The 144,179-nt window shown below is 41.1% G+C and overlaps 1 protein-coding gene and 3 pseudogenes across 6 annotated transcripts; 1 reads left to right on the forward strand and 3 right to left on the reverse strand.

Moving 5' to 3' along the window:
* Nucleotides 1–4,039: 4,039 nt before the first annotated feature.
* Nucleotides 4,040–5,022, reverse strand: LOC101436480 (L-lactate dehydrogenase A chain-like; annotated as a pseudogene).
* Nucleotides 5,023–22,631: 17,609 nt separating this feature from the next.
* LOC101445956 (large ribosomal subunit protein uL18-like) lies at nucleotides 22,632–23,937 on the reverse strand (annotated as a pseudogene).
* An 18,240-nt stretch (nucleotides 23,938–42,177) lies between these two features.
* LOC131275418 (phosphatase and actin regulator 4 pseudogene) lies at nucleotides 42,178–66,724 on the reverse strand (annotated as a pseudogene).
* A 4,655-nt stretch (nucleotides 66,725–71,379) lies between these two features.
* Nucleotides 71,380–104,823, forward strand: NLRP3 (NLR family pyrin domain containing 3). 6 transcript variants are annotated; one of them, XM_058286518.1, is made up of 11 exons: nucleotides 71,380–71,591; nucleotides 73,008–73,118; nucleotides 73,981–74,297; nucleotides 77,105–77,218; nucleotides 82,975–84,730; nucleotides 87,266–87,436; nucleotides 89,257–89,427; nucleotides 90,022–90,192; nucleotides 98,770–98,940; nucleotides 99,447–99,617; nucleotides 103,593–104,823. In XM_058286518.1, the coding sequence occupies exons 3-11, from the start codon at nucleotides 74,015–74,017 to the stop codon at nucleotides 103,690–103,692; spliced, it is 3,108 nt and encodes a 1,035-aa protein (XP_058142501.1). In that variant the 5' UTR covers nucleotides 71,380–71,591; nucleotides 73,008–73,118; nucleotides 73,981–74,014; the 3' UTR covers nucleotides 103,693–104,823. The 6 variants fall into 6 exon arrangements, with proteins under 6 accessions (XP_058142501.1, XP_058142505.1, XP_004481114.2 ...); XM_004481057.4 differs by lacking the exon at nucleotides 71,380–71,591 and adding an exon at nucleotides 71,651–71,746; XM_058286495.2 differs by lacking the exon at nucleotides 71,380–71,591 and adding an exon at nucleotides 71,696–71,736.
* Nucleotides 104,824–144,179: the final 39,356 nt, after the last annotated feature.

Raw genomic sequence — 144,179 nt, forward strand, 5'->3', positions numbered from 1 at the left:
CTGAGTCAAGATTCCAGAATTCCAGTGAAGAAACCAATAGGTTCATGAGATTGCTTGGACAAGACTGAGTGGAATGTGGATTAATTACCTATGACTGAAATTTTTTATCAAGACAGATAAAGAATTATAGTTTTGTTTGGATTACTGCTGATGTATTAATATTCTATTTTGTAGCTACTGGGAATCCCATTTTATTTTATTTTATTTACTTTATTATTTTATTCTTTTTTTGAGGTACTGGGGGCTGGGGTTGGACCTTGTATATGGGAAGCTGGGACTTAACCACTGAGCCACATCAGTTTCCCTGAGTTGGTTTCTTCATTAGCTTTGCCTGTTTTTTTTCCCCAGGAGGTACTGGGAACCTAACCCAGGACCCCCCATGTGGGAGGCGGCCCTCCACTGCTTGAGCAACATCCATCCCCAAGTTTTCTGTTTTAGTTTCATTGTCTGCTCAATGGGTTGGTTTAAATGATGGTAATTTATTAGCTCATGGTTTTGAGATAAAAGAATATCCAAGTCAAGATGTCATCAAGGTGATGCTTCCTTCCTGAAGACTGGCTTTCTGGGGTGAGATGCTAGTGATACTTAGTCCTGGGCTCCTCTGTCACATGGAAATGCACATGGCAGCCTCTCTTGACCTCTCCATTCTCTTCCAGGGTCTATTGAATTTCAACTAAATGCTTCCTGTGGCGTTCCTCTTTATTCTGCTTATAAAGGACTGCAGAAATAGGATTAAGATCCATCCTGACTGAGGTGGCAACACCCTAACTGAATTAACCTCTTCAAAAGGTTCTACTTGCAATAGGTTCACACCCACAGGAATGGATTAAGTTTAAGAATGTCTTTTTGGGTGGTACATGTATCCCTAAACCACCATATCATGATGCCAATAAATTAGATAACCTAATAGACATGGACAAATTCTTAGAAATACACAAGCTACCAACATTGATTCAAAAAGAACTAGAAGATCTCAACAAATTTTCTCCATAAACTGACTATTTAAGAAAACAAATTAAACCCCAATACTAAATGCAGAAAAATGAGGTTCAGAAACCTTAAATCAAAGGGTGATAAGCACCCAACTAGAAAATCTTGAAGGTAAGATTCAAGCTCTTGATCTCTGTATCTATAAGTTGTCCATAATGGTAAAAAGAACCTATGAGATTGTGGGAAGATGGTGGAGTAGGAAGCTCCAGGATGCAGTCCTCCTATCAGAACAACTATTAAACAGATGGAAACTGCCTGAAACTGTTTCAAAACTCCATAGCCCAATAAAACCATACAGAATCCAGGTAAGAGTATGACAAAGAGGCCAGGAAATTATGGTAAAGACTAGTAAATTGCTCTCTCTGAGTGGTGGTTACCAGCACTATCCTTCACTCTCATAGCAGGCTTCATGGGGTCCTACCCCGGGCTAACTTGTTGAAGACAGAAAGGGACAAAATCCTCTTCTCCAAGGCTAAGTGAGGACACAGTCAATCACTGATCATGGCTTTTGATTAGTGACTTCAGATTATTGGGAACCAGCTCTGAGGGTGATCATTGTTCCAACTCATCCCAGACAAAAGCTGTAGAGGATGCTTAAAGATACTGTGCTTCCACAGAGTGACAGGGCTTAGTTGAAGGGATGCACTTGTTGGGGAGTCAAGAAAGAGCAGGTTTGAGGAACTGTGGAAAAAGTTCCTGGCTACCTTCCTGATTCCCTCCCTTGGGCAGTTTGGAGACAGTGCCCACATCATCATGGGTCATGGGCATTGTCCAGCTGGGAAAGACTGACTTGAAAAACTCCTCTTCAGGGAGCATCCTATCCCAGAATTTTCCTTCCAGCCCAAAGCAGCTTAGACAATGAAAGAAGTGTTAGAAATTACAGAGGTGGGCAGTCTGGGACCAAGGCTTACCTGCTGTAAATACCTGGGCCAGGAGGGTCTGTTTCCTGGGAAATAGGGCATTCAAACTCTTATAAACAGAACTCTAAAATAACTAACAAGGAAGCAGATGTGGCTCAAGCAAGAGTTCCAGCCTACCACACGGGCTGTCCTGGGTTCAGTTCCTAGTGCCTCCAAGAGAGGATGAGCAAGACAGTGAGCTGGGACAATGGGCTTCTGTGTGTGTGTGTGTGGGGGGGAGAGGATGAAAAAAAAAAAAAATCCAGCAAGTTCAATCCTAGTAAAAGACAGTCCCAGAAAAGACAGGGAGGGCACTGCACTCAACATCAGCCTAGGATAGACTTTCCTGATAGGAAGACTGATGCTCTAGAAAATCTCTGTCATATCACCAGCTGGCTACAAAATCCAGAAACAGACATCTCAGGGAAAAATCAGAGTTAACGTGTTCAAATATTAAAATGTACAGTGTGCAACAAGAGTACAAGACAAAGAAACAGGAAATGATGGCCCATCCAAAGGAAGAGGATAAAAATACAGAAGACAACAGTAAAGATCAGAATGTGGCCATACCAATCAAATCCTTTAAAAATGATCTTAAAAATGCTCAAGGAGATGAAGGAAAATACAGAGTAAGAACTAAAGAATATGAGGAAAACAATGAATGAGTCACATGAGAATTTTAGTAATGAGAAATTTGAAAAAGGAACCATACAGAGCTACTGGAGCTGAAGACCATAATAATTGAAATGAAAAACTCCCAGGAGTGAATCCAACTAACCTTGAATGCCAAAAGATACAGCTGTTACTTTTTCCTTAAATTTATCAAAGGAACCAAAATCATGTTTGATGGCTCCCAGCAACTCCTCTTTGGGCTCTCTACCACTATTAAGGTCCAGATTTATCCAGATATGTCTTTTATCAAGTCAAGGAAATTTCTTTCCATTTCAATTTTTCAAGTTGTTTTTCTTTTTTATCAAGAAAGGATGCTGGATTTTGTTAAATAAATACCTTTTTCTGCATTAATTGAGATGATCATGTAGTTTTCCCCTTTGTTTTGTTAATGTGGTGTATTACATTAATTGGTTTTCTCATGTTGACATACCCTTGCATACCTGGAATAAAACCCACTTGATCATGGTGTTTAGTTCTCCTAATGTGCTGTTGGATTCAGTTTCTTATATTTTGTTGAGGATTTTTGAATCTATATTAATAGGGGTAATTGGTCTATAATTTTTACTTCTTGCAGTATTTTTATCTGGCTTGGGTACTTGTGTGAAGTTGGCTTCATAGAATGAGGTAGTGTTCCCTCTTCTTCAGTATTTTAAGTGTCTGAGCAGGATTGGTGTTAATTCTTTGTAATGTTTGGTAGAATTAACCTGTGAAGCCATTCAGTCCTGGGATTTTCTTTGTTGGAAGGTCGATGACTGATTCAATCTCTTTGAATTGATCTGTTGAAGTCTTCTACTACTTGTAGAGTCTGTACATTGTTTCTAGTAATTTTTCTATTTCTTCTATGTTTTCTAATTTGTTGGCATACGTTTTCATCCGTTGTTCATCCGTTTTTTCACTGTTCATGGTTTATTTGGTGTTTTCGAGGTATGACACTTGGGCAGCTTTTTGCATTGTTTATAGGTAGATCTTTTTTTAAACTTTTTTTTTTAACATTACATGGCAATGTACACTACTTTGATACATTTGGTACACAAAGTAAGATCCTTTAAAACAATTATGCAAAAGACATGCAATGTTGGATTTGCACATTGGAGTCTAGGATTTGATTGGGGAAAGAAGTTGGACTAGGCATGTTTGGTGAAGGAATCAGAAGGTATATAACACAGAGTAACCACACATTCTTCTGGTTTGAAAGGCAGCTTTGGCATGTGCAATACTGACACTAGTGCCTCCAAGATGAACTATTTTATATTGCTAGTTTGGGACTATACAACATAGGTATTATCTTCAGCATCAGGAAATAGCTTTAAGGTTTTATGAACCATTCCTATGTCTAATTTTAAGAAATTGGTGTTTTTCCTAGGTCATCTTAATATTACTGCTTTAATCCCAGATCAGATAACAAGGACAACAGGCACAACCCCCAACTAAAATTCTGTTCAGGCCCAAACAATGAAGTGTTCAAATATTAGCAGACTTTAAAATTGCAGCTCTTTTTTGATTCCCCAAAGTGTATCTGCACTCTTCTTCAGGAGTCAGAGTCACTTTGACAACATCTGAGATTCTGTTTTGTCCCAAGATGCAAGGAACACTAAGGAAGATGTCTTCTTTTATTCCATAGTGTCCCTTCATCCTGGTGGAAATCAGATATATCCACCTAAGATTCCTCATTATACTTTCTGCCAAATCTGCCACAGACAGCCCAAAGGCCCAGGAGGTATAGCCTTTCAGTTTGATCGCCTCATAAACACTGTCAACCACCTGTTTGCAAATCTCTTTCCACTGTTCCTTATCTGCATCAGTGCCTAACTCAGGATGCAGATTTTTCAAGGAGACACGAGCAACATTCACTCCACTCCACACAGGCACACTAGAGTCTCCATGTTCCCTAAGGACCCAGCCACAACAGCTTATTGGGTGAACTCTCAGCTTCTCCCCCATTAGGTAACAGAACCAGGCTGTATCCAGATGGCAACCACTTCCAATAACACTGCTTTTGGGAAAGTCACTTCGTTTCCAAGCCACATAGGTCAAGATATCCACTGGATTGGAAAAAAACAAACAACTTGAAATTCAGGCTGTGTTGTACAACATTAGGAATGATGAATGTAAAGATGTTTACATTACACTGGACTAAATTAAGTTGGCTTTCTCCCTCTTGCTGATGTTCCATAGCCCTGATAATAACAAGCTTGGACTTTGCAGTCACACTATTATCATTGCCAGAGACAATTTTTGGTGTTCTAAGGAAAAGGGTGCCATGGTGGAGATCCATCATTTCTTTCTTCAGTTTGTCTTCTATGACAACCACAAGCACTAATTCACCTGCCATTTCTTCAATCAGGATACTGATGGCAGAGGTCATGTCAACAGCACTAACTCCAACAAAGGTAACCTTATTCTGAAGGATCTGTTCTTCCTTAAGAAGATTCTGAATCAGTTGATGCTTGAGAGTTGCCATCTTAGATTTGGAATGGAAAGGAGCTTGGACTACACTTGTAGAAGGAGTCTGCGGAGTGGGGTGGTTGAACCCAGACTTGGCACCCGCTGCTCCAGGACTCATAGTATTCTTTTATGATTCTTTTAAATTCATTGAGGTCAGTAGTAATGTTCCCTCTCTTGTTTTGTTTTTTTTTTTAAGATTTATTTATTTATTCCCTCTCCCCCACCATGGATCTCTCGTCTGTCTGTTAATTGTTTGCTCGTCTTCTTCAGGAGGCACTGGGAACCAAACCCAGGACCTCCCACATGGGAGGCGAGTGTCCAATGGCCTGAGTTGCAGCATCTGCTTGGCTGTGGCATCTGCTCCTTTCAGGCATCTGCTCATTTTAGGTGTCTGCTTGTTGTGTGGGTGCAGCTCCTAGCTTGTTGCTGCCACATTCTAGCTTATTGCATCAGGTGCAGTGTCTAGCTTGTTGCAGTGGATGTGTCTGTGCTTGTCTTCTTTAGGAGGCACTGGAACCTGAACTCAGAACCTCACATGTGTTAGGCCTGCACCCAATGGTTGAGCCACATCCACTTCCCTCCTCTCTAGTTTTTAAAATTTTATTCATATAAATCTTCTCTTTTTTTTTTGTTAGTGTAGCTACAGGTTTGTCAATTTTATGATCATTTCAAAGAACCAACTTTTGATTTTTAAGCTATTATTTTTTAAAATTCTCATTTCTTTCTTTTTTTTTTTTTTGAACGTTTAAAGCACTTTATTTCAAATTAAAAAAAAAATAACAGAAAAAGGCAGGTCAACACATTATGGAAGCATTATTCCTAAAAAATTCCATCCAGGCACTTTTATCTCATTTAATTCCAACTACTAACTCAACTCTTCCTCTAGTGCTTAGAAAAATAAATGCCATTAGTTAAATGGCATAGGCAAGGTCTTCTTAGCAATGAAAAAATTGAAGAAGAGAAAAAATTGTTTAATCGTATTCATATCTTACAAAACCAAACTCCATATTCATTTTTTGACCGTTAGCATTAACATAGTACCATCTTCGTTTTTGCTATGAACATTACAATATTTTGTTAACTATAGTCTATAAATTACATTAATTATATTTTTGCCATGTGTCACTACATTCTCAACACCTTATAATAGAAGAACATTCTTATATTTATATTAACCACAATACTCATCTACTGCCAGAATCATTGTTATACGTTCCCTACATTATCCTCCAGCTGTCCTCCAACTAACATTAATCTCCCTAGACTACTCATTTCAGCCACAATTACATTCATGAATCAACATGTTTGTTATATCATTATAATCTGTTACCATCAAATTCAACGTTTACCTTGTATTTACATTTGGCCATATAAAACATTCTACATACATCCAGCATAATCTACCCCCTCTCATCCCACATTCCATCTCCTACCAACCTACACTTCATAGTCCAACTCCATAAGTTTACTCATTGTATTTAGTTCATACAGCTGAGACCATACAATATTTATCCTTTTGTGTCTGGCTTATTTCATTTAACATAATATCCTCAAGGTTACTCCGTATTATCATGTGCTTCCCCAATTGATTTCTTTTTACAGCTGAACAATATTCTATCATATGAATATGTCACATGTGTTTTTCCATTCATCTGTTGATGGAAACCTGGTTTATTTCTATATTTTAGCAATTGTGAGTAATGTGGCTATGAACGTGTGTGCAAATATCTGCATCCTTGCTTTCAGTTCTCCTGAATATATTCCTTGTAGTGGGATTTCCAGACCATATGGAAGTTTTATATTTAGTTTCCTGAGGAACTGCCAAATTATCTTCTACAGAGCCTGAACCATTTTACACTCCCACCAACAGTTTCTCCAGATTTTGCAGTTTTCTGTTTTTTAAAATGTAATGTCCAAAAAAAGCTGGAGTAGCTAAATTTATATTGGATTAAATAGACTTTAAAAGCAAAGATGTTATTAAAGAAAAGGAAGGGCATTTTATGTTAAGAAAGTGGCAATTCACCAGGAAGAAATAACAATCATAAATATATGTGCACCTAACCAAGATGCTCCAAATTGCATGAGGCAAGCACTGGCAAAACTGAAGGGAGAAATAAATGTCTCTACAATAATAGTCGTACACCAATACACCACTTTCTTCACTTGATGGAGCATCTGAGCAGAGGATCAATAAATAAACAGACATATACAGAATATCACACCCCAAAAGAGCAAGATACAAATTCTTCTCAAGTGATTATGATCTTTCTCCATGATAGACCATATATTGGGTCCCAAAGCAGATCTCAATGCATTTAAAAAGATCAAAATTATACAAAGCACATTCTCTGATTATAATGGAATAAGCTGAATGTCAACAACAGGACTAAAAAGGGAATTCACAAACATATGAGAATTAAACAGCACACTTTTAATCAGTGGGTCAAAGAAGAAATTGCAAGAATTATCATTACATATCTCCAGACAAATGAAAATGAGAGCACAACATGACAGACCCTATGGAATGTGGTGAAATATGGGAACATTTTCTCAAGAACTCTAATAAGTATATAATACTAATACTGGGTGTCATTAACTGTGTGGGTTGGGGGAAAAATACTCCAAATGTAAGATATTGGCTATAATTAGTAGTAATGTTTTGATGATGCTCTTTCATCCAACAATGCAAGGTGTCAGTGGTGGGGTAATATAAGGGAATCCTGTATGATGATATACATATCTGTTCTGTAAGTTCATGAACCAATGATAAATTTCAGCATAACAGTTTTTAAAAAGATGAAAGAGCTAAAGACAACTACACAGCTGGAAGAACTAGAAAAACAACAACAAGTTATGCCTAAAGGAACCAGAAGGAATAAAATAACAAAGATCAGAGCGGAAATAAATGAAATTGAGAATAACAACAAAAAAAGAGAGCATCAACAAAACCAAAAGTTGGTTCTTTGAGAAGATCTACAAAATTGACAAACTTAGCTAGCCTGAGATAGAAAAAAGAGAGAAGATTCAAATAAATAAAATCAGAAATGAAAATGGGAACATTGCTACTGACCCCACAGAAATAAAAGAGATCATAAAAGGATATTATGAGTAACTATATGACAACAAACTAGACAAGTTACATGAAATGGAAAAATTTCTAGGAACTTGTGAACAACCTACACTGACTATAGAAGAAATAGAAGACCTCAACAAACCAATCACAAGCAAAGAGATTGAAACAGTCATCAAACAGCATCCCAAAATGAAAAGCCCAGGCCCAAATGGCTTCACAGGTAAATTCTACCAATCATTCAAAGAAGTAAAACCAAAACTAGTACCAATATTACTCAAATTCTTAAAAAAAAATTGAACAGAAAGGACTGCTACCAAACCCGTTCTATGATACAAATATCACCCTAATAGCAAATCCAGGTAAAGATATAACAAAAAAAGAAAATTACAGACCATTTCCTGAATAAATACAGATACAGATGTCCTCAAGAAAAAACTTACTATTTGAATCCAACAACACATTAAAAGAATTATTCATTACGATCAAGTGGGATTTTTCCTGGGCCTGCAAGGGTGGTTCAACACAAAAAAATACATCAGCATAATACATATTAGCAAACCAAAGAAGAAAAACCACATGATCTTCCCAATTGATGCAGAAAAGGCATTTGACAAAATACAGCATCCTTTCTTGATAAAAATACTCCAAAAGGTAGGTATCAAAGGAAAATTTCCCAACATGATAAAGGCCATATATGAAAAACCCACAGGTAACGTTATACTCAATGGAGAAAGACTGAAAGCTTTCCTGTTGAGATTGGGAACAAGACAAGAATGCCCACTGTCACCATTGTTCTTCAATATAGTGCTAGAGGTTCTAGCTAGAGCAATCAGGAAGAAAAAACAAAAATGAAAAAAAAAAAAAGAAATAAAAGGTATCCATATTGTAAGGAAGAAGTAAAACTTTTGCCATTCACAGATGATATGATACCTAGAAAATCCTGAAAAATCTATAGCAAAGCTACTAGATCTGAAAAATGAGTTCAGCAGAGTAGCATGATACAAGATGACTTTGCACAAATCAGTAGTGTTTCTATACAATAATAATGAGTAATCTGAGGAGGAAGTCAGGAAAAAATTTCCATTTACAATAATGATTAAAAGAATCAAATATTTAGGAATGAACTTAATCAAGAATGAAAAGCATTTGTTCAGAAAACTACAATGCATTGCTGAAAGAAATCAAAGAAGACCTAAATAAATGGAAAAACTTTTCTATGTTCATGGATTGTCAGACTAAATTTCATTTAAGATGTCAATTCTATGTAAATGATATATAATTCAATGCAATCCTGATAAGAATTCTTACAGTGTTTTTTAAAGAAATGGAAAGCCTGATTAACAAATTTATTTTTAAGGGTAAGCCAAATAGCCAGACACATCTTAAAAAGGAAGACTGAATTTGGAGGACTTTTATTTTTGGATTTTATTTATTTATTTATTTATTCCCCCCCACATTGTCTGCCCTCTGTGTCCATTCAATGTGTGTTCTTCTGTGTCTGCTTGCATTCTCATTAGGTGGCACTGGGGATCTGTGTCTCTTTTTGTTGCATCATCTTGCTGCGTCAGCTCTCCAGGTGTGTGGCACCACTCCTGGGTGGGCTGTGGTTTCACATGGGGTGGCTCTCCTTGTGCAAGACCACTCCTTGCACGGGGGGCACCCTTACACGGGGGCATCCCTGCGTGGGCCAGCACTCCTTGCACAGAGCAGCACTGCACGTGTGCCAGCTCACCACATGAGCCAGGAGACCCTGGGTATTGAACCCTGGACCTCCTATATGGTAGGCAGACACTCTATCTGTTGCGCCACATCTGTTTCCCCATTTTTGGACTTTAAATCATGTTACCTAGCTACAGTGGTAAAAGCAACTTGATACTGATATAAAGATAGACATATAGACTAATGGAATCAAATTGATGATTCAGAAGCATACCTTCGCATCTATGGTTGAGCGATTTTTGAAAAGGCTATCAAACTCACCCAGCTGGGGCAGAACAGTCTATTCAACAAATGGTGCTGAGAGAACTGGATATCTATATCCAAAAGAAAGAAAGAGGACCCCTATCTTACACCTTATACAAAAATTAATTCAAAATGGATCAGAGTCCTAAATATAGAAGTAATAACTCCTAGAAGAAAAGTAGGGAATCTCCTTCAAGACCTGGCAGTAGGTGATGGTTTCTTAAGCCTTACAACAAGAGCATGAGCAATGAAAGAAAAAATAGATAAATGGGACCTCCTCAGACTTAAACAATTTTGTGCTTCAAAGGACTTTGTCAAGAAGGTGAAAAGGCAGCCCACTCAATGGAAGAAAATATTTGGAAACCACATACATGATAAGCTTGATTTACATGCCTTATAAACAGAATACAACTCAACAATAAAAGAACAAGCAATCCAATTAAAAAATGGGCAAAATACTTAAATAGACATTTCTCCAATTAGGAAATATAAATGGTGAAAAGCACATGAAAAAAAATGTTCAACATCACTAGCTATTAGGGAAATTCCAATCAAAACTACAATGAGATATCTCATTCCTCATAGAATGGCCATTACTAAAAAACAGAAAACAACAAGTGCTGGAGAGGATGTGAGAAATTGGAAAATTCTTTCACTGTTGGTGAGAATGTAGAATGGTGCAGCCTCTGTAGAAGGCAGTTTTGGTGGTTCCTCAAGAAACTAAATATAGAAATGCCATATGATCCAGCAATCCCATTACTAGAAATATATTCAGAGGAACTGAGAGTAAGGACCCAAACTCACATTTACACAGTCATGATCACAGAGGCATTATTCAAAGTTGCCAAAAGATGGAAACAACCCAAGTGTCCATCAACCAATGAATGGATAAAACAAAATGTTGTATATACATATAATGGAATACTGTGCTGCTATAAGAATATATTAAAACAGGACACATGAACGAACTTGGAGGACATTATGCTAAGTGAAATAAGCCAGACACAAAAGGACAAATATTGTATGGTCTCACTAATATGAACTAATTATGAAGAATAAACACAAGGAGTTAAAACAAACAGTATATAGGTTACTAGGAGACAGGATGTGGGTTGAGAAAGGGTACTGATGCTTAATGAATGTAGAATTTTTAATTAGCTTAACTGTAAATGTGTGGAAATGGATACAGTTGACGGTAATGCATTGTAGTGAGTATAAATAACACTGCTGGTTTATAAATAGGACTGTGGCTGAAAGGGGTAGTGTAGGGATGTAAATGTCAGTTGAAAGTTAGAGAATAATCACTATGAATAACAGTGAACCCAGAGGCAGATGAGGATTGTGATTCATACAAATACAAGAATGTTCTTCTATGAACTAGAACAAATGTACACCACTATTACAAGGTGGTAAGACTATGGTGATGCATGGAGAAAATAGAATAAGTATACGTAACAGTAATATTGTAATATTATTGCATCAGTGTTAAAGAAGGTACTATATCAAGACTGGGGATCAGTAATGGGGGTTATGGGATTTTTTCTTTTAGATGAAGGAAAATGTTAAAAGATTTACTGAGGTGATGACTGCACAACTCTGTGATGAAAGTGAGAGCCACTGAGTGCACACTTTGGATAGAATGTATAAGTCACAGAACTGTATAACGGTGAACCAAGTGGTGGAAGATGGACTGTGGTTAATAGCACAAATATGAGATTGTTCTCTCATGAACTATAATAAATTTACAATACTAATATACAGTGTTAGTAATAGGGAGTGTATGGAAAAATATACCGAATGTATGTTAAGAACCATAGTTCATGGTAATAGTCTGATAATGTTGTTACATAACCTGTAACAAATGTTCCACAACAACGTAAGGTGTTGGTAGAAGGGTGATGGATGGGAATTATGTACATTATGCACAATTTCTCTAATAAAAAATATATGTTAAAAAATCAGGGAAGCAGACTTGGCCCAATGGATAGGGTGTCCACCTACCACATGGGAGGTCCGCGGTCCAAACCCCGGGCCTCCTTGGCCCAGGTAGAGCTGGCCCACGCGCAGTACTGATGGCACAAGGAGTGTTGTGCCACGCTGGGGTGCCCCCGCGTAGGGGAGCCTCACGCACAAGGAGTGCGCCCCATAAGGAGAGCCACCCAGTGCGAAAGAAAGTGCAGCCTGCCCAAGAATGGTGCCGCACACATGGAGAGCTGACACAACAAGATGATGCAACAAAAAGAAACACAGGGGAAGCAGACTTGGCCCAATGGATAGGGCGTCCGCCTACCACAAGGGAGGTCCATGGTTCAAACCCCGGGCCTCCTTGGCCCATGTGGAGCTGGCCCATGCGCAGTGCTGATGCGCGCAAGGAGTGCCCTGCCACGCAGGGGTGTCCCCCGCGTAGGGGAGCCCCATGCGCAAAGAGTGCGCACCATAAGGAGAGCTGCCCAGTGGAAAGAAAGTGCAGCCTGCCCAAGAATGGCACCACACACACGGAGAGCTGATACAACAAGATGATGCAACAAAAAGAACTGCAGATTCCCGATGCCACTGACAAGGATAGAAGCCGTCACAGAAGAACACACAGCGAATGGGCACAGAGAGCAGACAACTGGGGTGGGGGCGGGGGAGGGGGGGAGAGAAATAAATAAAAAATAAATCTTAAAAAAAAAAAATCAATTGACCATGGATGTGAGGGTCTATTTCTGAACCCTCAATTTGATTCCATTTGTCAATTTGTCTATCTTTATGCCAGTATGCTGGTTTTTTTTACCACTATGGAAAATAATACGCTTTAAAGTCTGGATGTGGCCTGTGACTTTGTTGTTTTTTTTTACAAAAAATGTTTTCGGCTATCCAGGGACTCTTACTCTTTCATATAAATTTGATAATTGGCTTTTCCAATTTTACAAAGAAGGGTATTGGAATTTTTATTGGAATTGTGTTAAATCTGTAAATCAGTTTGGGTAGAATTGACATCTTAATGATATTTAGTCTTCCAGCCCATGAACATGGAATATTCTTCCATTTATTTAGATCATCTTTGGTTTCTTTTAGCAATATTTCATAGTTTTCTGAATATAGGTCCTTTATCTTCTTGGTTAAATTTATTCCTAAATATTTGATTCTTTTAGTCATTACTGTAAAAGGAATTTTTTTCTGATTGCCCCTCAGATTGCTAATTAGTAGTGTATAGGAATGCTACTGATTTTTAAAAATGATTTATTTATTTATTTTCCCCCTTCCCCTCCTCCTGCCTTGCTGTTTTTGCTGTCTGTGTTGTCTTCTCTTCTCATTTTCTCTCCTCTAGGATTCACTGGGATTCGATCCAGGAAAATACCTCTGATGGGGAGAGAGGTTCCCTGTCGATTGCGCTACCTCAGTTTCTGGTTTCTGCTGTGTTTCACCTTGAATCTTCCCTTGGCTCTCTTTTGTTGCATCATCATCTTGCTGAGTGACTCACTTGCACAGGGCACGGGCTCACCAGGTGGGCACTTGTGTGGGCACTCATGTGGGCACTGGCTCACCATGCGGGCACCCACGTGGGCACTCGTGTGGGCACGGGCTCACCAGGTGGGCACTTGTGTGGGCACTCGTGTGGGCGCTGGCTCACCATGCGGGCACCCATGTGGGCACTCGTGTGGGCACTGGCTCACCAGGCGGGCACTTGTGTGGGCACTCGTGTGGGCACAGGCTCACCATGCGGGCACTTGTGTGGGGACTCGTGTGGGCACTGGCTCACCAGGCGGGCACTTGTGCGGGCACTCGTGTGGGCACAGGCTCACCAGGTGGGCACTTGTGTGGGCACTCGTGTGGGCAATGGCTCACCAGCGGGCACCCACGTGGGCACTCGTGTGGGCACGGGCTCACCAGGCGGGCACTTGTGTGGGCACTCGTGTGGGCACAGGCTCACCAGGCGGGCACTTGTGTGGGCACTCGTGTGGGCACTGGCTCACCAGCGGGCACCCACGTGGGCACTGGCTCAACATGCGGGTACTTGTGTGGGCACTCGTGTGGGCACTGGCTCACCACGTGGGCACTTGTGTGGGCACTCGTGTGGGCACAGGCTCACCAGGCGGGCACTTGTGTGGGCACTCGTGTGGGCACTGGCTCACCAACGGGCACCCACGTGGGCACTGGCTCACCATGTGGGTACTTGTGTGGGCACTCGTGTGGGCACTGGCTCACCAGGCGGGCACTTGTGTGGGCACTCGTGTGGGCACAGGCTCACCATGCGGGCACTTGTGTGGGCACTCGTGTGGGCACTGGCTCACCAGGCGGGCACTTGTGTGGGCACTCGTGTGGGCATGGGCTCACCAGGCGGGCACTTGTGTGGGCACTCGTGTGGGCACTGGCTCACCAGCGGGCACCCACGTGGGCACTGGCTCACCATGCGGGTACTTGTGTGGGCACTCGTGTGGGCACTGGCTCACCAGGCGGGCACTTGTGTGGGCACTCGTGTGGGCACTGGCTCACCAGGCGGGCACTTGTGTGGGCACTCGTGTGGGCACTGGCTCACCAGGTGGGCACTTGTGTGGGCACTCGTGTGGGCACAGGCTCACCAGGCGGGCACTTGTGTGGGCACTCGTGTGGGCACAGGCTCACCAGGCGGGCACTTGTGTGGGCACTCGTGTGGGCACTGGCTCACCAGGTGGGCACTTGTGTGGGCACTCGTGTGGGCACAGGCTCACCAGGCGGGCACTTGTGTGGGCACTCGTGTGGGCACTGGCTCACCAGCGGGCACCCACGTGGGCACTGGCTCACCATGCGGGTACTTGTGTGGGCACTCGTGTGGGCACTGGCTCACCAGGCGGGCACTTGTGTGGGCACTCGTGTGGGCACTGGCTCACCAGCGGGCACCCACGTGGGCACTGGCTCACCATGCGGGTACTTGTGTGGGCACTCGTGTGGGCACTGGCTCACCAGGTGGGCACTTGTGTGGGCACTCGTGTGGGCACTGGCTCACCAGCGGGCACCCACGTGGGCACTGGCTCACCATGCGGGTACTTGTGTGGGCACTCGTGTGGGCACTGGCTCACCAGGTGGGCACTTGTGTGGGCACTCGTGTGGGCACAGGCTCACCAGGCGGGCACTTGTGTGGGCACTCGTGTGGGCACTGGCTCACCATGCAGGCATGCTTTGTCTTCTTCTTTTTCACCAGGAGGCCCCAGGGATTGAACCCGGGTCCTCCCATATGGTAGGTGGAAGCTCTATCACTTGAGCCACATTTGCTTCCCACTACTGATTTTTTGTTTTGTTTTTAATTAATAGACTTTATTTTTAGAGCAGGTTTAGTTTTACAGAAACTTGAGCAGATAGTACAGGGAGCTCCCATATATTCCCTCTCTCCCCCGTCACATTTCCCCCTTTAAACCCTTTTTAAAAATATATTTTTATTAGAAAGGTTGTGAATTTACAAAGCAGTCATGCACATGTGTGGAATACCCATACAACATCCCTCCACCAACACAACACATTGTTGTGGAATATTTGCTACAGATCATGGGATAGCACCATTAGACTATTACCATCAACCATGGTCCACAGCATGTGTTTGGTGTAGCCTTTTCATACACTATTACCACATTACATCTTTGGCATTGATGCAAGAATATTACAGTATTGTTAACTATAGTCCATAGGTTACATTAATTGTATTTTCCCCATGCTTCTCCATATTCTTACCGCCTTGTAATAGTGATGTACATTTGTTCTAGTTCACAGAAGGACACTCCTGTATTAATCACAATTCTCATTCACCTCTGGGTTCATTATGTTATTCAGTCCCTAGATTATTCTCTAGCTTTCATTTAATTGACATTTACATCCCTAGACTAGCCTTTTCAGCCACAAATCCCATTTATAAAACAGCTTTTAGTTCTACTCATTATAACATGTTACCATCAACTCTATCCATTTCTATACTTTTACAGTCAAGTTAACTAAAACTTCTACATATCAGAACCCCTTATCAGGCCTCCTCTTATCTCCTAATAACCTATACTCTAGGTTTTAACTCCATATGTTTATTCTTCATATTTAATTCATATTAGGGAGACCATGCAATATTTGTCCTTTTGCATCTGGCTTATTTCACATAATATAATGTCTCCAAGGTTCATCCATGTTATCATATGTGCCCCAATTTCATTTCTTCTTACAGCAGCATAGTATTCCATCATATTGAAATCAGAAAGTGCAGGATTCCTCTAGGTTCTTGGCTATGTCACATAAAAGAGCTTAAGAACATGCAAGTTTAGTTAGGCCAGTAAAGAGTCTGTTGAGAGAAATGAGAGAAAAGAAAATTGCACATCCAGATGTGGATGCAGGCTACCTCCAGGCAAAGGGAGCGCCTTAGGTCCAGGGACTGCCTTTCTTAAAGCTGTTCTTCCCTCCTCCCCTTTCCTAAGGCTGGGGAGGGGCCTCAGCTGTGTGCTGTTCTGTTTGGTTGCCTTTCAGTCCCCACCTGTTAGCTCTCAGGGGACCAATGGTGAGGCCTTTTGTTTGGAGTTATCTTGGACCAATGGTGAGGCTTGTTTGCGGTTATCTGGGACTTCCTCTTGACCTTGGGGGAGTTCCAAATAGGACCCCATGGCCAGGGTCTCAGCAGGGTCTTTCTGGCTTTGTTCTTAGTAGTGGCTTCCCCCAGGGGGTTTCCAGGCAGGGGTCTCATGGCCATGTTCTCTGCCAGGTCCTAGCTGTGACTTCTCCTCTCTCATCCCCCATACCAATGCTTATTGATTCATTAGTTGATGGACACTTGCATTGTTTCCATCTTTTGGTAATTATAAATGATACCACTGTGAACATGGGTGTGCAAATATTAGTATCTGTACATGCCACAGTTTCCAGTTCTTCTGGATATATTCCTAGTGGAGGAATTGCTGGACCATATGGCAGTTCTATATTTAGCTTCCTAAAGAACTGCCAAGTTGTATTCCAAAGAGCATGCACCATTTTACAACCCCACCAGCAGTGAATGAGTGTTCCTATTTCTCCATATCCTCTCCAGCACTTATTATTTTAAAAATTTAAATAATGGCCATTCTCTGCAGTGTGAGATGATATCTCCTTGTAGGTTTTTTTTTTGATGTGCGTTTCCCTAATAGCTAATGATGTTGAACGTTTTTTCATATGGTGGCCAGCAAAAGGTGCTCTTCATCAAACCCTTCCATGGAGGCGAATCCTTCAATTTACACTAGCTCTTCTGAATGAGCAAGTTGTGTTGGTTACATTTGGTGAAGAGAAACTGCACTCAGTCCTCTGCCACACCCTCTCCCTTCCCAGGGAGGAATCTGTCCTTTTCCCTCTCTGTTGGGGGCTCAGCCACAGGTTTTAGCAAGGCTCTTTTCTTTGGGGGTTTGGAGGATGGGCAGCATTCCCAACTATGGTGGTATCAGCTTCCAGTTTTCCCTTTGGCCTTTCTGTCTCTCCATCCCCAGGCCTTCCAGATGACGCATACAGCACTCTCTGGGTCTGCATGGATTCCCAAAGTGGCTCCCTCAGATGACTTCCCTATTTTGCAAGAGAGCTGCACCCTGCCTGAGCTACTCTGATGCCATCTTGGACCCTCTCCTTCTCAATATAATTTATTTATATCTTTGTTATTTCTTTCTTTCTATTGCTTGGAGATTAGTTTGCTGTTGTTTTTTTAGTTCTTCCAAGTATGCAGTTAGGTCTTTGATTTTAGCGATTTCTTTTTTTAAAGGTAAGCATTTAGAGCTTTAAATTTCCCTCTCAGCACTGCCTTTGCTGCATCCTGTAAGTCTTAATAGTTAGTGTTCTTGATTTCATTTATCTCAAAATATCTTTCTTTAGCTGCTTTCAAAATTCTCTCTTTATGTTTGGAATTTGATATCTGATTAGTATGTTTCATGGAGTAGGTCTATTAGGGTTTTCTTCTAGTTTTGAGCATGTCATGCTTCTTAGACATGTGTATTTATGTCTTTCATGTGAGTTGCAAAAATTTTAGCCATTATTTCCTAAAATATTCTTTCTACTCCTTTTCCACTGTCTTCACCTTTTAGAACATCCATGATGCATATGTTTGTATGCTTCATACTGTCACTCAAGTGCCTGAGACACTGCTCAATATTTCCTATGGTTTTCTCTATTTGGTCTTCTGACTCTATGATTTGGATCATCCCTCTCTTCTAGTTCACTGATTATTTCTTCTGCCTGCTCAAATCTTCTGTTGTATGCCTCTAGTGTATTTGTTTTTGGTTGTGCATTTTTTTTCTTTATTACAGAATTTGTGGATTTACAGAACAATTGTGTGTAAAATACAGAATTCCCATATACCACCTTATTTAACACCTTGAATTGGTATGGAACATTTGTTAAAATTGATGATAGCACATTTTTATAATTGTACTATTAACTTAGAGTTCACTGTGTAGTGTAGTTACATGGATTGTTTTAAAAATTTTACCACATTTATTTGACATCATGATTTCTTCACTCTTACTAAGTCAATACAATTCGGGGAAATAAATTATCCCTTCCTTTTTTTGTTGCTTGTGTGTTAGTAGGGGTGGGAAGAATGGGATATGAGAGAATAGATAAAGGGTCTAAGAAATGGAAAGACAGATAGAGGAAATGAGGTTGAAGACAGAAAATATGAGTGTTTTTATGAATGCCTTCTCTAAAAAAACAGTATGAAGCAACAAAATGCAAAGATGATAGCATGAATGTTTTCTTTTTACATGGATTTCTGAAAGTATGAAATAATATGAGACCACACCAAAGATACATTAATTATACAGCATCATGGTGCAAGTTTCCTATTAGACATACATATATTCTTTTTTCTCATTTTTAAAATTCCATAGATGACATTTGTATTAGTCAGCCAAAGGGGTGCTAATGCAAAATACCAGAAATCTGCTGACTTTTATAAAGTGTATTTATTTGGGGTAGAAACTTGCAGTTACCAGACCATAAAGCATAAGTTACTTCCCTCACCAAAGTCTGTTGTCACATGTTGGAGCAAGATGGCTGCCGATGTCTGCAAGGGTTCAGGCTCCTCTCCCTCTTAAGGCTCTGTGGTCCCAGCTTCTTCTAATATCAGCTGTAGGCTGGGACAAGTCTTTTCTCTCTTGGGGCTCATTTGTCTCCAGACTCAGCTGCTCTGCTCTCTCCACAAGGCCATTTGTAAACTTTCAGGCAAATGGCTTGTCTCTCTTCCTGGGGTCTTCTTCTAATGGAGGCTTCTTTCTTTCCTCACAGGTCTGCTTCTCTGTGTGTTTACTTCCTGGGGCTCCAGGATCAAAACTCTAACTTTCTCTTCTGCCATGTCATTTTCCCTGTGAGTCCCTGCCCACAAAGGGGGTGGTGAATCAGTATCCTACTGACATGGCCCAATCAAATCCTTAATCATAAATAATTCAAGTAAAAGTGAAATCTTCAAATCCAATACAATCTAATGTATCACTAGCCCAGAGGAAAGACCAGTTTACAAACATAATCCAATATCTATTTTTAGAATTCATAAATAATGCCAAACTGTTATAGCATTATTCATGAAGCATTTTTAGTATATTACTCAGGAAATATTACTTTGACCATGTAAGCACCAATGTTAGCAGAAAACACTGCTGGTTGTCACGTAAAGGTGCTTCTTTCTAGTAACACTTAATTTTATATTTAGAACTTAACAGAGTTTAATATCTTGAAGGGCATTCCTTTTTCAGTTGGGTTTACAACTCATCTGCAACACTAAATGTAGATTAAATAATGATCACACATTGGTTAAAGGTTTATACATAACAGCCCCTTGTCTAGTCTTGTCCAGAGAGTAACTGTAAATAAATTGTTCTTGTTCATTTTTTCTTCTTCCATTTCCTTAAATGTCTTTATCCAAATGATTTGATGCTTCATAAATGCCTGTAAGGCAAAGCTGTGTCAGTGCTGGAGATGCCTGTCACAAAGATCAGAATGTGTGCAGATAACCCTGCATTGTGTTATCTCATCGGCTCTGCCCAGTCCACAGGGGTAAAACACGGAGGAGATCTGATGTCTTCAATCCCAACAATGCCAGCACCAAGATGTTCTGCAGGATTGAACTGCAAGAGCTGTTGAATAGGTGAGTGATCCACTTTGGAGACACATTTTGGCACGTTCAAAATAGTGTGAGTATTTATTCCTGCTGGATGGCACTCAACCAGAGTCTTGCCATTGAGAAGTTCAAAGAGGACAGCACCCAAACGCCACCAATCACAGGCTTCAGTTTCTTCTGTGATAGCTCCAACCTCTGGGGCATAGTTTATTCTCTTTATAGTATTGCTGTCACAGGAATCTTCAACCTCACTCCACCTGCTAAAATATGTTAGCTGAATGTGAACTTCTGAATGCTGCAGTACAAGGAATACTCACTCCTCAGAGATGATGTGCTTGTGCAGACACGCCATGTTGGGCACACAGTGGGGGATGATCATATTTCTGTTCCTGCTATATTCACTGCTTTTCCTTAGACCCTGATCAATCACTCCAAGGACCGTGAAGGCCTTCATCTCCTTGGCAGGGCTCCTTAGGTTCCAAGGGGGCCTTGAACTTAGAGATCTTTGATACTGCGATACATCAAGTTGGGGTTTCCATAAAGGATAGAGATACTCTCTGCCCACGTAAGATAATCTGCTGTTCCTTTCTTCACAGCTTCCCAATGGGTAGGGCTTGACTCTTCTTCCGTACTACCCTCAGGAAAGCCATCAGTGAGGAAATCTGAATGAGCTTCTGCAGGACCAGTTAATTCAGAACCACCATTAATTACTCCACCCTTGAAAAAATCTTCAAGCTATTTACTATTATAGGGAGCAGGAATAGTTGCAGAGAACTGTAGCAGATCTTTACTGTCTTATCTCTTCAATAACAGCTTCATCAAATCATCCAAATACTATTCCTTTAACAAATAGACGAAAGAATTCTGAATGTTGGAATAAGTTTTTGTGAATTTGCCAGTGTTCTTTGTGCAGTCACTGTATCTCTTCCATACAGTTATCTCCTGGACATCCTCTGGATTTCTTTGTGAAGCAACCTGGGCAGCAACCTTATACACAATGAAGCCCCTTGGGTGTCATTGGGGCTAGTGACCTTGTTGAAATGGGCAAGTTCTGCAACTCACTCCTGGGAAGAGCTCATTCTCCCACTACGTCTGCCTCTGCCACCTGCCTGGGAACATCAGGGTAACCCAGCACCATGGCAGACTGGGCTCCTAAGGCAGCAGTGAAGTGGCAAGGGCTAGTTCCATGGATTTTTCAATATTTATTTATGTATTCCCCCCTCTCCCCCATGCTCTCCTTTCTGTGTCCATTCACTGTGTGCTCTTCTGTGTCTGCTTGTCTTCTCATTAGGTGGCACTGGGAACTGATCCTGGGACCTTCCAGAGTGGGAGAGAGGTGATCATTCTCTTGTGCCACCTCAGCTCCCTGGTCTGCTGCAACTCTTATTGTCTCTCCTCTGTGTCTCTTTTTTGTTGTGCCGTCTTCCTGCACTAGCTTTCCACTCAGGCCAGCTTGCTGCACAGGCCTCCTGTGTGGGCCAGCACTCCTGTGTGGGCCAGTGCTCCTGCACAGGCCAGCACTCCTGCTTGGGTTAGCTCACCATGCAGACCAGCTCTCTGCGTAGGCCAGCTCGCCTTCACCAGGAGGCCCTGGGAATCGAACCCTGGACCTCCCATATGGTAGATAGGAACCCAGTCACTTGAGCCACATCCACCTTACCATGGGTTTTTAAAAAATTTATTTTGTTACCATATATATAATCTAACCTTTCTCCTTTTAATCACATTTAGATATATATATTTCAGTGCTGTTAATTACCTTCACAATGTTGCGCTACCATCACTACCATCCATTATCAAAAGAGTTCTTTCATTCCAAATAGGAACCTGGCAAATTTTAAGCCTTACCATCCCATTACCTACTCCCACCCTGTCCCCTGATAACCTAAATTATAGGTTATCATGACCATAAGTTTGTTTATTTTAATTGTTTCAAATCAGTGAGACCAAACAATATTTGTCTTTATGTGTCTGGCTTATTTCACTCAAAATATCTTCAAGGTTCATCCATGTTGTCACACGTTTCAGGTTTTATTCCTTTTTATGGCTCAATAATATTCCACTGTATGTATATACCACATTTTATTTATCCACTCATCAGTTGATGGACATTTGGGCTGCTTCCATCTTTGGGCAATATGAATAACGCTGCTGTGAACATTGGTATGCAAATATTTGTTTGCATCCCTGCTTTCAGTTCCTTTGGCTCTCCACCTAGCAGCAAGATTGCCATGTCATATGGCAGTTCTGCACTTAGCTTTCTGAGGAACAGCCAAACTATCTCCCACAACAGCTGTGCCATTTTTCACCAGTAATAAATGAGTGTTCCTATTTCTTTGCATTCTCTCCAACATTTGTTATTTTCTTATTTTTTTTTAATATCTGCCATTTCAATGGGTGTCAAATGGTATTTAATTATGATTTTGATTTGCACTTTCCTGATGGCTAATGATATTGACCATCTTTTTATTTTTTTTCCAAGTTGGTAAGTTTATTGTTTTTACCTGAAAAATCTTCATAGAAAATTGATTTAGCTCTCAGCAGCCCACTCCTGAGCTCTGAGGAAACTTGCCTTCCTCTGAGCTATCCAATCTTTCCTTTGGGAAAAAGACATTTTGAGATGGTTCCACCTCTTCTTTTCAACTTCTTTCTTAGGCCTTTTCTCATAAATTGGATTCTCTCATATAGCAGCACGGGCTTTCTTGTACATCTCCTCCATCATGTCTGTAGTTACATTGTTATTTATGTATTGAGAGTATTGTTTCTTGTAAGCATCTTTATTTTCTTCCATTAGGTAACGCTTATAATCCACAACATTCTGACGTGATGTACTTCCAATGTACTCGGCACTGAATCCTTGCTTTCTGAATCATAACCCAGGACTTACTTGGTGCTATGAGGGATAGGAAAGCCTCCATCTAAAGCTCCTTTCAAAGCCCCCAAAACTTTATTTCCAGTGGTAGTTCTTGCAAGTCCTGCATCCAAATAGCAGGTGAGGGCACCAGGTTGACCATCAATACTTTACACATTGTATTCATCTCCAGTTACATCCACTTGGCCTCCATAGATCTTGTCCTTGCCAAACATGTTTAGAAGACTGCCAGTCAGCAGCAGGCCAGTACAATATCCTGCAGCATAATTTGTCAGGCCAACCTTCACACCATACTTTGGGAGTTCATATGTGTAAACTGCACAGATTATCATATCCCCTTGTATATGGGTATAAACAATCTGACAAGTGATAATTCTGTTGGTTACACAAACTATCATCCTGCATTGGGTGTGAAGTACTTATTTTTATCCTGGATTACCAAGCATTTCCGAATATAGTAATCAGTTTTACCCTCTCATCTTCTAAATTTCACTTGGTATCTCTTTTTTTAAAAATTTCTCTCTCTTCCCCCCCAGACCCCCAATTGTCTGTTCTCTGTGGCCATTCGCTGTGTGTTCTTCTGTGATCGCTTCTATCCTTATCAGAGGCACCGGGAATCTGTGTTTCTTTTTGTTGCATCATCTTGCTGTGTCAGCTCTCCGTGTGTGCGGCACCATTCTTGGTCAGGCTGCACTTTCTTTCACATTGGGTGGCTCTCCTTATGGGGCGCACTGCTTGCGTGTGGGCCTTCCCTATGTGGGGGACATCCCTGCGTGGCAGGGCACTCCTTGCATGCATCAGCACTGCGCATGGGCCAGCTCCACAGGGGTCAAGGAGGCACGGGGTTTGAACCGCGGACCTCCCATGTGGTAGGCGGACACCCTATCCATTGGGCCAAGTCCGCTTCCCTCACTTGGTATCTCTTGAAATAGGCCACATTCTTGACAATTTTAACTACCCCCATTGTGTGGAACAGAGACCAGTGTCTGTGCCTTGCCACAGATGTGCAGGCCCAGGAGCAGTATGGGTGGGGGCAAACATTGAGCATCTTTTCATGGCCATTTGTATATCTTCTTTAAAGGGTGCCTGTTCAAGTCTTTGGCTCAATTTTTAATTCAGTTGTTTGTCTTTTTGCTGGTAAATTGAAGGACTTCTTTATATAGTCTGGATAGTAATCCTTTATTGGATATGTGGTTTCCAAATATTTTCTCCCATTGTGTAGGGTGATGTAAAAATTTTTAAATTTTGATGGATCTTGGTTTGCTGTAGGACTGACAATGCAAAGTACCAGAAACATGTTGGCTTTTATAAAGGAACGTACAGTTCTGAGGCTGTGAAATGTCCAAATCCCTTCAGCAAAAATGATTTCTCACCCAAGTTTGCTGCTGGTTTTTCTCCATCCTGCCACAGGACTTGTCTCCTCAGTGTTGAGCTGCTCTGTGTTCCAGCCTCTTGGGGACCTGTTTCCATTCCTCTGTGCTCTGGGACCTGTCTTAGGCACTTGGGCCTTCTCTGTTTTCCTCAGTCTTCTCTCTCTCAACATGGCAGGATCAATGTAATATGGTTGCACTCTTTTCCTCTGTGTGTATCTTTCTCTGTGTCTCGGTTTTTATCAGACCCAGCAAGAAGGCAGAGACCCAATCTGGCTCACCTCTCACTGACTAGTCCAATCACAAGAGCCTCCTTCCCACAGCAATGGATTAGTTAAAAAACATAATCTTTCTCCTTTTGGGATCCACCAAAGAACTTCATACTGTTATACGCCACTCTCTGAATCCCAAAAAGACATGCTCTTCCCATATGCAAAATCCATTAATTCTATTACAATGTTTCAAAAGCCTTAAATCATTCCAGTAAAAATGCCAAGTATGTAAAATCATAGAAATCAGTTATAGGCATGCAGTTTGTCTTGAGGTAAAGTTCTCCTCTGGCTATAGAGCTGTAGAACTTTGAAAACAAGTTATTTGCTTCCAATATACAAAGAAGGGAGAGACATAAGAAAAACATTTACATTACCATAGGAGAAATGGGAAGGGAAACAGATATCATGGGTCCCAAATAACTTTAAAAACCTGCAGGGCATATTCCATTAGATTTCCAAGTCTGAGAGTCATCTCTAGAATGATATCTTCTTCTCCTTGGGGCCTCGTGGAGGCCTACACCTTCTAAGGGCTTGCCCAGCAGCTAGCTTCTTTGTTCCACCCTCATCAAGCATCTGGGTGGTAGCTGAATGCTAAACCTCCTCCTCCTAGAGCAGCAGGGTGATGGCCACACTTTTCCCAATCTCTGGGGTACAGTCTCAACCCCCTTAGTACCGTTGGATGGGTGACAACATTCTCCTTAATCTCTGGCATGCAGGTCTGACCCCTTCTGAAAAGTGGGGTGGCAACCTGAATTTCCCCAACCACCGTGGAGTGCGCTTCACCTCTGTGTAGCCAGGGACGGCAAAACTCTCCCTGAGCATTGGGTTGAAAGATCCAACCTCTTCAAATGTTGGGGTGAACTCACCTTTTCTGCACATATGGGTGGGGTCCCTCTTCTGGCCCAAGCCCAGACCTCAGCATCCATGGGTTTCCTCTTAAAGAATTTTTCCTTCAATCTCTCCCCTCCCTCTCCGTTTTAGTCCAGGTTGACAGTGGTTTCATTCATACAGATCATGTAATTAGCTCACTGGTTTTGCATGAGCCATATCTTCTTGTTTCTTAGTATGACTTGTAATTTTTTGTTGATGTCCAGGCATCTCATTATTTTGGTGTGTTACCTCTGAATGTTGATTTCTCCCTCTTTCCTGTGGTTTTATTGTTTGGCTTTGTGTTATGGCTCTTCTCTGATGCTTGGTCCAACTTATTCTGGATCTTTAGAGTATTCTGTGTTCAAATTTTCTGTATTTTTCTGTACCTAATTCTTGCCCTGTATATGCAGTAAAGTTCTTAAGATTGCCTTTTTGTGTGCAATTGTTTCACCTCCAGGACAAGACTTCTTTTCCTCTGTTATTTCTCCAGGAATCTTAATCTGATTTGTTTGTTCAGAATTTTCTTCCCATCCTCTAAGATGTAAAAAAATTCTCTCCCTCATTCAATGTCCCCTTTTCATTACTCTTTTCAGCTCTGGGATCTATTCTATCTAACAGCAATTCAGTTCTCCCTCCTCCTTTTTATCTATCCTGTGTGGCTTTTCTGCCTCCCAAATGGAGTCGAGTCAATCCAGAATTGTCCCTTTTGCATGTAGGTGGTTCAGCAGACAGAGACTGATGGACTGTGTTCATCTCTTCCCAACATTTCTGTTATGGCCTTTTCTCCCCTGGGGCATTTTTGTACGTGACACTCTTCAGCCCCTTGTTTTCTACTCTGGGCACCTGTGGACTTGGTTCTCTGTGCTTGAATATGCATGGGATTCTAGCTTGCTGTTCTGAATAGCTCTATGGTTTGTATCTGCAGCAGGAGGTACCCAGGCCACACTATCTCTGCAACTCCCAAGCCGTGCAAGACTGAGTGAGTGGGAGGGGCCTGGACTGTGGGTCTGGGATGCAAATCTCCCACCTGATTTTGGTGTATTTACTTTTTTCTTCAATTTATCATTTGCAGAGTCCTTCTCCAGTATCCATCACACTCAGATCCAAAGAAGTGGGATTTATCCTTTTATCAGTTGATTCAATAAGGAGTACTTCCCAGGAGATGTCTTAAGTTTTCATGTTTATGATGGCATACCTCTTAATATTTCCTTTTTGTAATTTTGTTTTTATATTTCTTTATGTTACATTATTGTGCTGGGTAGAGCACAGAATAAAAGTGATGAGAACCCATATGTTTTCCTTGTTCTTGATCTGAGGGGGAAAACAATGAGTCACTATTAAGTTTGATAGTAACTGTAAAAATTTAAAAAGTTTTTTTTAAATTTAAAAAGTTAAAAAATAGAGATGTAATTGACATATTATTTAATGTAACATTCACTCTTCTAAAGTGACAATTTATTGTTTTTCGAAAATATATTCACCGAGTTGTGCAACTATCTCCACTATTCAGTTCCAGAATATTTTTATTATTCCAAAAGAAACCCTATACCAATTAGCAGTCACTCCCAATTTCTCTCTTCCACCAGTCTCTGACAATGACTAATCCATTTTCTGCCTCTGTTGATTTGTCTGTTCTGGACGTTTCATATAAATGAAATATACAATACACGCCTATTTTGTCTGGCTTCTTGCACTTCACATAACATTTTTCAAGGATCACTCATGTTCTGGCATATATCAGGACTCATTCCTCCTTATGGCTCAATAATATTCTATTGCATAAATTTACCATTTTTAAAAATTTGCCAGAAATTCTTTTTTAGCAAATTTTTTGGTCTTTTTTTAAAAGATACATAGATCACACAAAATATTAAATTAAAAAATATAAAAGGTTCCCATATACCCCACTCCCAACTCCCCTACTCCTCCCACATCAACAGAAATTCTTTTAATGAGAACTATAAAAGATCAAAAACAATTTTTTTCAGAGTCCCTTTTTTTTTAAGATTTATTTTTATTTATTTCTCTCCCTTTCCCCCCAACCCCAGCTGTCTGTTCTCTGTGTCTATTTGCTGCGTCTTTGTCCGCTTCTGTTGTTGTCAGCAGCACGGGAATCTGTGTTCCTTTTTGTTAAGTCATCTTGCTGTGTCAGCTCTGTGTGGGTGGTGCCATTCCTGGGCAGGCTGCACTTTCTTTCGCGCTGGGCGGCTCTCCTTACGGGGCGCACTCCTTGCGCGTGGGGCTCCCCTACGTGGGGGACACCCCTGCGTGGCAGGGCACTCCTTGTGCGCATCAGCACTGCGCATGGGCCAGCTCCACACGGGTCAAGGAGGCCCGGGATTTGAACCGTGGACCTCCCATGTGGTAGACGGACGCCCTAACCACTGGGCCAACTCCACTTCCCCCAAGTTCCTTTCTTTAAAACAAATGATTTTCTTTTACTTACAAATGCTGTGTAAGACAGTGCCTTCTTTTGCAAAACCAATAAATACAAGAACAAATTCTAAACACATGTGATTTTTTCCCCCCTTTATCTGATTTAGTCTGATTTTTTTTCAGTAGTTTTAAAAATCAGAAATTATTCCCCAACTCTTTCAAAGAATAATTTTGAAGGTATGACTCAAATGAAGAAGAAGAAAAAAAGCAAGAGACCATTTTATACCTGCTTTAAATAACTTGATAATTCTTTAGATGTTACCTTTCCTCTCTGGAATTTATATCTTCACAAAATAGCTGACTTTAAAATATTTCCAATGACCTGATTAATGAGAAAAAGAAAATATTTATCAAATACATATGTATAAACTTTACCATAAATAATTATCCATTCATCAGATGATGAACATTTGGGTCATTTCTACTTTTTGGCTAATATAAAGAATGTGGCTTTTTGTGTTGACATATGCTTTCAATTCACTTGAGTATATAACAAAAAGTGGAATTTCTGGATCCCATAGTCATTCCAGTTCTAGCATTTTGAGGTACTTCCAAATTGTTCCCAAAGTGACTACACCATTGTGCAGTATAACCAGCAGTGTAGCATGGTTTCAATTTCTCCACATCTTTGTCAATATATGCTACTGTCTATATTTTTCCTTTAGTCATCCTAATGAAAATGAAGTGTTATAGTATTATGGTTTTGATTTGCTTTTCCCTAATTGTTACTGCCTTCCTTCACCCCTCCTCCTAGCCCCTGTTATCTCCCTTTTCCAGCCGTTGCTATCCCTCCCACCAGTCCCACCCACTTAGCCAACTCATAATCTGCCCCCTTCCTTAGTCACCGCTTACCTCATAGCTGCCTGCACGGCTCCGCCCATCCACTACCGCCCCGTAGTTAACCCGCCCCAGCTCCTGCCCCTCCCTTAACCCGACCCTATATAATCAAGTGTATTTCCGCAATAAAGTGGACTAGCTCACTCTCACAGGCTGTCTCCGTGGTTTTTACCGCGCGTCCCCCACACCTGGAGAACCTAGGCCTACGCGTTGGCCTAGGGGCTCACCGCCGAGCAGTGGAAGCCTGTCCGGTCCTCTTGGGTTGCTAACTCAAAATAGCTGCCCACACCTAATGACTAATAATATTGGATAATTTTTCCTGTGGTTATTGGTAATTTGTCTATCTTCTTTGGAGTAATGACAGTTCAAATAGTTTGCCAATTTTTAAATTAAGCTATTTGTCTTCTCATTGTTGAGGTGTATGAGTTCTTTATATATTCTGATACTGGGCCTTCTCAGATATATGACATGCAAATATTTTATCTCCTTCCATAGGTTGTCTTTGCACTTTCTTGATAGTGTTCTCTACAGCACAAAAGTTCAAAATGTTTTTTGAAGCCCAATTTATCCATTTTTCCTTTGGTTACTTGTGCTTTAAAAGTCATATCTAAGAAATCATTGCCTAATCCAAGGCTACAAATACATATGTATATAAATATATTTTTAATTTATTTTTAAAAGATACATAGATCTCACAAAATATTACATTAAAAGAGTACAGGAGATTCCCATAAGCCCCGCTCACTCCCGTTCCCCCACTTTTCTCACATCAACAACTTCTTTCATTACTGTGGTGCATTCATTGCATTTGATGACTATATTTTGGAGCACTGCTACACAGCATGGATTATAGTTCACATTGTAGTTTGCCCTCTCTCCCAGTCCATCCAGTGGGTTATGGCAGGATATGTAATGTCCTGCATCTGGCCCTGCAATATCATTCAGGACAACTCCAAGTCCTGAAATGCCCCATGTTACATGTCTTTCTCCCTCTCCCTGCCTTCAGCAACTCCCATGGCCACTGTCTCCACATCAATGATGTAATTTCTTCCATTGCTAGAGTCACAATAATTCTATAGCAGAATACCAGTAGGACTGCTTTAATCCATATTTTATGCCCCAATCCTGAGGACTCTGGGATGGCGGTGCCCTCTCCGCCTTTCACTTGAGAGGGGCTTTAATCCCACATGGTTGATGGATGGGACTTTCCTGCTTGCAATTGGTGCAAATATTTATACCCAGGCTTCCTCCTCAGAGATTTATAGTTTTAATTCTTCTATTTGTGTCTTTTATCCTTGTTCACTTAAAATTTTTTATAACGTTTGAGGTACAGAGTACAACTACATTGTTTTACATGTTTATATCCAGTAATCTCAGCACCATTTCCTGAAAAGACTATTTCCCCCCCAGTAAATTCTTTTCTTGTCAGGAATCAGTGGAACTGAAGACTGTGGGAACTAGCAGAAACTGTCTAAACCAACTATTTGGAAACTGCACTGAAGTTGAATGCTGTGCAGCATCCAAGGAAGAGCTGGAGGACGAGGCTGGTAAATTGCGGTACATACCAATGAATTTCAGCCTCTGGCAGCAGTTACTATCCTTCATCCCCCAGCCTTATGGCAAGCAGCAGCCTGGGCTCCTGGTGCAGCTTGCTGGTTCCAGGGTGGGATATAAACACCTGTTCCCCCAAACTCCTTGTGTTTGTGATCTGATCATTGATTTTGATTGGCTTCTTTAGATTGCTGGGGACTTGCTGTAAGGGCAGGCATTGTTCCAATACTCCTCGGGCAAGACTGGCAGAGGAACATTACAGACAGTACCCTTATTCAAAAATATGGAAAGGGGAGTGAGTGTAGGTCATTGGATGAGCATCAGCTTCTCACATACGAGGGCCAATTTCAATCTCAGGCCCCAGTACCTCCGAAAAACAAACAAACAGACAAAAGATGGAAAATAGTTAAGGGGCGGCAGTAACTGGGTAAGTGCTGAATCAAGAAAATGCAGCTTCCAAAGTGACAGTGCTCCAAAATGTGTTCATCAATTGCAGTGAATGTACTTCACTAATGAAGGATGTTGTTACTGTGAGAAAACGGGGAAATGTGGGAGAGATGGGAAGTGGAGCATATGGGAACCCCCTACATTTTTTATGTGACATTTGTATAATGTAAGTATCCTTAAAAACAGAAAAAAGAAAAAAAGAAAAATAATCCATAGAAGAAACTCATGGTATATTTATTGGCTCTTGCCCTTTTATAATGTCGGATGAAACTACTTTGGCACTCCCACTGGATGTCCCTGGCCTTGTTCCAGAGGGAGCAGAGTTACACTTATGCTAAATTCCAATCCACTGGATGGAAATTTGAAAGACTGAACCAAGAAACTTGCCTGGGGCTTGTGCTCTCAGAATCTATCGCGCAAGCAGAGAAGCAGCCTGCAGCCAGTTAAAGCAGTGAAAGAAACAATTAATTTGAAGTGACCTGTTAAAAAGGACTACCTGCATTAAGTCCCACAATAGGGCACCTAGAAGAGGGTCAAGTCTATTTCAAAGGGAATAGAGGGGACATTTGAAATTCCCTGTAAATGGGGGAAATCCTGGGTCACAAGCAAGCACAAGCCCCAGAAAAGAGGCAAGCCCCAAAGTTCCACACAGGCTCAGATAAAGACAGAAAGGACTCAGCACTTTGCATTTGTGTCACACTAATCTTGATAGTAGGGCTAAGCTCTAAAAGAGACCAATAGTCATAGCAGAGCCAATTTGCAAAGACTGTGAAAGATGATTTTTGGTTTGACTTGCCTGTTGCTACCTACTGGCACTCAAGGAAACCTCTGTTATAACATTAGCCTATATAAACGTAAACAACAGACAGCTCAGGGACTAAACCCCAGAGTTAATACTTTTAAAATATTACATGTACAATGTGAAACAAAAGATTACAGGAAATAGGAAATGATAGCCCACCCAAAAGAAAAAGATAAAAGTCAAGAAGCCACCAGCAAAAAGGACGAGATTTTGGCCATCCTGGGAAAAGATAACAAAAGAAAGATCCTTGGTATGCTCAAAGACATAAAGGACAAAAAGGTGAAATAAGTAAAAGATATGAGGAAAACAGTGAATGAACAATATGATAATCTCAAAGACATAGACATTTTAAAAAGGAACCAAACAATTACTGGAGTTGAAAACTAGAAACCAAAACTCCCTAGAGAATATCAATAGCAGATCGGAGGTGGCAAAGGAAGAATCAGTGATCTCAAACACAAGGCAATTGAAATGACTCAGGCCGAGGAGTAGAAAGAAAAGAAAATTTTAAAAATCAAACTGTGCCTAAGAAACCTGTCGAACACCATCACGTGTACCAAAATATGGATTAAGGGAGTCCAAAAAGGAGAAGAAAGAAAGGGACGGAAGGAATATTTAAAGAAATAATGGCAGAAAAATTTCAGATTTAACAAATGACATGAGTAATCACATTTAAGAATCCTAATGAACCACAAACTCAAAAAGAACCACATCAGGCCATTTGGTAATCAAATTATCCAATGTCAAAGACATGGAGAGTGATCTGAAAGCTGTAAGAGAAAAACAATGAATTATGTGTAAAGAATCCCAGTAAGATTAATTTCTAAATTCCCATCAGAAACCATGGAGGTAAGAAGGCAGGGGTATGAAATATTAAAAGTCCTGGCAGAAAAAAATTGCCAGCCAAGAATTTTTTATCTAAGATTTTCATTCAAAAATGCAGGAAAGTATAAAACATTCTCAGGTAAACAAAAGCTGGGGTGTTACATAACCACTAGACCTACCCTTCAAGCAATTCTAAAAGGAATTCTTAGATTGAAAGGAAAGAACCCTAGAGAGTGGTTTGAAGTGGCATAAAAATGTGAAGACATCCAGTAAATGTAATCACATAGTTAACTATAAATGCCAGTAATATTGTATTATATTTTATGATATGTGACCCCATTTCTGACTTCTTACAGTTGCTACAATGCAAATGCAAAAAAGCAGTAATAAATCTTTGGTTTTGAATATACAAAGTATACATTTAGCAGGTTGTCATTTCACTTTTGTGACAAAGCCTGTTGATGTCTTAAAGTATTTAATTTCAAGGAGGTCCCGTTTATCTATTTTTCTTTTTGTTGCCTGTGCTTTGGGTGTAAAGTCTAAGAAACCATTGCGTAACACAAGATCTTGAAGAATACTTCCCTACATTTTCTTCTAGTCAATTTTTAAAAAACGTATTTCTCTCCCCTCCCCTCCCGACTCCCCCATTGTCTGCTCTCTGTGTCCATTTGCTGTATGTTCTTCTGTGACTGCTTCTATTCTTATCAGCGGCACTGGGAATCTGTGTTTCTTTTTGTTGCGTCATCTTGTTGTGTCAGCTCTCTGTGTATGTGGTGCCATTCTTGGGCAGGCTGCACTTTCTTTCACTCTGGGTGGCTCTCCTTACCGGGCGCACTCCTTGCATGTGGGGCTCCCCTACTAGGGGGACACCCCTGCGTGGTAAGGCACTCCTTGCGCGCATCAGCTCTGTGCATGGGCCAGCTCCACATGGGTCAAGGAGGCCCAGGGTTTGAACCACAGACCTCCCATGTGGTAGGCATTGTGCCAAGTCTGCTTCCCTTCTAGTCATTTTGTAGTCCTGGTTCTTATATTTAGGTCTTTGATCCATTTTGAGTCAATTTTTGTATATGATTTGAGATAGGGATTCTTTTTAATTCTTTTGCATATGTATGTCCAGTTCTCCCAGCAACATTTGTTGAAGAGATTATTCTTTCCCAGTTGAGTGGGCTTGATAGCCTTATCAAAAATTAATTGGTTGTAGATGTGAAGGTCTGTTTCTGGACTCTCAGTTTGATTCCATTGGCTAATATATCCATCCTTGTGCCAGTACTGTGCTGTTTTGACCACTGTAGCTTTGTAATATGCTTTAAAGTCAGGAAGTGTGAGTACTCCAAATTTGTTCTTCTTTTAAAGATATTTTTGATAATTTGAAACCCCTTACCCCTCCATTAAATATGATAATTGGCTTTTCCATTTCTGCAAAGTAAGCTGTTGGAATTTTGATTGGAGTTGTGTTATATCTCTAAGTTATTTTGGGTAGACTTGACATATTAAGAATATTTAGTTTTGCAATCCATGGCCACGGAATGATCTTCCATTTATTTAGGGCTTCTTTGATTTCTTTTAGCAATGTTTTGTAGTTTTCTGTGTACAAATCCCTTACATTCTTGGTTAAATTAGTTCCTAAATAATGACTCATTTACTTGTTATTGTAAATGCATTTTTTTCTTGCTTTCCTCCTTAGACTGCTCATTGCTAGTGTACAGAATATTACTGACTATCGCATGTTGACTTTATACCCTACCACTTTGTTGAATTCATTAGCTCCAGCAGCTTTGTTTTAGATTATTGAGGATTCCCTATATATAGGATCATGTCAACTGCAGTAAGTGAAAGTTTTACTTCTTCCTTTATAATTTGGGCACACTTTATTTCTTTTTCTTGTCTGTTTGTTTAGAAATTCCAGCACAATGTTGAATAACAGTGGTGAAAGTGGACATCCTTGTCTTGTTCCAGATCTTAGAGGGAAAGCCTAACATCTTTCACCTTTGTGTATGATGTTAGCTGTGGCTTTTTCATATATGCCATATATCATGTTGAGGGAGTTTCTTTCTATTCCTATATATCTAAGTGTTTTGTTTTTTTTTTCTTTCAGTGAAGGATGCTGGATTTTGTCAAGTGACTTTTCTGCATCATTTGGGATGATCATATCTTTTCCCCCTTCATTTTGGTTATGTGGTGTTTACATTAATTTATTTGCTTATGGTAAGTCTCCTTTGCATACCTGGGATAAAACCCACTGAGGAATAGAATATGGATTAGAGTGGACTTACTGATATTCTATTCATGAACTATTGTGATTAGTAATCGAAGAAAATGTGGCATTGGTGAGGAGAAAGTGGCTATGGTGGCTGCTGGGTGTGGGGAATGGGAGGAAGAGATGAGATGTGGAGGCGTTTTCAGGACTTGGAGTTGTCCTGGGTATTGCTGCAGGGACAATTACTGGACATTGTAGGCCCTCCCACTGGATGGAACGTGGGAGAGTGTGGGTTATGATGTGGACCATTGACCATGAGGTGCAGCGATGCTCAGAGATGTATTCACCAAATGCAATGAATGTCTCATGATGATGGAGGAGAATGTTGCAATGGGGGGAGTAGTGGGGTGAGGGGGATGGGGGGTATATGGGGACCTCATATTTTTTTAATGTAATATTAAAAAAATGAATAAAGACAAAAAAAAGAAAAGGAAAAAAACCCTACTTGATCCTGGTGCATAATTCTTTTGATGTGCTGCTATATTTTATTTGCAAGTTTTTTTTTTTTTTTTTAGGAATTTTGCATGTAAGAGAAATTGGTCTGTGTTTTTCTTTCTTGTAGTATCTTTATCTTGCTTTGGTATTTGGGTGATGTTGGCCTTACAGAATGAGTTAGGTAGTTTTCCCTCTTCAATATTTTAGAAGAGTTTGAGCATGATTGGTATTAATTACTTTGGAATGTTTGCTAGAATTACTCTGTGAAGCCATCTGTTCCTAGGCTTTACTCCTTTGGGAGATTTTAAATGATTTATTCTATCTCTTTACCTATAATTGATCTGTTGAGGTTTTCTATTTCTTCTGAAGTCACTGTAGATCATAACATACATTTTGATATGTTGCATTCTTCATTTTCAATAGTCTCAAAATATTTACTGATTTTCCTTGTGATTTCTTTTTTGACACACTGATTTTTTGAGTGTTATTTAACTTACATATATATATATGTATTTAAAGATTTATTTTATTTATTTACTTTCCCCTTCGTTGTTTGTACTCACTGCTCTCTGTGTCTGTTTGCTGTGTGCTCTCTGTGTTTGCTCATCTTCTCTTTACGAGGCACTGGAAACTGAACCTGGGACCCCTCATGTGAGAGAGAGGCACTCAATCACTTAAGCCACCTCAGCTCCCTGCTTTTGTTGTGTCTTTCATTGTCTTTCATCTTTGTGTGCTTTGTTGCATCATCTTGTTGCATCACTGTGCCACATCTGCCCACTGCACCAACTTGCTGTCTTGCTTGTCTTCTCCAGGAGGCACTGGGAACCAAACCTGGGGCCTCCCATGTGGTAGGTGGGAGCTCAATTGCTTGAGCCACATCCACTTCCCTAACTTCCATATATTTAAAAAATTGTTTTTCTCTGTCTGGTATTGATTTCCAGTTTCATTCCATTATGGTCAGATAAAATGCTTTGTATAATTGTGCACTTGAGAAGGATGTGCATTCTGTTCTTTTGGGATTCAATGTTTTCTATATGTCTGTATGTCTAGTTTATTATCCTATTATTTCGGTTCTCTGTTTCCTTATTGATCTTCTGTTTTGATGTTCTTTCTATTAATGAGAGTGGTATAGTGAAGTCTCCAACTATTATGGTAAAGGTGTCTATTTCTCCCTTCAGTTTTGTCATCATGTATTTTGGGGAACCATGGTTTTGTTCATAAGTATTTATGAATGTTATTTTTTTGCTGGCTTCCCCTTTTTATTAATATAAGTCCTTCTTTATCTCTTGTAACAGACTTGTACTTAGTTTATTTTGTCCATATTAGTACACTACCACAGCTCTTTTTTTTTTCTTTTTTGCTTACTATTTGCTTGGAATATCTTTTCCAACCTTTTACTTTCAACCTATTTGTGTCTTTGGGTCTAAGGTGACTCTCTTCTGTAAATGACATATAGTTCAATCATACTTTCTTTTTTTTTTAAAGATTTATTTTTATTTATTTCTCTCCCTTCCCATTCCCCCTGTTGTCTGTTCTCTGTGTCCATTCACTGTGTGTTCTTCTGTGCCTGCTTGTGTTTTCATTAGGCAGCTCCAGGAACTGATCCTGGGACCTTCTGAAGTGGGAAAGAGGCAATTATTCTCTTGCACTACCTCTGCTTCCTGTTCTGCTACATCTTCTTATTTTCTCTCTTCTTTGACTCTTGTTGCATCTTCTTGCTGTGCCAGCTCTCTGCGTTGGCCAGCACTCCTGTGCTGGGTGGGACAACATTCCCACGCAGGATGACACTCCTGCATGGGGTGACATTCCCACATGGGCCAGCACTCCACATGGGCCAGCTCACTGCATAGGCCAGCTTGCCCTCACCAAGAGATCCTGGGCATCAAACCCTGGACCTCCTATATAGTAGATGGGAGCCCTATTGGTTGAGGCACATCCGTTTCCCCATACTTTCTTTTTCTTTTTTGTCTTTATTTTTTTAATGTTTCTTATCCCCTCTGTCAACCTGTATTTTTAAGGGGGTGTTCATTCCATTAAGATTCAGGTTATTTCTTGTAAAGGCAGTACTTACTTCATCATTTGTTTTTTGTTTTTTACTTTTAATGTCATCTCTTTTTTTTTTTTTTTTTTGGCTCTTTTTACCTTCATTCCAACTTCTTTTTCTATATATTTGATTAGAAAGGACTCTAACAGTTTGTTCAGGTGACTGTCTGAAACATGGGTAAAATGATGGCCAACTTTACTTGAGGTTGAAAGGCCAGAACTGCCCTGCTATACTGTAGATGAGGAGATAAAAAGGCTTAAAGAGATTACAATGCTAGAATGCATTCACTATTTAAGACTTGCTCTTCCACCCCAGGAATGTCCAGAGGACACATCTTTCACCAGGACAGTGAGGAATAAATTTGTGAAACTAACTCTAGCTTGCCTGAAGAGTTCTGTGGTTGCTCTTCTATATAGGTCAGATATTACCTTAGGACCTATTGTCACTGAACTGGGATCCTTAAGCACTAAGGTGATGATTGGATCCCAGGTTGGCAGAAGCCAAGTGGCAGCACTTAAGCACCAAAGACAAGGTGGGTATGGCTACCACAGTGAACAGCAGACTCAAAGCAGCAATCAAAATAGTCAGAGCCTCAGAGACCTATGGCTAACAGATCATGGGGTACCTAGAAATAAAAGAGATGGACTGGGTACTAAATTCCTACATGAGTTGTATAAGCAGAAGAGTTCTAGGTCAAGTGAATGAAAGTCAGACTTGAATTATAGAAACAGAGAGCCACAGTCCCTTAATCAATTCCCAGACTTAAGACAGTTTACAGACCCAGAGTTCCTTGAATGAGGGGAAGGCTGAGTCCCCTTGGGGAAGGATCCTCTTACATTGCCAACAATTTTTACTCTTAATTTTCTTCCCAGGTTTCCCCAGTGAGACCTGTGATCTTTTTTGGGAAAAGATATTTTGAGGATTATTAGACCCTGACACAGAAGTGACATTAATTCCAGGAGAACTAAAACATCACTGTGATCCATCAGTCAGTATAGAGGTTTATGGAGGTCAGGTTATTGATAGAACTTTAGCTTAGGTCCATCTCACGGTGGGTCCAGTGGGTCTCTGGATTCAATCTAGCAGATCCAATGGTGCGAGAAGTATTGGTGGCAAATAGAGATGCCATCTGGAGCCTTGGCAGGCCCTCATAGGAGAATCACAATGCAGACCCCCAGGATTTTGGAACAAAATCCTGCCATCCTCTGCAGGTAATTATTCTTTTTTGAGAAAGAGCTTTTTGCCTGCTAATGGGCCTTAGTAGAGAACAAATGCTTAACTATGGGCCACCAAGTTACCATAAGAACAGAGTTGCTTATTATAAGCTGGGTATTGTCTGACCTGCCAAACCAAAGAGTTTGGCATGCACAGCAGCACTCCATCATAAAGTGGAAGTGGTATATACAAGATAGTGCTCAAGCAGGTCCTACAGACACAGGTAAGTTACATGAAGAAGTAGACCAAATTCCCATGGCCAACACTCTTGCCATATTACCTCCTGTTTCCTAGACCACAACTATGGCCTCTTGGGAAGTTCCTTACAATCAATTATCTGAGTTTACAGAACTATCTGTAAACTCAGGTCTGGTTTACAGATGGTTCTGCACAATATGCAGGTACCACCCAAAAATGGATAACTGTAGCACTACAGCCTCTTTCTGGGACTTCTTAGAAAGACAGTGGTGAAGGGAAATCCTCCCAGTAGATGTGACTTTGATCAGGGAAACTGGTTATTCATTTTTCTTGGAAGGAGAAAGGGCCAGAGGTGCATTTGTATACTGATTCACAGGCTATCACCAATGGTTTGGCTGGATAGTCAGAGCTTGGAAAGAACTTGATTGGAATATTGGTGACAAAGAGGTCTGGGGAAGAGGTATGTCGGCAGACTTTTCAGACTGGGAAAAACATGAAGATATTTGTGTCCTACATAAATGCATACCAGATGGTGACTTCAGCAGAAGAAGATTTTAATAATCAAGTAGATAGAATGTCCCTTTCTGTGGATACCAGTCAGCCTCTTTCCCCAGATACTCCTGTGATTGCCCAATGGGCTCATGAACTAATAATAGTATGGATGGAGGCTATGCATGGGCTCAGCAACATGGACTTCCTCTCAACAAGGCTGACCTGGCGATAGCCACTGCTGTTTGCCCAATCTGCCATCAGCAGAGACCTACACTCAGACCCTGAGATCACACCATTCTCTGAAGTGATCAACCTCCTACTTGGTGGCAGGTTGATTACATTGGGCCAATTCCATCATGGAAGGCACAGCAATTTATTCTAACTGCAGTAAATACATTCTATGGATATGGGTTTGCCTTTTGTGCATGCAATGCTTCTGCCAAAGCTATTAATACCATCCATGGACTTACAGAATGCCTTATTCACTGTCATGGCATTCCACACAGCATTGCTTCTGAACAAGGAACACACAACAAATGATGAGTGGCAATGGGCATATGCTCATGGAATTCACTTATTTTACCATGTTCCCCAAAAACCTGAAGCAGCTAGATTGATAGAAAGGTGGAATGGCCTTTTGAATACTCAATTATGTCACCAAGTAGGTGGTAACACCTTGCAGGACTGGAGCAATGTTCTCCAGCAGGCTGTGCATGCTCTGAATCGGCACCCACTCTATGATGCTGTTGCTCACGTACCCGGGATTCATGGGTCAGGAATCAAGGGGTGGAAATGGGAGTGGTACCATTCACTGTTACCTGTAGTGATCCACGAGGAAAAGGTTTGCTTCCTGTCCCTGTTCCTGTTCCTGTCTGCTGGTCTACAGGCCTTAGTTACAAAAGGAGGAGTGCTGCCACCAAGAAATACAGTAGAAAAGCGAGCCAGTATTTATTTGTAGAGTTTATTAATTTAACATTCTTTTTATTATTTCTGTTTTTTATACAATGCAATTATTTATTTTACAAGGAGATTCCGTACATCAGGGAAGCACCTCGAAGTACAAAACAACAGGCTTTTACTTTTAAAAAATGTTATGATTGTGAATTGGTACTTACAGGGAAAAGGAACACAAAATCTATTTTATTAAACAAAAGCAACAAAATGTAAAAGACTCGACCCCCAAAGTATCTTATTTCAAAAGAACATGAATGATATGAAAAATGTACAAGATTTCATGGTGGCACATGAGAAGCAGACAAGTAGCACAGGAAGTCAAATCCTATTTCAAGCCTGGCACAGCAAGGGAAAGAAAGGTATTGCTCATCTCAAGCCACAGAAAATGCCGCAGGCATAAGCCACTTGTTTCCAAGGCAACAAGAGAGAAAGGCCAGAATAAGTCAATTTAGCAGTTACTATGTGGCAACCTTGCGTACAGACCTCTGACAGACTTCAGCAGAATGTTCAATTCCATTGCCCACCCCAAATGTTAATGAGCTCCAAGGAGATGTTGACCCATAGCCATAAAACATTTCAAAATAACAGAAATCCAAATACCCCCTTTCCTCATAGAGAGAAGATAGTATCTTTTAAAGTCACTTTAGCTTTTTTGTTTTGACCTGATCATCTGATTTTTCAGGAAATCTTATGTTGACATGAAAAAAAAAGAGAAGTGAAAGATTACAAACAGAACAAATGACAGGGCCTGCAGAATAAAGGAAATCTATGAATCAGACCAAATTTCCTGAACATTAAAATAAAGAAAAAACACATTCATTATTTAAAGTATTATTTTTTCCACTTAGTGTGCATAGGAATTAGAGGGAAATAGTGAGTCTTTATGGTTTTTAATAAGAATAAAAAATCCTCACTGACCTATTTTTAGGAAATCCTATTAAAAATATATTACAAATGCAAAAAGGGTGGAGTTTGAGCCAATGCCCAGCACCAACTACACTGGCTACAATTTGGAAGAGGAGTGATAAGTGAGGTGGAAGTTGCTAGAAAGGGTTAGGAGGGGGATTGATGTTTAGAGTTAAGAGGGAGAACACAGAAGGAGAAGGCAAATCGTGGTGATAAGAAAAGAGCAACAATAGGTCATGATCGTGTCCTCTTGCTTCTTCTTAAAAGGCCTTTTCTATCTAGCACCCCATTTCTCTTAGGACTCTGCTCTAACTCTGGCTTGAGGTTTTGGGGCTGATGACACACAAGTGTTCCCAAAGAATTGTTACAACTCTGCCTTACAGAGGAAGATATGCCTATTGGTCAGAAGTGATTCAGAATATTATTTGGCACAAGTTAAAGTACAACAATCTATAAAATTTAAGTCACACCCACCTTTCTGCCAAGCTAACATTAACATGAAGGAGTGTTTTGCTTTTGTATATGGAAAATATACACATTTTCTCATGTTACTAACTTGGAATCTGGTTGCAACTGACTGTTTAATAGACAGAAAATACATAAGTTCCCATTACTTTCTCAAAATCATATTTCTTTTGGTAAAAAATCAGGATGGCCTATGCCAAAAAGTAGTAACACGTCAGACCCCGAATATCTTTTTATTTTTTATGTGTTTTTAAGGAGATACTGGCTGTTGAACCTGCAACCTCGTACGTGGGATGCAGTTGCCCAGCCACTGAGTACATCTGCTCCCTGAGCATCCTTTCTTATATTCCTGTGTTACAAGATGTATAGTGCAATGCTTTTCAACTGACATGCCAGAGTGGTGTGAAGGATCCCTCCAGGGAAGGGGGTCCCTTTGTCAGAAAATTGGAGACCTTCAGAATAGGTTTTGCCCACTACCTGCTGGAAAAGATGGCTGGAACTTAGCACCTAAAATTTTGGTTCTCACAACGAGGACAGGTAAGACCAATGGAGCAAACTGCTTTGACACAGGCGTAATCTTGGGGCAGCCACTGAAAATTGGAATGTGCAAATGGCCCAGAACTTTGGTGGTTGGTGAGGTAAGACCCCTCAAGTATGCTGCAATATTAAAAGGTTCGAAAGCACTGACAGTGTTCAACTGTGACCCAAGGGCAGCATATGAGAATTCATTCCAGTGAAATGGTACATTCACGGAAGTGCTATTCATTCCAGAGCTACACCCTAGAGGGTCCAATTCTGGTTGTGCTGGGAAGAACTAAGTACTTTATGTCACTCTGAAGGATGGAGCAGCAAAGAAGTCCTGTCTTGGAGGAGTTGTTTCATTCTCTCAAATTTCAGCAGTGTGTATGATGGTAGCAAATGTTTGCTCTCTACATGAACTTCTGTCTTTGAACTTTTAAATTCATGTAATTCTTTTCTGATGGCAGCCTTGTCAGCAGGGGTCAGTTTGGTCCAAGGTTTGTCAGCTTGCTGGTCATAATTTTGAATGTCTGTTACCTCAACATATTTGTTGAACCTCAGAATCTTTCTGGCCAGTAATTCAGCCCACAGTTGGTCTTTCACTGAACTTACTCATGAGCCAACCTTTGATCTGTTTTTCTGCCTGATGATCAGCTTCATTTTTAGACTGTGGTATATTTTGTTGTTCTAATTCTTCTGGCGTTGACCTTTGACTCAGATGCGGGATCAGTGTATTTCCAGTCTGGTGCTGTATTTCATTCCACTCCTCCTTGTGTTTTTGGGGGGTTCAGTTCTGGTTCACCAGGCCTGGGGTTCAGCTTCATTGCCAGTGTGTCTTTCCTCTTCACTTTGTTGGCCAGAGCATTGGGGTGACTTTCATCTTCACCTTCTTCATCTCGATACCGAATGGGACCCTCTGAATCAGACTCACTCCCTTGTCTTACCCTTCCTCCTGCAGACACTGTGGATGTTTACGAGTGACTGTGATAGAAGCCACATCTTCAGTGAATGCACATGGGCAGCTTTGCTCTTCTTCATTGTCTGGAACTTTCAGCATTTCAGTAGTGATGGGAAACGACTTGGTCCAACCCAGGGTACTGCTGTCCTCAGAAAAGGTATCACTGTCCTCAAAGAGCAGTGAATGAGCTCAATGAAAGCCCTCTAAGGGAGGACACATGACAACGGGCTAGGTCAGGGCCTGCTGGATTCTAATATGTAGCAGGAGTGGGGACAAACTAGAGGGTGCGTGGGGCTCCCCAAAGCTCTGCACCAACATTCTCTTGGGTATTTCCTTTTTCTGATCTTCCTGCTGAGGGAATTCCTGGGAGTAGGTCTGAGGAAATTGGAAACCCAATTTTTGGCAGAACTTGAAAAGCCTTAGTGGGGAATGGAGGGGATTGTTGGGGCTCTGGAGGTATATGAGTAGGCAGTGGGGCGGGGGGGATAGAGAGGGAGGTGGGATCATCAGCAGAGGCAAGAAGCCCACAGGGTATGTACCCTTCTCTCTTTGATCACTTGGAGATTTTGTGTGGCAGCAGCAGCAGCAGCAGCAGACTCTGAGGTGGGTACCAAGGTTGATGGACCACCTCTCTTAGCTGGTAAGGGTCGGGGTGGTTTTGATAACAAGGCACCACTGTTTATGTCTTGGGACAGTTCAGCAATGACAGGGTTGCTCTTCCTGTGAGCAGGTTTAGGAGGAGGGTTTAGGATATGGGTTTAGGATATGGGTCTGTTTGACAGGGATTGTATGGGTCAGGCTCGGCGTAGAAGTAGTTAGTGCTGGCAGGAGTAGGAGGTAGAGTCCTGAGTGCTGGGAAGGAGTGCTGAGTTCTGGGAAGGAATTAATTAATCTTTGCTAGGTTCATGGCAGTAAGTGCTGCAATGGTGGAGGAGGCAGAGAGGGAGGAGATGGACGTTGCCGTGCTGCCAGAGGAAGTGGCAACCTTTGCTTGCCCTGTGTTTGCTTCATGAGAAGAGGCAAGGATCTTTTAGGGGGAAGTAAATGCTGTTTGGGTGCATTCTCAGGAACAGATACTGCTTCAAAATTAGACGGGCTTCCTGTTGAGCCTCGTACTTTTTTGGCATCTTCTTCTGGAGCAGGTTCCCAAGAGTTGCTATTCTTCCTCCTCTTGGAATGGACTAGAAGATCTGCCTCCCCAAATAGAATGGTTCACCTCCCCTGGATCCTCACCACCATGCTCAGTGTCTTCCACCAGAACCCCTCTTTTAACCAGCTCTTCACTGGGTTTTCACATAGATATCTTTCGCTCTAAAACGTCTGATGTCTCTTTGAATTTATCACTACTTTTATTTCCCCCACCACTTCCAGGGTTTGAAGATCTTGCCAAAACCAGAAAACTTGCTCTTCCTTTTGATGGGAAACATCATGTCACCTGCTCCCAAGTTGTCCACGACTATGCCTGGGTCTGCAGTGGGCTGGACCACTTCTGTTGCACGGTGAAAAGGAGAAAGGGAAAAGATATTATTTCAAGCAAAGCTCTAAAATATCCCTTCCCCTATCTTCCTGTGATGGTTGGAGCAATGGTAATCATACAGACAGACTCTGACATCACAAGGACACCAAACAAAATTCCTAACATAAATTATTAAGAAAGAAAAGAAACTAAACCAAGTTGATACTATTTTGGAACAAAAATTCAGCAAGATGACCAGAATCAGCTCAAAATCTTTTAAAGGCACCCCTCCCTCCCAAAAAAGGGGGCGGGCGGGTAATGTCTTTCCAATATGTGTGAACAACATTCATCCCAAAGCAGCCTATTGCTTTTGCCATTTTCTTCCTCTTGGCATGGGAGAAAGCACTTTCCAGCTAACACTTCTTTCTCCTAGGTCACTGAAGCAGAGAAGTCCACCAATAGTGAGTGAGTTACTATTCTGTTAAACAGTGTCCTATCCCTTCCTTCCTCTTTTAGGATCTAGTATTTCTTTTTGTTCTCTTCATGTATTCCTATGATTTCAAATTACTATGCAGTGACATTTCATTTTTTCAATAGAGTTTTGCACAAATATTTACATATACCTTTCATTTCTATATGTTTTAGTCCAACAATATTGTTTCATACAATTGTCCCTTTTTTTTTTGTTATATTAAAAAAATATGAGGTCCTCATATACCCCCCACCCCCTTCACCCCATTCCTCCCCCATCAACAACCTCTTTCATCATCATGGGACATTCATTACATTCGGTGAACACATTTTGGAGCGCTGCTGCACCACATGGGTAATGGTTTACATTGTAGTTTACACTCTCCCCCAGGCCACCCAGTGGGCCATGGCAGGACATACATTGTACAGCATCTGTCCCTGCTGTACCACCCTGGACAACTCCAAGTCCTGAAATTGCCCCCACAATTGTTTCTTAAAACCAGTTAATAGAAGAAATTATTTGCATTTATCTGCCTTTCATAATCACGTATTTGCCTTTAGCAATGGTCTTTGTTCTTTTCTTTATATTCAACTTGCTGCCAATGGTCACCTGCTTTTAGTCTGAAGAACTTTTTTTTAAAAATCAGTTTTATTGAAATATTTTGATAAAGCATAAATCCATCTCGGGTGTACAATTAATGGTATTCAGTGTAATCACATATTTGTGCATTCATCAATTCAATCATTCTTTTTTTTTAAAGATTTATTTTATTTTTTATTTATTTCTCTTCTTCCTGCCCTTGCAGCTTGCTTGCTGTCTGCTCTCTTTGTCCATTCACTGTACGTTCTTCTGTGTCTGCTTGTCTTCCTTTGTTACATCATCTTGCTCTGTCAGCTCTCTGTGGGTGCGGGCCAGCTTGCCTTCACAAGGAGGCCCTGGGACATGAACCCAAGGCCTCCCATATGGTAGACAGGAGCCTAATTGATTGAGCCACATCATTCTTAGAGCACTTTCATTATTCCAATATTCATAATAGCACAATCATGCAGTGTTTGTCCTTTTGTGTCTGGCTTGCTTCACTCAACATAATGTCTTCCAGATTCATCGATGTTTTCTTATCTTTCAAGACTTCATTTCTTCTGACTGCTGCATAATATTCCATCATGTGTGTACACTACAATTTGTTTATCCATTAATCAGTTGATGGGCATCTGGTGAAGAACTTCTTTTATTCCTTTTTTGTAAGGTGGGTTTAATTTCATTGATTTCTCTCCATTTTAGTTTATCTGAGAAAAATTTTACTTTATCGTAATATTTTAAAGGTAGTTTTGGTACATATGGTGTTCTCGGCTGATAGTTATTTTCATGCAGCACTTTGAATATGCCATCCCACTGTCTTTTTTTTTTAATATCTTTTTTTAAAAGATTTATTTATTTATTTCTCTCCCCTTCCCCCACCCCAGTTGTCTGTTCTCTGTTTCTATTTGCTGTGTGTTCTTCTTTGTCCACATCTGTTGTTGTCAGCGGCACATGAATCTGTGTTTCTTTTTGTTGCATCATCTTGCTGTGTCAGCTCTCCGTGTGTGCGGCGCCATTCTTGGGCAGGCTGTACTTTCTTTCGTGCTGGGCGGCTCTCCTTATGGGGCGCACTCCTTGTGCGTGGGGCTCCCCTACACGGGGGACACCCCTGCGTGGGGAGGTACTTCTTGCGCGCATCAGCACTGAGTGTGGGCCAGCTCCACACGGGTCAAGGAGGCCCGGGGTTTGAACTGTGGACCTCCCATGTGGTAGGAGGACGCCCTATCCACTGGGCCAAGTCCATGTCCCCCCACTGTCTTCTGTTCTCCATTGTTACTGATAAAAGGTTAATTCTTAATTTTATTGGGGTTGCCTTGTACATGATGGTCATTTTTCTCTTGCAGTTTCAGGATTTTCTCTTTGTCTTAGATGTTCAACATTTTTTATTATGTATGTGGATCTCTGTGTTTGTTCTATTTGGAGTGTGTTGAGCCTTTTTAGATTCATATTTTTCATCAAATTTAGGAAAATTTAAGGTATGATTTCTCTAAATATTTTTCTGTCTTTCTCTCTCTACTCTACATTTCATATTCTTATTATACATGTGTTGGTGCACTTAATGGTATCCCACATTTCACTGAGGCTTTGTTAATTTTTCTTCATTCTTTTTTTCTATGTTTTTCAGATTGATTCATTTCTATTGTGGTATCTTCAAGTTCAGTGATTCTTTTGCCAGTTCAAAACTACTATTGTGCCCTTCTAGTGAATTTTTAATTTTGAACTATGGGACTCCAGAATTTCCATTGGGTTCTATTTTTTCATAATTTCTGTCTCTTTATTGATAATCTCTATTTGGTAAGATATTGCCATTCTTGTTTCCTTTACTTCTTTAAGCATAGTTTCTTTTAGTTTTTTGAACATATTTCATAATGCTTTGAAGTCTTTGTTAAAACTGTAATTTGGACATGCCCACTCACAGTTTGTTTGCCAGACTTTTTGTCACACTTTCTCATTTATCTTCATATCTCATAATGTTTTGCTGAAAACCTGAAATTTTAGGTAATATATTGTAGCAACTCTGGGCACTGATTCCTCTCTGCCTCTCTGCTGCTTGTTTGTGTTGTTGTTTGCTTATTTATTTGCTTATTATCTTGAATAGACTATGTTAGTGAGGTTTATTTTCCCACTCCTGTGAAGCCTCTGATCTTGCTTATCAAAAGGTCCTCCGTTTTAGCAAGTGCACAATCACTCTATGATGACAGTGGTTTTAGTGGGGCTTTCTTTCTTTGATCTCTCTGTTACATTGTGTGACTACTCTGGAATACGAGACAACTGCTAGACTCAATTAATGGCTTGTGGATGGCTGTATTTTTATCGGCTGCACAGAGCCATAAATTACTTTACAGTTTGACCTAAGTTCAGACAGGGATTAGTTTTGTGATCAGTCTTTGACATTTGTTTTAAATCCAAGAGGATTATTAGCTGTCTCTTTTTCTGGCACACTCTGGCAAATAGACGGCCCATTTTTTATCAGTCTTCTCTTACTTGCTTACCACCAAAATACCCATGTTTTCAACAGCACTTTAGGCTTTAACTTCCTCACACTCTGTTCTAAATAAAGTCAGATTTTTAGGAAGAGCTTCAGAGCTCTCTGTTCTTGTGGCTTGCTGTTCCTCCCTGGACAAAATCTCTGAGTCACTGCTGTGGTTGTTGGGTGGAGACATTAGCTTCTGGTCTTCTCGTCTTGCCTCTTCAAGATATGAGTGAGAAAGAGTGGGTGTGAGTGGGGTCCTAATATTATCTGTATTATCTAGAGTAGAACCAGTAGTTCAGTTGACATTGAGAGGATGAGAAATCTTTGTGAGATACATATTCTTTATTGAGGGATCCCCATATTCTTGACCACATTTGCCTGGAGTGGAGCTCCATAAAGATGAGATGTGGGGGTGTGGAGGTAAAAGCATAAGTCATGATTCAAGTGGCTCAAATTCTTGTTTATTCTTACCAAGATTTAGTCGATTTTCTTAACTGTATGTTTCTTCAATCACTTAGGAAAATTGGCAGAGACCTTAAATGGTTGCTATTTTATAATTTTCAAAACTTGTATTTGTTTCACATGGAAACAGGTCCATGGGACTTCCATGATGCCACTATAAAAATTGAACTCTATAAGCACTTTTAAAAAAGACCTATCCAATGCCTTCTACTAATATCAGAATTATGATAGATGTTACTCATGTCATGTCCAGAAGAGAGGCTTAGAAATGGTGAGTTTGGAGTGTGATGGAGTTGGACTCAGATGTGGCCTTCTGTGCATGCCTCTTCCATCACTTTTACTGAACCTGTGGTTGGTGCTGGGGTTGGTGTATGCTTAAGGGACCTGAATCTCTGGATTGTCTTTGGGCCAACTGGGCCCTGAGCCTCAGCAGAGTTGCAACACCTACTCTCTGGTTTATTGGACTTACCCAGGTCAGCTAACAGAGAGGTGAGGATGGTTAACCACCACACCAGGGAACCAGGGAACCGAGAGAGTCTACAGCTGCAAGCAGGAGAATTCCATCCGTCAGCCATATGGGATCTAAACCCCTCTCGATTTAGAGGTGGGGTGGACATCATCATCCCAGGATCCTCATGATGGAGGAATAAAATATTGGTTAGAGTGGACTTACTGGCATTCTACTATAGAATTATTGTGACTAACAATGTAAGAATCATGTCATTGATGTGGAGACAGTGGCCATGGGAGTTGCTGAAGGCAGGGAAATGGAAAAAGAGGTGTGATATGGTGGCACTTTTGAGACTTGGAGTTGTCCTCAGTGATATTATAGGGACAGATTCAGGACATTATATATCCTGCCATAACCCACTGAATGGACTGGAAGAGAGTGTAAACTACAACATAAACTATAATCCATGCTGTGTAGCAGTGATCCATAATGTACTCATCAAATGCAAATAATGTACCACACTAATGAAAGACGTTGTCGATGTGGGAGGAGTGGGGGGTGTGGGGAGTCGGGCATGTGGGAACCTCTTATATTTTTAAATATAATATTTTGTATCTTTAAAAAAGGGGGAAAAAAAGGAATGATGAGTTTAACTAGTTATGCATCTATGCCAAGTAGAGATGGTGGAGAGTGGGTTTTAAAATCATGTGCATATATTATTTTGATAAAAGTTCATTTCAACTTTTGAAAACAAATTCAGTGCTCAGCAGCATCATTTTACATCCTATGCTTTCCTTACTTGATTGGTATAAATTTATCTTCTAGTAGGTTTCTATTTTATTCTTCAAAAATGTGGTCATTGGAATGGTATTTCTAAAGTTTTCATATGCTTAAAATATTGTTCTCTAGACTTCATGCTTAAATGAATACTGGTAGCATGTGAATATATTATTTGTGTTTTTTTAAAGATTTATTTTTTATTTATTTCTCTCCCCTTACCCCCCTCCCAAGCTGTCTGCTCTCTGGGTTCATTCGCTGTGTGTTCTTCTGTGATTGCTTCTATACTTATTAGTGGCACTGGGAATCTGTGTTTCTCTTTGTTGCATCATCTTGTTGTGTCAGCTCTCCATGTGTGCGGTGCCATTCTTGGGCAGATTGCACTTTCTTTCATGCTGGGTGGCTCTCCTTACAGGGCACACTCCTTGTGCATGGGGCTCCCCTATGTGGGGGACACCCCTGCATGAGCACAGCACTCCTTGCACGGCACATCAGCGCTGCATGTGGGCCAGCTCCACATGGGTCAAGGAGGCCCAGGGTTTGAACCGTGGACTTCCCATGTGGTAGGCAGATGCCCTATCCATTGGGCCAAGTCCACTTCCCTGAATATCTTATTTGTAAGCCAAACTTTCCTTTCAATTAAATGATGCTGATCCATCATCCATGTGGAATCTAAGCCCCCTCATGATCTAGAAGAGGAGTAAGCATCACCATCCCAGGGTCCACAGAATGGAGGAATAAATTATGGATTAGAGTGGACTTACTGATATTCTACTATAAAACTATTTTGACTAGTAATAGAAGACATTGTAGCATTGAGGTGGAGAAAGTGGCCACAGTAGTTGTTGAAGGCAGGGAGAGGGAAGAAGAGATATGTTATGAGGGCATTTTTGGGACTTGGAATTGTCCTAAATGATACTGCAGGGTCAGATGCTGGACTTTATATATCCTGCTATAACCCGGAATGTACTGGGGGAGAGTGTGAACTACAGGGTAAACTTTTATCCATGTGGAGCAGCAGTGCTCCAAAATGTGTTTGCTGTTTGCGAGGAATGTGCCACAATGATGGGGGAGGTTGTTGGTGTGGGAGGAGTGGGGTGAGGAGGTGGGGGCTATACAGGAACCATTTTTGTTTTTAATTTATTTTTATTGAAGTATATCATGCATTCATGAACACACATAAACAATAAGTGTATAGTAAAGATTGTGAACTTACAAAATAAACATACGTAACATTACACAGGGGTCTCATACTTCACTCCTCCACCAAACTCTTTGCATTGGTGTGAAACATTTGTTACAAACTATGCTAGAGCATCGTCAAAATATTACTACCAACTATATTCCTTATCTTACATTTGGTGTATTTTTCCCCCAACCCATACCATTTTTTAAAAAAATATTTTTGTTACAGATCACTTGCAAAACAATCATACAGATATGTAGATTTCCCATACAACTCCACACCCTGGTGGAACATTTGTTGCAGATTATGAGACAATATCATCAGACTATTACCACCAATCATGGTCCATAGCATACATTTGGCACATATTTTCCATACACTGCCATTATCAACACAGTACAGCTTGGCATTGATGCAAGAATATTATAGTATTGCTGTTAACCATAGTCTATAGGTCACACCAATTGTAGTTTTCCCATGTTTCTCCATATTTCTATCTCCCTGCAATAGTGATGTATAGCTGCTCTAGCTCACAGAAGGACTCTCTTGCATTTGTACCCTTAACCACAACTCTCAGATTATTCTTTAGCTTTCTTTCTATTGACATTTACTTCCCCAGACTACCTTTTTCAGTCACAATCCCATTTATAAACCAGTTGCTACTCACTATAATGTGTTACTATCAACTTTATCCATCTTCACACTTTTACAATCAAGTTAATTAAAACTTCTGTGTACATTAAGCATCCATAGTTCTTCTCAACCCTCCTCTTATCTCCTAATGACCTATACTCTAGGTTTTAATTCCATGTGTTTATTATATATATTTAGTTCATTTTAATGAGAACATGCAATATTTGTCCTTTTGTGTCTGCCTTACTTAGCTTAGTATTATGTCTTCAAGACTTATCCATGTTATGACATATGTCCCAATTTCATTTCTTCTTATTGAAGCATAGTCGTCCATTGTAGGTACACACCACATTTTGTTTACCCATTCATTGGTGGATGGACACTTGGGTTGTTTTCATCTTTTGGCAATTGTGAACAATCCTGCTATGAACATTGGTGTGCAGATGTCTGTTCGTGTCATAGTTTTTAGTTCTTCTAGATATATTCCTAGTAGAGGAATTGCTGGATCATATGGCAGTTCTATATTTAGCTTCCTGAGGAAATGCCAAACTGTCTTCCACAGAGGTAGGTTGCTTCATTTTACACTCCCACCAACAGTGAAGGAGTGTTCCTACTTCTCCACATCCTCTCCAGAACTTATTGTTGTCTGTTTTTTTAGTAATGACCATTCTATGTGGTGTTAGATGGTATCTCATTGTTGTTTTAATTTGCATTTCCCTAATAGCTAGAGATATGGAACATTTTTTTCATGTGCTTTTTGGCCATTTGCATTTCCTCTTTGGAGAAAGGTCTATTTAAATCTTCTGCTCATTTTTTAATTGGATTGCTTGCTCTTTTATTGTTGAGTTGCATAATCTCTTTATACAGAATTGAAATCAAACCCTTATTGGATAAGTGGTTTCAAAATATTTTCTCCTGTTGGCTGGGCTGCCTTTTCACCTTCTTGATGAAGTCCTTTGAATCACAGAAATGTTTAAGCTTGAGGAGGTCACATTTATCCATGTTTTCTTTTGTGGCTCAGGCTTTTGGTGTAAGGTTTAAGAATCCACCACCTACCACCAGGTCTGGAAGATGTTTTCCTTCATTTTCTTCTAGGAGCTTTATTGTACTTCCTTTTATATTTAGGTCTTTGATCAATTTTGAGTTAATTTCTGTAGAAGGTGTGAGGGAGGGGTCTTCTTTCTTTCTTTTGGCTATGGATATCCAGTGCTCCTAACACTGTTTGTTGAATAAACTGTTCTGCCCCAACTGGGAGGGCTTGACAGGTTTGTCAAAAATCACTTGGCTGTAGATGTGAGGATCTGTTTCTGAACCATCAATTTGGTTCTATTGGTTCATGTGTCTATCTTTATGCCAATACTATGCTGTTTTTACCACTGTAACTAGATAATATGATTTAAAATCTGGAAGTGAGAGTCCTCCAACTTCACTTTTCCTTTTTAAGAAGTTTCTGGCTATTCGGGGCCTCTTACTCTTCCAGATAAATTTGATAATTGTGTTTTCCATTTGCTTGAAAAATGCTGGTGGAATTTTTATTGGGATTGCATTGAATCTGTATATTGATTTGGGTAGAAGTGACATTTTAATGATATTTAGTCTTTCAATCTATGAAGTCTTCCAATTATTTAGGTTTTTTAAAATTTATTTTAGCAATGCATTATAATTTTCTGAATACAATTGCTTTGCATCCTTGGTTAAGTTTATTCCTAAATATTTTATTCTCTTAGTTGCTATTGTAAATTGAATTTTTTTCTGACTTCCTTCTCAGAGTATGCATTATTAGTGTATAGAAACACCACTGATTTTTGCATATTGAGCTTGTACCCTGACACTCTGCTGAAATCATTTATTAGCTCTAGCAGCTTTGTTGTCGATTTTTTGAGATTTTCTAGATATACAATCATATCTGTGAACAGTGAAAGTTTTAATTCTTCCTTTCCAATTTGGATGCCTTTTATTCTTTTTCTTGCCTGAATGCTCTAGCTAGAACCTCTAGCATTATATTGAACAGTGGTGACAGTGGGCATCCTTGTCTTGTCCCTGATCTCAAAAGGAAAGCTTTTAGTTTTTCACCATTGAGTACAATGTTAGATGTGGGTTTTTGATCTTTATCATATTAAGAAAATTTCCATCAATTCCTATTTCTTGTAGTATTTTTATCAAGAAAAGATGCCATATTGTGTCAAATGTGTTTTCTGCATCATTTGATAAGGTCATGCAATTTTTCTTCTTTGATTTATTAATGTGGTGTAGTACACTGATTGATTTTCTTTGTTGAACCAGCTTTGCATGCCTGGTATAAAACCCACTTGATCATGATGGATAATTCTTTTAATGTATTGCTGGATTCAATTAGCAAGTATTTTATTGAGGATTTTTCCTTCTGTATTAATTAGAGAAATGTAATTTTCTTTTTTTGTAATATCTTTATCTGGCTTTAGTATTAGGGTGATAAATGTGTTTGGTAGCGTTCCTTCTTGTTGAATTTTTTGGAAGAGCTTGAGTAAGATTGGTATTAAATCTTCTTTGAATGCTTGGTAGAACTCACCTGTGAAACCATCTGGTCCTGGGCTTTTCATTTTGGGGAGCTGTTTGATGACTTTTTCAATCTCTTTACTTGTGATTAGTTTGTTGAGGTCTTCTATTTCTTCTAGGGTAAATGTAGGTTGTTTGTACATTCCTAGGAATTTTTCCATTTCATCTACATTGTCTAGTTTTTTAGCATAAAGTTGTTCATGGTATCCTCTTATGACTTCCCTTATTTCTGTGTGGTTAGTAGTAAGTTTTCCCTTTTAATTTTTATTTCATTTATTTGCATCTTCTATCTTGTTTTCTTCATCAGTCTAGCTAAGGGTTTCTCAATTTTGTTAATCTTCTCAAAGAACTAACTTTTGGTTTTGTTAATTTTCTCTATTTTTTTTTTGTTCTCAATTTCATTTATTTCTGCTCTGTTCTTTGTTATTTCATTCCTTCTACTTGCTTTAGGATTAGCTTGCTGTACTTTTTTCTATTTCCTCCAGCTGTGTAGTTAGGTCATTGATTTTAGCTCTTTCTTCTTTTTTAATGTAAACATTGAAGGTTATAAATTTTCTTCTCAACACTGCCTTTGCAGCATCCCATGGGTTCTGATGTGTTGTATTCTCATTGTTGTTCATCTCAAGATATTTACTGATTTCTCTTGAAATTTCTTCTTTGACCCACTGATTATTTAAGAGTGTGTTGTTTAATCTCCATATATATGTGAATTTTCCCTTTATTTGCTGCTTGTTGATTTCCAGCTTTACTCCATTATGATCAGAGAAAGTGCTTTGTATAATTTCAGTTTTGTTGAATTTATTGAGATCTGCTTTGTGTCCTAACATATGGTCTATCCTGGAGAAAGATCCATGAGCACTTGAAAAGAATGTATAGTCTGCTGTTTTGGGGTGCAATGTTCTGTATATGTTTATTAGGTTTAGTTCATTTATTATATTACTCAAGTTTTCTGTTTCTTTATTGATCTTCTGCCCAGATTTTCTGTCCAATGCTGAGAGTGGTGTATTAAAGTGTCCAACTCTTATTGTAGAGATGTCTATTTCTCCCTTCAGTTTTGCAGTTTTTGCCACATGTATCTTGGGGCATCCTGGTTAGATGCATATATATTTATGATTGTTATTTCTTCCTGGTGAATCATCCCTTTTATTAATGTGTAATGTCCTTCCTTGTCTCTAATAACAGTTTAACTTTTAAAGTCTGTATCATCTGATGAGTACAGCTACCCCAGCTTTTAAAAAAAATTTTTTTATTACTGCATGCGTGGAATATCTTTTTCCAACTTTTCACTTTCAAATTATTGGTATCCTTGGGTTTAAAGTGAGTCTCTTGCAGACAACATATAGATGGCTTATATTTTCTTATCCATTCTGCCAATCTGTGTCTTTTGATTGGGGAGTTTAATCCATTAACATTCAAGGTTATTACTGTAAAGGCAGTTTGTATTAAATCCATTTTGATCTTTGTGTTTTGTCTCTCATTGTATATTTGATACATTTAGTTACTGTTACTGACACAGTTGTCATTTCTAGACTCTCTTCCAGGCCTCTCTTTCCTGTCTTTTCTTTTCAGGCTGTAACACTCCCTTTCATATTCCTGCAAAAATGGTCCTTTTGTTATAAACTCTCTTAGTTTCTGTTTATCTGTAAATATTCTAATCTCATCCTTATTTTTAATAAGTAATCTTGCTGGGTATAAAATCCTTGGCTGGCAGTTTTTCTCTTACAGTATCTTAAATATATCACTGCCTTCTTGCTTCCATGGTTTCTGATGAGAAATCGGCACTTAATCTTATTGGGTATCCCTTATATGTTATGCATTGCTTTTCTCTTGCTGCTCTCAGAATTCTCTCTTTGTGTCTGGCATTTGACATTATAATTAGTATATGTCTTGGAGTTTGTCTATTTGGATTCATTCAGATGGGAATATATTGAGTTTCTTGGACATAGATATCTATGTCCTTCAATAGGGTTGGAAAATTTTCCACCATTATTTCTTCAAATATTCTTTATACCCCTTTTCCCTTCCCTTCTCCTTCTGGGACACCCATGACATGTATGTTTGCACAACTCTTGCTGTCATTTAGTTCCCTGAGACCCTGTTCAATTTTTTCCATTTTTTTTCTTCATTTGTTCTTTTGTATGTTCTCTTTTGGAGGTCATGTCTTCGAGCTCATCAATCCTTTCTTCTGCTTCCTCAAATATGCTGTTATATGCCTCCAGTGTATTTTTAATTTCATTTATTGCACCTTTCATTCCCATAAGGTCTGCTATTTTTCTATGTGTGCTTTCAAATTCTTCTTTGTGCTCATCCAAATGCCTTCTTAATATCCTTAATCTTTTTAGCCATCTCATTGAGTTTATTAAGGGGATTTGTTTGAACATCTAAGATTAGTTGTCTCAACTCTTTTATGTCATATGCAGGCTTATGTTGTTCCTTTAATTGGGCCATCTCTTCCTGTTTCTTGGTATGGATTGTAATATTTTGTTAATGTTTCTGCATCTAGCTTGCTAGATGTATTTATTCTGGGTGCAGTTTCTCCCTTTAGGTTAGGGATTTCTTGTCTTTTCTCACTTGCTGGTTGTGTAGTATTAGCCAAGAATATAGTTGGTGCTGTAAGCTATGGAGTCTGAAGCTGCCAACATTGCCCCAGGAAGTGATGAAGCTTCTCCCACTTTTCTCCTCTATCAGGGGTAGGGATAGAGCTGTAGCTGTGTATAAGAATCCCAGTTGGGCACAAGACTGTCTGTAATCACCCAGACACACTGATGAAACTTCATACCCCTTCCTCCCCTACATTAAACAGGGATGGACTTATAGTTTTGGTCAGCAATCTATGCTGTGTGTCCAGAATGACCATAGTTGCTCAGGTAAACTGATCTATCACCAGACCCTCTCCCTCCTGGGAGTGGGAATGGGCCCTCTGGACTGCCCAACAATCTAATCTAGGTGGGCCAAATATGCCTGCAATTGCCCTGAGAGGCTTAAGGAGTACTGTCCCTTCTGCCGTTTAGGGGGTGGTAACAGAACCACATATGCTGAACAGTTCAGTCCTGTAGGCTAAAAGTACCCGCCATTGCCTGGAGAAGCTGAGGAAGCACCAGCCCCCTCCTTTCCAATTGGGTGGTAGGGGTGGTTCTATGGGTGCTCAACAGGTCAGTCCCTTTAGGCTGAGAATACCTGCCATTGCCTGGAGAAGTTAAGAAAACACCACCCCCCTTCTATCTCCTTAAGGCATGGGGTTGGATCCACAGGCATCTGAAAATTCAGTCCCTGTTGGCTGAAAATACTCAGCATTGTCCAGAAGGGCTGTGAAGATTCCAGACCCCTCCTATCCTATTGGGGGTGGGGGTGGATTCATAGGCATCCAATAGTCCAGTCCATGCAGGTTGAAGGTCTGCTGTTGTCCAAAAAGACTGTAGAAAGTTACATCTTTCAGCCCCCTTCTTTCCTGTTGGGGGGTGAGGGTGCTTCTAAAAGTACCCACCAGACCAGGCTGTGTGGGCCAAAAGCACCTGCAGTTACCCAAAGAGGCTGGGCAAACCCAGTCTGTCTCTTGTCCTATTGGGGATGGAGGTGGAGCCACAGGTGCCCAATAGTCAGACTTGTGCAGCCCAAAACTGTTGCCCTGAGAGGTTTAGACAATTCCAGCACCCTCCTATCCTATGGGTGGACAGAGGTGGAGATGGACTCAAAGACACTCAAGAAATCTGTGTGGGCTGAAAACTCCTGCCATTGCCCAGAGAGGCCAAAGATACCCAGCTCCTCTCCTATTCTCTTGGGGTGTAGGGATGCAGCCCCAGTTGTCTGAATATTCAGTATCTGCCAGCGGAGAGCACTTGCAATTCCCTGGAGAGCCTGGTGCAGGTTCCTCCAGCTTCCTCCCTGCCAGAGGTGGGGCTGGGGTTGAGACTAGACCTGCTATCCAACTTGGGTGGAAAGAAGCCGGTCCTTACAAGCATTATGATTTTCAGTCAGCGCAGCATCCCCTCATGCCTGGGGTGGAGTCAGAATGGCAGCCACAGGTTTCCCTCTGACCTGGACAGGCTCACAGTTTAGTTGTTCCTAGGATTCTACTTCAGCCCGCCGAATCCACTGGTCAGTAGCTGAAGTCGGTGCCACACCATGCTTTCCTCCCATTTTTATTGGGGGAAATGGAACTTCCAACTCCAACCACAGAATAGCTTCCAAGGCAGCTTGCACACCATTGGCACTGACCTCTGCAGTGTGGAGGGCTCTACTCATGACTCCTTTGTGCAGAGGGGCAGTCTCCTCCTTCCACACTGTCAAGGATGTTGCAGGATACTCCTCTGGTGTCCTGGGTCCTCCAAAAGGTGCTTTAGGTAGCTCTGGGGGACCACCAACTGCCCTGTTTCAGGAGCTGACTCCAGGAACTCCTTACTCTGATGCCATCTTCCTCTTATGTTTTTTCATGTAACATTTTTTGAGATGTATATGTCTTAAAAAAAATACAGTTTACAAAAATGATGGGTGTGGGTGTGGGGAGTGGGTTATATGGGAACCTCTTATATTTTTTAATGTAATCTTCTTTGTGATCTATTAACTTTACTAAAAAAAAAAAAAATACAACCAATGCATCACATCCCCCCCCAAAATAAAACCAATGCATCACCTCGCCCCTGAAAAAAGAATATTAAAAAAATGTTGCTTAGTAGAAATCTGCTAACTGTTCATTTGTTACCCTTTATAGATGCCTTTATTTGTTTATTTTTGGCCATAGGATTATTTCTTAGTCTTTGAAAAGATGAACCCAAGTGTCGCACATACTGAATCAGTTTATCCAGAGACACATTGTTCTTTTTCAGTTGGTAGATTCAAATATTCCTTTATTTTAGGATTTTTTTTTTCATTTCTGACTTTAAAAAAAAATCTCTGTGAAGATTTGTCTTTTCTTCAGGGATCACACTTATGTGTCAGTTGGGTTTCCTTTCCTATTTGTTTTGCTCAGATTGTCAAGCATGTTCCCCATTTCCCTGAATGAGTCAGCAAATTATTTTTTTGCCTTTTGCTACATGTATAATGTTCTTCATTTCCATAAAGATTCCCCCTTTCATTCTGTTAGCCCACATTTCATCTCCTTTTCTTCATGTTGCCATTATTATCAACACTTTTATGTCCTTTTTTTCAAATTCTTATTTAAGATGACAGTACTTTCTGTAAATCTTTTGATTTCATGGAGAAGTAGTAGTTCTTAATTGTAGTTTTTATGGCTTCTGTGAAAAATTATCACAAACTTAGTGGGCTAAAATAACACAAATTTATTATCTTAATATTGTATAGTTAGGAAGTCCAAAATGGATCTCATCACGTATTTTAGTTTTCTTGGCTGCTCAAGCAAATACCGTGCAATGAATGGCCTAAACGATGGGAGTTTATTAACTCACAGTTTGAGGCTGGGATAAAGTCCAAATCAAGGCATCATCAAGGTAATGCCATTGTCCTGAAGACGGTTGTTCTGGGGCTGGCTATTGGTGATCCTTAGTCCTTGGCTCTTCTGTTACACAGCCAAGCACATGGTGGCCTTTCCTGGACTCTCTTTTTTCATCTGGGTCCCACTGAATTTCAGCTTAGTGCTGCTCCCTGTGTTGTTGTGTTTTTTCCTCTTTATTTGTCTAAGTTTCATTCTGCTTATAAAGGACTCTACTAATAGGACTAAGACCCATCCTGATTGAGATGGGCCACACCTGCACTGAAGTAACCATATCAAAAAGTCCTACTTACAATGGATTTATGCCCACTGGAATGGACTAAGTTTAAGAACATGTTTTTCAGGGGTACACACAGCTCCAAACCACAACACTGGGCAAAATCAAGGTGTCAGCAGGGCTGCATTCCTCTTTGGAGACTCTAGGGAATAATCTGTTTACTTGCATTTTCCAACTGAATAGGTTGCCCACATTCCTTGGCTAGTGGGCCCCTTCCTCCAGTGGGTAGAGTCCTTCTTACATCATATCACCTTGACCATTTATTCTGCCTCCCTCTTCCACTTTTAAGGAATCTTGTGATTACTTTGGGCCCATCTGGATAACTCAGGATAATCTATTTTAAGGTCAGCCAACTAGCGACCTTAATTCCAACTGAAACCTTTGTTTCCTTTTGCCAAGTAATGCTACTTATTCACAATTTCCGGGGATTAGGACATGGATATCTTTAGGAGGCCATTATTTTACTTAACACAATAAAATTTACCTGCTTTGTAGTATATTACCATTTTAAGTGTTCTTTATTTTCATTTGTCATATTCCTTTTTCCTGTTTGTTTTTCCCTATTGCATTATCTTTACATAACTTCCATGACAACACCTTTAAAAATATTATCATTGAAATAAGGAAGTTTTTTCTGGACTAGCTTATTGTGGAGGGTAGTTTGTGGGAGTTAAAAAATATCCCTCAAGGAATCTATAGTATAATTCAGGAGTCTGTGAAGTTGGCTGGGAAAAATTTTATTCATTTTTTTTCTGATGAATGCAGGCAATATAGCACTGTAGTATTAGAGGATCCTATACTTTTGTCACATGTAGAAACTAAAGATATTTTATCATTCAATCATCACTATTGGTGAATTATAGAAGTTATGAGACCTGCTACTAGATCTTATTATTTGATGTGTAAATAACACAAACTTTTAAAGAAAAATTTGGATAACTGTATTTCAATATAAGGCTCCCTTTGTAATCTATGTATTTTATTTATGCATTTGAAAACATTATTCTGAGAGGGGTCCATATACTTCAACCGACTGTCTTTGGCATAAGCTGGGGTAAGAGAACAAAGCTGGGAATGAGCTGGTACAATGGGTAGCAGAGTTCCAACCTTGCAAACTTTCATCTCTTTCTCACTGATTATCTCCTCTGGGTGTGATCCTCTCTTGATGAACAGGAACTCTCTCTGATTTACAACAAAACCTTCCAGTCATAGATTTTTGCACGACTTAGTTTTTGTTTCTCTTCAGCTGACTAGCATTAGTGTTGGCTGGACTTGTTTTGACCCAGAGTTTCTTCCCCACGTTAGTAATAGATATTCTTGAAAGTAATGTCCAAATGTCCCGAAAATGCCCCCGTATGACACCTATTCTTCCCTCTCCCATCCCTCAGAAACTCTGGTGGCCACTGCCTCCAAGTCAATGACAGAGTTCTTCCATTGCTAGAATAATAATAAGTCTATAATAATTACATTATAGAATAATAATGTCTACTCTAGTCCATTGTTCATTCCCCAATTCTGAGGATTTGGGCATGGTGATGCCCATTCTGCCTCTAATTGAAAGGAGGCTTAGAGCTCATGGGGCAGATGGATGGGACTATCTTGCTTGCAGTTGCAGACACTTGCTGCTCCTTGGAATGGGTGTTGTCCATCATCATCTCCTTGTTAGCCGTCCTGGGTGAGTCCAATGAACTAGAGAGTTGGTGTTGCAAATCTGCTGAAATTCAGGGATCAACTGGTATATGGACAGATAAAAGATTTAAATCTCTACGATATATATTTATCAACTCTAGTACTAACTATAGGCTCAAATATGAGGGGCAAAAGAACCATGTGTAGGGAAACCACAACTGAGCCCAACTTTGTCACACAGGGGAGCATAAATTCCAAAGTAGGGCCCACTGGCAAGGCACCAACCTCCTGAGCTGCCTGTCCTGAGTATAGTGCCTGGATGTCTCCAGAGCCTTCAGGAGTGATCTTTTTTGGTCTGTTTTCCTTTCTTGCAACCTCATTTTTTTGTGAGGTTGATCCTTTATGATAAATCTTACTGATCCCTTTCTCATTTCTGTTTCTGTATATTTTTAAAATACTTTTCTTGTGGTTATAATACACAGCCTCCATCTATAACCTACTGATTTGAAAAGATACCAATTTAGCTTCAATAGCATACATATTCAATAATCCCAAATCCCTCTGGTTCCTCCCTTTATTTTATTTTTATTATTTTTAAAATCTCACTTTACTACTTTATATTTTCCATGTCCCTTATCAGGGAATGTGCCTTTTTATTATGTATTCTGATACATATAGGGATTAATAAGTAGATTTGTACATTGAGGATTCAGTACTATTGGGTTTTGCATTTACATTTTTAGTTATCCTTACTGATAATATTTATTTCTTCACTCTACTCTTTGTCACTCTCTACTGTCTTTCCCTTTCAATTTGAGGAACTCTCTTAAGTTATTCAACTAGGCCTTTTGTTGGTGACCTCTCTTACTTTCTATTTATCTGTGAATATTTTAAAGTTTCTCTCTCTTTTGAAGGACAATTTTGCTGATTAAAGATTTTTTCGCTGGCAGTTTCTCTCTTTCAAGACTTTAAATATATCATACCACTATCTTCTTGCCTATATGGTTTCTGTTGAGAAATTGGCACTTAGTATGACTAATTATCTCTTGTATGTGATGAATCACTTTTTTCTTGCTGCTTTCAGATTTTTCTTTTTTATCTTTGATGTTTGACATTCTGATTAGTATGTGTCTCAGTGTACGTTTACTAGGATTCATTCTGTTTGGAATATGTTGTGCTTCTTGGATGTGCTTATTTATGTCTTTCATAAGATTTGGGAAATTTTCAGCCATTATTTCCTCAAATTTTCCTTCTGCCCCTTTTCCCTTGTTTTCTCCTCCTGGGACACCCATGTCACATATGTTTGTGTGCTTTATGCTGTCCTTGAAATCCTTGAGACACTGCTCAATTTTTCCCATTCTTTTCTCTGTTCTTCAGACTGATTTTGACTGTCTTGCCTTCTAGTTCACTAATTATTTTTTCTGCTTATTTGAATCTACTGTTATATGCTTCTAGTATATTTTAAATTTTTACTATTGTGCTTTTCATCCCCATACTTTATATTTTATTTTTATACTTTAAAATTTTTCATTTTGTTCATACATTGTCCTCATAATATTGTTTTTCTCCTTAGCCATGTTTTCTTTATCTCCTTGAACTGATTTAGGAGATTTGCTTGAAATTTTTTGATTAGCTGTTCCAAATTTGGTGTCCCTTCTGAAGTTTTAATTTGTTCCTTAGGATGGACCATATCTTCCGATTCCTTAGTATGGCTTATAATTTTTTGATGATGTCTAAGAACCTATTATCTTTTTTTTTTTTTAAGATTTATGTAGGGAAACAGACTTAGCTCAGTGGTTAGGGCATCCATCTACCACATGGGAGGTCCGCGATTCAAACCCAGGGCCTCCTTTACCTGTGTGGAGCTGGCCCATGCACAGTCCTGATGCACGCAAGGAGTGCTGTGCCACGCAGGGGTGTCCCCCACGTAGGGGAGCCCCATGCGCAAGGAGTGCGCCCAGTAGGGAGAGCCGCCCAGCGGGAAAGAAAATTCAGCCTGCCCAGGAATGGTGCCACACACACGCAGAGCTGACTCAACAAGATGATGCAACCAAAAGAGACACAGATTCCTGTGCTGCTGATAACAACAGAAGCGGACAAAGAAGAACACACAGCAAACAGACACAGAGAACAGACAACTGGGGTGGGGGGGAAGGGGCGAAAAATAAATAAATATATATATATTAAAAAATATGACTTAGATAAGACTCAAGGGGTGTCCCCTGTTTACCTGTGACAAGCCAGTCAAGGACTCTTCCCATTCCCATTCTTTGTCTCGTTAATGAGTAGCTTAACTGCTGGTCTCAACAGATGAATCAGAACAAAGTATTTGTTTATCAGACTTGGTTTCTTTTCTCTTTCCTCCTGAGCTTAAAGGGTGCCTCCTAGAAAATAGGTGAATGTAACATAAATCTCTCTTTAATCTACTATCTGATCACACCAATGTTTTATCCCACCACCCACACCTGTTTTTCACTCCTTTTTCTAGAGAAACAACACAAAAACCTTTAGTCTAACACTTGAGACACTTACAGACTTGATATCTAGAGTATTCTCCCTTTCATAATACTCCCCTCATTCCATTATAATAGTTCTTTCCCTCTTACAATAATCCTTTTGAGTAAAGTCTCTCCTTCCCAAATTTGGATTCTTTTTTTTGTCATTAAAATTTTTATTGAAGTACATCATTTATACGTGAACATACATAAACAATAAGTTTATAGTAAAAGTTGTAAACTTACAAAACAAACATACATCACCCCACCTTGCATTGTTGTGAAACAGTTGTTAAAAACTATGAAAAATAATTGCAAAAATATTACTAACTATAGCCCATATCTTACATTTTGTATATTTTGCCCCAACCCACACAATTATTAACACCCTATATTAGTATTATAGATTTGTTATAATTCATGAGAGAACATTCTCATATTTGTTCTGTTAAACACAGTCTTTCTTCCACCAGTGGATTCCCTGAGTTATACAGTCCCATGATTTGTGGCCTTCATTTTTATCACAGAGTTGTGCTGTCATCACCTCAGTAATTTTAGAACATTTTCATTACTTGAAAAGGAATAAAACCATCCCTCCTTAAAGCTTCCTATTTTTGTCTCTTAGAATTGATATAATATCTTCTTTGCCTTTGCAGCAAAAATATTACAATTTCCAAGTTCCCTCTATTCCATAAGTTACATTAGTTGCAATTTTCCCAACCATATTCTTAACACTTTGTCAGAGAACATTCTTATATTTATACTATTAACCACAGTCTTCATCCACAACCGATATCACTATGCTATAGTCCTTAGATTGTCCTTTAGCTTCCTTTCAACGGACATTTCAATCCATAGGCTACTCCTTACAGTCACAATCACATTTGAGAAGTCTAGGCAAAGGGAGCTGTTAGACCGCCAACGGACCGCTCCACAGTGATGAACTGTCCTCCACACAGTCAGCTACCGCAGCCACTCTTCAAGGATGGCTACTGAGCCCTTAAAATGTGACTCGTGCAGCTGGAACTGAATTACTCATTGTATTTAATTTTAGTTACCTTAAATTTGAATTTCAATAGCCCTGATAGGGAAACTGTGCCATATTTTTCTGCCAGAAAATAAAAGCACATTCTTGTCTCACATCTAGGAGAAGTGAAACTTCTTCTTCCGTAGGCCATTGGCACATCATGTTATTCATCAAGTACCGGGGTTGGGGTCACAGGAAGTTGAAACTGGACAGGGATTTGCATATATGAGTGCTGGAAGTCCTCAAGTTGAGGGTTACGTGCAGGATTTGGGGTACCATGTAAAGCTTTGAGTTTCCATTTTGGACATTCCAATAAAATCTTGATTTTAAACATTCTGTTGCTGTATTAATTTCCTAGGGCTGCCAAAACAAAATCCCACAAACTGGGTGACTTAGCATAACACAAATGTATTCTCTCACAGTTCTGGAAGCCAGAAGTTGGAACCCCAGGTGTGGATGGGGCCACACTTCCTCTGAGGATTCTAGGGCAGAGTCCTTCCTGCCTCTTCTGGAGGGATGTGGTGCTCCTTGGCTTGTGGCTGCATCACTCCAATCTGCCCATGAAGTTACATGGCTTTCCCCTTTGTGTGTCTCCCTACATCCCTTCCTCTTTCTAAGGACACCAGTCACCGGATTTAGGACCCAGCCCAAATCCTGGATGGTTTCATCTCCAGATCCTTTTCTAATTATATCTGTGAAGACCTTATTTCCAAATAAGGTTACACTTTGAGGTTCTAGGTGTGCGTGAATTCAACCCATTATAGTCCCTGTGCCTACACTTTAATGTCTTGTGTCAGGGTTTGTGTTTAGAGAACCCCATGGCATCTGGCCATTTCATCTAGGTAGTCTAATTTGTTGACATACAATTGTTTACGGTATCCTCTTGCAGTCCTTTTAATTTTATCGAGATTAATAGTAATGTCTCCCCTCTTTTTTCTGTCCAGTCATGTGTACCTGGGAAAACATGTTTTCCCCAGTCCTGTTTTGTTTCCCCTTACAGTTCTGGCAACCAATGTTTTTGTAATTTATACCAGTCATTTAACACCAAGGTAGGTTTACATTTTATACCTCATTTCAATTAGGTGATAATTCATAATACTTTAATTTGAATGCTACTTTATGCTTTGCATTTCATCCTCAGGTATTATTATATTTGAGCCTCACAGCAAAGCTGAGGTAAGGGAAGCAGGTAAGGGGATGGACCCAGTCAGGAGCCTCAGCTTACCCCTGGGAACCAGGGTGGTAAAGATTGGAAACCAAAACTGCTTTTTTTTTTTTTACCTTGGAAGAAAATCACTTTATTCAAATTACTTCACAGATAATAATATCACAGTGACTGGTTTAAGGAGTCACTGTCCAGTCCCAATATCTATACCATCTCATCTTCTATACAATAAGAACAACCTCTCATTGTGACGCTGAAGCCAGGAAGCTATACTGATAGAGGAGAGGCTTAGCTAGTGGTTTTGCACTTTATACTTTCACTATTGATTATAATTTTACAGTAAATTAGCTTGGTCATAAGAGCAGATTTTCCATTTCTTCATTTTCCACTTCTCGATTAGGCTAAACCATTTGCAAATCTGTACTGCTTCAGCACCTCGCTGAAACCCTCACAAAGCTGAAGGTCACTCTAGTTCTGGGCACACTCCAAAAACTGTTTCATCTCACGGTGGCAGGGTCCAACCTGCTGCTGCTGCTGCTGGCATGCCGGCAGGGTTCCCAGAGGCCCTGGTAAGAGAGGTCAGGCCTTGAGGGTTCAGCCTTCCTGCCTCCACTGAAGCCACCGTGATGGCAGGGACCAGCGGGTGCCAAACAGCAGACTCCACGGCCAAGCGAGCTGCAGTGGTTGCCATCTGGGCCAGCAGACCTGGCTGTGGAGGCACAGCAGCAGGTGAACCAAGTGCAGATGGAGGGGCTGCTGCTGGCTGCTGAGCTGCTGGTGCTGGCCTGGGGGCAGCAGCTCTCATCTGAGGCACCCAGCTGGCTGGAGGGGCCATGTGTGAAGTACAGCTTTGGCTTCCACACGGCATCACAAGTATACCACGGCTTGGCTTCCAGACAGTGGAAAGTCTGAGGACCTACACTCAGAGGCCAGGCCTGTTTTCATGAGCCTTCCTCCACACCAAATGATTATGTTCTTGAGTCTGGAACTCTTAAACATCACTGACGGGAATATAAAATAGTGCAGCCATACAAGCACTTTGGAGGTAGTTTTTCAGTTTTTTAAAAAAAATAAAGTTTTTTGATACCCCAATTTATTTATTTTAAAAAAAGATTTATTTATATATTTCTCTCCGCCCCCCCGCCCCAGTTGTCTGTTCTCTGTTTCTATTTGCTGTGTCTTCTTTGTCCGCTTCTGTTGTCATCAGCGGCATGGGAATCTGTGTTTCTTCTTATTGCGTCATCTTGTGTCAGCTCTCCGTGTGTGCAGGGCCATTCCTGGGCAGGTTGCACTTTCTTTCACGCTGGGTGGCTCTCCTTATGGGGCGCACTCCTTGCGCTTGGGGCTCCCCTATGCGGGGACACCACTGAGTGGCATGGCACTCCTTGCACACATCAGCATTGCACATGGGCCAGCTCCACACGAGTCAAGGAAGCCCAGTGTTTAAACTGCGGACCTCCCATGTGGTAGACGGATGCCCAAACCACTGGGCCAAGTCCGCCGCCCCCCAATTTATTTTTACTTTAATTTTTCTATATTAGTGTATATTCTATATCTAACTTTTAAACCCACCACTATATTCCATTTTACTATCAATGGAATCTGGTAATATATTAGGTTTCATTTTCAAAGAAATTTTGGATCACAGAGAGGTGCAACTATGGCAGGGGAGGATTACTGGTGTGGGATGTTATTGATAGGGGGCACATGATTGGAAGGGAGTTCTCCAGGGCATGTATACAGGGTACATAAAAATGTTTGGATATTTTCATAGTGGTTACAGTTAAAAACGACAACTGAGGGAGTGCTGAGTTCCTAGCACTCAGCTAGGAACTGGGGAGGGGGGGTAGAGTGGTTCTATCACATTCCCCAATGCAACAGCAGCAATCCTCCAAGTGAAATGGCTAAGGCCAATAAAGAAGGATGGTCTAACAATGAGCCCTTGATACTAATGAATATGCTTGTAAGCCTGTACGCCTGAAATAAGAACTAGGTTTAGAGCTGCAGCATGCCTAAGAATTATCTCCTGAGAGCCTCCATGTTGCTCAAATGTGGCTAGTCTTGAAGCCAAACTCAGCATGTAAATGCATTATCTTCCTCCCAGCATGGGACATGACTCCTGGGGATGAGCCTCCCTGGCACCAAGGGATTAATACCAAGTACCAGCTGATAATGTAACTAGAAAACAACCTTGAATAAAAGGGTCAACTCAGACCAGCAGAATATCTCAGCCTACATGTAATATCAGGTGTCAAAAATGGTTTTTGACCTTGAATAAAATGGGAAAATGGAAAGGACAAATGAGTTTATAAGGCTATGAATCTCCAAAAAAGAGTTGGGAGGTCATCAGAGGGGTTGCCCTTACACATGCCTCAGCAGGGTCCCAGAGACAGCCAAAGTAGATGAAAGCCTAGGTATTGGTTCTTCTGAGGGCTACAGAGACCCACAGGTTCAATGGTCATGGCAGATGGAATTCAGTGCCATGTCAGTTGACCCTACTTTGGAGTTTGTGTTCCTGAGTGTGATGGAGTTGAACTCAGATGTGATCTTTGTTCACAAGTCTCTCCTGTTACTTTTACCAGATCTGTGATTGGCGCTGGGGTTTAGTGTATGCTCAGGGGACCTGAATCTCTGTACTATTCATGTGATAGCCTGGCCCTGAGTCTCAACAGACCTGCAACTCCCATCCTCTGGTTTAATGAATTTACTCCAGCCAGCAAACAGGGAAGTGAAGGACAACTACCACACCAGGAGCCAAGAGTGCCTAAAACAGCAAGCAGGAGAATTGCATCCATCATTCATGTGGAATCTAAACCCCCTCTCGATATAGAGGTGGAGTCGACATAAGCATTCCAGGCTCCACGGGATGGAGGAATAGAGTATGGATTAGAGTGGACTTACTGATATTCTATTCTGGAACTATGGTGATTAGTAATGGAAGAAAATGTAGTATTAATGTGGAGAAAGTGGCCATCGTAGCTGCTGAGGGTAGGGAGAGGGAAAGAGATATGATGTGGGGGCATTTTCAGGACTTGGAGTTGTCCTGGGTGGTACTGCAGGGACAGTTGCTGGACATTGTAGGTCCTGCCATGGCTCACTGGGTGGAACTGGGTGAGAGAGTAAACCTCAATGTAAACCACTATCCATGTGGTGCAGTAGTGCTCCAAAATGTATTTGCCAAATGCAATGAATGTGCCACTTGATGAAAGAGGTTGTTGATGTGGGAGGAGTGGGATGAGGGGGGTGGGGGCTATATGGGGCCCTCATATTTTTTCAATGTAACATTAAATAAATAAATAAATAAATAAAAGGAAAAAAAAAGATGTGCATTTACTATTGGATACAGCTATTTCATTCCTAGGTATTTACCCAAGAGAAAGGAAAACTTACATTCACACAAAAATATGTGTTCATGTGTTTGTAGGGGCTTTATCTACAATTGCCTGAAAATGGGAACAACCAAAAGTCTTTTGATAGGAGGGTGAATAAACAAATTGTGACACATCATACAATGGAATATTACTCAGCAATGTGAAAGAATGAATTACACCATGGATGAATCTCCAAGGCATTTTACTGAGTGAAAGAACTTGACACAAAAGGATGCATGCTATTTACCCAATTCTCTGGAAAAGGCAAAACTTCAGTTGCACAAGTCAGATCAGTGTATTTCAGGATCTGTGGGTGGGAACAGAGATTGATCATGATAAAATGAATAGATTTTGATAAAAAATTGATTATGATAAATTATCATGGTTCATAGGGAAATTTGGGCGATGATGTAAGTGGAAGTGTTATATATTTTGACTCTGGTGGTGATAAAATGGCTATTTGTGCTTGTGAGAATGCATAGACTCTAAAAAAAACAGGAACTTTTACTGTAAATAAATTATATCTCAGTTAACCTGACTAAAACCTACCAAACAAAAATGTCCTCATTCCTTCAATGAGTGCCTTTCTTTTTTAGCATGATCGAGCTGCTTGTCTGTCTAGCCTCAACATCTGAAGTCCTCACTGCTCCTGTGGGCTCTCCGGCATCCTTCTCTGAATATGTGCAGCTCTTGGTATCAGGCCCTAACTTCAAAGTCAGATAGCTGGGTCTCTTTCAAGCTCTCAGAGCAGTCCACATGTCATTCTGTAATAGCAAGAGGCACCAGCAGGAATCGACCACCATAGTGTCTTCTCTGTGCCGGTCTCTGTCCTAAGGGCTTTCTACTTATTCATTCACTCAATTCTTTCTGCACCTCGGCATGGCAGGTAACATCATTGTCTCCATTTCACAGATAGGGAAAACTTGGCACAGGAAGACAAAGTAAACTGCCCATGCCCCTCTGCTGGACTTTGCAGATCTAGAATCCCTACATCTCCTCACATCCTTTATTTATTATACATATATATATATATATTTAAATCTATTTTTAATTTATTTTTAAAAGATACTAGATTACACAAAATGTTACACACAAAAAATATAAAGGATTCCCACATTCCCCATTCCCCACACATCCCACCCTTCCCCATATTAACAACTTATTTCATTAGTGAGGTACATTCATTGCAATTGCTGAACACATTTTGGAGCACTGCTACATAGCATGGATTATAGTTTACATTGTAGTTTACACTTTCTTCCACTCAATTCTGTAGATTATGGCAGGATATATAATGGCCTGTGTCTGTCATTGCAATGACCATGCTTTATTTAAGTCCTGCCTTTATCATGCTGTAGCCCTGCATTGAGGCAGGTTAATTGAGGGAGAGGGTAAATGACTTGCAGCTGAGACCTGGCAGAAAACATGGCTGCAAGACATGTGGCTATGAAATCCCACCTGGAAACCCCCTGAGGGAAAGACCACCACCAAGAAGGCTGCTGGAAGGACCCCGCCACAAGAACCCCATCTGGAATGAGATTGGGATGAGATCCCTTCAGTGTCAAGGGAAAGCCCTGGATACCCTCAAAAGGTCTCACTGTTGGCCGCTGAGAACTGACAGGTGGGATAACCAATCAGAACAGCAAATAGCTGGAGACCCTCTCCCACATTATGGGGGAGGAGGAGTAAAATCTTAAAAGGACTAACCTGGGGTTCCCACATGCACATCTCATTCTGCAGCCCACTCGTGGTCCACGCCTCAGACTGTTTACTTTTCACGTTTTCTTGTTTCTTAATAAGTTCTTTTCCCTTGCCTACCCTATGGTGTGTCTTTAAATTCTTTTATGTGACAAGTCAAGAACCCAGGAACCCAGAGCCCTCAACCAACAATTATACCAAATACCATTGTACACTTTGGATGGATTTATGCTTTATTAATAGGTATCAATAAAATTGATTTGTAAAAAAAATAATGGTGATGAAGGGAACGTGCTCTGCCTGCTGACTGCCTCCACGTGTAGAGAAAAGAACATGGAATTTGAAGTTTGAAGCCCTGCACTATGCTTTCAATTCTGTACATACTGGCTCAAGCCTTATCCTTGGTTCCACTTCCCTTACTAGTCACCAATGATTACAACACTCACTCAGGCTGCTACGAGCATTGGGCTGCTGTGAGCATTGGAGGAAAGCATTGAGCACCCCCAGTTTCATCCCTGCCTCCAGTCAAAGTGCTTCTTTAGGATGTTGCAGAGGAGAGGTAAAGCATCTCCAGCTACAGCCCAGGCTCAGTTTTGAAAGCATGACTTATCTGGCTTTGGAAAGTCCAATTCTGTGAGTAACTATCTCTCTGCCTTTGCCTGTGATGCAAACTTGTTCACTACTTGCTGAGACCACATCCTTCCTGCCCCTGCTGTTACTCTGACCGCTATAAATTCATTGCATTTCCTCTCTGGACATTCCTGAGGCTGGTGTGTGGGTGAGTCCAGGTCTGTTGAGCACGGTGGCCAAAAGGGCCAGGGGAGAAGTGGGGAGGATGTGTTGAGGATCAGAACATTTCTTGGTTAATGAGCTTGGGATATATTCTGAGACCATTTGAGGCTGTCCTTCAACAGAATTTCTGAAATGTTCTTTCATGTTTATCATCATCCGGGCTCTATGTGTGTGTGTGCATATGCGTGAGTGCATTTGCGTGTGGTGGAGAAGGGCCAGGGGGCAGAGACAACAGGGCAGGGGCAGCAGCCACAACTTAAACCTAAGACTTCAGTGGATTTGCCAAGCTTCCTTCCAGGGGATCAGATGGATGAAAGACATGTTAAGAAGCAAGCCTCCTTAGAAATCAAGATTGGGCTGGGTTTGGGGACCGCAGAGGAGAAGTAGAAGCTTGATGGGGTCAGTGTGGCATCAAGGAAGATGGATGGGGAGTGTAAGAAGAACAGATGGACCTATCTGGAAGAAGTAAGGGAGAGATAAAGGAGTTTCTTAGGACTGCTGTAACAAAATACCACAAACCAGATGACTTAACAGAAATTAGTCATCTCCACAGTTGTGGGGGCTAGAAGCCTGAATTCAAGTTTTCAGCAGGGCCATGTTCCATCTGATCCCTCTTCTAGCTTTTGTTGTTTGTCAGCATTCCTTGGCTTGTAGATGTATCGCTCTGACACCTCCATGGCCTTCTTCCTGGTGTCTATGTTCAAATGTCCTCTTCTTATGTGGACACCAGTCATTTAACTCCCATCCTAATCCACTTTGTCTTCATGAGGTCACATTTGCTGGGACTGGGAGTTAGACTTGAACATATCTTTCTGCAGGACACACTTTAAAGCCATCACATAATATTAAATTGAGGTTATAAATTCCAACTTGGAGACTGTCCCAGTTTCACATGGCCTCTCCCTGTAACATAATTTAAAGGTATGAGGTACTGTAGAGCTTTTCAAAATACAGTAAAATAAAAGGATCAAGAGGAAAGTTTCAAGCAAAGTGAAGTCATTCATCTATTATTTGTTTAAAATCTAGGAGATATGGAGATCTAAAGATTAGCAGCATATTTCTAGCCACTTGTAGAACTAGTAGTCTAGTTAGGAAAATTATGTCTGCAAACTCTCTAATGGAAGATTGTATGGGTTAAATGCTTAGAATGCGTGTTTTCCTTAGTCATTTCTTTCACTGTCTTTTGTCATTTTTGCTTCTGAGCTAACTGAAACACCTATTTAAGCTGTAGAAAAAATGATTTTTATATCTTTTCAGCCTGTGAAAACTGTAGTGTTAGAAGCATGGGTGCTGAAATTGGATGACTGATTTAAATCCTGGCTCTATCCCTTCTTTGCTGTGAAATCCTGGGCAAACCACTTGACCTCTGTAAGTCTTAGTTTCTACCACCATAAAATGGAGCTAAGAATATACCTACCTCATTGGGCTTAGTGAGATGAGACATTAAATGAGAAAATATAGTGCAGACCATAGCACATGGGAAGACCTAAACAAATGAGTTATAATAATAATTGTGAATTTTGTGAAGAGACATTAAAATGATATGCTTTATTATTCCCTCTTTTGCATCTCAGATTTCATCTAATCTTAGTGTCTATCAACCCTGGAGTTGTATACCATCCCTTCCTCTAAATGTTTCTATATTCTCTCTCCTCTCCACAGCATGTGCTGCTCAGTTTTCACCGTAGTTACTCATCTCCTGTCCTCCCCCTTCTTTTGTTTCTCATGCACTTTTCCTCTGGTCCAAATTGAGGCAGAAATACAGCCTTTCATTTGGAAGGAAGTTAAAAACAATCTTGCCTTCTCTCTCATCTATAGAAGAGGAAACTGAAGTTGAGAAAGAGTAGAGTTTGTTTAAGATCATAGCCCCATAATCAATGGAAGCAAAGTTCTATTGGTGATATGTTGAGGTGTCATCATGAACTGGGTGGGGGATTAGGCATACGTTACATTTTTCATGAGATCAAGTTTGTGAGTTGAATTTTTTCTTTCCATAGGGAAGCCTTTCTTTCATGACTCTAGACACTCTCAGATCAAGCCAACAAAATAACATTTTAAAAAATGAAAGGTGGTGACATATCATAATCAAGTGATTTTTTTTTTCTGTTCAGTTTTCTGGGGTTTTGATAATTTAATTTTCTTCAGGCAGGTTGTATTTTAAAAAATTTTTTTAAAGGAATCACTTTATCCACATTCTGTTTTGTTTGCATGATTTTTCAACTACTCCCAGTGTGAACTTATGTGGACTCTGACCAGAGCTGCAGATGAAGATGGCAAGCGTCCGCTGCAAGCTGGCCTACTTCCTGGAGGATCTAGAGGATATAGACTTCAAGAAATTCAAAATGCACTTAGAAGACTATCCTCCTGAAAAGGGCTGCATCCCACTCCCCCGAGGGCAGACGGAAAAGGCTGACCACCTGGATCTTGCAACTTTGATGATTGACTTCAATGGGGAAAAGAAGGCATGGGGCATGGCTGTTTGTATATTTGCTGCAATAAACAGGCGGGATCTTTACGAGAAAGCTAAGAGCGATGAGCCAGTGTGGGGTGAGTAGAAGGAAGATAACACATTGTCTTTGAATTATTTCTTTTATTATCTTGACTTTATCCTGTTCCTTCCTTTCATAGCAATCCTATGAGAATATGGAGAATAATTGTCAGTTTTCTAATTCTTTTAAAAAAACCCAGCTCAGAAATTTATCCACCCCTAAGAACTTACCCTCATTAATCACAATTTATTTCAATGTCTTTTCTGCCTGGTACTGTCTCCGCGTCTACACCCAGCTGGTTGCAACTTGTGTTTTGTCCACCACCTGCCTGCATGAATCAAAAAGCTTGTGTCTGTTTCGTGTGGTTCAGGGGACCAATAGTCCAGAATTATGCAAATGTGAGAAGTCTTTCCTATGGTCACTACTTTGGGAATGGGAATGGTGAAAGAAATTCTCTTAATCCCTGTGCACATGTTGTTGGTAAGGCTGTTCCTTCTGGTTTCGTTTTCTAGGCATGGAAATGGTATATGGAAGTTCTCACAGAAACCTAGAAAATCACAGGAGGATAATGTTGAGTTCATGATGGTGGAAGAAAGGCATTAAAATGGATTGGTAGATAAGGAGAAGCATGGTGATGTGGCAGGGATATAATCAGGGAGTGAATAGTGATACGGGGCAAAGAGGCATGGGTTGCGTAGCAGTGGGTTGTTATAAACAAATCAAATATACTAATTACAGTTTTATCGGTACTTATCCACTTACATAACCAGATTAAAGTATAATGATACTAGTTAGATATAAGTACTTTGCTAAGCAATTTTTTCATTCCTTACAAGAACCCTGTGGATTAAAAATCATCCGTACTTTCAAATGAGCAAAGTTTGCCTTGAAGAGGTTCTAATTGTCCATGGCTCCCCTCTGGTCAGAGCTAAGGCCGGGATTCAAAGCCAGTGTGTCACTGGCTGAAGCTTGACTCACAAACATGATGCCGCTTTGGCTTCCGTATCTGAGTTTTGAGGCAGAAGAGTTATAATTGGGATCAGAAGGTTTTTTCTAGTCTAGAGTTAAGCTTTGGGCAAGAGCTAGGTTTGAATTTGAGCTAATGTTTGTGTTATGTTTTGTAATAGGGTTATGAATAACATCTGGATTCAGAATAAGTAGGCAATTTTCAGGAATTGTTTATGTAACTCTTAGGTCCTTGCCCACCTAAAATAATCTGTCCTATGTATCTCTTCTGTTGCCTCTTGCTCTACCTCACCCACATTTCTCCTGTAAAAGAGCATCTTTGGGATGTATCATTTAGTGACTGTTTAGATTAGTGTTTCCAACTCTGGGTATATGACAGACTTATTTAGGCACTTCAAAGAAATAATTATGCCCTGGATCCCATCTCAGAATGATTGAAAAAGAATTGCTAACGGTTTAGTCCTGGAAACTGTATTTTTAAAACTTGGCAATTGAATCTAAAGTGAGCCAGGACTCTGAACCCCTGAGTTAGATATAAACCAGATTTGCAGTTTTCACTCTTGAAGACCCAGAAATCTAGATTTGAAGGCACAAGATATGGTTAAGAAGGATTATAGCAACTCGGATGGGGAAGGGTGATCTTTTTGGCCCATGTTCATCTTGATAATGGAATGCTTGGAAATGGCCTCAAAATCAAAGGTTCAGAGTGGGGAATTGCCAAGGCCAACCAAGGATAAAGAAGAATCTGCTTTCCTCCCATATTTGCTCATTTCTCAGCCTGGGAAAAAGATTCTGAGACTGGATATAGTGAGGGACACAAAGTTTGGCAGGTGGATGTCAGCTATTAATTTGTAGATGCTTGGAGAAGCAGTTGTGGCTCAACTGATAGAGTGTCTGCCTACCATATGGAGGGTCCAGGGTTCTAGATCCAGGGCCTCCTGACTCGTGTGGTGAGCTGGCCCATGCACAGTGCTGCCACGCAAGGAGTGCCATGCCATGCAGGGGTATTCCCCATGTAGGGGTGTCCCATGCACAAGGAGTGCTCCCTGCAAGGAGAGTGGCCTCATGCGATAAAAGTGCAGCCCACCAGGGGTGGCACTGCACACACAGAGAGCTGATGTAGCAAGATGATGCAACAAAAAAGCGACACAATTTCCTGGTGCCACATGACAAGAATGCAAGCAGACACAGAAGAACACACAGCAAATGGATGCAGAGAGCAGACAATGGGGGGTGGGGGAAGAAAGGAGAGAAATAAATCTTAAAAAAAAAAAGATGAAGGGATGTTTAAAAAAAATTGTAGATGTTTGACTACACACCTGTCATCTGCAACTCTGAAGCCATGTTTTTAGTTTGGGAAGTTTTCTTAGTTTTGCAGGGCTGCTATAATAGATACCACAGACTGATTGGTTTAAACAACAGGCTTTTGTTGTTTAACAGTTTGGGAGGCTAGAAGTCCGTAATTAAGGTGTTGATAGAAGCATGGTTTCTCTGATGTGTGTGGGGTTCTGGTGGTGGCTTGTAGGAAGTTCATGATTCAATCTCCATCTCTATTTCCATCTCTGTCTCTCTCATTATCTCTCTCCTCCTGTCACTTCCTAACTTAGTGCAAATATCCTCTGCTTCCAGTCATATCAGATTAAGGTCCACCTGATTCAGTTTGTCCTCGTATTAACTAATGCCATTTTCAAAGATCCTATTTACAGATGTGTTCACATCCACCAGGCCCAGCGTTTAGAACATGAGGGTGTCGTTGTGGAGGACATGATTCAATCCACGACAGAGATGTCCAGGGCAGGTGTCTTTTGCCTGTGCCAGGAGTTTGATCATGCCTCATTTACAAGCCTTAGTTAGGATTCTGAATTTTTCTCACTGCAATTTTTTCTCTTCTATATTCAGACAATGCACACGATCCTAAAGCTGTTGTTGTATGCCGAGAAGAAAGTTTTGAGGGAGACTGGATGGGTTTCCTGGGGCATCTTTCCAGACTCCCTTTTTGTAAAAAAAAGAAAGGTAAGAAAATGGGGATGGTGCTACCTGTTGTTTTGGCCTGGAAGATGAGTGGATGGATTTACTGGGTATCTTCCCAGAAGCTCTCTTTGTAAAAAGAAAAAAGAAAAAAAAAAAAAAAGAGAAAAGAAAAGTAAACAATTGGAATGATGTTCCAATTGTTTATTTTTTGCACATTTTAATAATTGTACTATAGCCCATGGTTTAACATAGGGTTCACTGTTTGTGTTGTGCAGTTCCATGGATTTTTAAAAAAGTTTTATTCTGGTAACATGTATACAAACTAAAATTTCCCCTTTAAGCACATTCAAATATATGATTTACTGCTGTAATTACATTCAGTGTTGTGCTATGATTCCCACCATCCAATACCAAAACTTTTCCATCACCCCAAATAGAGACTCAGTACATTTCAGGCCTTAACTCCCTTTTTCCTAAGCCCTCGTCACCTATATGCCAGATCCTGACTCTGAGCTTGCTTATTCTAATTATTTCATATCAGTGGGGTAGCATATAATATTGAATTTTTGTGTCTGGCTTATTTCACTCAACGTGATGTCTTCAAAGTTCATCCATGCTGTCATATGTATTCGAACTTCATTCCTTTTTAGGGCTGAATAATAATCCATTTTGTGTATATGCCACATTTTGCTTATCAATTAATCATTGATGGACACTTGGATTATTTACATATTTGGCAATTGTGAATAACGCTGCTATGAATATCATTGTGCAAGTACCTATTTGAGTCATTGTTTTTAATTCTTTTCCATATATATATATCCATGTAATTCTTATATATTTATGACTCAAATAGGTATTTGCACAATGGGATTCCCGGTCATATGGTAATTCCCAGTCATATGGTAATTCCGGTCATATGGTAATTCCATACTAAACTTTCTAAAGAACTGCCAAACTGTTTTTCACAGTGGCTGCACCATTTTACGTTCCCACCAGCAATGAATTTCTTCACATCCCTTCCAACATTTGTAATTTTCAGTTTTAAAAATAGTAGCTATTCTAGTGGGTGTAAAATGCTTTCTCATTGTGGTTTTGACTTGCATTTCCATAATGGCTAATTTTTTTTTTTGTATTTTTTTTTATTGACTTTGTAATAATATTCCATTAAAAATATATATATATGAGGTCCCATTCAACCCCACCACCCCCACCCTACCTCTCCCCCCCCAGCAACACTCCTTCCCATCATCATGACACATCATAATGGCTAATTATGTGAACAATTTTTATGTGCTTTTTGGCCATTTGTATATCTTTGAAGAAATGTCTATTCCGTTCATTTGCTCTTTTATTTCCATTGGGTTATTTGTCCTTTTGCTGTTGAGTTGAAGGATTTCTTTACATATTCCAGATATTAAACCCTTATTGGATATGTTATTTCGAAATATTTTCTCCCTTTGTGTAGGTTGTTGTTTTACTTTCATGATAAAGTCCTTTGGTGCACAAACTTTTAAATTTTGATGAAGACCCATTTGCCTATTTTTTGTTTTGTTGCTTGTGCTTTAGGTATAAAGTCTATGAACCTGTTGGCAAATACAAGGTCCTAAAGATGTTCTGTACATTTTCTTCTGGGAATTTTATAATTCTGGCTCTTATATTTAGGTTTTTTATCCCTGAGTGATTTTTGTATAAAATATGACGTAGGGGTCCACCTTCATTCTTTTGCAAATGGAGATCCCGTTTTCCCAGCACCATTTGTTGAACAGACTATACTTTCCCAGTTGGGTGGTCTTTGCTGCCTTGTAAAAAATCAGTTGGCTAAAAATATGAGTGTATTTCTGAGCTCTCAATCAACTGTATTGGCCTTTATGTCTCTTCTTGTGCAAGTACCATGGCGTTTTTAAAAAAAAATTTAAAATTTTTCTCTCGTAATTATTTTTTCAATGTTACATTAAAAAAATATGAAGTCCCCACATACCTGCCATCCCACCACACCCCACTCCTCCCACATCAACAACCTCTTTCATCATTGTGGAACCTTCATTACATTTGGTGAATACATTTTGGAGCACTGCTGCACCACATGGATAGTGGTTTACATTGTAGTTTACACTCTCCCCCAGTCCACCCAGTGGGCCATGGCAGGGCATGCAATGTCCTGCATCTGTCCCTGCAGTACCACCCAGGACAACTCCAAGTCCTGAAAATGCCCCATATCTTATCTCTTCTTCCCTCTCCCTACCCTCAGCAGCTACTGTGGCCACTTTCTCATCAGTGCTACAATTTCTCCCATTACTAATCACAATAGTTCCATAGTAGAATATTAATAAGTCCACTCTAATCCATACACTATTCCTCCATCCTGTGGACCCTGTGAAGATTATGTTCACTCCACCTCTATATCAAGAGGGGGCTTAGATTCCACATAGATGGTGGATGCAATTCTCCTGCTTGCAGTTGTAGGCATTCTTGGCTCCCTGGTGTGGTGGTTGACCTTCACCTCCCTGTTAGCTGGACGGGGTAAGATGTTTTGATTACTGTGACTTTGCAATGGGTTTTAAGATTGGGAAGTGTGAGTCTTTTAACTTTGTTCTTCTTTTTCTAGATGGCTTTAGCTGTTTGGGGCCCCTTATTCTTCTATACAAATTTTATGATTGGTTTTTCTATTTCTGCAAAGAAGGATGTTGACATTTTATTGTGATTGCATTCAATCTGTAATTTGGTTTGGGTAGATTTTACATCTTAACAATGTTTAGTCTTCCAATTCATGAACAGAGAATGTCCTTCCGTTTATTTAGGTCTTCTTTGATTTCTTTTAGCAATGTTTTGTAATTTCATGTGTACAAATCTTATGCATTCTTAGTTACATTTATTATAAGATATTTGATTCTTTTAGTTTCTATTATAAATGAAACTTTTTCTTGATTTCTTCTTTTGATTGTTTATTACTTGTGTATGGAAACACCACAATTTTGGGGTGTTGATCTTGTACTGACCATTGCTGAATTCATTTATTACCTCTAGGAAATTACTTGTGGAATTTTCAGAATTTCTCGTATATAGGATCATATAATCTGCAAATAGAGAAAGATTTATTTTTTCTCTTCAATTGGATGCCTTTTATGTCTTTTTCTTGTCTAATTGCTCTGGCTATAACTTGCAGCACATTGTTGAATAACAGTGGTGACAATGGACATTGTTTTCTTTTTCCTGATCTCAGAGGGAAAGCTTTTAGTGTTTCACCATTGAGTGTGATGTTAGCTGTGAGTTTTTCATACATGTATTTTATTGTGTTGAGGACATTTCCTTGTCTTCATAGTTTTCTCATTGTTTTATCAAGAAGGGGTGCAGGATTTTGTCAAATTCTTTTTCTGCATCACTTGAGGTTATCCTGTGCTTTTCTCTTCATTCTGTTAATATGGTGTATTAAACGAATTGATTTTCTTATGGTGAATCACCTTTGCATATTTGGGATATGTTTCACTTAGTCATGGTGTATGATTCTTTTAGTGTTGTTGGACCCAACTGGGTTTAAAAAAATTTTTTTTTAAAAGTTCAATTTCCTTATGTAGAAAGATACATAGATCACAAAAAATGTTACATTAAAAAATATAAGAGGTCCCCATATACCCCCCACCCCACCACACCCCACTCCTGCCACATCAACAACCTCTTTCATCATTGTGGCACATTCATTGCATTTGGTGAATACATTTTGGAGCACTGCCGCACCACATGGATTATAGTCTACATTGTAGTTTACACTCTTCCCCAGTATATTCAGTGGGTTATGGCAGGATATGTAATGTCCAGCTTCTGTCCCTGCAATATCACTTAGGACAACTCCAAGTCCCAAAAATGCCCCCACATCACATCTCTTCTTCCCTCTCCCTGCCCTCAGCAACTACTGTGGCCACTTTCTCCACATCAATGCTACAATTTCTTCCAGTGCTAGTCACAATAGTTCTATAGTAGAATACCAGTAAGTCCATTCTAACCCATATTTTATTCCTCCATCCTGTGGACCCTGGGATGGTGATGTCCACTCCACCTCTAAATCAAGAGGGGGCTTAGCTCCCACGTAGCTGATGGATGTGATTCTCCTGCTTGCAGTTGTAGGCACTCTTGGTTCCCTGGTGTGGTGTTGACCATCTTCACCTCCCTGTTAGCTGACCCGAGTAAGTCCAGCAAACTGGAGAGTGGGAGTTGCAACGCTGCTGATGCTCAGGGCCCAGGAGACTTGAATCTCTGGACTGGCCAATTGGGTTTATTTATTTATTTATTTATTTTTATTTATTTTATTTCTCTCCTCTTCCCCTGCCCCAGTCATCTGTTCTCTGTGTCTGTTTGCTGGTCTTCTTCATCCACTTCTGTTGTTGTCAGCGGCACGGGAATCTGTTTCTCTTTTTGTTGAATCATCTTGTTGTGTCAGCTCTCGGTGTGGGCAGCGCCATTCTTGGGCAGGCTGCACTTTCTTTCGCACTGGGCGGCTCTCCTTACGGGGTGCACTCCTTGCACGTGGGGCTTCCCTACGCGGGGAACACTCCTGCGTGGCACCGCACTCCTTGCGCACATCAGCACTGTGCATAGGCCAGCTCCACACAGGTCAAGGAGGCCCAGGGTTTGAACCGTGGACCTCCCATGTGGTAGACAGACGCCCTAACCACTGGGCCAAGTCAGCTTCCCCCAATTGGGTTTTGAGACCCTGCTCAGAAGACACTGGGAAGCTGGGTTGTTTGACCATCCTACATGCACTTAATTGTAATACCTCTTCTTCATTGGGTTGAAAACATTTATTTTGGGAAATTCAATATCATCTGAAGAAACCGAATTCAGGTCTCCTTGGCTACTTGCAGTTCTAGAACCAGGGAGAAGTGATTAAGTGTTTCTGTTTTCAAAAGGCATGGACTATAAATTACTCAAGGAAGTATGATTGAATAAATGATTTCCTGGCTGGCAGCACCACATATTGTAACTTTTTGCTCCTCTGCTCAATTGTGTTCATGAAGAATTTGATAAGAGATTTTCGGGACATTCCATATGCACCCAGTGGAAAGATGACTTCATTTCCTTTCTCAATTTATTTATTTTTCTTCATTCCTAAGGAAGTTCTAGACTACAGAAAAGTTACATTACAAATGTAAGGAATTCCCATATACCACTCCCCTTCCCCATCTCCCATTTTCTCCTAGTAATACATCTTTTATTAGTACATTTGTTACAATTGTTGAACACACTGCTACTAACCAGGGTCTATAGTTTACATTATGGTTCACATTTTGCACCACACCATTTTATAGGTTTTGACAAAATGTATAGTGGCCTGTATCTGTCGTTGTAATGCCATGGAGGACAACTCACAAATACCCCATGTTATGCCTATTCTTCCCTTTTCCCCTTAGAACCTCTGGTGACTACTTCCTTTATATCAATCTTACAAGTTCTTCTAATACTAGAATAGTAATAAGTCTACTTTGGTCCATGGTTGCATTCCCCTCTTATGTTTGTTAATTCCTCAATCTTGAGGATTTTGGAATGGTGATGCCCACTCTGCTTCCAATTGAGAGGGGGCTTAGCTCCCATGGGGAAGATTGATGGAACTGTCTTGCTTGCAGTTATAGATCCTCTCTGTTTTTTTGGATGGGTGTTGTCCATCATCATTCTTTTGTTAGTTGTCCTGGGAGAGTCTGAAGAACTGGAATTTTCTCAATTTCAAACAGTTCCCTGTTTATAGCTCATCTCAGGTGGGTGCATGAGGGACTTTCACCAATGTCTAACTTTCTATGTTTGCTTAGATTATTACAGGAAATACACAAAATACATACGAAGTAGATTCCAGTGTATTGAAGACAGAAATGCCCGTCTGGGTGAGAGTGTGAACCTCAACAAACGTTTCACCCGGCTGCTTCTTGTCAAGGAGCACCAAAGCCAGAAAGAGAGGGAACATGAGCTCCTGGCCATCGCTAAAACCTCGGCTAAGACAAGGGAAAGCCCTGTGAGTTCCATTAAGGTGGAATTCCTTTTTGATCCTGATGATGAAAAATCTGAGCCTGTACACACAGTAGTGTTCCAGGGAGCGGCAGGTATTGGGAAAACAATACTGACCCGAAAGATTATGTTGGACTGGGCATCGGGGAAAGTTTTCAAAGATAGGTTTGACTATTTATTCTACATCCACTGTCGAGAGGTGAGCCTTGTGACACGGAGAAGTCTGGGGGACCTTATTGTTAGCTGCTGTCCAGACCCAAACCCACCCATAAGCAAGATTTTGAGAAAGCCATCGAAGATCTTGTTCCTCATGGATGGCTTTGATGAGCTGCAAGGTGCCTTTGATGAGCACACAGGGGAGCTCTGTACAGACTGGCAGAAGGAAGAGAGAGTAGACATTCTCCTGAGCAGCCTCATCAGAAAGAAGCTGCTTCCTGAAGCCTCCCTGCTCATCACCACAAGACCTGTGGCTCTGGAGAAACTCCAACACTTATTGGACCATCCCCGTCATGTGGAGATCCTGGGTTTCTCAGAGATGAAGAGAAAGGAATATTTCTTTAAGTATTTCTCAGATGAGGACCAAGCCAGGGAAGCCTTCAGGTTAATTCAGGAGAATGAAATCCTTTTCACCATGTGTTTTATTCCTCTGGTTTGCTGGATTGTGTGCACTGGGCTGAAGCAGCAGATGGAGAGTGGCAAGTCCCTTGCTCAGACATCCAAGACCACTACGGCAGTGTACATCTTTTTTCTCTCAAGTTTGTTACAGCCAAGAGGAGGAAGCCAGGGGTACCACCTCTCTGCCAACCTCAGGGGACTCTGCTCTTTGGCTGCAGATGGAATCTGGAATCAGAAAATACTATTTGAAGAGTGTGATCTCAGGAACCATGGCCTGCAAAAGGCTGATGTGTCAGCTTTCCTCAGGATGAACCTATTTCAAAAGGAAGTGGAATGTGAGAAATTCTACAGCTTCATCCACATGACTTTCCAGGAGTTCTTTGCTGCCATGTACTACCTGTTGGAAGAGAAAGAAGAAGGGGGAAAGAAGAACATGCCACGGAGATGTTCAAAACTTCCCAGCAGAGATGTGACTGTCCTTCTTGAAAATTATGGCAAATTTGAAAAAGGTTATCTGATTTTTGTTGTCCGTTTCCTTTTTGGTCTCATAAACCAGGAGAGAACTTCTTATTTGGAAAAAAAATTAAGTTGCAAAATCTCACAGCAAATTAGGCTGGAGCTGCTGAAATGGATAGAAGTGAAAGCCAAGGCCAAGAAGCTGCAGATCCAGCCCAGCCAGCTGGAATTGTTCTACTGTTTGTATGAGATGCAGGAGGAAGACTTTGTGCAGCAGGCCATGGACCATTTCCCCAAAATTGAGACCAATCTTTCCACCAGAATGGACCACGTGGTTTCTTCTTTTTGTATTAAGAACTCTCGGCATGTGGAATCACTTTCCCTGGGATTTCTCTATAATTTGAAGGTTGAAGAAGAGGAGGAGGAGGAAGGTCAATGCCTGGAGGTGGTTGACTGTTTTTCACCATGTCCACATGCTGCCTGTTCTAATTGGTAAGGAAACTGAGATTCAGGGAGGCAATGCAAGTGTGCCTTCCTTTTTCTAGCCACCTTTGTCTTGGCAGTTGCACATGTTCCCTTCTTCTCAACTGTTTTTCAAATGCTGTTGTCACTACTACGTAATATTGCAGCCAGTGCATACCTATTTCTATAATACCCCTTTATTGACAGAGATCAACTAGTGGCATTAGGGTAGGTGGATAAATGGGATGAGGAAAAACATCAATGAAACAATAAACAAAGGTTTGGTGAATGCCAATTCAATACAAGAAATTATTCTAGGTATTATGTGAAGTAAATAATTTTATAAAAATATTTCCAAGCTCAAGTTGCTTGTAATCTAATTAGGGTTCTAATGTCTAAGCAAAGCAACACCAAATATTATTTGTTTCGGGAACACAGACGACAGAGGAACCTTTGAGCTAGAGGCTGAGGCTAGCTTTCTCAGAGCCCTTCAGTGTAAGCCAGCCTTGAGGATGTGGGTAAGTAGAGAAGAACATAAAGGGGATTCTCAGAGTAGGAACTAGCATGAACAAAAGCAAGAATGGAAGGATGTATGCCAGTAATAGTGGGATGGTGGGAGTGGCTTTGTTGGAACAAACCAGATAAAGAGAAATGGAGGGAAATAGGAGTGGAAAGGTGAGAACAAAGGTTTCTAATTTTTTTTTTGTTGCACCAAGCAACTGTGAAATATACCCCTTTAAAGGTCTGTTGTATATGGATTTATTAGGAGGTTGGAAGCTGGTTGTTGTGTCTGTAGAATGAAGTGGTTGAGTTACCTGATTTCTTTTTCTTCTTTTTTTCTTATTACTTTTAAAGAAGTATTTTCATTAATGTGGGTATTTGTCACAATTGATGAACACATATTGAAGCACTGCTACTAACCATGATCTATAGTTTACATTATGGTTTACATTTTGCACCATACAATTTTATAGGTTTTGACAGAATGTGTAATGGCCTGTATCTGTCATTGCAATGTCATGCAGAACAATTCCAAAGTTCCAAAGATGCCCCTTGTTACACCGATTTTTCCCTCTCCCTCCCCTCAGAACCTCTGGAGCCCACTGCCTTTATATCAATGTTGCAAGCTCTTCCATTACTAGAACACTATTTAGTCCATGATTGCATTCCCCCCTTATGTTTATTCATTCCTCAATCTTGAGGATTTTGGGATGTTGATACCCACTCTGCTTCCAAATGAGAGGGAGTTAACCTGATTTCTGAAGTCACTTCTAGGTTTAACAGTCAGCAACTCCTGCGTTAGTAATAGGGACTGCCCACAGCAGGCCTTTCTGTGAATGTACGGGCTTGACCTTTATGTAAGATATTTGACATGGTCAACAATTTTAAGGGGGAAAAAAAGGGGCTATCCCCTTCAACTTGGGGTGATGAGTTCTTTCTCTGCCTTGGAACTGCTAAGAGGACGAGCTTTTGTTCATATTCAGTCAGCAAGAACCACCCCTGGAGCTGCCACGACGACTGGGACCCAGGTCCTGCTTGTGGGGAGCTTAAGGTTTTGTTGTGGGGTCCGTTGGGGAAATAAGTGAAGATGGTAGAGGGATCATGCATCTATGATAAGGAAGCATAGAGAAGGTGCCCTTGACCAGCCCGGGCAATGAATGAAGCCATTTCAAGAGGTCACACACTTCAGCTGGATCCTGAATCAGGTGGGGTGAGAGTCAAGTGTGGGAAGGGGCGAACCAGGTAGAAGGAACAGTGGTTTCACAGGGCAGGCGATGAGAAAGCAGTGTTTTAAAATGGCAAATAGTTCAGAATGGCTAGGTGGAAGTCAGGAATGGGAGATAGAGAGAGCAAGGGAGAGAGAAGGAAGCTGACCTGCTCATGAAGTTCCATAAAAGAGGCAGAGACAAGAAACCTGAACAAGGCCACTCCCTGTAAAGAAGACTCGCAGTGATTCAGTCTCACAGGTCCAATGCTCCTTTTACTAGATGACGGGTACCTTTTTGAGAGGCCAGGGACTTGCCTTTGTGTGTTCTGGAAACTTGCAGGGAACAACATCAGCAGGGTGCTTGTTAGAAATGAAGAATCAAAGGGCAATCCTACATCCACTGAGTCAGAAGCTGCATTTTAACCAGAGCTATATTTCCAATGACAACACATGGGATTTGAAAATATTGATATGCCTGGTCCCACCTGTAGAGATTCTGATTTTATTCGTGTGGTTATGGCCCAGGTCTCTGGGATTTTGAAAGCGTCCTTTGATGCTGTGTAGCCAAGTGGTGAGAGCCACTCTCTGGAACACCTAGCATGGTGTCTCCAGTGGACTGGACTTCTGACCAATGGGGGATGGAGAAGAAGAAAATCTAAGGGACCAGAGAGCATGCTTCATCATGCCAGTGTCACAAGCTTGCTGTCTTTCATCATCTTCATTCCTGGGTGAATGACCTTTAGTTCTGTGACCCATTTCTTGATCCCTCGTAGGCCTTTCTCTGAATTGGTGCCAGTAGCTTCAGTTTGATGCTCTGAGTGACTGAATTTCTTCCTCTTTTCCTTCCCATTTTCTAGGTTGGTGAAATGCCATCTCACTTCCCAATATTGCCGGAGCCTCTTCTCAGTTCTGAGCATGAACCAGAGTCTAACCGAACTGGATCTCAGTGATAATATTCTGGGGGACTCAGGAGTGAGGGTGTTGTGTGAAACGCTTCAGCATCCCAGCTGTAACATTCAGAAACTGTGGTAAATCCCCATGTATACCCAATTGTGTGTTTTGGGTGTGTGTACGTGAAAGAGAGAGAGGGAAAGGAAGAGGGAGAAGGAGAGGGAGAGGGAGAGGGAGAGGGAAGAAAGAGCTTAAGGGAAAGAATAAGTGGAAAGGCAGAATGATTTGAAGACCAATTGTTTGGAAGTTTTAGATGGAGAAGAAGGATGGAGAACTGAGAAGACAGTGCGTGCTGGTGGTACAACAGAAGGGCCATGACCTTCAATATCTTCCATTTCCTTGTCAGTCATGCTCACCAATGAGAATCAGAAACATTTCATGCTGTAGAGCAAAAGTTACCTGTGCTAGAATCCATCAAAAGAGTTCATATGGGTTTAAATGTCATAGGGAATTTCCTGTATTTTTATAAATAAAATGCTCAGTCTCATCTCAGACTGGGAATCAGACACCAAGGACTTGTTTTATATGCACTTCTCCAGTCCTCCTCAATCACACTCTGCATACATGAAGAAATCAGGATGAGCTCTGCAGCTGATAGAAAAGCTCATCACACCAGGGGGTTTTCATACCTCCCCGTCTTGTTTGTCGTACCCACTCCATCACCAAGTGTTATCAATTTTACCTACTAAATAATTGCCCACTTTACTTCATCTTCACTTCCCCAACTCTGGCCAAGCTACCACCATCACTTGCCTGGACTATTGCAATGGTTTTCCATATCATCAAATCCCAGAAAGCAGGGTTTTCACTTATTTGGTTTGTCACTGTTTCTTCAATGTCTGGAAAAGCATCTCCACCCACATTAGTAATTCATCTCAGCACATATTAGTAATTAAAAAAATATGTATTGAATTAATATTGGTCTCCCTACATTTACTTTTTCTCCTCTCCAATCCATTCTCTACACATAAGTCAGGATGTTTATGCCATTTTCTTGTTTAAGTGCCTTCTTTTTGCTCTTTTGATAAGTTAAAAATCCTCTCCCCGCCAAGGCTTTGCCTGTTTTGTCACTTAACTTGCCTCTCCAGCTTAATCCTCTGCTGCCTTTTGCTATTGCTCTCTGTAGATACCACCATGTGATTTCAGAGAGTAAGAGTAAGCTCTGGTCTTGAGAGATGCAAACAGGAAAATATGTGTGATAATGAAATATTTTTGTGGATAACTACAGATCTGATTGTCCATTGGCATGCAATTGGCATCACTTTGGGGGCAGAGAGGGAGTGTGCAACAGGCTCTGGGACATGAACTGTTGGCCTGGAAAGGAGCTGGAATATTGTTTTTGACCTTAGGCAGGGACATCACCTTAGTGGTGATGGTGGTAGTGACAGTGTGTGTAAAACAAACCAGGAATCAAAACTGCTTACTCATTATTGTAGATGAAGGGCTGGGAATAAATTATCAAGCAAACCAGGGGCTCCAGGTTGGTGGAGGCATGGATGGTATAGCCTTAGAGAGAACAGCATCTAGCTGAGAGATTTTCAGCTATTATTGAGAGTGGAACCAAAACCATTCTTTTCATTTACACACACATGAACGAAACGTGACATTTATACATTCAAGGGCTGATATCAAACAGCCCTACATTTACTGTCATCCAACAATTGTGGTCTAAGGCTTTGAGTTAATGAGCCTGAGAGTTAACACCCTTAAATTCCAGGTATAATATGCCTTGGGCTGTATTCAAGGAGTTCCTAATAAGATTATTCTTCAGTGAAAAGCTCATGGTAATCTTTTCTTTGCAAATGATAAGCGCCCCTGCCTGGTGTTGCATAAATTATACAGCCGTTGTCGAGAAGACCATGCTCTGAGTCTTTCAATTTCTGTCCTTTGTATGCAGGTTGGGGCGGTGTGGCCTTACCCACCACTGTTGCTTCCACATCTCTTCTGTCCTGAGCAGCAATCAGAATCTGGTGGAACTGGACCTAAGCAACAATGTCCTGGGAGATACTGGTGTCAATTTTTTGTGTGTGGGGCTGAGGCATTTATTCTGCAACCTGCAGAAGCTCTGGTGAGTCTGAACTAATTTCCTTTGGGAAAAGTGAGCCTGTGCCTCCAACAAAGCATGATGGTCTGGAGTTTAGTGTGATGATGGCTTTGGCAGATCACAGGATTTCTTGTGTTACTCTCCAGGTGTTTATCAGTAATTTGGCTAGTGTGTATTGTGAGCAAAGCCTCGTGCTGGGTCCTGGAGGGATACATAAACAGTAAAATAAATAATGCCTGCCTTGAAGGTACTTAGAGCCTAGTGGAGAAAATAAAATCAGTATAATGCACTGCACAGGAAGAGTTTCAGAACTTCATGACACATGCAGCCTCAGTATCCACTGAGACTCAGGTCTCAGTATCCACTTCAGACCTGAAGTTTGAAGAAGAGGAGAGGACACTTAAAATTGATAGGGAGCTGGGAGAAGCAATGTGAAACTGGGCTGGAAGCAGCTTACCTGCTATTATACTAAAAACGTCAAAAGTCAATATGGAGCTTGGATCCACCCCCTTCCCATGTACGAACTGGACTAGAGGCAGTGACAGGCATAAGTGCCTGTTCAGTTAAAGAGAAAGAGATGAGAGTTGTGATCATGACATTCTGTCATCTTTATGGAAGGTTGGTCAGCTGCTCTCTCACATCAGCTTGTTGTCAGGATCTTGCATCAGTTCTGAGCACCAATCAAACCCTGAGCAGACTCTACATGGGGGAAAATCCACTGGGAGACTCAGGAGTTGGAATTTTATGTGAAAAAATGAAGCAGTCACAATGTAAACTGAAGAAACTGGGGTAAGTATTTTGGGGCATCTTAGCAGAAGGGTGACTTCTCTTCAGAGATGAATTATTTGGAAAATATGGGTGGACGTTATTCTGAAAAATGTTGATCAAATGGGGTAAAGATTGGAGAGTAGAGGAAAGTATATATCCAAAATGGCTTGAAGCATTATTTACATGTAATGGTTACCCTTGTAAATAAAATATTTAGACTTATAGAATTAGAGATTCTTATAGTTGAAAGAAACCTTAGAGGTTGTGCTGCCTAATTTCCCACTGAATGAACCACTTGTTTCTAAGACATTCATAAGTATGGTAACTCATTTTATGTGTGAATGCTTCCAAGCACACATGTCCTTGCTATACCACATGGCCTCTGCATGAGGAGAAGAGAGTTATTATTCTGAGACAGCACTCTTTTCTGATTTATGTGCATGGTGCCTGTTCTGCCCTCCATTGAGCAATTTAAATCTTAATTCCTCAGAGATAACACTTACACTCCAGGCCTTCTTATCTTTTGCTTAAACATCTTTAAATTCTCAACTATGTTGTGGCTTGGCATCTTTACCAATCTAGTTATGCTCTACTAGGTAAGAACTTGTTTGTGAATACTTCTCTTTAAAATGCATTGCTCTGTGGAGTGGGTGTAGCTCAGCAGTCGAGAATCTGGTTCACATATACGAGGTCCCAGGTTCAATCCCCAGTACCTCCTAAAAGAATAAAAATTAAAAAAATAAATAAAATGCATTGCCCAGGCATGAACCTTTACTTCAGAAGATGTATGGGGAAACTTTTACTACAGCAGGACACTATATTTATTCTGGTGGAGCCTATGATTTTTGTTTTAGCAATCACTTCAGATTATCAGTTCATGTGGGACTTCTTTAGTAAATAATAATAAATATACAGCAATGATCATATACTTACTTTATATCCTGCTGCTTCATGTTCTTTACATGGTTTATTTCGTTGGCCTCATAAAAACTCTGCAAAAAAGGCATCAGTGTCCCCAGCTTACAGAGAGGAAAATAAGTCTCAGAGACGTTTGCCCAAGGACACTGAACTAGAAGGTAGTGGAACCCAGTGCAAATGCAGCTATGTATGGCAACACTGGCCACTCCCTTAGCTCCAGTGCACTGCCTTATGGCTTGCTGCTAGTGGGTTCTATCTAGGAATTCTGTATCTGACTGTCTTAAATCTAAGTGTGGGACCTTACATTTAGCTGTGTTAAATTTCACCCTATCTTTCCTTTAACCCAGTATCTAAGCATTTTTGAATCTTGGCTGTTAATTTTATCTGTGAATATAACAAGCAAACTGCATATATCTTAATTTATGTTACTGATATAAATACCAACCAGATCAGAATTAAAGACAAAATATAGAGAAAGGGTTTTGCCTGAGGAATAATTGATTACTCCACAATGAACAGCCTTTATATGTTTAAGGAGTTCTGATACTTCCTTGGACTTATCTCATCAGTCCATCCCCAGATGGCTTAGGTTCCCAGATGCTGTGACAAATACCACACAAAGAATTAGATTAACAACAGGAATTTATTGTCTCATGGTTTCAGAGGCTAGATGGCTTGTTTCCTCCCTGGTCAGTATTTTCTGGCTGGTTGGCAATCCTTGGGTGGTTCCTTGGTTTTCTCATATCACAGCTATGTCCTCTCCCTCTCTTCCAATTTCTGCCTCTCTCTATGGCTTTCTTTTCATAAGACCTCTGGTAATAGGATTAAGACCCATCCTGATTCAGTTGCCCACCTTAATGAAAAATAACATCTTCAGAAGGTCAAATTTATGGTGGGTTCACACTGACAGGAATGGATTGAAATTAAGAACATGTTATTTTTTTTCTGGGGTACATAATTCAACACCAGATAGCACCATAATCTGTTTCCATAACTAAATTTCTAGAAAGAGTTTAAGTTTAAAGTCTACATTTCCTCACCTTCTACTATTACTTTCCCCCTGAAACTTGGCTTCTGTTACTCTTGGTTTGTTCGACAGTCATGAATTGGCACTATTATTCTCTGGGCACCATCAGGGTTCTGTTGTGAGGGATGTTGGGAGCAGTGAGTAAAGAGATAATGGCCCTGTTTTTATGAACATTCTTATAAGAGTGACAGAGAATAAACAAGCAAAGAAATATGACATATATACATACATATTCATACATACATATATATATATGTATATATAAGTGTTTTGATTAAAAACCAGCATGACCGTGAGGGCAGTTAACTAGGTGGTCAAAGAATGGCTCTCATGCAGCTGATATTTGAATAGTGAAATGAGCCGTGAGCTTTGCAAAGGAGCTGAGGAAAGAGTCCTCCAGTCAGAGGGAACAGACATGGAGAAGTCAAGGGCAGAGGCTCCTAGTCGACCCTGTTCTGCAGGTTCTGCAGGGTTCCAGTTCCAGCTTTTGTAGATCCTTCTCAGTCCTTGTCTTAGTGGACATTTGCTGCCTTTAATGCTGTTTATCATCTCCACCTTGAAAGTTTTTGCTCTCTTGTTTCTAGGATACCACTCAGCCTTCCCCTTTAATTTTATAGCTTCCTATTTTCTGGATCTTGTGCTGGCTTCTCTTTCTGTGACTGAGGACTTCACTACTGGCTTTTTTTTCCTCTCTGAACACATTTTCACTCTGTGTGCTCTCTCATATACCCTCAGTTTCAACAACAACCTCTACACAGATAGTTCCCCAGAAGGCCTCACACTTAGGTCTTGAGATTTTTTTTTTCTTTTTTAAAATTTATTGAAATATATCACTCATACATAAACATACATAAACTATAACTGTCTAATAGTTGTGAACTTACAAAACAAACATATGTAACATCTAAGAAACATATGACATCTCACCCTACCACTAATAACTTGCATTGTTTTGAAAGCTTTTTAACTAATAATTAAAGAGCACTGTCAAAAAAATATTACTACTAAACAAAGTGTTTTCCCCTAACCAATCCTATTATTATCTTTATATCATTTATATGTGAACATACATAAACAATTAAGTGTATAGTAAAAGTTGTGAACTTACAAAGCAAACATGCATAACATCATACAGGGGTCCCATACATCAACCCCCCACCAACACCTTGCATTGTCGTGAGACATTTGTTACAAATTATGAAAGAACACTGTCAAAATCTTACTACTAATCATAGTCCTTACCTTACATTTGGTGTGTTTTCCCCCCAACCCACCCTATTATTATTCTTTAAATATATTTTTTTTATGACAGAAGTTGTAAACTTATAAAACAGTCATGCACATGTGCAGAATTCCCAAACAACACCTCTCCATCAAAACACCACACTATGGTGTGTCATTTGCTACAGATAACATAATATCATCTGATTGTTACCATGTCCATAGTGTACTTTTGTCTTTTGCCTATTTTTTGTTGTTTTTATTTCCTTATTGAGCTTTGAGTGGTCTTTATATATTCTGAATGCAAGTCCTTCATCAGATATATGCCTTGCGAATATTTTATCCCTGCCTGTGCCTTGTCTTTTCATTCTCTTAGTGCCTTTCAAAGAAAAGATGTCAAATTTATTAATTTGTTCTTTTATGGATCTGCTTTTTTGTGCTGCATGAAAGAAATCCTTGCTTAAACCAAGGTCTCAAGAATATTCTTCTAGAAGTGTTATAGTTTTAGGTTTTACACTTAGTTTTAGGTCCCATTTGAGTTCATTTTTATGTATTTTGTGAGGTGCTGAAGTATTGAGATTCAGGGTTTTGTTTTGTTTTTTGCATATGGACATCCAATTATTCTAGCACCATTTATTAAAAATCTTCACTGAGTTGCCATTGCATCTTTGTTGAAATGAATTTTCCATATATGTGTGGGTCTATTTCTGGGATCTCTGTTTTAATCCATTTATTTATTTGACTTCATGACTTCAAAACAATCATGACATTGTTTTGATTATTGCAGATTTTATATAAGTCTTGAGATCAGGTAGTATTAGTCCTCCATTTTTTGTGTACTCTTGGACCTTTGTATTTCTGTATGAATTTTTAAAATTAGCTTGCTAATTTCAACAAAAATGCTTGTTAGGATTTTGATTGGGGCTGCTTTGAATCTATAGATCATTTTGTTAAGAAAGCTTGACATTTTAACAATATTGAGTTTTCCAGTCCAGAGACAAGTTATATCTTTACATTTATTTACATTTGTTTTGGTCTACTTTAATTTCTCTCAGCTATATTTGTAGTTTTTATTGTATGGGACTTCACATCTTTTGTCAAATTTATCTCTAAATATTACTTTTTAAAAAAATTTTATTTTATTTATTCATTTAAAAAAAAATTACATTAAAAAAATATGAGGTCCCCATTCACCCTCACCACCCCCACCCCACCAATCCCTCCACAGTGGACTTGGCTTAACAGATAGAGTGTCCACCTACCATATGGGAGGTCCATGGTTCAAACCCAGGACCTCCTTGACCCATGTGGAGCTGGCCCATGAGCAGCCATGCCATGCAGGGGTGTCCCCTGCATAGGGGAGCCCATGTGCAAGGAGTGCACCCTGTAAGGAGAGCCACCCAGAGTGAAAGAAAGGCCAACCTGCCCAGGAGTGGCACTGCACACACAGAGAGCTGATGCAGCAAGATGATGCAGCAAAAAGAGACACAGATTTCAGGTGCCGCTGACAAGAATACAAGCAGACACAGAAGAACACACAACGAATGGACACAGAGAGCAGACAATGGGGGGGGGGTGGAGGAAGGGGAGAAAAATAAATTAAAAAAATAAATCTTTAAAAAAATGTACTTAGTATAGAAAATATCAAATAATGCAGATATATGAAGTTAAAAGTGAGAGTTCCTTCTCACTCCACTTCTGAGATAACCATTTTCAACAGTTTGATAAAAAGTTTCCAGACTTTTTTAATACATAAATATCCATCTATTTGTCTGTTCATCTACCCACCTGTCTTTATACAATCTATCTGAAGTGAAATAATAATATAAAATCTTACAATTTGTTTTTTGCATTTATCATGGATAAATTTCCATGCTGGTATATATAGATTTATATTATTCATCAGACCATGATATTCCATGGTATATATGTACTGTTTTTATTTAGGCACTCATCAGATATGAACTTTTGAATGGGTTTCCACTTTTGCACTATTGCAAACAGTATTAGAATGACCTTACTTATATATACTTTATGCATGTATGAGTACTTTTGTAGGATGGATACCTTAAGTGGAATTAATGATTGAAACCCTGTAGGCATTTTATATTTTGTTAGATATAGACAAATTTTCCTTTCTTGAATTTTAGGTCCTTATCTTTGGCTACATATTGAAACTGTTTTTCCCCCTCTCCCCAGTATAACACAAGTGTGGCACACGGAACATTTCCAGCATTGGTTGAACTATTAACATCTTCCGTGACCGCCGTACTTTGACCTGCTCCTGCCTTCTCATTTCTGCCTTGTTGAATAGTGGGGACTTTCCAGGAGGCAACCAGAGGGCAATCTGAAATTCCTTATTCTCTTTACTTTCAGTTCCCTCTGCCTCTCATATTTATTTTGTATAGAATCAGAGGAATCTTTTAAAAATGTATATTGATAACATTGTGCCTTTGCTCAAAAACCTTCCTTACCCTTGCATATCATTTTTCCTTTTGTGTTGAGGTTTACCAAGTCCACCGTCTACCTAGGAAGCTTCTAATTATTCTTCCAGTGATTGCTGTGGTACTTAGTTTTATCATTTTAAAATGAGTTTAACAATAACATCTGCATAATGGGGCTGTGAAACTAAATGAGATGATCCTACTTAAAGCCCTACCTCACATAACCAAGCACACAGCAAATACTACATCAAAGGTAGTTCTTCTTCAGTTCTCATTATGAGACGTTTTTGCGACATGAGGCAGGGTAGTGAGTTTGGAGGGATCTGAAGCCCAGCACGGGAAGCAGATATGACGTTAGATTGCACAGCTGTTACTGGGGCGACACCTTGACAGGTTGCACAGGTAACTTCTAACAGCGTGAGACCTTCCAAATGCAATGGCATGCGGTAAGGTGGGGCGGGGGTGGGTACCAGATCCAGAAGCAGAACAAGGGAAAATTCCTAGGGAAGAGGAGAGTGGGAGGGGCAGGGCTTATGAGTTTGGGTGCTGATGCAGTCAGTACAGCAGGGAGTGTCTAAGGGAGAGAGCTCCAAGGGGTGGAGTGACTGGTCTTAGAACTATGGAGTTTTCTGACCTGTGGCTAGCAGACGTTGGGTATAGTTTTATGGGGATATGTAAAACAGTAGCTTTAAAAGGCTACAATTGCCTATTTGGGCTATTTTTAAAGCAATTGGGTGCTCAAGAATTTGATTTTTGTGCCAGTGGGCTTTTTTGAGCTAATGGTCCCAGGCTGCTATGAAGAAGCAAACAACACAGAGAGAATGCACAGGGGCATCTGTGGCTTTTTTTTTGGTAATAACAGGAAGATTATTAATAAGTAAATAAACCAACAAATTAACCCAATACTTTCTGCATGGCAAGGCCAGTAAACGTAGAACTGAGTTGAATGGATTGTTTGAAATCAAGATTTATTTGTCAGTCATGTTCTTCTAACCTGGATTGGTTGGTAAGACTTGGTTGTTTTATTTTCTAAGCATTTTGTTATGTGCTCCATATATATCCAGCACTCAGCTGCAATTATTACCAACATTTTTCCAGTTCAGATATAATTTAACAAAAACATGCTTTTTGCTTGTATCTGCTGCCTTTTCAGTGTGCAATCTCTGTCCAGTTATTGGATTTAACATTCAACAATTCATTCTGGTTCTGTTAAAAAATAGTGGTAAAGTTTGTCATTCCATAAACTTTTCTTAAATTTAATTTAATTTATTTAATTTTTTGGTAAATTGATTTTTGCCCCTCTGAGATGGCTCCCTTGTCTGTTTGCTCATTGTTTTTTGTGGGTTATCTCTTGTTTGTTGTTTCTGCTTATTGTTTGTGCCCGTTGTCTGCTCATTGTCTCCTGTGTTTTTTTTTTTCTTCTTATTATTTTCTGCTTGTTTTTTCTTTAGGAAGCACCGGGAACTGAACCCTGGACCTCCCATGTGGGAGGCAGGCACTCAATGGCTTGAGCCACACCTGCTCTCTGCTTGTTTGTTTTTGCTTATCTGCTTGTTGTTTCCTCATTGTTTTTGCCTGTTGTCTGCTCGCCATTTTTGCTCATTGTCTGCTCATTGCTTTTGCTTGATGTCTGCTCATAGTCTGCTCATTGTTTGTTTGTCTTCTTTAGGAGGCACTGGAATCAAACCCGGGACCTCCCATGTAGGAGGCAGGCGCTCAATTGCTTGAACCATACCTGCTCCCTTTTAAAATATCTTTTCCTTTCCTCTTTGACGAACACCCCCAGTTTTCTAGAGTGTTACTCAACTTCTGTGATTCCTCATTTTGCTAGTCTTCATGGTATGATGCCTTTTGTATGTTCATTAAGAACCTTCTGAGAGAATTTTTCTTTACCTGGAGACTCAATCTTACTAGAAGCTACTCATAACCTGCTTTGTTTTAGTTCATGCTTCTTATGTTTTATTTCCCTCTTAGTTATGTTACTCTATCCTTTCCATTTTGAATCCATCCTTGACTGGGAAGATGGAGACAAAGGAGTTGTTAAGTATTTCTGTTTTTCTTTTAAGGCTACACTGTCTGAACTACTTCTTTCCACATTTTTATTTTTCCTGCTTCTTAAACACCTTGGAATTTAAAAGCATATCATTGTCTAGGACTCTGGCAGGAAGGAATGTGATCACATGAGATGATTTTACATCAGGGCTTTTTCAAATGTCTAGTATATGTGGCGGTACACCAGCCTATGGACTTCTGTGTAGGAATGACACAGCCATTTATATCAGAGCCCTCTGTTCTTGCCGGGCGATAGAATAGACTCTACTTGACTCAAGAAAGTATCTAAAAAATCCCAATTGCCACTGGATGTAATACAAAACGAGGACTTTACACTCTGAGCTGTTCTTTGCAGTACATAAGGGGGAATGAAATGGACAGAAGGGGTAGTGGAAAGGAGGTGAAGCTAGGTGGTGAGAGGCTTAAATACAGATCCCCTTCCCACCACATTTCTCTTTAACCTTGAGAGGAATGCATGATTTCAAAAGCCTCTGACTTCTAATCTGTAAAAGGTTTATCACAGTTGTCATTCTGTGGTCTACTTTGCCAGGTTGATGTGAGAATCAAATAGACACGTCTTTACAATGCCAGGGAGTATTATCAGTCATGAAAAGACTGGGGAGGCTTTCTGGAAGGAATGGTGGTGAGGAATCTGTACAGGAAGGAAGAGAAGTATGTGGGAGAATCTGGATCAATTTGCTTTTCCTCTGTCTGTTCTGTCGATCACAGCAACATATCTGCTGAGAGCATCATTTGTCTCTGCTATGTGAGCAAAGGACAGGGGTCATGTTCTCCTCAGGTTATATATAAGACCCTGGCTTCTGAATTTTAAGTTGAAGAATGCAGCTTTTGAGATAGAACAGAAAAAACTGGCAACAGCAGCTGTGCTGGCAGGGCAGGTTGGATGCTGAAAACGCTTCTCTCTGTCCCTTCCAGATTGGTGAACTCTGGCCTTACATCAGCTTCTTGTCCGGCACTGGCTTCAGTGCTCAGCACAAACCAGAACCTCACGCACCTTTACCTAAGGGACAATGCACTTGGAGACAAGGGTATCAAACTGCTCTGTGAGGGCCTCATGCACCCCAGCTGCAAGCTTCAGATGCTGGAGTAAGTCCCTTGGCTTCTGGTATGGTAACGTGTGGGTGCTGAGGGTGGAGAGAAGTTTGGGAGGATGACAGTTAGATAGTCTGTTTCTGAGAAGGGAGGATATCTTTCAAGGGTTTAGTTTATTAAGGGATAATTGGATAGAGAGGAGTTCTGCTTCTAGATGGTGTAAAGGTAGAAACTTGAGTTCTTTTTGCCATAGTCCTCCCTACACAAAAAAATGGGAGCTATGTGGTATTTGTGTTTTAGGGAAATGGGGGGAAGGGAACTCAGATTTTGAGAAAAATCAATTCACAAATTGCTGCCGCCAATTTGATTCACAGAACTCAATGGACTTAGAAAAAACTACTCCTATCTAAAAAGGAGAGAAACAACCATTGATGTATAAGGTTGCTCCAAGATAGTTAATCATGTGCTTTTTGTGTTGCTCTAAACTTTACAAGATAAGATCTGGGGGCCTGGAGGGAGAGCAAAGGGATACATTCTACAAATCTCCCCCTTTCCTGCAGGTTAGATAACTGCAGTCTCACCTCTCACTGCTGCTGGAATCTGTCCACACTGCTGACCTCCAACCAGAGCCTGCGAGAACTGAGTCTGGGGAACAACGACCTGGGAGACTTGGGAGTCATGCTGGTCTGTGAAGTACTAAAGCAGCAGAGCTGCCACCTTGAAAGCCTGCAGTAAGTGTGCCTGGAAAGAGATTTGCACGGTGGGGTTCAGAGTTCCAAGGAAAAATTGACCAGTTACCCAAAACCAGGATGTCTGCAACTTCGTTCGCAGCCAGAGTTAGGTTGATTCTGGGCCAGTTAGTTCAGATTTTTAAAACTACAGTATGTAGGCCATTTACTACATATTCAACTCCGTTCAGACATCTATAATATTCAAGGTCCAGTTGGATGTGAAAAGACTTTCCTACTATATTCATTAAGGAATCACTAGTCTTAAAGAAAGTGGACAAATAGGATTTGTATATATAAGACATTATACTTTGGAGAACTTGACCAATCTACATTTCATTCCAATTATAAAGTTCTCTGTATAAAGAGTATTTAGTTATTGTTTTTTAATAATATTTTTTATTTTTAAAGAAGCTTTAGATTTCACAAATGTTACACAAAAAATATAAGGGATTCCCGTATGCCCCAATCCCTCTCCACCCCCCTCTTTCCCACATTAACAATATCCTTCATTAGCGTGGTTCATTTGTTACAATTGATGAACATGTATCAAAGCATTGCTACTAACTACAGAGTGTAAACTATAAACTTCAGTTTATACTTCAGTTTATAGTTTACACTCTGTCCTGCACAATTTTGCAAGTTATGACAAAATATACAATGGCCTGTATCTGTCATTGCAATGTCATGCAGGACAAATCCAATGTTCCAAAAGTGCCCTCATATTACAACTATTCTTCCCTCTCCCATCTCGTAGAACCTCTGGTGGCAACTGCCTTTACATCAATGATAAGAGTTCTAGAATAATAGTAAGTCTATAGTAGAATAATAGTAAGTCTACTTTAGTCCACTGTTATTCCCCACTCCGGAGGACTTGGGGATGGTGATGCCCACTCAACTTGTTATTGAGGGGGAGCTTAGATGCCCTGGGGCAGATGGATGGAGCTATCTTGCTTGCAGTTGCAGACACCCGCTGTTCCTTGGGATAGACGTTGTCCATCATCATCTCCTTGTTTGCTATCTTGGGTAAGTCCAAGGAACTGGAGAGTAGGGGCTGCAACTCTACTGAAATTCAGGGCTCAACTGATACATGGATGGACCAAAGATTTAGGTCTCTGGGACATATATCTATCAAGTATAGTGCTAATTATAGGTTCAAATAAAAGTGTATGATCCAAAATGTAAACCATAATGTTATTGTTTCGAGCATTTTCTAAATGAGAAAAGTGCTCTAGAAACATCAAAACTAGGAATTCCATAAAATCCAGACTACCTGCAGTGTGTTTGGTGGCCACTTGTTCTGTCCAGTCATTCATGATACCAGTGAAGAACCCATGACTTCTTTATTAAGAGCCTGCTACTTAGTCTCATGGCATCTATCAATCCAAGCAATGACTTTCTCCACAAGACATTTTCCTTACTTTGGTAGTCAACATGCTTTCATCTGGATTTTCTCCTAGTTCATTGTCTGCTCCTCCTATGTCTGCCTTCTGGCATCTTCTCATCATTCTGACCTTTAAATGTTGAATCCCAAGGGCTTGGTTCTAGTCTAATTCTTCATTATACTTTCTTCCCACTTCATGCCATCTAGTCTTCTGCCTTTATGTGTATATGGATGATATGCCCCTAAAATTATATCTATGAATTTTATGCCTAAAAGCCTACCTCACCTCTTCATTTGGATATCTAATAGGCCTCTCAGACTTTATGTGTCCAAATCCAAACCTGTGCTCCTGTCTAAAACCTTTGTGTCCCCATCTCAATGAATAATAACTCATTCTTTTGAATTGTTTAGGTGAAAAAAATCTTGGTGCCATTGATACCTCTTTTTTTCTTATCCACATCCAGTCCATCAGAATATCCTCTTGGCTCTACTTTCACAGCATGTTCACTCTTGACACCTTTTGCCAAATTCAGGGATACAATCCTGGTTCAACCCACAATGACCTCTTGCCTGGATTGTCATGATGGCATTCTGATAGACCATCCTGCATCTATTATTTTTTTTTCTTTTCATTAAAAAATTTATCAAAGTTAATCATTCATACATGAACATGCATAAACAATAAGTATATAGTAGAAGTTGTGAACTTAAAAAATAAATGTGCATAACATCATACAGGGGTCCCATATATATACCTTGCATTGTTGTGAAACATTTGTAACAAATTATGAAAGAGCATCACTGAAGTACTACTATTAGCTAGAGTCTATATCTTAAATTTGGTGTATTTCCCCCCAATCCACCCTATTAATTTTTTGTTCATAAACTGTATCATATAATCAGAGGTATTTGGTATAATCATAGATTTATGCACTCTTTACTTCAATTGATATTAGAACATTTTCATTACTTCGAAAAAAGCAAAAAAGAACAACAAAAACCAAATCACTTTCATACCCATATTATAGCACTACTAATTACAAATCCTATGCTGTGCTTTCACCATTTCTATTATTTCCAAACAACTTTTTAGCAATTCCTGCATCTATTATTCTTAACATACTAGAAGAGAGTGCAGTTGAACCATGAGTCAGATCCTATCCCTCCAGTCAATATCCTTCAACTATTTCCTATCACATTCAAAGTATTAGCCAAAGACCCATGGTAACTTATAAGACCTCATATAATCTGGCCCCTGCTATCTCTATAGTGTCATCTTCTCTTAACCCTTGCTCATTCTACTCCACTGACACTGGTCTCCTTGCTATTCCACCCAAACACTGTTCTCTCTGGACTTTTGCACTTGCTCTTTTCTCTGCCTGGAATACTCTCTCCTCCTATATGCATGCCTTATGTCTTATGTCTTATTCCCTCACAACCTTAAAATCTCTCCTTAAAAGTCTTGTTCTGTGTAAGGCTGTTTCTGACAACCCTACATAAAATAGTGCCCAGCATGCATGTTCTCCTTCTCTGTTTATTTTTCTTGATAGCATTTATCACCATCTCAGATGCTATATAATTTTCTTGATTATATATTATCTTTCTCTTCCACAAGCAAATACAGATTTCATTAGCCCCAGGACGTTTGTTCATGTCCATGTCCTCAAAGCTGGGAACCCACTGGAATGTACATTTTAATAATCAGAAATTTAGATAAGCCTGTATGCTTATGTGGCTACAGTGCAGCATGTTTGCCACAGGAAAAACCAATGTTCCCCAAACTAAATGACATGAAGGGACAAAGGGGAAAATTGTCCAGGATGAAGCTGGGGTGTTGCTTTAGGTGAGATCACTGACTCTGCCCTAAAGAATATTTTGGACTTTGGAGACAGATTCACAATAAACTGGGGGTCCTGTGATGCACTCAGTCAACGTAAAATTGTTGGAAGCTATACATGACAAATTGTCTGATATGTTTAGTAATGAACTTGCAAGGAAAATTTTTTAAAAAGGGAAAAAGGAAGAATGTATACCAAAGAAGACTTAAGAAGCATAGCAGCCAATTATAATGTATGGACTTAAAATTGATCCTGATTAAATGAATATAACATAAAAGATTAACAAGAAGATTGAGGAATTTTCATCCTGAATGGACATATGATGATATTAAGGAATTACTCTTAACTTTTTCAAGTGTGATAGTGGCATGAGTTTATATTTTGAAAGCCCTCTTCACTTAGCGTTACACAGTGAAATATTTAAAGATGCATGAAACGATGTTTTTAAAATAATGCATTGGTGTTAAGAGTGGGGGACAGATGAAACATGAGTGGCCATGAATTGTTAATTGTTGAAGCTGGATAATGAGCATCTGGACATTTATTATACTAGTCTCTCTACTATTATATATGTGTAAACTTTTTGAAAATTGAAGGTTAAAACTATAACAAACACCAGATTTAGTATGAAGCAAGCATTTTAGAACTAACAGGTATGTGGGGTTAAGGGGATAGAGATGAGATTCTTAAACCCCAAATCCCTGCAGAGAGTTCTTTTGAAGAACGCAACCCAAAACTTTCTATTTGCTTTCACAGGTTGCATGAAATGTATTTCAATCATGAGACAAAATGTGCATTAGAAACACTTAAAGAAGAAAAGCCGGAGTTGACCATTGTCTTTGAGCCTTCTTGGTAGTGGTGGAAGCAGGACTGCCAGATGCCAATACTCTATAGCACTCATCCAAGTGCACATAAGGGGGAATTGGCACTCCTCCAATAAAGTTCAAACCCACAGCTCTGTGTTTCTTCTGGTCCAGTGTTGGGGAACAAAGTTTGCTGATGGTGCCTTACCTAAGGAACTAGAACACCCAGTGCCTCTATCAGAGAATATATTTCCCTTGGTGGCTTTGTGTGATTATAATTCATTCAAGAAAGCACTTTTTCTCTTCTTACTCCCTTTAACTCTCCTTTGCCTTATATCTTTTTTCCCTTCTTTACTCTGCTTACTTTTTCCCTATCACCCCTCCTACCAACCATCTTTCTCTTAACTGACCATAATACAGGATAAGTTAACTACATATTATGTTGCAAGTTTGTGGCAGCTACTTATTTATTTTAATTTTTGTAAAATTTGTATTTTCTAACATAAAATAATTCATGTTTATTGTAGCTAGTTGGAAATTCAGAAAAAATATAAAACTTTGTTGTATTTATTGAGTTAAATTGTGTCCTTTTCTTAATTTTAAAAGAGATGGCTAGAACTTTTTTCATTTATTTATCTAAACTACTAAATATAAATTGCTTTATGTATTATTTGAACCTCTTTGTCAAGTGATTCAATTGTTGTTGATGATTTTTAAAAAATCACCTCACCCTAATTCTGATAGTTGGAATGTCAGCTCTGGTAGGATAGGAGGATGTATATCATACAGGGGGAGGTTTTAGAATGGTTGAAGCTTATACTGATAAATAGAAGTGTTATGTAGAAAATGCATTTTGCTTTTCATTGATAATAACTTATTCTGAATTTATCTCATCCCAGAAAAAGTTCATCTATCACACTTCACATGGTATGAAATCATTAATAAATATTGGTCAATTGCTTCATTGTGCATAGGGCAACTTGAACCATATGAAATTGCTCAGTATGGAAATACTACTTCTTCTGTAAAATAAGACCATTCAGACTTCTGCTACTGAAAGTGTGGTATAAGAACTGTCAAGGAGTTTATGTAGGAAGTAAGTCAATCACATTATACTTTTTAGATAAGCTGACTTTTTTTTTTCATAATAAGACTTTCTCAATAAAGAAATAGCGTGCAATTTACATTCTGATTCTGGTACAAATGATTTGTCTTGTCTAGGACCAGCGCTTTAAGTAGCACTCTTCTAGACATTTGTTTTCTACACTACGGTGATATTGCAGATTGCCTTCCTGCTACAAACATCTTGACATTCTGGACAAAATGTAATGAAAAATACGCAGTTGGGCTTGAAAGAGAGAAGGGGAAATCCTTGGGTACTAGGAACTCAAAGCTTAGCTTGTAAGCTTAAGAGTTTATCTCATGGTGACTGAGTAATATTTGAATGGATAAAGACTCCACAGTATGACTATTTAGTTGGAAAAAATCTACAAAGTTTTCTACATGATTAGAACTGAAAAAATGAGCAACGTTGCTAGATACAATATCAGTATACAAAAATCAACAGTATACAGTTGAATTATTTTCAAACATTATAGTAAAGATTGGATCTGTTAAAAAGCATCAAGGTATGCTACATCTAGGGAGGAATTTTAATGAAGAGGATCCTTGCAGAGTCTTAAAGTACCGCTTATAGACGGCCAATCGGTTGCAAAATAAAAAGTGCAGAAATTAGATACCACCTTAACAATATAATCAAGAAGAACATCAGTGGGGCTAGATGAACATTTACCTCAGATGAGTTACCTTGAGAAGGAACTAATATCACTTATGTGGGATTCTGAGTTTACATAACCCAAATCTCATCAGCAGGCAACATCAGACAAACCCCTAATGATGAAGGGGAGGAGGGACCGTATTCCTAAGAATATCAATGTTGATAAAAGGAAAAAAGTTGTGAAAATATTCCAGGTCAAAGCAAGCTAAAGAGATATTACAACTAAATGCAATACCTGACTCTAAACTGGATCCTAGCAAAAGGCGATATAAAAACCATTAGGGGTCAATTGACTAAATTAGAATATGGATGATATATCAGATAAAATATTATACTAATAATAAATTTATGGAATTTGATGGCTGTACAGTAGTTAGAATAGTCTCTTAGGAAATAATCACTGAGACATTGAAGAATGAAGGGCTATGATATATGCACTCTATCCTCCATTGTTTCAGAAAAAAGTATTGTGTGTGTGTGTACACATACAGAAAGAGAGAAAGAGAGAGAATGCAAGTGATAAAGCAAGTGGGGCAAAATGTTGACAATGGGTAAATCTGGTGGAGGGGGCAAAGGAGTGTTCTCTTTTTTTTCCCCTTTATTTTCTTTTAAATGTTATATTTTAAAAAAATGAGGTCTCTATATACTCCCCACCCCCTCACCCCACTCCTCCCACGTCAACAACCTTTCCCATCATAGTGGCACATTCACTGCACCTGGTGAATACATTTTGGAGCCCCGCTGCACCACATGGACAGTGGTCTATATTGTAGTCTACACTTTCCCCCAGTCCACCCAGGGGCCATGGCAGGACACACAACATCCAGCATCTGTCCCCACAGCACCACCCAGGACAACTCCAAGTCCTGAAAATGCCCCCACATCAGTTCTTTATACTAATCTTGTTCTTTTATCCTTTCTGTACACTTGAAAATATTCCCAAATAAAAAGTTAAAAAATTAAAATAAACCATCTCTAAGCATGCGATTTAAAATTTAATAAAAATTCTATTAATCATAACCATAAATATTATAATGTATTTGGAATAAATCTATCAAAAATTGTGCAAAAATTACACAGAAAAAAGCCTAAATAAATGGAGAGATGTGTCATGCTTGTGGATGGGAAGATTCAGTTGCATGACAATGTTCCCTCAACAATGATCTAAAATTCAATGCAATTGGAATTAACATACTAACAGGAATTTTCACAGAATTGAGCAAGATGATTTTTAAAATATGTATGGGCAAAGACTACCCAGGGAAATTTTGAAGATATGGAAGAACTTGCCCTACAAATATCACGGCTTATGCTGGAGCTATAATAACTGGTCAGTGAAGCATATGCAGGATAGAAAACAGAAGACAGAGTTCATGCAGAGACTAGGAAGTGTGACACGTGACATTGAAAAAGGAAGGGCTGGTCAATAAATCTGGCTAGGACAAATGTCCACATATATGGAAAATTATATCTCTGTCTCAAATAATACAAATAAATTCCAAGTGTATTGAAGACACATTAAAAAATTTTTTTTAAGATTTATTTTATTTATTTCTCTCCCCTTCTCCCCCATTGTCTGCTCTCTGTGTCCATTTGCTGTGTGTTCTTCTGCATCCATTTGCATTATCCAGTGGCACTGGGAAACTGCATCTCTTTTTTGTTGCATCGTCTTGCTGTGTCAGCTCTCTGGGTGTGCAGTGCCATTCCTGGGCTGGCTGTGCTTTTTTCATGCTAGGCAGCTCTCCTTGCGGGGCATGCTCCTTCAGCGTGGCACGGCACTCCTTGTGCGCAGCAGCAGTGTGCATGGGCCAACTTACCACACGGGTCAGGAGGCCCTGGGGATCAAAACCTGGACCCTCCATATGGTAGGCGGATGCTCTATCAGGCGAGCCATGTCCGCTTCCCTGAAGACACATTTTAAAAATAAAGCTATAAAACTTTTAGAAGACGTTTTAGTTTCCCAGTCTGCTTAGGCAAATTCCATGAAATGGTTCAGCTTAAACATTAGGAGTTTATTCGCTCATGGTTTTGAAATGTCCAAATCAAGGCATCGCCAAGGCAATGCTTTCCCCCAAGACTGTGGGGTTCTTGAGCTGGCTGCTGTAGCTGTCACGTGGCAAGGCCCATGGCAACACCTCCTGACTTCTTCCTTCCCTTCTGGCTTCTGCTTCAGCTTCTTGCTTCCTTGGCTTTCACTCTCTTTGTCTGAATTTCATACTCTTATAAGGGAATCTAGTAACAGAATTAAGACCCATTTTGATTGAGATTGTGCATGCCTTAACTGAAATTGTCCCATCAAAAGGTCCTACTTACAATAGGCTTACACCCACAGGAATTGATTAACTTTGAGAACGTGTTTTACTGGAGTACATATAGTTCAAACCAACACAGAGGAAAATATAGCAAAACATCTAATATATCATTCAGGAAATGCTTTTTGTTTTTTTGGAAATAGACATAAACTACCTTAACTATGAAGGAAAGAGGGATAAACTATATCAACATTAAAATTTTTTTGAATATTGTTTCAAAGATAACAGTTAAGCCAGAGCTAACACCCCTCTTATGCCTCAGTACTTGTCCACATTTTGCTCCAGGTTTTCCATGGTTACCAGCTGACAGTACTGCGCAGAAGTCTCATCACATATCTTTTTTTAGCTGTCAGTCTTGGAGTTTCTCTGGCACAATATTTGTAGGAACCACCCCATATTACCCAGACTGCTAACGCAAGAGAGCAAATGCCCTGTGAGGTCGCCCTTGACCAAGATTGCAAATCACGATGAATGCTCCCCCTTCCGTTCTGAGATGTATTCTATATGTCTTTCAGAAGACCTTGCTGGGAGTGAACAACTGTAACTTACAGGTGACAGTGTAATAGCACTCCTTGTATTTGCTTTCCCTCTTCCATTATCACCCTCCCTGGCCCCTCACTCCTTTTCCCTAGTATTATGTAACAAAATAATTTACCTGTAAAAAAAGTCTTTATCTCAGGTATGCTGGGGGAGACTGAGGTAAGCACTTAGCAATTGCCATTACTGAGAAAAATACATCCTTACAAATAGTTGAAATTTGAGAACCAGTCTCCCGGAGAAATGTAGTAGGGTAAGGTGTCTCTCAGTCGCCTCCACTCTCTTCAAAACTATGAGTTGAGTATGTATCACAGGAGAATTTATCACAGGACATGTATCACACTAAGTGTAGGAATATGGAATATAGAAATGAAAAGGGACATCGCTACTAATTCCACAAGAAAAAAAAATCTGTAAGTGGATACTATAAACAACCGTATGCCAACAAATTATGTAATCTAGATGAAATGGACAAATTCTTAGAAACACAAACTGCCTACATGTACCCAAGAAGAAATAGTAGATCTCAACAAACCAATAACTATTAAAGAGATTGAATATTCATCAAAAACAAAGAAAAGCCCAGTACCAGATGGCTTCACAGAGGAATTTTTCCAATCCTTCTCAATCCTGCTTAAGCACTTCCAAAAAATTGGAGACTAGGGAACACTCCCTAACTCATTCTTTGAGGCCAATATCATCCTCATATCAAAGCCAGCTAAAGATACTAAAAGTAAAGATTACTCATCAATACCCCCTTAAGAATATAGATGCAAAAAACCTCAACAAAATGCTAGCAAACAGATCCAAAAGCACATTAAAAAAATATATACGCCATGATCAAGTGGGATTTATCACAGGTATGCAACAGTGGTTGAACATAAAAAAAAAACAAACCTGTTAATGTATTAAACCACATTAACAGAATGAAGGAAAAACCCCACATGATCATCTCTCTTCCATGTGAATTTACTGCTCCTTTTCAGGGAAAGGCAAATATAGATTTTCTCTTCTTCCTTATTGGATTTAGGGGAGCATTTTCTTTTCTTTTTCGTTTCCTTAAATTGATTTCTCAGATTTTAAATTGGGTCCTTAAACTAATTGTTTTCTTATTTTGGAAACAATAACAGTTATTTACATATACATGGTGGTTAAGTTATTATTTATATTTTATTTTTTTATTTCCAGGGAATGATGAAACAGAATAAATTTAAAGTATTTTTGTAGTTTTGTACCTCCAGGGCCCCTAAGGAAGTTGCCGTTTTCTCTGTGAGCTGGGGTTTCATGTCTGACTCTCCCTAAATTAAAAATGAAGTAAAGTTTATTGCATGACCCAGCATGTGTGACTTTCAGACAACCCACTAATTTGTATAATCCATTGACCAAGATTGTTTTTCTTTCTCTTTATCAAGCTGCCAGCCTTTCTCTGACTTGGGTAACAGGGAAAGAAGGGAAAAGACAACTTTAGGTCCTAACTATTTGAAATATCAATATCTACCCTGACCCCACTTCCTCTCTCCCTCTTACCTTGGCTTCCAAGGCACTTGAATGGCTCCTAATTGGGTATTTCTTTATCTCTCTCTTCTTTCCTCCTGGCCCTTACAGACTCCAAATGGCCTAATTACTGCAAAGAAAAATATTTTGAACAAAGTGGTCTTAATCGCAACCTTAGTAAATCACTCACCTGTCTTGGTGGAACCAAACAGTCCTAACTGCAACCTTGGAAGTCAGATCTCTTAAAAGTTTGCTGTTCTTTATTTCAGCGGAGTTGAGTTCTACTCTCTCTCCTCTGCTATAGCATCCCTTGAATAAACTTATCCTTGCCTGCTTACTATTACCCATTGCAGTTTTTCTTTGATACCATGTTTTTGTTCATGCCTATTAATGTGGATCACTGAGGGCTGTAACACCTTCAGCCCTTTGTGGAATCTTTGCTGTGTTGCCCACTTCCTTATTCTTTGCTGTCCAGAGGAGTGCCACCACTATGAAGGTCTTCTAGTGTAGAGCAGAGGGAATTATTTTGCCTTGTCTTTGGGAAAAAATGACTCTTAAGCCAGATATAGGTTATACTACTATAGATGTAGAAGAGAAAGCTGAACTAGATGATCAAAGTAGGCCTGAAAAGCCTTCATTCCTATCCTTCAGCCATCCCTAGTCAAGGTCAACCCCTCCAAGGTAACCATAGAAGATAAAGGTAAAAGGTGTGCTCACCAGGAACACAGAGGTATTCAGAGTTATCTGTATCTTGTTGATTATTATTTCTCCCCAGGCCAGCCTTATCAATGCTGGGACCTCATATACAAAATTCAGAAAGGTCATTTAATTATAAAAAGGAATATAATTGTAGACACTGCTTGGTCACTCAAGGATAGATTATCTGATATGTTTGAGGAGGGAAACACATGCAATGGAGTGTTAGAAAATAGCAGAATAAATAAAAGGCCATGACTAATCATGGGATACCTTTGGCTAAGCACATTCTCAAAATGAGGAAGAGCTGGCTACATAGACTTATCACTGGTTGCCTCAGCTGCACCCCAGAGGCAAACAGTATCCGTGGCTAAGGCTGGTAGTGAAGCAGATATAGGGACAACAGACTAATAGAGAAATATTTAGTAGAGTGTAAACAGAAGGTTTTTGCTGAATTTTCTCTAGGTTTTTGGCTAAGCTACAAGAAATGAATTTTAAGAACAAGCTGGTTAGTTAAGCAAGTAGGGATGGAAGAGAAATGGGAGAAAATAACAGTTCATGGGTCCCAGGTAGAGAGGAAGGGACTGAAGAGTGATAAAGACGGCCAATTTACATACTACAATTCCCCATTATAGATTATAAATGCCCAGGTTTATTCATGTCTTCATCATGGCAGGGGGTGGGGGAGAAGACTAGAGCAGGGCAGTTTGGTTTCCTGTTTGCTTTTTAAACCTTTAATTATTCCACACCTTTACTAATGAAAGGGGAGGAGTCACAGCTGTTAGCTCTTTTGATTGATTACCCCACCCATCAATTTCCAGAAGGGCCCAATGATAAAACCCTTGGAGAATAGCCAGGGCTTCTCCTGGCTCCTGGAGGAAATCTCATTCTGAATGGGGGAATCCTTGCAGCCATCTTGGGGGTACCAGAGGACACATGTTTAATAGTGATGGTTTTCTGCCAGGTTCCAGATCTGTCTATTGATTTCCTAAGTAGCCTGCTTCAGAGTCTCTGTATCCTTTGTTTTCCCATGAGATATTGCCCAGTGCATGTGAAAGTGGAGTTAAGGTGGCTCAACTCCAGCCACCTCAACTCCAGCCAGGGATAACTGGGGATTCCTAAAAGATGAGTTCTCAAGAATGATTTTGGTTAAGTCTAAACACATCTCCTCTAAAAATAAGGAAATCAAGGAATGACACCTGCCCAAGTCAGAGATGGGCCTGCGATGTCAGATGTTCCACACCACCTTGGGGTATATTCACTTTCTTTTGTTAATGAACAGATCATAAGTGGTTTATCAATGTACATAATTGGTTAACTTCCATAATACTGCTTCTAGTTATAAGCTGTCTGTATTTTTTTCTTGCATCTTGAGCCAAGTCCTTTAGGGACAGACATCAACTCTTTTTACTTCCTAGAGAGAGTCTTCTAAGCTTTTGTCTGTTTAACTAATGAACAAGATTTCCTCTTTCCATAAAGAAAGAAAGAGGAGCTTTCTTAGGGGAGGCTCTGCATATGTAGTTCCTTCTGATTGGAATATATCACTTGGTGTCTTCATTTGCCATAGGGCTGTTGATGCCACAGGGTTGGCTTTTACAATGGGAATCTTATTTGGGGTAAAAGCTTATAGTTCCAAGTCTACGACATGTCCAAATCAAGGCATCAGTAGAGATGCTTTCTCACCAAAGTTGGCTACTGGTGATCCTAGGGTCCTGCCACTTGGTGAAGCAAGATGGCAGCTGATCTCCGCCATGGTCCCTGTCTTCCCCTCTAGGCTCCCTATCTCCTGAAGCCCAGCTGTGGGCAAAGACACATAAGGCTTATCTCTTTCTGTGCCTCCTCTCTGCCTTGGCTGCTCTGCTTTCTTCCTGAATTCAGCTGTGGGTTATCAGGCATATGGTTGTGCTTGTCTCCTCAGCCTTGAACTTCTCCAGGGCCCAGCCCCTCAGAGGCCTCTTTTGGTGCCTCTGGGGCTTTTCTCAGCCTCTGTGATTCTCTGTATGCATCTCCATTTATATATAGCTCCAGGAAGAAGGCAGAAACCCAACCTGTGTCATGCCTCCCTGATGTAGTCCAACCAAAAGGGCACCATGCCCATAGAAATGGATTAGTTTAAAAACAAAGTCTCTTTCTTTCTTGGGATTCATAAAAGAACTTCAAATTTTCATACTTGGTATAGTGGCAATTTTTAAAGGAGTAACCAGAACCCTAAATGCTGGAAAAGTGGACCTGCCTTTTCTCTTTTAGAAAAGTGATAGAGTTCAATAATAATAGTTCCATTTGTGTGATGGGCAGATTATGTGTTGAAATTTTCCTGGAAAGGCATTGTGTTATGCGGTATGGAGATTGTATATTGACTCTGTTCCCCAATTTGTGAAATGAGGATTGTAATTCATGGCTGAGGAGTTGTTAGCATTAAAATTAAAGCACAGAGTGCAGTACAGGCATATTGTTGGTGCTCAGTTAAGGCTCTGCTTCTGTTTGTGACAGCCCAACATCCCATTGGGTAGTCTGTGGCTGGACTGTTCTTGAAGGTTGTCGGAGGGACTGTACGCTTCCTCTGGAGGCTGGACTTGTGATATCCCAGGAGCTGACACTAAAAAAGATTTTCCTCTCTTATTAACCAAAGAAGGATTGTCATCTCAAGGGCAGTTTTTCCCAGACATTGATGAGGAGGTCACATTTGAAGATAATAGAATTTATGTTGGGCATACCTAAGTGCTGCTCAAATGCAACAGATGGCACCATCAGAGAACATGTAAGAATGCTGTGTGGGATGTGATGATTCTGGACTTGGGGCATGAGATGTCTGTAGCCAGAATGTTTCCCCAAAGAGAGGAATCCCTGGCCATTTGACTGTGAGTCACACTTATCACTGAATATATTCCAATTAAATATCTTTCATTGCAGTTCTTTCTTGTCTTTTCACCTTGCTGGGGTCCCTCACAAAAGTGCTATTTTTTAAATTGTTTTTTATTTCAAATTTTTAAAGAACAGTCATGCATACAATATAAGTTTCCCATACATGATCCCACCACCAATACTTTACAGTGTGGATGAAAGAACATCATCACAATTTTACTTCCACCTATATTCCAGAGCTTCTATTTAGTGTGTTTTCCCCAGAAACAATCCTATTTAAAAAATTTTTTTTAAATTTTTATTTTTTTCTCTCCCCTTCCCCCCGACCCGGTTGTTTGTTCTTTGTGTCTATTTGATGCATCTTTTTTGTCCGCTTCTATTGTTGTCAGCAGCACGGGAATCTGTGTTTCTTTTTGTTGCGTCATCTTGTTGTGTCAGCTCCCCATGTGTGCGGCACCATTCCTGGGCAGGCTGCACTTTCTTTTGCACTGGGCGGCTTTCCTTACAGGGCACACTCCTTGCGCGTGGGGCTCCCCTACGCAGGGGACACCCCTGTGTGGCACCGCACTCCTTGCGCGCATAAGCACTGCGCATGGGCCAGCTCCACACGGGTCAAGGAGGCCCGGGGTTTGAACCGCTGACCTCCCATGTGGTAGACAGACGCCCTAACCACTGGGCCAATCTGCTACCCAATCCTATTATTAAGAATACTATGTTCGAGTGTTGTTTTTATGCTTCTGCTCCCTAACTGATTTCATTGCACCCCTCCTAAATCACCAATATCACACTTCTGCTCAAAAACATTTAAGCTTCTCCATTTTCAAATAATTTTAACTGTGCAATGGAGTCCTCAGAAGTTAGGCTCTAGGACTCTGAGAAGATGGAGGGTTAGAGAGGAGAAGGTACCATTTCTCTCCCAGAAAAACTGCAAGTGGGTGGAAAATGTAGGGCTGCTCTGGGGCTCAGGAGAAGGTGAGACACCATCCAGAAGAGACAGGGGCAAAAAAAAGGAGTCTCAGCTGGATGAAAAATCCCATGAATAAAGCTGCAGATGTAGTAGTGCATGCCCATAAAATAGAGTTGCATGGGTCCTCTTCCCCAAGAAAGGGGAGAGGGAGGAACACAGCCTACAGCAAGTTCAAATTTTGGCCAGCAAACTTGGTCTGTTGCTTTGGAGGGGTCTCACACTTCCAGGATGGAGCTATGACACTGTTTGCACTGAGAGCTAGCGGAGAGATAAAGATAATCTAACTTTTTAAACACCTTCCCTTCTATCCTGGGCTGGTTGCTGAGGAGGCAAAGGGAGAGATGTGTCTAGCCAAGGGTGTAGACCAGCCTCTGAGAAATTTTGTTTGTTAGGTTTGGCAAGCCCTGAGGACATTGCTTCTGCACCACCCACTGTGTAGTTACTCTGAAGGCTTTTCCCCCTAGCAGCGAGCCTCTGAGTGAGAGGTCTGCCAAAGAGCACCATCTGCTGGCTATGCCGGAAAAGTGCACAAAAATGCAAAATAATAATAAATAAAAGAGGCATCTTCAGGACTTGGGGTTTTCCTGAATGATATTGCAGGGACAGTAGCAGGACATCATACATCCTTTCATAACCCACTGAATGGACTGGGAGAGAGTGTAAACTACAATGTAAACTATAATCCATTCTGTGTACCAGTGTTCCAAAATGTAGTCATCAAATGCAATGAATGTGCCACACTGATGAAAGAACTTGGTGATGTGGAAGGAGTGGGGGGTTGGGGAGTGGGGGTATATGGGATCCTCTTATATTTTTTAAGGTAACATTTTGTATGATCTATGTACCTTTAAAAATTTAAAAAATAGGGGGAAAATAAGAGGCAAGCAGTTGGTGATTTTACTGCCACTCTCTCCAAGTGTCTTGGAAACTGGCCTGTGATCCTATTACTGGTTTCTTAGCCCTGGTTTGAGCAGTTAAACAAGACAATACTAAATATCTAGACCAAGTTGAACCAAGAGTCAAAGAACAGTGGTGGCACACAGCTACTTAACAGTAAATTCCTAGGCAAGAGAGAGAATCTGAATTTCAGAGGAAACTCAGCTTCAGAATCAGATGCCTATATCAGCAAAAAAAATTACAAGTCATACTAAAGGAAAAAAAAAAGGAATATATGACTCAACAAAGGGACAAATCAAAGGTCCAGATGAGACACAGGACTTGAAACAGCTAATTAATGAGGTTCATACAAATATCTTAAATCAAATCATGGAGCTGAAGGACAACATGGCTAAAGAAATAAAAGACATTAAGAAGACACTGAGGGAAGCAGACTTGGCCCAGTGGTTAGGGCATCCACCTACCACATGGGAGGTCTGCGGTTCAAACCCCAAGCCTCCTTGACCCATGTGGAGCTGGCCCACGTGCAGTGCTGATGCATGCAAGGGTGCCATGCCACGCAGGGGTGTCCCCGCACAGGGGAGCCCCACGCACAAGGAGTGTGCCCTGTAAGGAGAGCCGCCCAGCATGAAAGAAAGTGCAGCCTGCCCAGGAATGGAGCTGTATACACGGAGAGCTGACACAACAATATGACGCAACAAAAAGAAACACAGATTCCCGTGCCACTGACAACAACAGAAGCAGATAAAGAAAGAATACGCTGCAAATAGACACAGAGAACAGACAACTGGGATGAGGGGTAAGGAAAGAGAAATAAATAAATAAATCTTAAAAAAAAAAAAAGAAGACACCGAATGAGCACAAAGAAAAATTTGAAATCTTGGATAGAAAAATAACAGAGCTTATTGGAATGAAAGACACAGTAAGTTAGATTAAAAATACAGTAGAGGGAAGCAGATGTGGCTCAACCAATAGAGCATCCATCTAACATGTGGGAGGTCCAGGGTTTGAACCCAGGGCCTCCTGGGCCATGTGGTGAGTTGGCCCATGCGCAGTGGTGTCATGCCCAAGGAGTGCCATAATACCACACAGGGGTGTCCCCTGTGTAGGGGATCCCCACACACAGGGAGTGTGCCCTGCAAGGAAAGCTGCCCCACATGAAAAAAGCGCAGCCCACCCAGGAGTGGCGCTGCACACACGGAAAGCTGAACAGCAAGATGATGCAACAAAAAGAGACAGAGATTCTCGGTGCTGCCGAGAATGCAACTGGGCACAGAACACACAGTGAATGGGCACAGGAGAGTAGATGATTGGAGGGGAGGGGAAGAGAAATTTTAAAAAATCTTAAAAAATGTATATATATAATAGAGTCACACAACAGTGATTTGAAATAATGGAAGAAAGAATCAGTGACATAAAGGAAAGAACAGCTGAAATTGAAAAGAGTGAGAGAAGAACAGAGAGAGAAAGAATGAGAAATAAAGAACAGCAGGGGATCAGAGAGTTGAATGATAACATAAAACATAACAACATACATGTCATGGGAGCTCCAGAAGGAGATGAGAAGAGAAAAAGGCAGAAAGAATATTGGAGGAAATAATGACCCCAAATTTCCCAACTCTCATGAAAGACATAAATATACATGTCCAGAAAGCTCAGAGTACTTCAATTAGAATAAATCAAAATAGACCTACCAAAGACACATAATATTCAGAATGCCAAATGCCAAGTCTGAAAGATAAAGAGAAAATTTTGAAAGCTGCAAGGGAAAAGCAAAACATCACATACGAGGGATGCTCAATAAGATTGAGCAGATTTTCCTTCAGAAACTATGGAGGCAAGAAGCAATGGTATGATATAATTAAAGTAATGAAAGAGAAAAACTACCAGCTAAGAATTTTTTATCTGGCAAAACAGTCCTTCAAATATGATGGTGAGTTTAAAATATTCACAGATAAACAGATACTAAGAGAGTTCATAAACAAGGATCCAGCTCTGCAAGAAACACCAAAGGGAGTTCTGCAACCAGAAAAGAAAAAAGAAGAGAGGTTTAGAGGAGAGAGTAAAGTGAAGATTAACAGAAAGGGTAACCAAAAACATAAAAATACAGACAAAAGTATGATATGACATATGAAAACAAAAGGATAATATGGCTGAAGTAAGTAATGCCTTTACAGTAACAAATTGAATGTTAATGGCTTAAACTCCCCAATGAAAAGACATAGGCTGACAGAATAGATAAAAAAACAGGAAAGATCCATATGCTGTAGGAGACTCAACTTAGACACAAGGATGCAAGTAGACTGAAAGTAAAAGATTAGAAAAAGATATTTCATGCAAATAGTAACCAAAAGAGAGCAGGGTTAGGTATACTGCGGTCAGGCAAAGCAAACAAAACAGGCTTTAAATGAAAAAAAGTGATGAGATGCAGAAGACCATTATATATTAATAAAAGGACAATCCATCAGGAAGAAATAACAATCATAAATATCTATGCACCTAGCCTGGATGCCCCAAAATACATGAGGCAAACTCTGGAAAAACTGAAAGGGGAAATAGATGTCTCTGCAATAATAGTTGGAGACTTCAGTATGACACTCACATCAATAGCTGGAATAAGTATGCAGAAGATCAACAAGGAAACAGAGAACTTGAGCAATATGATAAGCGAGCTGGACATGACAAACATATATACAGAGCATTGCACTCCAAATCAGCAGGTTATACATTCTTCTCAAGTGCTCATGGTTGTTTATCCAAGATAGATCACATGTTGGGCCATAATACAGCTCTCAATAAATTTAAAACGATTGAAATTATACAAAATATCTTCTCTGATCATAATGGAATGAGCTGGAATTCAATAATAGGTGAGAAAGGGGAAATTGCAATTATATGGAGGCAAAACAACACACTCCTAAACAACCAGTGAATCAAAGAAAAAATTACAAGAGAAATTAGTAGATATCTCAAGATATATGAAAACAAGAAAACAATGCGGTCACCCCTCAGGCTGAAGTGTGGTTTGCTGGCCTGGCGAGGGGCGGCGGCCGCGGTAGGCCTATTCCAAACCGCTGCCCCCATAATAGGGTGGTTGGTCGGGCCCACCGCCACCCCTGAAGGAAGCTCGGCATGGGCGCAGAGTGCCCTTGGGTCTCCCCTTCTTGGCAGCCATGCTTCTGCGGCCGCCCCTCCTCCCGGATGGCGCCACACAATGCCTTGTGGGGCAGCACCCTTCTTCTTCTTTCTCCTTGCGCAGGCGCAGGGTGGAAAATTCCAGTCTGCCCTTTTCCCTCCCCCCGACAGCAGCAACAGCCAGGCGTGGGCGGAAAAATCCAGTCTGCCCTTTTCCCTCCCCCCGACAGCAGCAACAGCCAGGCGTGGGCGGGAAACTCCAGTCTGCCCTCTACCCCAGCAACAGCAGCCACCAATCCCTAAACCCTGCCCCTTCCCCCAGCAACAGCAACAGCCAATCCCTAATCACCACCCCTCCCCCGTCCAGTACCGCCCACTGACCTTTCTCCGGCAACCAATCAGAACAGGGCATGGCTTCAACCAATCAGCCTTCCCCAGCCCCTATAAAACTGTTGCCTCTCCCTCAATAAAGTGGACTTGCGTGTTTACCTTGTCTCCGCGGTAGTTCTTCTGCCGTGCACCCTCCAGTCCTAGCTGCGACGGTTTGCTCAGTCGGTATAAGCCCCCGACATGGAAGGAGAAAGCCATCCAGCGATTCTCCCAGACCACCGTGGATCATATGAGGTAGCCAAGGCTCAGGTAGAAGCAATGTTGCACAAGAGAAGCCCCACGGTGAGAAGAGAGGAGGGGGGGGCCACCAGGTTATGGAGTGAGGCTGTGGTGGAGTTGCCTTGCCCCACGTTGGGCGCCAGCTGTGACGGTTTGCTCGGTCGGTAGAGGTGGGGTCTGGCTGCGGATGAGGGGTCAGTCCAGCTTAGGACGAGGGGTCGGTCCCACTTGGGACGAGGGGTCGGTCCCACTTGGGACGAGCGGTCGGTCCGGCAGCAGACGAGGGGTCGGTCTCATAGGGGTTGCGCGGTTCGGCTGACGGGGTCGCCCGGCGAAGCCGGCGACGAAGGGGTCGCCCGGAGAAGCAGGCGACGAACTGGGGACAAGGGAGGCCAGGCCCTTGTTGGGGGCTCTCAGGACTGGAGGGCGCACGGCAGAAGGACTACCGCGGAGACAAGGTAAACATGCAAGTCCACTTTATTGAGGGAGAGGCAACAGTTTTATAGGGGCTGGGGAAGGCTGATTGGTCGAAGCCACGCCCTGTTCTGATTGGTTGCCGGAGAAAGGTCAGTGGGCGGTACTGGATGGGGGAGGGGTGGTGATTAGGGATTGGCTGTTGCTGTTGCTGGGGGAAGTGGCAGGGTTTAGGGATTGGTGGCTGCTGTTGCTGGGGTAGAGGGCAGACTGGAGTTTCCCGCCCACGCCTGGCTGTTGCTGCTGTCGGGGGGAGGGAAAAGGGCAGACTGGATTTTTCCACCCACCCCTGGCTGTTGCTGCTGTCAGGGGGAGGGAAAAGGGCAGATTGGATTTTTCCACCCTGCGCCTGCGCAAGGAGAAAGAAGAAGGGTGCCGCTCCACAAGGCATCGTGTGGCGCCATCCGGGAGGAGGGGCGGCCGCAGAAGCATGGCTGCTGAGAAGGGGAGACCCGAGGGCACTCTGCGCCCATGCCGAGCTTCCTTCAGGGGTGGCGGTGGGCCCGACCAACCACCCTATTATGGGGGCAGCGGTTTGGAATAGGCCTACCGCGGCCGCCGCCCCTCGCCAGGCCAGCAAACCACACTTCAGCCTGAGGGGTGACCGCAAAACAACTTATCAAAACTTATGGGAAGGTGGCAGATGTAACTCAGTGGTTGAATACCTGCTTTCCATGTATGATGTCTTAGGTTCAATCCCTGGTATCTCTTAAAAACAACAAAACAGTGAAGGCAGTTCTGAGAGGAAAATTTATAGCCCTAAATACGTATATGAAAAAAGAAGAAAGAGCTAAAATCAAAGAACTAATTGAACAACTAGAAAAATTAGAAAAAGAACAGCAAACTATTCCTAATGTAAGCTTCAAGAGAAAATAAGCAAAACCAAAAGCTGGTTCTTTGAGAAAATCAATAAAGTCAACAAATCCTTAGCAAGACCAAAAAAAAAAAGAGAGAGAGGGAGAGAGAGAGAGAGAGAGAAGATGCAAATAAATAAAACCAGGAATGAAATGGGGGTCATTATGAATGATCTCACAGAAATAAAAAGGATCATAAGAAGATATTATAAGAAACTGTATGCCAAGAAATTAGAAAACCTAGATGCAATGGACAAATTTCTAGAAATGCACAAACAACCTATATTGACTTTACAAGAAATACAGGTTGTCAACAAACCAACCACAAGCAAAGATATTCCAACAAAGGAAAGTCCAGGACAAGATGACTTCAAAGGTGAATTCTACCAAACACCAATCCTGTTCAAACTCTTCCAAAAAATTGAAGAGGCAAAATTACCCAAAAAACTTTATGACGCCAACATCACCCTAATACCAAAGCCAGATAAAGATATTAGAAGAAAAGAAAATTACAAAGCAATTACTCTTATGAACATAGATGTAAAAATTCTCAACAAAATACTTGCAAATTGAACCCAACAGCATATAAATACCATCATACATCATAATTAAGTGGGTTTTATTCTGGTGTGCACAGGTTGTTCAACATAAGGGAATCAATGAACATAATACACCACATTAACAAATAAAAGGATAAATCACATGATTATCTCAGTTGATGAAAAGGCATTTGACAAAATCCCAAATCCTTTCTTGATAAAAACCCTTCAAAAGATAAGTATAGAAACAAAGTTCCTCAACATAATAAAGGGCATATATGAAAATCCCACAGCCAACATCATACTCAATGGGGAGAGGTTGAAAGCTTTCCTCTAAGATCAGAAACAAGACAAGGATGCCCACTGCCACAATTGTTAATCAACATTATGCTAGAAGTTTTAGCTAGAGCAGTTAGGCAAAAAAACAAAACGAAACAAACAAACAAAAAAAACAACAACAACAAAAAAAAAAACCCCCAAAAACCAAGCATCAAAATTGGAAAAGAAAAAGTAAAACTCCATTCACAAATGACCTGATCCTATATTTAGAAAATCCTGAAATATATACAACAAAGCTATTAGAGCTAATAAATGAGTTCAGCTGAGTGGCAGCATACAAGGTCAACATGAAAAAATCATTAGCATTCTATACACTGGTAATGAGTAAGCTGAGGAGAAAATCAAGAAAAAATTCCATTCACAATAGCAACAAAAAGATTCAAATATGTAGGAATTAATTCAGCCAGGAATGTAAAGGATCTGTATTCAGAAAGCTATAAAACACTGCTAAAAGAAATCAAAGAAGACCTAAACAAATGGAAGAACAGTATGTGTTCATGGATTGGAAGATAAATATTGTGAAAATGGGAATACTACCCAAATTGAATTATAGTACCAATCAAAATTCCAACAGCCTTCTTTACACAAATAGAAAACTCAACCACCAAAATTATTTGGAAGGGAAAGGGGACCTAAATAGCCAAAAACATCCTAAAAAAGAAGAGCAAAGTCAGAGGACCCTCCTGACCTTGAAGTGTATTATAGTGTTCATAGTGACATTATTCACAATTGCCAAAAAATAGAAATAGCTCAGGTGTCCATCAACTAATGGATAAACTGTGGTATATATATATATATACACAATATGATTCAGCTGTAAGAAGATATGACGTCATGAAGTATATGAGGAACATGCATGAACCTGGAGGACACTGTGTTGAGTAAAGCAAGCCAGGCTCAAAAGGACAAATATTTTATGATATCAGCATTACAAACTAAATATAATGAGAGAAATAATGGAGTTAATAGCTAGAATATAAGTTACCAGAGAAATGAGATTTAATCTGTCTAGAATTGGTAAAAAAAGTTGTAAATTTTTGGAAATGAATCGAAATGGCAAAAACAGGTCATAGGATTTGTAATTAGTAGCACTAACATATGGGTATTATAGTGAAGTTGGGGGATGATGGATTCCTCTAGGTCTTGGCTGTGCTACATAAAAGAATTTAAGAATATACCAGTTTAGTTAGGCCTGTAAAAAGAGTGTGTTGAGGAATGGGAGAAAAGAACAGAATTACACATTTAGGGTGTAGATATGAGCTCCTCTAGGCAGAGAGAGGGTTTGGGCTATGGGGCTACACTTATTAAACTATTATTTATTCCTCCCCTTCCTAATGTTGGGGGAGGGATCCCAGCTGTTTTCTGTTCTGATCGGTAACCTCACCTGTCAGTTCTCAAGGGGTCAATGGTGAGGCCTTTTGAAGGTATCTGGGGCTTCCCCATGACTCCAAACGGGACATCATCCAAATGGGATCTTGCCAGCTTTATTCCTGGCGTCTGGGTGGGGTTTCATGGCCACATGCCTCATGACCATGTTTACTGCCAGGTCTCAGCTGTAGCTCATCTGTCTGAACAGTGGTTCGTTTTTTGTTGTTTTTCTTTTTTTTCATAGTAATGGAAATGCTCTAATATATACATATATATATAGATATATATAAACTTTATTTTAAAATGTTTTAGAATACAGAATAGTTACATTGAAACTATAAGGGATACCCACATAACCCATCCCCTCCCCCTCCCACACCTTCCTCTATTGTGTAGTATATTTGTTACAATTGATGAATAAATATTGAGTCATTGCCACTAAAAAACGTGTGTAGTTTACATTGTGGTTTACCCTTAATTCCAATGCCCTAAAAATGTCCTTTATTCCACCTATTATACCACCCCCCAGAAGCTCTGGTAACCACTATCTGTATAATAATGTTACATGACCTTCCAGTATTACAGTATTAATAAGTTTACTTTGTCCATGGTTGCAGTCCCCCCTTATGTTTGCATTCTTCAACCTTAAAGGTTTTGGGATGGTGATGCCTGCTCTGGCTCAGATTGAGAGGGGGTTTAGATCATATGGTGCACATGCACAACTGTTTTGTTTGCAACTATAGGCTCTGTCTTCTGGAATGGGGGTTGTCAGTCATCATCACTTTGTTAGTTGTCCTGGGTGAGTCCTGTCATCTGGAGAGTAGGTACTGGCCTCAACTCTTCTGAGATTCTGGGCTCAACAAGCATGATTTTTGCCATTCTATTAGAAAATGTAGCAGGACTCCCCAAGATGGGAATTCAATATTCCATCAGTTATTGTGTGGGTCTCGACCTACCAAGACAACACCCCGTGACCACATGAACACATTCATATTCCATAGAGGCAGATCTCAGGTACACCCCTCCCTCACGCATCCTTCCGCCAACATCTCACACCAGTGATCCTTCCCTGCCACATCTGCAACCCTTCTTCAATTCAAACCCCCCAAAAAACAAAGCCAAAAAATAAAATAAAATAAAAAAATAAATTTTTCATTGTGCCTTTCATCACCCTAAGATTTGTTATCTTTCACGTATAATAAAAATTTCTTCTACATTTTCTGCAATATCTTTCTTTTTACTTTATTTTTAAAGAATCTTTAGGTTACAGAAAAGTCACATAGAAAATATAGGCAATTCCCATATACCCCACCCCCATTCCCTCTCATATTTTCCCTACTAACATCTTACATGAGTATGGTACATTTGTTGCAATTGATGAACAATATTGAAGCATTGCTACTAACGATGGTCAATGGTTTACATTTTACACTGTACAATTTTATTTGTTTTGTCAAAATGTATAATGGCCTGTTTCTGTGACATGATTCTTCATGGTGCTCTTCTTTTTTCATTTTAAAAGTAATTTATTGAAGTATATCATTCATATATGAATTTGCCTAAACAATGAGTATAAAGTAAAAGTGTATAACATCATACAGGAATCCCATCATTTGTGATTGCATTGATGTGAAACATTTGTAAAAAATTATGGAAGAACATCATCAAAGTATTACTACTAACTATACTCCATAGACACCAAATGTAAGATATATGCACTCTCAGTTAATTCACTGATAAGAAGTACACAAGTTTGGATGGAGAAACATTATCCAAAAATGAAATTCTGCAATGAAGGGCTGGAGTTAACAGGGTAACTAGAGTGCCAGAAGTTTTTTAAGTTCAGACATGTGCCATCACAAAGATTTGATGGTGCTTGCTTCAGGAAGAAATATCTGTCAATGCAGACAAGTGCTCCCCTTGAAGAAAAAATCCATTTATAATTCATTCTCATAGAGGTTTTAACAACTTTATCCTCAACCAACAAATCAAAGAATCCCACAAAATGGAAGTGGGGCAGGGTAGTAGATCCCAAACATCTTTGTGAGGGTAGAGTACTGCACATACACATGCAGATTTTTGTTTTTTCTAACTTATTTCAGAGTAATTTGCAGATATCATCTCTTTTTACCACTAATATTTCAGTGTCCTAAGGGAAAGGACATTTTCTTGTAAACCACAGTGTAATTATCTAATTAATATACCCTATTAGTATAATACTATTATCTAATATAGGGTCTATATGCAAATATCAAAAATCATCCCAAAAATGTCCTTCATAGCAATTTTTTCCCAACCCAGTACCTACTACAGGATCACATATCATAGTTATTGTTTTGTTTCTTTAATGTTCTTTAATCTGGAATGGTTTCTTAATCTTTCTTTGTCTTTCAAAACATTAAACATGTTTGAAGAGTTCAAGTCAGTTGTTTGGTAGAATGTCCTTTCCATATGAGTTTATGTGATATTTCCCCATGGTTAGATTTAAGTTACACACTCTTGGTACGAGTATTATTGATGTTATGTTCTTAGTGCATCATATAGGTGGCAAATGGATTTATTTCCTTTATCAGTAATATTAATTAAATGTAAATGTATCATTTTTTCCCATTTAATTACTATGCAATCTGAGAGAAAATATTTGAGGTTTCACAAATATTATATTCCTCATCAAACTTTTAACCATAGTTTTAGGATTGATTGATGAATTTTGCCTTTATCAGTCATGACCATTATGTTGGCAATATGGTGATATTGTAAATCTCTACCCTGAAAAATGTGAAAAGTTGCTCAGAGAAATTGAAGCCAACCTAAATAACTAGATGGCTGGGGAAGTGAAGATCTCATAATGGGTACTGGGGGGAGAGAGAGAGAGTCCTTAACTTGTTCACCTGAAGTACTGGTGCAGGGGGAAATAAATGTTGGAGCTTGGAGGGAAATGTGAGAAGGCAAGGATGTCAGTCGGCAAAATGGGGTCATAGAGGGAGAGATTGTGAAGAAGTCTATGGGAATACGTTGCCTCTCTTTAGCTATCAAATCTGTACATTCACAGCCAAGCACCTGATTTTGAGTCTAGGGCTACTGTATACCTTCATTCTCAAGTAATCAGGGTAAGACTGGTCATGGACAAGCTGAAATTCCCTGCACACTCCCACATTTGTGCCTGACCATGATAAACAATGAGAATAATATTTGTTGCCTCTACTCTTTCTTCCAAATTTGTTTATCTCTTCATTTGGTCAGCTCTAACCAAAAAACATTCAGGGAAGTGGATTTTGGAAAACATGGATCCTAGCTTAACCAAGTTACTAGAGCACAATCTAGCATAAGCACATTGGTGTCCTTTGAGCAAAGAAACTCTTGCTTCTATTTCAGGTTATACATTTGGGTCCACTTACTTCAAACTGTACAGAAAAGGAAAACTTAATACACTCACTAAACAATGAAATCTATCTTCTCCCTCTCATCACTGATCTGACCATTGAATTTGAAGACTTTTTAACTCCTGTTTTCTTTTTTACTCCAAGTGCTAACATTTCATTGAATTAGATAATGGTCCTATCACAGAATCATGTTATTTCCAGTGGTCTCAGCATTCATGATTTCAATGCAATATATTTTTTTGTTCTTTTTTAATATTAGTGACTCTTTCACAATTTTTAATGGTTTTGTGATATTAAAATTTAAAGATTCAAAGTTTGACTTTTTAAGCAAGTAGCAGAAATTTTACCCTTTCATTCTCCCCTTTTCCACTTGGCCTTGGAGATGAGGGCAGGTTTGTACTGAGGGCCTACCATGTGGTCCTTCCTTTTCCCTTGATTCTTTCATATTCCATGCTGAAGAAGTGCTACACTTTTATTTCACTTCATTGGTGTTGGTGGTGACTCTTTTATGATAGTCCCCAAAGGAAAAAGAAGATTTCATTCAACTTCTCCTGGGAGTGACTATTTTATTGGAGACTTTTCAATTGAAGAAAAAAAAAAAACCCAAAACACTTAAGACTCATGACAAACCTGAGTAGATACTAAGCATAGCAACATTTAATTAGCACGTGTTTTTGGCATCTAATATAAGGCCTGACATAGGGGGAAACCACTATTGTGTGAATGTGTGGGCATGTCTACAGCTCAATATTATGAGAAAAGAACCTCCCTTTCCAAACCATACCACAGGGCACAATGACAGATATGGTACAAATGAGATCAAACATAGGAATGGTCTCCACAACCTCCAGAAAATTATATAAAATATATTTAATTGTAAACCATATTTCAAATGATGAAGTGGGAAATGGAACTTCTCTGGGACTTCTAAGGAAGCATTGTAACAAATATCCTAGGTTCCCTGAACTCAAGATAAGTCTAAAGGCAAGCATATCCTTTGTTTTCTACAAATAAATTAATGGAATTCCAGTTCCCAAATCCTAATTGTTTCTTTTCAGTTCTCACTCTACCCACACTCAAATTCCTTTCCCTTCACAGCTATATAAATATCAAAGTCTCTAAATTATAGCTTTCTGCAGAATTCCAGACTTGTGTATTACTGTTTCTGCCTCAACCAAATAGAGATCAGAACAATGCCAGTGGATTGTTCCCTGTGGATCCTCGCAGAGCTTACCAATACCAGTTGGTGCTGCACAAAATATCCTGAAACCCACATGCAAGATCTCCAAATTTCTCAGTTTATCCATCAAGGCAAAGAACAGCAATGTACTTTCAAAGTCACAGCTGCATCAAAAAAGAAGTGTTGGGTGATTTAGGACCAATATTTTCAGCACACTTCTCTTAGGCAAAGATAACTTTCTCTCTTTTAGAGTATCTAGGAGAAGCACAGGAGAGATGGGAGCTTGGACATGCCATGTCTCCCCATTATTACTGTAAGCACTGCTATTTCCAATAGAAGGGCCCACCCAATCTGGTGCCACAGAGAAGAAACATATCTCTCCATGAGAAGGTGATTTATTGTGAGTGCATAAGCAAGAAACTTGGGGAATCTTCCCAAAACCAGCTGAAAGTGAGAATGGGAGCTAGGGATTTTATAGCAAAGGAGAGGGGTAGGTGAGAAGAAAAACAAGTTAAAAAAACCAAACAAACAAATGATGTCAAGGGTCTTGTGAAGAGGGTACATGCCATTTGTTAGTCCTGTATTTTCCCAAACACATTCAACCTTGTTCTTGGTTTCAGTGGCTAGTAAACCATGGTTTGGCAAGGTCTACATGACTCATTTTCAGCTGACAACCCAAGGATATCAAGCTTTTTGTCTCTGAGAAACATTACAGATTTACTGGGTTCCTGACACCATTCTGTCTGGTTTTGCTTTGAGATATTATCTTATTCCTGTAAGCAAAACTAAGAAGGTCTTGTTAATAACCTTCCAGGAACTAAGTGCAAAGAGTAAACTTCTAAAATTAGATTAATAGTAAACCAGCTCAATTAGTGTATTGGAATTTTTGGAGCTGCTTAAGTGAATAAATTTTAACATGCTTGTTTTTTAGCTATCATTACCTACAGAAATCCAAAAAGTATCCTTAGAGATTTACCTCTAAGCCATTTTTCTCCTCCTCTGCCTTCCTTCCTCCCCTCCCACAACCTTTACTTTTTTTATCTGTCCTCTGCTGTCTTCTACCACTCCTTTCCTTACTTATCTTCAGTCTCTTTCAGGTGAAATTTTCCTGATACCCCAGCTCACTCTACTTCCTGTATCTAGACTTTGAAGGTCAGTGGTTTTCAAGTCTTGTTGATTTTCAGAACTATCTGGGGAAATTTTTAAATCTCATGAATTCCTTCCCCTTGCCATTCTTTGTCCATTTATGAGATTCTAGGTAGGACCTAGATATCTATTTTTATATAAAGTGCTCATCATTTCTCATGCTGGAGAATCACTGTATTCTGGGACAAACTACTTATTTCAAAAGAAGTACTCTCAGAAGAGAAGTTCTTTATAACTTTAGGGAGGGGTGGGTAAGGAACTCATAGCCCGGGTTTCAGAGAAGGCCATGGACAATGAATCTATACATGGCCTATATCCCTCTTTCACTCTCACTCCCAAGAATAGAGCTCTAAATCCTTTGAATGTCTATCATTTATCCTGCTGTAAAATGCTTTCCCTACTCTCCATCCCCAAAGTAATCATTTAGCTAGTCCATTTGGCTATTGCAAGTCCCCTCATGCCTTCTTCCTCTCTACAGTAGGAGAGGGCAGGCATTGTTGGTCACTAGTTACCTACTGCCTGGAAACCCTGACTTTCCCCAAGCTCTGCTCCTCAGACTTCTTTTGTGCTCACCTCAGATTTGAATTGTCCAGAGCAAATGACTGGAAAAAAATCTCCAGGACAAACCAGGTATAGCATTTTGATATTATTTATGAACTCCCAAAATGGATATTTGATTATGTTTGTAAGCTGGTCTTTTCCTCTGGGTATGATACAATTTGACTGCATTAAATTCAAAAGTTTTACCTGTACTTGGTTGAATCAAGATTAGGGCTTTCATTTGGCCACAGTATTAGGGCAACTCAGGTTTGAGTCCCCACCCCCTTGGTGGGCTAAATAACAGACACTCTCTCAAGAGGACACGCAGAAGGAGATACACACATGAAGAGAGAAACTCCATAGATACCAAAGGAGAGAACTTTGTCAGCTTTGATCCTGTGGCCCTGGAGAGAGTCAAGGCATTTGCCTGCCAGTTTACAGCTGACCTTTGGAAGAGAACAGAGCAGCTGAGCCTGGAAAGCAAATGCTGTGTAACAGTGCTCCAAAATGTATTCTTCAAATGTAATGAATATACGACACGAATGAAAGAAGTTGTTGATGTAGGAGAAGTAGGGGATATGGGGAGTGGGGCATATGGGAACCTCCTGTATTTTTAATGTAACACTTTTTGTCATCTATGCATCTTTAACAAATAAATAAAAATACATTAAAAAAAGAAATGAGTCCTGTGCCAGCCTACAGCTGAGATCAGAAGAAGCTGGAACCACAGAGCCTTAAGAGGAAGAAGAAAGGCAGAACCCTTGCAGAGACTGGCAACCATCTTGTTCCAATGCATGACAAGAGACTTGTATGAGAAAGTACCTCTTACACTACCTTGTAACTGTAAGCTTTACCCCAAATAAATACCCTTTATAAGAGCCAACAGATTTCTGGTACTTTGCATCAGTACCCTTTTAGCTGATGAAGACACCAGGATTCCAAGAAGTTTTTGTCTAAAGGTTAGAAATACAGAGAAGAGGAGAGATCTGCACCTGAATAAGGGATTAAATCCTGCATGCTCAGTTTAAAATTCTGATGCTCTATAGAAAGTTGTCAGCCTAATTGTTTTCCTGACAAGCTAGTCAAGGCAAATATAGCAGGATACTGCATAATCTTTCTTCCTGATACTTTGCTTTGTATTCCAAATCTGAGGCACTAAGATAAAAGTGCTTCCACCCATACCTCAGATGCTCAGGAGCTGGAGGACACATTTTGACACCAAAGACTACTCCCCAAAACCACACGGGGATGGGGCAGTTTGGCTGCTCTAGGTTACTCTCAGAAGCCATCAATACCAGTTACTCATGCACTGCAAACAAAAACTCAAGTACACTGTCAGTCTCCAAAATGTTCAGCCTGTCTATCCAGGGATAAAAAGAGCAGTTATGTCCTCTTAATGTCCCAAAATTCATGGGCAAACTAAGTTAGATTTTACTGTGGACAAATTGTTTTAGCGGTTTTCCATTCTTTCCAGATACTCTGAGGTCATGTAGGAGAGAAAGGGGCTTTGAACATGTTCTAAACTTGGCCGGCCGGTTACATGCATCCCACCTCCAACCATGTTTGCTTCTCTTCTCTGGCTCCTTCTCTCACATGGCCACTTCCCTCCAGGAGCCTGCCTCATCCCTAAAGGATGGACTCTCCTCTTCCCTCTTTCCCTCTTCTCTCCATCACACTCCCCTCTCCCCCAATTTCTCCTCCTTCTCTTTTTTCCAGGTGAAGTTTTCTAGTTGCTCAGCTCCCTCCAATTTCTGCCCCTGGACTCCCTAGGCCACTGTTCCTAAAGCTGGCTGAAAAGATATTTGATTATATTTATAAACTGGTCTCTTCCTCTGAAATGATACTCTTTGATTGTATTAGACTCAGTTGAGATGTCTTTCATTAAATTATGTTAAGATTAGGACTTTGATTTTACCACATCATTAGGGTGACTCAATTTGAGTCCCTGCTCCCTTTGTGGGCTATACAGATGGATGCTCAGTCAAAGAGGCACACAGAGGTAGATACATAGAGAAGATATACAGAGGAATAGAGAGAGCTCCATAGACACCAATAAGGAGACAATTTGTCAGCTCTGATCCTGTGGCCCCAGGAAGAGAGATGAGCCATTTGACTGACAGTTTACAGCTGACTTCATGAAGAGACCAGCACAGCTGAGCCCAAAGAGAAAGAAGCCCTCCGGCATACAGCTGACATAGGAAGAAGCTGGGTCCACAGAGCCATAGAGAAAGAAAGACTGATCACTTACAGACATCACCCACAATCTTGCTTCAGCACATGGCAACAGAGTTTGGTGAGAAAAATAACCTTGAGTTGGATTCCTTAGGGCTTTGTAACTGTAAGCTTTTACCCCAAATAAGCACCCTTTATAAAGGCCAGCAGATTTCTGGTACTTTACATCAGCATCCCTTTGGCTGACTTACAGAATTTGGTACCAGATGTGGGGTAGTGCTTTTACAATTAATAAAATGCTGGAATGGCTTTATAAATGGATAAGGGGTATTTTTTGGAGGAACTGTGAGATGCTTGATGGAAAAGACCTAGATTGCTTTAAAGAGACTATTGGTGGGAATATGGACACTAAAGAAACTTTAGATGAGGCCCTAGAAATAAATGATTAAATCATTATTGAAACTGGAAGAAAGGAGATCCATGTTTTAAAGTTACAGAGAACTTAGCAAGATTGACTCATGATGTTACATAGAAGTCAGAATTTGAAAATTGTGAACTTGGACATTTAACCAAGGAAATTTCCAAACTAAATGTGGAAAATGCTGTCTGACTTCTCCTTGCAGCGTATAGCAAAATGTTAGAGGAAAGAGATAAGCTGATAACTGAATTGCTGGGCAAAACAAAACCACAATCTGATTCTGGAAATTCAAGGCTCTGGAAATCAAGCCTCTAGACAATAGTGCCACATTTGAAGAATTAACTAAACTTGGAAATTGTAAGTCAGGTTTGAAAATGCAGTTATCTAGGAAACACTTGTGGAAAATCTTACTGTCTGATGGCTTGGATCCTTGCTTCCTGCATGCTATTCCAATAAGCATTTTGAGAAAGCTGTATGAAAAAAACCACTGTCAGCCTGGACTAAAAGGAACAGGGAGGAGAGAGAGGTGAAAGGGAAAATGGCTTTAAGAGGAAAACCATGGAAGCTGAGGTGTGGAATTAGGCATCTCCTTGGGCCAGGGAGAAGGACCCCACTCACGTGTATGGAGAGGGTGAGTTTGTCCAGGCATTTGAAGAGAGTGAATGTTCCAGTCCACTGTTCAGGGAGTTCTGCCACCCAGGCTACAGAGAGAGTGAGCCACATTCCCCAAGGGTTGGGGTAAGTGAGATCAATACCCCAGTGTTCTGAGAAGGGAAAGTGTGGCCATCACCCCAATGTTCTTAGAGGGTGAGGTCTGGACCTCGATCACCACCTGGATGCTTGATGAGGGTGGAACCAAGAAAATGGCCATTTGGCAAGCCTTTCGAAAGGGTGAGCTCCAATGATGAGAAGAAAACATCATCTTAAGAATTACTCTCAATCTTTGAAGTCTAAAGGGACCTGTGATTCATGTTTCTCTCCCAATTTCTCCTTATAGTAATGCAAATGTTTATCATTTGTCCCTTTGTATATTGTTTTGTTAAGTTTCAGAAGTCTACAGCCAGATGGGATTTTACCCTGAGAAAAACTACCTTTAAACTGATTGTGACATGATTTTGTATGTAGCATTGTTACTGATTTAAATTTTTTTTGGAATATGGTAATATCTTTTTGGAATTCAGAGGTTGGAATGTGGCAGTTTGATATTATTTATAAATTCCAAAAAGAGATACTGATTATGTATGTGCACTGGTCTGTTCCTTTGATCATGATACACTTTGATTGATATAAATTCAAAGGCTTGGGGGGAAGGTGGTAAGATGGTATCAGATTAATGTGAACTCACCATCTCTCTCACAAAAAATAGCTGAGTAAGGGCAAGATCCTGCTTGAATGTGCTGTTTTGGGAACCCACAGAGCTTCAGGGCATCAATCTGGAGAGAACTGGACAAAGAGATAAATTGCTCAAGGTAAAACTGAGTTTCTTCCTGAGGCTGGAAACATTGGGCAGCTAAGTCCCACCCTCAAGGCAAAAGCCCCTGTGAGACCCAACTCCCACTGGCCACCCAGCAGGAGGGAGCATTCTCTGAGAGAGGGAGGGTTCTGGCAAAGGGTGGAGAGGCATTTCCTCCCTGTGGGTTTGGTTGCCTGGACACCTTTTGAGCTTTGGGGAGCATAACGGTTGGTTCTAGATGGCACCAGGAAGAGGGGATAGGTGAAACCACTGAGGCAGCCTGATTTACCAAACCACCCTGGGATAGAGAAACTTGGCCTGGGAGGGGGTGGAGTTAGGCAGCTGATTAGTCCCATGATGAAAACTATCAAAATTTCATCTCCCTAAGGGAGTTGGGCAGTAGGAATTGCTTAGTAAGCTTCCAAGAGCCTATTTAGGGTCTCCTGGGAGGAGGGAGTGGTCTGGAAGAGGGTTAAGAGTCATTTTTCTATGGTGAGTTCAGTCATCAGGGTTCCATTTGAATTTCAAAACAGAACTCAACTTGACCCGAAGAGGTAATGAGGGATCCCCTCACACAGGGTATTGTGTCTTGTTGCCCTTGGAGAGAAAGCAGTAAGAACAGAAAGGAGGTAGGAATAGACTCCTAATCAAGCAGAATCTGTCCAATTGTAGAGTCAAACTTGCCCAAAGGAAAAGTGACTGGATAGCTTTCCAAAGAGCTAACTGACCCAACAAGAAAGTTTAGCTCAGTGGAGTGGTTTTTGCCCTCAATATATGAGGTCCCTAGTTTGATTCCTGGCTCCTCTTACAGTAGTGATGTAGTGGAGAAATTCGGGTATGCGCGGTATCGAAGGCCAGGACACGAGAATACCGAGAAGGAAGTTGGTTTATTTCGACCGGCCGGGCTCGGCGGACTCTTGTCCTAATAAAAACCAAGCCCTGAACAGCCTTTTCCAGACCCTTTTATACAGAGGATATAGGATTAGGAAGACTAACAGTGATGGTAAACAGACCTTTGGTTAGGTTCTTCAGTGTTTGATCTTAGTATCAGATAGGTTATTTCCTCCAGGTGAGTTACATATTCTCCACATCCAAGCCAGTTTGGATTAGCATAGCTCCACATCGTCTGGAGGCAGCCCTGAATACACACTCAGTCTCACATCCCTTCTGAACATTCAAAGACTGTAGGGCCTATATTACTTATTTGGCCATCTTGGAGACTAGGTACTCTTGGAAATAATTTTGATTTAATGCACAGGCTATATCATATTCCCCCCTTTGAGGCCGAGCTTAAGTTATTAAGCTTCGGCATCACTATTGTCTGAGTCCCTCTGGACTGGCTGGTATGTATATAGAGCCATGAGATGGGCAGCTGTTTGCCTTTTTACTACACCATTTATTAGGGTGCGCATTCTGCTTATGATGAAAGGAAGGAGGCATGGAAGGATGGTGCATGCTCCTATGAAGAGGGCAACTATTCCCAACAGAAGCTTGAAATTGTTTACTATTGACTGCCAGCTTCCAAAGGGGTTATTTATATTCCAGCCATTCCAGGTTTGCACTGGGACATGAACAATTTTTACTATATTGCTTGTAATTTCATCAATAACCTTTCCAGTGTTATCTAATTCAAGGCAGCAGTTAGAGAGATTGAATTTTCCACAAACTCCCCCTTCAGCTGCCAAGAGATAGTCTAGGGCAAGACGGTTTTGATAGATAGCATTCCTGAATTTAGTTTGCTCTTGGGCTAGTAAGTTCAGTGCATGGGCAGTTTCATTAGTTATTATTTCTACCACTGCTTGTAGGCGGATGATTCAGTTTAGCATATAGATAGGGGTTCGGTAACCCCACATACCATCCTCTGCCCAAGTTGCTGGCCCATAGTATTGGATTATACGCTCAGGGGGCCATTCTTCACCTCCCCAGGTAATGACAGCCCTTTTTTCCTTTATGTTTTGATACACTGGCTGGCTTAGCTCTTTCCCTTCTGTTAGGGGAATGAGGAAGAAGGAGGGTTTTATTGTACCAAGCATACAAGTTCCACACCAGTTTCGTGGCAGTTCTCGGAATGCAACTTTCCCACAAATCCAGTACAAACCATTTGGGGCAGTAAAGGGGCCCTTTGCAGTGGAGTAATCCGGATTCCTAATCTTCGGCTGTGCGTAGACCAATCAGCTTCCAGGGTGTGATTGGAGCAGAGCTCGGTGTTCCCTCCTCAATCTTCAGCTGTGCGTAGACCAGTCAGCTTCCGGGGTGTGACTGGAGCAGGGCTCGGTGTTCCCTCCTCAATCTTCGGCCGTGCGTAGACCAGTCAGCTTCCAGGGTGTGACTGGAGCATGGCTCGGTGTTCCCCTTTTTCGCAAGATGAGTTTGGTTGGGCTGTGGGTATCTGGAATACAGGTCCAGGACTCTGGGGCAGCTCGCTTGACTCGGCTATGGTGTATCCACGGGATGATTTCAGCTACCTTAACTGCAGTGGGGGTGGATAAAATGACAAGATAGGGCCCTCGCCATCGAGGAGTGGCGCCCAATGTGGGGCAGGTAAGGACCCCCGTCCCCTCCCGGGCCTAACAGCCCGCCGGAGAGGGCTCTTCCGTCCGCCCTTAGCGGACCCCTCGACCAGCCCCGTACAGGCTCGGTCTCTTCCGCCTGGCACTCTGCACGGGCCCCTCATTGCCCCCCCCCTCAGGAGGGCTCTGGCGCACTGCAGCTCAGGCCACTCAGGCCCAGCTGCCCTAGAGGCATCCAATAAAGTCCCTGCTGTCCTTCCACCTTACCCCCGCCTCGCTCCATAATTTGGCGGACCCCATGCCTGTTCCCCTCCCACTGCAGCCATTCCTTCGTTACTTCCTCCTTGTCACCTTTCTGTTTGTCGTCCTCCTCTCTGCCTTCTGCCTTGCCGACACGGCTCCTAGGGACTGGAACCCTGGCCAAAGAATCCTCTTAGCCGTTGCCTTTCTCCTTCTCATCCTCGCTCTGTTCTCCCTTATCGTCCTGTTCCTCAAAAGGCCTTTCCCTTTTTTCCCCTCCCTCTCTCTCACCATGGGGACCTCTCTCTCTCGCAAGCAGGCACCCCAGGTCCGCGCCCTGACGGCCCTGCTTGACTTCCATCAATGCAAGGTCTCCGTCCGACAGCTGCAGTCCTTTTGGGACCTCCTTCTTCCCTTTAATCCCTGGCTTGCTACCGCTAACCTCTGGGACCCTGACACCTACCGAATTCTCGTCGACCGCGTCACCGCGGCTATACAGCACAAGAATAAACACTTTCCCCCAGGCCTTATTCCCGCCCTCATTACGCTCCAGTCCTGCCTCCAGGGGGCTCGCCCCCTCCGAGACCTATTTTACAGAGGAGGAGGAGGACAACGCTCTACTTCGTCTATACTGCGCAGCTAAATGCGCTCACCCCGCCCCTCACCCAAACCTCTCTGCTCTTCTCCTCTCCATGCTCTCACTCCTCCTCACAACCCCGACGGTGCTCTCCAATCCACAACATCAACCTTTCAATTGGTCTCCTTTTTTATAATCCGGAAAGCACCAGTCTCCTCCCCATCACCTTCAGTCCCAGTCGACCCAAATAAGGTTCTAAACCCTCCCCCTCAGCCTAACCCTGCACCCGCTTCGCACGGCACACCGGTTCCTTCTAGCAACGGCACACTTAGCAACAGCACACCCAGTACTCCTGACCGCCTACCCTCCCTGGACCTAAGCCACCCACTTATATCCCTTATCAATGCCTCATTTTACTCCCTCAACTCCTCCAACCCCAACCTCACCCAAGGCTGCTGGCTCTGTTACTCCTCCACGCCCCCCTACTAAACCCACGACCAAAACGCCAAAAACCGGCCCATCGCCCGCAGCCTAAGAGGACCGTGCCACCGATTTGATTTTGTCCCCGTCAGCCCTTGCCCTATCCCGCTACCCCTTACCCCGCTCCTCCCGCCTACCAGCCAGCAGAGGCCGTCTGCCCATTGCCATGGCAGCCCCCTTTTCTTCTAAACTAAAAAACAAGGGTGAGATGAGGTAACAAGCATGCTACCATCGTTGGGCAGGCCCAGCATGTTGAGATGAGGCCTCGTCTTCTGCTGGGTGAGTGCTTGGCGCGGGTAGATTGTCACCCCCCTGCTACTCCTGCCCGTAACGGCTGCTTCCTCTATCTCCACCCAGCATCCGGTCTCCATAGGGGCCGCCGTAAGGTAATCGGCCTGCCTCTCCCGCGCCTCACCAGAACCCAACCCACAACTTCCCCTTATCTTCTGCCCCAGCCCCCTTATACCCCCCACCAGAATGATAACCTCACCTCTGCCCCTTTACCTAGCAACAGCCTCCAACAACCAATCGGAGGTCGCCTTCAGCTTAAGCCAATCCGCACCCCACACGTCGCCCCTTACCCTCGTACCTCACCCCCAACCGTCCCCCAGCCAATTAGCGGCCTCCCCTCACATACATTGCCTTATTTGGCTTAGCCTTGCTACCGCCAGCGCCCTAGCCTATATAAACGCTTGTCTTCCTCAATAAAGCAGACGTGTTGCCACCACTCTCCGCCTCCACAGCATTCTTCGCGCCGCTGTGCGTCCGCCCTTGACACCGCCCGCTGTCCGCCATGCGCCTTCAGAGGAGTTAGTGGAGCTGACTTCCAGTCCTTGACCCAGACTGCATTTCCTGACTTGTATGGGTGTACAGAGCTGCTTAAGCTAATGGGGGCCCTTTCTTGGACCCAGTGATGCAGGTTATGTAGGGTTTTTCCTAAGCTTATCATCTGCTGAGCTATTGATAAGTTCTCTCTTTCTCTAAGATCCCCCTCTATATTTCTGATTAAGGGAGGAGGCCTCCCAAAGAGGATTTCATAAGGAGTTAGGCTTAGTTTTCGGCTTGGGCTGGCTCGAATTTGTAGGAGAGCACTTGGAAGTACTTGCACCCATGTTAGCCCAGTTTCCTGGCAAATCTTGGCAATATAAGTCTTTATTGTATGATTCATTCGCTCTACCTTTCCTGAGCTCTGAGGATGGTAAGCGGTGTCAGTTTCCATTGGATGCACAGTGCCTTTGCAATCTTTTGAGTGATTTCAGAGACAAAGGCTGGTCCATTGTCAGAGCCAATTGAGAGTGGTAGCCCATAGCGAGGGATAATTTCCCTGAGGAGAACCTTGGCTACTTCTTCAGCTTTTTCTGTTCGAGTGGGGAAGGCTTCCACCCAGCCAGAAAATGTGCAAACAAGGACTAGGAGATATTTATAGCCTCCAGATCGTGGCATTTCAGTGAAATCAACTACTAGATCTTCGAGGGGCATACTACCAATTCTCTGGACCCCTGGGGCTGTTGTGGGCCCCTGGCGAGGGTTATTCTTTGCACATGTCACACATCGTTGGCATACAGCATGCGTGATAGTGACTAGTCTTGGGATGTAAAAGAATCTTTCTAACACTTCCTTAAGATGAGTTTTTCCCAAGTGTGTGTTCTCATGGTAGTCTTGAACTATGGCTGCTGCTAATATTTGTGGCACAACTATTCTGTGATCAGGCAATGTCCACCATCCATTTTCCCCTTGTGTTCCGCCCTCAGAGAGTATCCACTCTCTCTCAGCTTGAGTATATTGTGGCTCTCGGTGACTCAGAGGCTGCGGGGCAAGGACAGGCAGTGTATGCTGGATGTTCTGATAATTAAGGGGTTGAGGAATGAGAGCAGCAGCCAGGTTTTCAGATAGGGATCCCTCCCGTGCCACTCTTTTTGCTTCAGCGTCTGCCCTCCGATTTCCCTGGGCAATGGGGCTGTGGCTTGTCTGGTGTCCCTTACAGTGCATTACAGCTACTTTGGCAGGCTCCCAAACTGCATCTAGTAGCTCCAGAATCTGTGTGCCGTATTTAATGCTCTTGCCTCCCGAGTTAATGAGTCCCTTTTGTTTATATAAGGCTCCATGCGCATGCAGGGTAAGAAAGGCATATTTGGAGTCTGTGTAGATGTTAACCTTGGCTCCAGCTGCAAGTTGCAAGGCTCGGGTGAGGGCAATGAGTTCAGCTTTTTGTGCTGATGTGTTATTTGGGAGGCGCTGCGCCTCTACTGTGGTCTCAGATGTTACTACAGCATATCCTGCTCGTCTATTGCTGCCCTGCATAAAGCTACTCCCATCTGTGAAAAACTCCATGTCAGGATTTGCCAATGGCTGGTCTTGAAGGTCTGGCTGGCTGGAATATACTTCTTGCAATGTTTCCAGGCAGTTATGGGCTGGAACCCCTGGCTCTACAGGTAGCAGGGTGGCTGGATTTAGGGTTTTTACAAGTTCCAGCTGGATGGATGGGTTTTCATATAATAGGGTCTGATATTTAACCAGGTGGCTGTTAGTAAGCCAATATGTTCCTTTGGCTTCTAAGATTGTGACTACTGCATGTGGAACCCGGACAATAATAGGCTGCCCAAGAGTTAATTTTATAGCTTCTACTGTGAGCATGGCTGCAGCCGCTACAGCTTGCAAACATGAAGGCCATCCCTGGGCTATAGTGTCCAGTTGTTTAGATAAATACGCTACAGGTCTTTGCCAGGAACCGAGGTATTGAGTGAGTACTCCTACTGCTATGCTTTGGCGGTTGTGAACATAGAGGTAGAACGGCTTACTGAGGTCTGGAAGTCCGAGACTCGGTGCTTCCATTAGAGCTTGTTTGAGAGCAGTGAAAGCATTTTTCTGTGGGCTTTCCCAGAGCAGGGGATCCCTATCTCCCCCCTTTGTGGCTTCATATAAAGGGCGCGTGAGGACCCCAAAATTGGGGATCCAATTGCGGCAGAACCCAGCTGCCCCAAGGAACTCTTGCAGCTTCCGGCAAGAATTGGGCTCAGGCAGACTACAGATCGCTTCCTTTCTTTCAAGTCCTAATTCACGGCGCCCCTGTGTTATTTTGTAACCTAGATATTTGACCTGAGGTAGGCAGATTTGGGCCTTTTTCTTAGACACCCGATAGCCCTTCTGCTGTAGATGTTTTAAAAGAGTATGGGTTCCACCAGCACAGTCCTGATAGGTGGAACTTCCGAGAATGAGGTCATCTACATACTGGAGAAGAAAACAGTTATGGCTTTCTGCCTTAAAGGATTTGAGATCACTGACCAGGGCTTGTCCAAAAATAGTGGGTGCATTTTTAAATCCCTGAGGCAATCGTGTCCATGTCAGCTGCTGCTTTTCACCTGAATTTGGATTTTCCCATGTTAAGGCAAAAATCGGCTGACTCCTTGGTGCTACCCTAATGCAGAAGAAAGCATCCTTAAGATCTAGGCATGAAAAGTAGATTGCCGATGCGGGTATTAAGCTGAGCAGAGTATAAGGATTAGAAACTGCAGAATGAAGGGCTACTACTGCCAAATTAACTGCTCGTAAGTCCTAGACTGGGCGGTAATCTCCATCAGGCTTTTTAACTGGGAAGAGTGGGGTGTTCCACAGAGACTGGCACGGCTTCAATATGCCCTCACTCAGCAATCTCTGAATATGTAGCTGGACCCTTTCTTGCGCTTCACGTAGAACTGGATACTGCCTTATGCTTACTGGATTGGCTGTAGGCTTTATTTCAATAATAATTGGAGGAATGTCATGTGCCATCCCCATCGGGCTCCCCTCTGCCCATACCTCAGGCACATCTTCAAAGGGGAGCTGTGTGGCCATGGGTTGGCCAGTCTCACTGAGGCAAAACAGTCTCCATTCCTCCTGCAGAGGAAGGGTTAGCGCTACCTTTGGAGGGTCTTGTGGCCCCAAGGTCAGTGTGGATCGCCCTGTGGCACTAAAGGTAATTTGAGCCTGTAGTTTTGACAGCAGGTCTCGACCCAGGAGGGGGACTGGGCACTCCGGAAGATAGAGGAATTCGTGAGTGACCTCGCTTCCCCCAATGTTGCAGGTCCTGGCTTGAAGGAAAGGCGGTTGGGCACTTTTGCCAGTTGCCCCTATGATAGTGGCTTGACTTTTTGATAGAGGCCCAACTGGCTTGGTCATTACAGAATGTTGAGCCCCAGTGTCAACCATCATCTGTATGGTGCGGCCCCCAATTTGAACTCCGACCATAGGCTCCTCGGGGCCAAGGGAATAGGAGCCCAGTCTGTCCTAATAATCTCTATCAGAGTCCTCCATTCCTGCCAGCCCAATGATCTGATTTGCAGGTTTTTTCTCTGAACCTTTATGGTCCCAGCGTTTGGGTTGTGATACCCCACTGGCCTTTCTGGCTAATGCTTTGGCTGCAGAGGCCGGGTCAAGTGGCCAGCTAGGACACTCTCGCTTCCAATGTCCATCCTCCTTGCAGTATGCACACTGATTTCGCCCTAGACGTGGGCCTTTCCCTCTCCTTGGGGCTGGGGTTTGCCAAGTTACCTTCCTTGTCACAGGAATGGACTTTTCTACTATGGCTGCCGCCAGAAAATCTGCCTTTTTCCTCATCTTCCTAATTTCCTCCCTTTTTGTTTCTTCATCACGGTTGACATAAACCTTAGTAGCTACTTCCATGAGCTGAGAGATATTCATTCCAGCAAACCCATCTAATTTCTGCAGCTTTCTCCGAATGTCAGCCTGTGACTGGGCAACAAATGCTGCATGTACCATTGTTTGGCTCTCAGGAGCATCTGGGTTAAAGGGCGTATATACACGGAACGCCTCACACAGTCTCTCTTAGAATTGAGCAGGACTCTCATCTAGAGCCTGTAGAATTTGACTGGTCTTTGCCATATTCACTGCCTTGCGGCTCCCTGCCTTGAATCCTTCAACTAATGCCCTATGGAATGCCTCTAGTCGGTTGAGCCCGACAGCGCTATTCGGGTCCCACAGGGGGTCCTCTTCTGGGAACTGCAAGCAGGCATATTGATCACTGTCCAAAGTTCCCTCAGGTGGGTGCTAAGCCAGGTTAGCGCTCCCTGCGTGACCTGCATTCTCTCCTCAAAGTTCAATAAAGTCATTATAAGTTGTTTACAATCAGCCCAGGTGGGTCTGTGGGTCTGTATGATGGACTGGAAAAGGTCTGTCATGGCCTGAGGCTTCTCTGAAAATGGTGGGGTGTGGCTTTTCCAGTTAAAGAGATCTGTTGTTGTAAAGGGCTGATAGATAAATGTCCGGCTTCCCCCCTGAACCTGGCCATCTGCATCGTAAAAGATTGGGGCCCGGGTTTCATGGAGCGGAGTGGGAACTGGAAGGCAGCCTTCTCCCTTGCTCCCTCTGCCCCCGGGGCTCCCTGTGGTTTGAGCTGCAATCTCTTAGCATCTCCTCTCTGACTGACTGGCAGCGCTGCAGCGGCGTTGCCAGGGGCAACTGGCTGTGAAAGCAGCTGGTCTGCATTTTTCCTTGCTGAAGGTGCCAAAGACCGCTGCGGAGACGGTAAAAACTGCTGTGGAGATGGCGTAGGGCTCTCAGGTGCAGATGGCAATAAAGGCAACTGCGGGGATAGTATAGGTGCCCTCTCTGATGGTGACAAAAGCAGCGGCGGGGATGGTGCGGACATCGCACTTCCCTGTGTGGATGACGACTGTGGGTCACTGCTTAGGGAGACTAGCTCATTTTCATTCCTTAGTACCGCCGGGGCGGGAGTCATCGCATAAGGCGGTGGAAATTCAAATTCATCTGGCCCTTCCAAAACGGGCGGATTAGCACTGGACTTGGGACGCGCTTTCTCTGTGCCCTTTGCACGGTGATTGTTTGGTCTGGTCCCTGGGACGGCACTCCTCGGTTTCTGTATTAAGCAAATTCTAGCTTCCTTAGTCACGCACTTCCTTAACCAAGGCGGGTTTTGGCTCACAGCATTTTCTCAAGCATCAATGTAGGGGAATTGGTCTGGATGCCCTGGATTTCCAGTCACTGCATCGTGGACTTTACGGATGATCCGGGGATCCAAAGTGCCCTCCTGGGGCCAGCCCATGCCGAAAGTTGGCCATTCTAACTCACAAAGCATCCTAAGCTTTCCTGGCTGAAACCTTATGCCGTACATATCTCCCTGGAATGCATGGGGGAAGTTTTCTAGCATACATCCTAACGGGGTTTTACTGTGTGTGTTTCCCATTTCCACCCGTGCCGACGGTGTACAACAGTCACTCAAGCCTTTCGATTCGTCCGTCTCCGGCCGCGTCCCTCGCGGGAACTTTCAGGCGCCTCTTAACCTTAGCGGATCAGTATAAGCCCCCGATATGGAAGAGGGTCCCTTTGCAGGGACCCCCCAGACCGCCCTTGATCGTATGAGGTCGCCACGGAACCGCGGATCGGGACTCCGCACTCGCGCCGCAGAAGCAATTTTCCGCATCTCACTCAGTCGCCACAAGCACACGCACACAACCACCCCCCTTTCCTTTCCTCAGACCTGGAGAGGAGACGGCTTCCTCCTGTATTCTCAGGAGTACTAGGGCCTCCTCTTTGAGAGTTGATCAGACTCCCTCCTAATTTCAGAATTAGGCCTTCCCTGCACTATGCCCCCGGGGGTCTTACCAATCCGACGTGGAGCTCCTTGCTTCGTTCTCAGGGTCTCTCAAACCTCCTGGTGTCCCCAGCTCCTCCGGAAGGGCTCCAGTGAAAACCGCAACCTCTTTCTGGACTCAAATGGGGTGTCCAGGGGCGCCCAGGGCTGGGCTTCGCCAAGGCCCTCCCGGCCTCCCCAGAGACGTCCGGTAGGGGCAAACAACTGTTGCCGCCTCTGACCTTCTCAGCGCGTCCCACCAGAGTTGCCAGAAATGTAGTGGAGAAATTCGGGTATGCGCGGTATCGAAGGCCAGGACACGAGAATACCGAGAAGGAAGTTGGTTTATTTCGACCGGCCGGGCTCGGCGGACTCTTGTCCTAATAAAAACCGAGCCCTGAACAGCCTTTTCCAGACCCTTTTATACAGAGGATATAGGATTAGGAAGACTAACAGTGATAGTAAACAGACCTTTGGTTAGGTTCTTCAGTGTTTGATCTTAGTATCAGATAGGTTATTTCCTCCAGGTGAGTTACATATTCTCCACATCCAAGCCAGTTTGGATTAGCATAGCTCCACATTGTCTGGAGGCAGCCCTGAATACACACTCAGTCTCACATCCCTTCTGAACATTCAAAGACTGTAGGGCCTATATTACTTATTTGGCCATCTTGGAGACTAGGTACTCTTGGAAATAATTTTGATTTAATGCACAGGCTATATCAGTGATCCACTGGGATATCAAACATCCAGCTGATAATTTAGATTGAAGCAGAAAAAGTATACAGAAAACTGGACCTATTCCTGCAATCTGAAAGCGAGACATACATTGGGACTCACCCCCCCACCCCTTGGGGTAAACACCCTAACCCCTTGATAGCTCAGCTAACTACCAGTGTTCCACATTTGTAACTTGATTGCATTTATAGCTTGCTTGATTGTAAACACCCTAACCCCCTATAGCTCGGCTAACTGCTAATGTTTCATTTCTGTAT

Source organism: Dasypus novemcinctus, chromosome 2 (genome assembly GCF_030445035.2).
Source record: "Dasypus novemcinctus isolate mDasNov1 chromosome 2, mDasNov1.1.hap2, whole genome shotgun sequence".
Classification (NCBI taxonomy): domain Eukaryota; kingdom Metazoa; phylum Chordata; class Mammalia; order Cingulata; family Dasypodidae; genus Dasypus; species Dasypus novemcinctus.

Excerpts from the sequence above, each read along its gene's own strand:
- NLRP3 (XM_058286518.1), top strand. The coding sequence starts at position 74,015 with ATGAAGATGGCAAGCGTCCGCTGCAAGCTGGCCTACTTCCTGGAGGAT. Across the intron at positions 87,437-89,256 it reads TGTAACATTCAGAAACTGTG|GTTGGGGCGGTGTGGCCTTA; the intron begins GTAAATCCCCAT and ends CTTTGTATGCAG. Across the intron at positions 98,941-99,446 it reads TGCAAGCTTCAGATGCTGGA|GTTAGATAACTGCAGTCTCA; the intron begins GTAAGTCCCTTG and ends CCTTTCCTGCAG.